Source organism: Thamnophis elegans, chromosome 16 (genome assembly GCF_009769535.1).
Source record: "Thamnophis elegans isolate rThaEle1 chromosome 16, rThaEle1.pri, whole genome shotgun sequence".
NCBI lineage: Eukaryota > Metazoa > Chordata > Lepidosauria > Squamata > Colubridae > Thamnophis > Thamnophis elegans.
This window is the reverse complement of record NC_045556.1, coordinates 1-101,068: the sequence shown is the minus strand read 5'-3', so window position 1 is coordinate 101,068 and position 101,068 is coordinate 1. Positions and strand designations below refer to the sequence as shown.

The 101,068-nt window shown below is 48.9% G+C and overlaps 4 protein-coding genes across 5 annotated transcripts; 2 read left to right on the top strand and 2 right to left on the bottom strand.

Moving 5' to 3' along the window:
* Positions 1 to 810: 810 nt before the first annotated feature.
* UNC13C (unc-13 homolog C) lies at positions 811 to 54,661 on the bottom strand. The gene is given in 34 exon segments (XM_032233690.1): positions 811 to 2,317; positions 2,395 to 2,554; positions 3,019 to 3,111; positions 5,223 to 5,370; positions 6,610 to 6,690; positions 7,086 to 7,142; positions 7,645 to 7,768; positions 8,262 to 8,408; positions 9,438 to 9,526; positions 11,929 to 12,006; positions 13,556 to 13,633; positions 14,800 to 14,943; positions 15,316 to 15,412; positions 16,027 to 16,153; positions 17,216 to 17,301; positions 17,700 to 17,833; positions 19,202 to 19,330; positions 19,558 to 19,647; positions 20,114 to 20,182; positions 22,035 to 22,185; positions 23,652 to 23,815; positions 24,354 to 24,469; positions 24,653 to 24,822; positions 31,924 to 31,949; positions 31,951 to 31,993; positions 31,995 to 32,077; positions 36,693 to 36,757; positions 36,760 to 36,906; positions 37,553 to 37,763; positions 38,525 to 38,604; positions 44,150 to 44,232; positions 45,911 to 45,975; positions 46,533 to 46,555; positions 51,753 to 54,661. Coding segments are annotated over 34 exon segments (6,555 nt in total). The 5' UTR covers positions 54,658 to 54,661; the 3' UTR covers positions 811 to 2,025.
* Positions 54,656 to 62,866, bottom strand: LOC116519255. The gene is made up of 3 exons (XM_032233087.1): positions 62,816 to 62,866; positions 57,887 to 58,482; positions 54,656 to 54,890 (listed from the first exon to the last, which is right to left on the bottom strand). The coding sequence occupies exons 1-3, from the start codon at positions 62,864 to 62,866 to the stop codon at positions 54,785 to 54,787; spliced, it is 753 nt and encodes a 250-aa protein (XP_032088978.1). The 3' UTR covers positions 54,656 to 54,784.
* A 453-nt stretch (positions 62,867 to 63,319) lies between these two features.
* On the top strand, positions 63,320 to 84,242 carry WDR72 (WD repeat domain 72). 2 transcript variants are annotated; one of them, XM_032233741.1, is made up of 20 exons: positions 63,320 to 64,843; positions 68,519 to 68,682; positions 68,941 to 69,047; positions 69,653 to 69,731; positions 70,698 to 70,872; positions 71,473 to 71,549; positions 72,413 to 72,532; positions 73,405 to 73,550; positions 73,816 to 73,912; positions 74,429 to 74,570; positions 74,920 to 75,144; positions 75,666 to 75,880; positions 76,066 to 76,261; positions 77,061 to 77,272; positions 78,751 to 79,565; positions 79,965 to 80,038; positions 80,940 to 81,022; positions 81,762 to 81,909; positions 83,627 to 83,716; positions 83,983 to 84,242. In XM_032233741.1, the coding sequence occupies exons 2-20, from the start codon at positions 68,530 to 68,532 to the stop codon at positions 84,036 to 84,038; spliced, it is 3,210 nt and encodes a 1,069-aa protein (XP_032089632.1). In that variant the 5' UTR covers positions 63,320 to 64,843; positions 68,519 to 68,529; the 3' UTR covers positions 84,039 to 84,242. The 2 variants fall into 2 exon arrangements, with proteins under 2 accessions (XP_032089632.1, XP_032089634.1); XM_032233743.1 differs by lacking the exon at positions 63,320 to 64,843 and adding an exon at positions 66,572 to 66,607.
* A 15,616-nt stretch (positions 84,243 to 99,858) lies between these two features.
* ONECUT1 (one cut homeobox 1) lies at positions 99,859 to 101,065 on the top strand (the record flags this gene model as incomplete). The annotated part of the gene is made up of 1 exon (XM_032232616.1): positions 99,859 to 101,065. A coding segment is annotated over exon 1 (873 nt), but the record flags the coding sequence as incomplete, so codon positions are not given.
* Positions 101,066 to 101,068: the final 3 nt, after the last annotated feature.

Sequence of the window (101,068 nt, the reverse complement as noted above, 5' to 3'; positions counted from 1 at the left end):
GAGGCCTTCTGAGCTGCTCCTCAACTCAGCCTAATGCAAAGCTGGGCAAAAGGATGCCAACGGGCCCATTTGGCTGCCCCATATTCCAAAGTGGAGCCCCCAGCTTCTGGAATGAGCCCCAGAGCTGCCTGCAAGGAACAGGTAGTAAGAGACCAGCAATAACTAGCGAATGCCAGCTCTCAATATTTCAGTGATCCATCGGTTTAATTGGCGTTTCCCACAGTAGTATTTATTGGTAGCGAAGCTGATTAAACCATGGCTACAGCCCTCCATTCCAGCCTGCTGGGTGGGGTAGGATGGAGGGTCAGAGCAAAAGGTTCAACAACTCAAGCGCCCCTCCCTTGGCTGACGCCCGGGTCTCTTTCCATCACATGTCTATAATCAGCCCCACAGACCCCAACCAGGAACATTCTCTGGAATACAAAATCTTTCCCAAAGAGAAATCCTTCCTCCTCCCCCCCACCCCCGTTGCTGCCTCTACCCTGGATCCCTGTGGGCTCACCCTCTTCCGTGGGCTTTTCTCTCTGCTTTCTAAAAGCCTGAGAAACCAACGGCCCAAAGGAATCCACCCGGGGGCCCTTGGAGCAGCTATGTGCAAGGAAAGGTTGGTCTCTCCACCAAGACCTGCTCCCATTTCCCCACCCTCAGCCTCCCCATTGAGCAAGGCTTGAGAGCTGTTCCTGCATGGAGCCTGTTGTGACTCCAGGGCCCTTCTGGCCTTGGGGAAGGAGAGAAGACCCAAAGCAGCTTCCCTTGGTCCCTTCAGAGCCTCCAGGGAGAAGCTGATGGGCCAATAAGGAACAAGGAGGAGCAGTTTCTTCTGCCTTTATTTTACAATTTCTCATGAAATATATTTACATCACATGGATGTTTGCCTCCATGCAGGACATAGGCATGTTGCATAAGTAGAAACCTTTATGAAAATAAAAACAAGAAAGCACTTAACTGAGATTTCAGCTAAGAATCTAAAACAAAATCTCTAACAGCCAAGAGTGAGAAATGTTAACAGCAAAATTGCTTCTTGATGGAAACAGTTCACCAGCAGGCTCCAGCTAATTAACCCTGTATATTCCAACACCATTTCATACAACACAACCCTAGGAAACTAGTACACCATTCTGAAGTTCATTCCCCGGGAATCTTCCTTGGACTACCAGTACCAGCATCCTTTTGAGGCACGTCCTCATTCCGGGGGTCCCACCCCAGATGCCCTACCCAGAGAACGGTCATGTCACTTGGGACCCATCTAGACCCAAAAAGCACTGAACGCAGGAACAGAATTACTCCTCAATAAAAGTAGGGAATTATCTTGGTAGCTTTGGAGAACAAACGTATCTCAAGATATTAAACATCGGTAATAAACGTAACCAGATGTCTTGAGAACTTGCTCTGCCAGCTCTTCCTCACAGTGATAAGTATGAAAGACTGGGAAAAAAAGGTCAGCATAAAACATTTCCACTTTTTAAAAGTTTGTATGCAAAAATTATTTCTTTAAATCAGCAACTATAAAATTACAAACACTTTCTTGAAGTAACTGCACCTGTAGATGGTAGAAAAAGGATTTCAAAATCAAGATTTAAGTGGACTTTGCATAAAATGGGAGGGAAATAAGGCCAAGTGTCCAAAGTGATGTGGAGAAATGGGTCTGCAGTATCATGAGGTTGCCATGGGCCGTAGGACGGTTAAACAGGAAGTGACCCCGAGGAAATGGCTGTCATGAGATAAAATCAGTGTATCTCAAAAGATGCCGTTCATAATTTTGCTCTTTGCTGCAGTTTTGGCACTTCATTGGAACAGTTCCATTTTTTCCTCAAGAATCTGAAGATGTAGAAAAGATTAACAGCTCTTGAACGTACCTTGCAAAGACAGTAATTTATGTTCTGGCAAACACAGAGAGTCAAACATTCCCACAGACTTGCACATACATGCATGAGTCAGACATCGAAAAGAGAGATTTGTCAAGGTTCTTGTTCTGCCTAAAGACAGGTTCCCGGGGCTGGAATTTTGCATTTCCTTCCCAGAATTTCAGGCTGTTTCTTCAGTGGACCGTCTTTCTAGCTTGAGACGGACAAACTCCTTGGCAACTTCATCGCTGGTCCTCTGAGAAAGGATCTGCAGGATCGTCAGCCCAGCCTCGTCCACAGAGATGCTTCTTAGCAGGGGGTGCCAGGCAGGGCTGCAGCCACCACCGCTCTCCAGGAGGCTCCGCAGCTGCACCACGGCCACCCCAATGAGCCGGTCTTCCCTCGCAAAGCAGTAATCCTTCACGGAGAGGTGCAGCTCGTAAGCGCTGGGCCGCTCTTCACTGCTCAGGAGACTGGGAAGGGGGGAGAAGGGGGTTCAGAAAGGGGACTCCCTGGCCCCTCAGCCACGCCGGCCGCAAAAGCCACTTACAACTGGAACGTCTCGTTGTACTTCGGGGACCAGGTGTTGCTCTTGCTTTTGGTGCCGTGCTTCCTCCGCTTGTTGCTCAGGCTGGGCCCCAGGATGCAGACCTCCACAAAGGGGCGGAAGGTGGCGCTGGTCTGCCAGACGAGCTCCTCGATGGCTACAACTGCACACAGCAATGGAGACCACAGGCAGACACGGCTCACCATGCAGCCGCCTTGCGGACCCGCTCGCTCAACCTCCCCGCCTCATCTTACTCCGTGCAGCGGCCCGGAAAGGAGGGGCGGAGAGGATGAGCTGCCAGAGATCGAAATGACGCTGGCCCTGAACTAATTGCATTATTCAAACAACATGGCTGGCCAAGCAGCCTGTCTTAAAAGACGCTGACCCTTCTGTGCGGGCAGCAAGTGACCACAATGAGCCACTCCTAAAGCAGCCATTCTAAAGGCTTCCCCAGCCACCGGCCCCTGGCTTGGAACGATCAGAGAACAAAACTGGGTTCCAACAAAGGAAGAAGGAGGCTCCTCCCTCCTTCCCCATCCCTCTCGAGACCTTCCCAGCTGCCTGGAGGAGCCTGCTTCTCCACAGAAGCGGGCTGGATTTGGGACAAGGAGGCATTGCCAACCATACCTCTGACAGTGACTTTATTCTCGCCAGTCGCAGGGTGCATCGTCAGATCCACCTGGAGATGAATCTTCCCCACCGTGTTGCCTGTCGTTTGACCTGCACCAGAAAGAAGACAGTGACCTGCAGACAGTGGCAGAAGCGTGGCTTAGGCTACAGCCGAATGTTGACATTATGGGAAATGGGGAAGAGCTCGGAGCGGAGGACAAATGCACTGGGCGGGTGGGAAGGCTTAGGAAGACACAAGTAACATGAAAAATGTTCTTCAGAGATATTCTTGTGTCCCTGCAGCAGGAAAGTGCCTGCAGATGGAAAATGCCTTCAGGTCAGGAGAAATGCAGCTTGGAAGCCAGATCCTAGGAGTCTCCCTAAGCAAGGATAGCAGCTGCCGTTTCCACCTATTTCCCTCCATGGCCGGGGGCCGAAGCAGCACTAGTCCACTCCCTGCAGCCACCGGGCTAAGCCCAGGGATGCTCTGCAGGAAGCCACACCAGGAGTTCAGGAAAGTAAAGCCGCCGAGTGAACAAGTGCTCTGGCTGCGAGAGGCCTGCGGTGAAGGCAACAGCTCAGCGTGTGGCTGAGCCCAGGCTGGCTCTTCCCAGCTTCATTGGGAAGGAGCCGGAGGGCTCCTTGCCGTAAGTATATTTAAAAACAAGGATGGTGAAATGGTCCCTACAGGATGGGGAAGAAAGAACTCAGTCCAGGGAGACTGGATTTTCAGGCCAGTCACCACAGAGACAAGAAGCTGGTGGGGTGATGCCCCAGGGAACGCCTGGGACAATACTTGGGAGTTTGCTTGGCTCAAGGCAGCCCCTCGCCCGCCTGCCAATTGAGAGGCCCAGCCCTTTGACAAAGATCATCCATCACTGTCCTGACAGGTTTAGTGAAAGCAGCCGTTCTCTCCCTGCCAGAGCAGGGCTCAGAATTGGATGGGAATCGCAGGGCAGGCCGGGGAAAGTGGCCCCTGGCAAAAGCGCCATCTTTCCTGTTCAAGATTGAGATGTAACTCACCCTCCAGGCTGCAGTGGCTGCACCCATTTCAGCAAGGCCGCCCGACTTCCCCAGCGCCGTTTCATAGCTGTGGAACTGTGGCGGCCCCACCAAAATGCCAGAGGGAGCTGGGCCGCAGAACTGAAGGTGCCTGTCCTTCGGGCAGCCTCCTCGTGCCTCCCTTCCCCAAGCCTACTTCAGAGGAAGAACTCCAGGGCCGGGGGGCTCTAGGGACCGCTCCGCTGCGGCTGAGGGAACTTTAGAGGTCCCATGGATACCTCCTAGCTCCACGGGGCAGCTCTTCCGCTGCCTGAGGGACCGGGGGGGGGGGGCTTTCCCATTAATCGGACACCACTGCAGCTTGGCAGGCGAGAGGTCGGAGCGTCTTAAAGGGGCAGATGCAACCTGGAGATCTTCTTCATTACAGGTAGTCCTTAACTTTCAACCATGCATTTAGTGACCATTCACACAATCGCACTGAAAAAAGTGACTTATGACTGGTTTTCACACTTACGACCGTTGCAGCATCCCCATGGTTACGTGATCAAAATCTGGGCGCTTGACAGCTGAGGAGGGGTACTTGTGACGGTGGACGCCCTGGAAGCCCCTTGTGACCTTCCCAACTGGCTTCCCACGAGCAAAGTCGGGGGGGGGGGAGCCAGAGCGTCATTTAACAACTGCATGGATTTGCTTAACAACTGTGGGACAGAGGTCATAAAATGGGGCACAACTCACTTAGCAACTGCTTGCTTAGCAACATAAATTTTGGGCACCATTGTGGTTGTAAGTGAAGGACCACCTATATCCTCCCTGACTTTATTTCTTGGCAGTAACCTTGGAGGACAAATGTTCCCGTAGCGCCTCTGGAGGGGGCTGGGTGGGGGGGGGGGCAGAGGGGTCCTGGGGAAACCAGGACCAACCGTGAGAGCTTTGCATCTAACCTACCAACATTGAAGCAATCTGAGGGGAAGCAATTTGGCCATAGAGCAACTGAAAGTTTTACCACGGCATCCCCGATCCCTCTGGCTGGGCTGGAAGGGGCAGATCAGATAAAGCCAAATCGCCCAAGGCTGAGTCTGCACCCAGCGCTAAGCAGGAAGAACCCAGGCGCTGCACAGCACCCCCCCGTGTATCCCCCATCCCCCCACCCCAGGCTCAAAGTCTTGGGCTGCCCGCCATGAAGCTCCAAGGAGGGTCTTGTGCAGTCACAGCACACTCACTTTGAGAAGCCTGGCTGTTGATGAATTTCTTGACCAGAGCGTCTGTGGTCTGTGTGTACAAATTCAGGGCATACTTGAGAGACTGCAAGTTTGGACTTTTCTCCAGGAAGCTCTTTTTGAGCCCGTTTCCTCCAGCATGGAAATATTGCTAAAAAGGGGCAAAGAGATTAGATTTCATCCGCCTGCTCTCGGGCCCTTCCGAGTGGAGGGGCTCAGGTGCCAGAGGAACAAGCCCTGGGCATAGGAAGCCAGTTTTCCTCCTAGGAAGTTATCCCCTTGACCATGAGTTAAGCCAAAAGGTTGCTATGGAAGGCGACAGGTGCCCTGGTAGGGGGCTGACATGCCGTGTCTGACTCAGCCAGCGGTTGTCTGGGGGAAACACCCCCCCCCCCCACAGATGCTCTGGCCAAACAGAGCTGAGAAAAAGATGGAAAACCCCATTTCTGTAGGAATCTATCTGAGGGAGGCTCAACTCTCCGTTAAAGCTCTCCTCCCTGTTTGTATAAAACAGCTGGCCGGGGAACGATGGTCCAGCCACAAGCAGTCCCTGGCTCCTTTGCCTTAAACGCCACTTCCTGCAATACCAGAGCTGGTTGGATTCAGCTTTTTGCTCCGCACAGTCGCCCCACTGCCATCTCCCCGCCTCCCTCCGCCCACCCACCCCCATCTGGGCCACGTGGCCTGTGAACCGGGCCCCTCTGTGCTTGACTGAGCTGAGTCAAAAAGCTTTCATGCAGACAAGAATGGTTATGCAAGCTGTAACCCTCTGGATTTTGCTGTCAGTTTGTTGTGGTTCTTTTCTGCTAAAGAAAAGAACCGGCACGGAATTTCCCCCCCACCCTCCTCCTGCTATTCCTACTACATCTTCCAACTCCTGTAGTCAATTTTATGTTTTTCCGCTTAATGAATTTCATAATGCAAAATGAAGAGTTAGAACAGCTTTTAAAGTCTTGGGGGAAAGTAGGTAACATAAAAGAGATTTTCCCACAACGAAGACCTCGTCTCTTTCCCCCGTCATCACAGGATGACAGAAAACAGCCCGTCAGGCGTCTCAGTTGTCCTGACCTTCTCGCCTCCAGACGGGGCTGATGTGTTTTTAAACTGACCAAGTTAGTTTAGTCTCCTCTTGCTACTAAAAGAGAAATCTAATTAATTGGTGGCATTTTTAAATGGCGAACTATTTTTGCCTTTCCAAATCTACGTCAACCCGTTTTCCAGGTCCAAGGGGACGAGAGCCTGCTGGGCTGGTGCTTGAGAGCATCAGGCTCAGGAGGTTGAAGGGGGCCGGGCAGATGGAGGGACAGGCTCACTTCTGCCCCCTCGCCACCCTCACTGCTCTCCTGCCCCTCGTCCCCAACCCACTGGGCACGCCCTCCTGCCCCTTTACCTTGATGGTGGCCAGAACCACTTCCATGATGGCACACTGCCTGAGGGTCAGGCTTTTCGCTTCTTCTCGGATGACGTGGTCCTGGAAAAAACAACAGCAATGGAGGTGAGACGCCTTCCTGCTGCACCGATCATGCCCCCCCACCTCCTATGCCTGCAGCAAGCCGCCTTCTTGCCATGGAAATATTCCAGCACGGTGGTCACTTCCCTCTTCCCTCATCAAAGGGGAGAACACCATTCTCCCGGCAGCGTCTAAGACGGAGGAAGAGAAGCTGCACCAGGGCCATCGGCCTCCAGGTTCAGGTGCGAGCTGTCTCTGAGCCACCGTTATTGGAGAACAGGGTCAAAGGAGGAGGCTCCTATTGTCTCCTGCTACATTTTGGGGCTCCCCGGGGCCTCTGGCCAGGCTGGCTCTCGCCCCTTTCTCAAAGGCGAGTGCAGGCGTCCCTGCCCCTCTCTTCCACCAGACCGGCTTACCTTCAGCTTCGACAGCTGGCTGAAATCTTTGGCTGCACTGAGGATCATTGGAGGGCCCTGAGGAGAAGCCAACGAGCGGAAGGTGAGGCACAATCCCCTCACCTCCAGGCGTGGGGCAGGGGAGGCCCAGAGAACACACTGGGCTCTGTGTTCAAGGGAAGGACGCCATGCACAAACACAAGGCCGCCCGCTGAGCACTCCAGGAGCGAACTGCCAGCCCATTCAGAGCGCCAAATGAAGAAGACTCTTGTTATTTTCTCGGCCCAGGTTCAGGTCCCTCTGACTGTTGCCTTGGTAGCAGTTCCCCCTCTGCATCCGATGGCCAAAAGGAGGGCATGGCCCCCCCCCGGGAGCCAGCTATGCACCCACTCCCGGCCCTCGTCTTTCAGGGCCAAAGAGGGCACCCACCGTCTCCTCTTGCAAAAGGGGCTTCCTCTTTGGAACATCGCCCGTCACGTGAGAGAAGGGCTGAATACCTGAGCACCTCCCTTCTCAGGGAGGGCAAGCCAAGGCTTTACAGCTGGTTGCAGGAGGAGCCGCCCGTGGCTCAGAGACTCACGGTTTGGTCTGCCAGGGGTGGGAGCACAATCTGCCTTTCTATTTTGCTCAGGACCAACTTCCAGAGCTCTTTCAAAAGCCGCTTCAGAACAGTCTTCTCACATATTTTTGCTGAGGTACTTAAGCTGCAAAGAAACAAACCATTTCTGCCTTGTGTCGTGATTTTGCCCATGTCAGCCAGGGGGATCTGCCAGCAGGGGAGCCCCAGATGCAGCGCACCAGATGAGGCAGAAAGCACGGGTGCCTCCCCAGCCCCCTCCCCAAGAACTCTGCCGGACAGAGACTCGAGCTCCAACCCTCCACCCCGGGAGGGAGGGGCCATTTCCCCCAGCAAGACAGCCTGGGTCTCCCTCTGCCCGGAGGAGCCTTGTCTTCCAAGGGAGCAGGAATGGCCAGTAGGAGCTGCCAGCCGAACCAAGCCAGAGGCCTGGGGAGAGGGAGGAGGGTGGGAGGAGCAGAAAGGCCTCATCCAGAAGGCTTGAGCATCCGAAGGGTGCTGGGCAGAGGCTCCTTGCATAGCATCAGTGCCCACCCTCCCCACCCCCCCCCCGGTTCTCCCCAGCTGTGGCACCATCTGCCAAACATGCCAGTTCCCTGGCACCCGCCTCCTGTGCTTACGTTTTGTCAAGGAAATCCATCAAGGGGCGCAGCACGACCTCCGCCTGCACGGCGCTGTTGCTGCCTGCTGCTCCTCCTCCGTCTCCTCTCATCTGATTTAACTCCAGGCTCATTTGGGTCACGCATTCCTCAATGAGAAGCTGGAAACTAGGAGAGGGGAGGGGGTCCAGGTAGCCCCTGCTGCTGCCCACCACCATCTCTGTCACGCTGGGGGCCCTTGTGCTGCTGCCCACCTCCCCCTCCCCAGCTCTGGATGCACCAAGTGATCCCATCAGGGGAGGGGGGGGGGAGGGGGGAGGGGGGGCGGGGAGGGGGGGAGCGAGGAAGCTGCCTTGGTCCAGGTTTCCTAGGGCCACTTGGATTGAAAGCCCTTTGCAAAACAGACACGCCTTCCTCCTCCTTTACCTCTGCTGCTGGTGCTGCTGCCGCCACCTCTAGGTCCCTGTTTCCCCCACCCCCCCCTTTTCTTCCCACGGATGCCAAAGGAAGAGCTGTGTACCTGGAGACCTATTATTATCTATGGAATATAGTAATAATCTGACTTTTAGGAAAATCCCTTACCAGGAAGGTTACTAAAACTGAAAACAGTGCCACATGAACTCGTAACAAAACCAGACCCACAGAATGCTAAAAGCTGCTGATAATTCATCTAAAATGTACACAGACTGAAGCTGACCGTACAGCCACAACCACATAGAAGCTAATTTCAACTCCAAGCTCCACCTGCCTCAGAGAAGCCCTTGGTCACAGCCACCTGCCCCCCCCCCCCCCGGAGGCCCACAAGCAGAGGAAGGGACACCACAAACCCCCGTCCTCCAACGGAGCCCCTCTGCTGCCCTTTCTCCTCTCTGCAGGTGTCTGGGTTAGAGTAGATTAACAGAGTTGGAAGGGACCTTGGAGATCCTCTAGTCCAACCCCCCTCACCCAAGCAGGAGAGCCTACACCATTTCTGACAGAGGGCCGTCCAGTCTCTTCTTGAAAGCCTCCAGGGATGAAGCTCCCACAGCAACTTCTGTTCCACGGGTTGATTGTTCTCACAGTCAGAAAAATTTCTCCTTATTTCCAGGTTGAATCTCTCCTTGAGTCACCTGGGCTGAAGGAGCAGGCGAGGCAGCAGGGGATCTACAGGAGGAGGAGGAGGAGGAGGGAGCCCCCTGGAGAGGAACCTGTCCTTACCTGGCGCTGTAAACCAGGCCGAGCTCATCTAGGACGCTGCTGAGCTTGGTCTGCAGCTCTTTCAGGGTCTCACTGGCCTCGGGGTCCAGCTGAAAAGAAGGCAGGGGCCAGATTAGCCGCTCCTCCCCCCCCCCCCTTGCCTCCATCCTCCGGCATCATCAGCAGGCAAAGAGATGGGGCCCCCATCCATTAGACGGCATTAATGGAAAACCAACGTGGAACCCTGCGCTTCTTGGGCTGAAAGGGAAATGTCCCGAGGCCTCTCCCCCTTTGGCCTTCAGTGGGGCCACTGGGGAGGTCAGCTCCGACCCCTCAGCTGAGTCAGGGCTCCCTCCCCCGAGGGCTCCGCAGAGCAGCCCACATCTCCCTACCCCACCCCACTCTTTGAAGCTGCTTGGATGATGAGAGGGAGTTTCCACGCTGTTTTGCATTAACGGTGGAGAGAAGCCAAGCGCCCGGCAATGGAAGGTGTGCAAGGAATTCTTGGAGGCCATGCCAGTTCTCCAGGAAGGGCTGCAGAGGCAGCCCAGGAAGGCTGCGACTGTGCCGGCTTTGTCCCCAACAGGGCTTGGCAGCACCTGGTGTGCCTCAGGCATGCCTGCTGCCACCTGCCTCCTGCCCATCTCCCAGGCACAAGGCACGCCACAGAGGCAGCACCTCTTGGCAAGCACAGAGAGCCCCCAGGAAGGGCAGGGGACACCATGCAACCCCCCCTGAAGCTGTCACCCAGGTTGTCGGGGGGGGGGTGTCGAGAGAGCGGCTCAGGGACCCCACCCTCTGCCTCACCAAATTCACTGATAAACAGCAGTTGGGGGGGGGGTGCCAACCGCTTCCTGAAGAGCTCCCAGTTTTGGCCTGGATGCTGGTGTTCCCCTTCAGGTGCGTCCCTGTTTGTGTGCCATGGGGCACTGGAGGACCCTGCCCAGAGCTTCCTGTGTAGGGCAGGAGGAACTGAATCCACCGTACTGGAAGGGGTGGAGGCCTTGTTTCAGCCCAGATGGGCAAACAGGTTCCTTGCAGCCCCGCTTAACTCTGAAACAGACGTGGCCCAGCCAGCGCTCAGGCTGCGGGAGAAGGGCTTCTTGGCTCAGGCTCTCCCAGGGAGCTCCTGCTGCTGCTGCTGAGGGCCCCTCCTTTGTCTCCTGAGCCCGAGGGGAGGGAGATGGGGGTGCTGCGTTCTGCAGTCCTTTAGGGAGGCTGGGGCAGATTGGGGAACTGGCCACCTCTCGCCTGGAGACAGTAGAGGGGAGAAGGCCAAGTGTAGTCCCCCTCCGGAAAATGCTGCAACCCACGCTGGAGGCCATGCCATGTGTGTCTGTGTGGAAGGGAGCACAAGGGAGCCTCTGCGTGTGGACATCTGCTGCCATTCCCCACACCCTTAATCTGCCCCGTCTGAAGGCGGCTCTGCCCTCCTGCCCGGTCACTTCCAGAAGTCCCTCAATTGGAGTCCGAGAGCTTTAGATTAACCTGCAGCTTCTAATCCTACTCATCCTCTGCACCCAGGTGCCCATTTTCTGCCTACGGAAAAATAGGTGCACAGACTGGAGAGCCAGGAGGATCTTTCAAATGACTGCACATCTCTGCAGGCGCCCCTTTCACACAGAGACCCACGGACCTCGCCCGTGCAACTCTTCTGCACCCCAAACAAGTGGCTGGAAACAGGACGCATGACAACATCACAAACCTCATAGGAAAAGTGTTTGCCTTCTTGCTTCTTCTCAAGGATGGCAAATTAAAGGCAGTAGACAAAGACAGGATGACACATTACAGACAAACATGGACACGCCCATCCCCCCCCCCCCGAGCTGTGACTGGCAGGGCTGGGTACAAATCCATGGCATGCAAGGTGCCCAGAGAAGGTTAACCCAGACAGGTGGGTGAACTTGCTTACTGGGCGGGTCTCCCTGGCTTGCCCCATGGCAGGGCACAGCAGAAGAAGAATTGGGGACTGGGGCGCAGCTCTGGGCTGGCATCACATCTTTCTCTCAGCTTTTGGCCAGGAAAGAGGAGCAGCCCTTTTGGCCCGGGGTGGCAGGGAACTCTCCTGGCATCATGGCAGTGGGAAGGGGGCTTCTAGATCTCTTCTTCTCCTCTGCAGTTGGAGGACTTGAAAAGGCAAAATGGTGCCATTTTCACTCCTCCAAATAGAAACACTGGCAATGAGGGGGCCCTCAAACTGCTTAGGCCCCCCCCCCGTGACAAAAAACCCACATCTGACATCTCCAGAAGAAACAAATGGGGAGGAGCTGCCTTCAGCCTCCTATTGTTGAGCCAAAATGAAATAAGGTGAGGGGCTTCAACACAGCCAAGGCGGGTTCTCTGCCCCACGGCCTGCAGGTATGGAGCCCGAGAAGACTTGGGGCCAGGCCTACTCAACATCTGTCAGCCACCCCCTCTCGATGGCCAGCGCTGCTGTGCCCCTTTCTCCCCTTAGTGGCCCGGTGCTGGGGAAGAGCTTAGTGTTCAGTTGAAGGTGGCGGACGGCACTCACCTCCTTCCCACCCATGGCTTCAAACATCTTCTCAAGCTGTACCCGCAGCTGCTGAATGTTGTTCATCAAGATGCAGGGCTGGAGACCACAAGGACGAAAGTTGTCTTAGCTGCTGGGAGAGAACTGACGGGCCAAAAGAGATCACAAGAAAGGAGCCAAATGGCTGGTTTGGGAGTCCTCAAAGACCACCTGGAGGTCTGTAAGCCACCCGGCCAAATGTGGTGCTGGAAAGAAGAGGTGCGTGTTGGCGGCAAAGAGCCGGCCTGTTCTTCGCACGTTATTCGGCCAAGTCTTTCTCAGAAGCAAAGGCCTCCCTCTCCCCTCCGAGGGATCAGCTCGGCTTCAGTGCCGTTCCTCTCTCCCTGGGAATCTCCACCACTGGGCACATCAATCTGGTCCTCTGCTTCCCTGCCACTGAGCCTGCCTCTTTGACTGTCAGCTAAGCAGAGCTTGGAATGCGTCATCATGGCTGTTTTCTATGCTGGACGGTAGGCATCCCAAAAGCTAGTTCCCCTTGTCCCTTCCTGCCAGGGATGGGACTGAAAAGCAGAAGGACCTCCAAAAGGAGATTCAAGAGGACAAACAGAGTGGAAGGTGACCAAAGGAATGTTCTCCATCCCCATGACAAAACCGGTGTTGCACCTGGGAAGAAGGGAGGTTCTCTACTTTTCTAGGGATTATTCTGCCAGTCATGGCAACCATGTTGATGCCTTCTGTCCATGGTAGGAGAACAACTTTGGGTACTGAAAAACAGCCCATCCGTTCTCTGGAGCCCCCCTAGTGCTGTGTGTGTCATGGAGTCCTCAGACTCAGAAGACTGATAGGGGAAATCATCTGGCTCCCCTGTGTCTGCTGATGTACCAAGTGAGAAATTTCTGTGCTGGGGAGGAAGTGAGAATGTGCAGATCTTGACCAAGTGCCCAGTCCTAAAATTAGGAGACTGCCGTGAAACATCAGGCCAAGACAATCCTTCCACTTTTTAGAAAGGAAGAGTCAGGAATCCAGGCTTCCTGAAACATGGCTGGAGGATGGGCCGTACCACTCAGTAATTCCTTGACTGACCTGTCAGTCTTAAGGAAATCCTGGGTTCTCGTGTCTCCTTCATATCAACCGGGCTTTGTTTTTCTGGCAACACCCCCCCCCCCCCCATCCTCCAATTGGCCTCAGGTTAATCTCAGTCGGCTTCTCCAAACTCAAATCGTTTCCTGCCGCTTTTGTATTTAGCATCACTTCTGTCTTCGTGAGGACTTTGTGGCAGGGACGTTGGTAGCGCTTCCACTAAGCTTTGGGAGGAGGTGTCTTCAACAGATTATTTTGGGGAGAAAGGATTGCCGTGTCCAGGAGTCGTGGACTCCACGACCATTGCTATGGCAAGGCTGGGTGTTGTGAAGGGCCCCTGGTGGCTCCCTTAGCCTGCAAAACTGCCTTTTGGGCTACTGATCAGTAAAAGAAGAGATCAAGGAAGCCATTTGCAGAGCACAAACCGATAGGATCACTACGCAACGAAGGAGAGCAGACAATTGTCCTCCACCCCATTCCCCATGGGCTCTTCAGCTCCCTATTGATCATACAATGGTTACAAAATACAGTATTAAATTTGAAAAAGTAGCAATCAAAGTTTGCTCACCACATTTTCCTTATCACAGTAAGAACTGAAATCCTTCGTTATAATTGCAGCATACTGAATAAGCACTTTGTGAATTATCTAGAACAAAAGAAACACGTTACTGTTGAACAGTGCTCCTATTCTAAAATATTACAGCATCTGGGCCACTCTTGGAGGGGGGAAAGCTGAGTCTTCGCCCTCAGAAGACCACCAAGACCTTTGCCTCCTTCCGAGGCAGATGCCTGTCACCTTGACCTCCTTAGAACGTCATGTATGCTAAAGACCAGTCTCTGGGAAACGATTTATAAAGAAGGCTCCAAGAAGATCCCCCAAAGTGTATCTCTTCTTCTGGGTGAAACTGATGAAGCTCAGGGAAGTCATTTACTAAAACTAAAGGTGCCCCTTCCTAGAGAGAGAGAGAGAAGGGAGTGCTTCGGTCCAATAAATGGAGACAGGCCTCTCCCGCGAGCTTCCTTGAAAAGTTGGCCTGGCACCTCTCGGGTCATCAGGTGAAGATGCTTCTGTTCATTTAGACCTTTTTCTAACGTCTCATCTTGACCCCTCCTGTTAAAATTCATACGTTTGCATTTGTTTTTTTTCTCCTGAGTGGTTACATTTTATGTTGATTTATCTTTTTTGTTACATGTAAACTCTCATTGCTTTTATTTCAATTGGTTCTCGTAAGCTGCCCAGACGAACCTGCTGTGGGGCAGGTGGCTTCAGAAGAGAGGAGACAGGAGGAACAGCACGGGGCCTAAGAAGAACTCTAAAATGCCTCCCAGAGGCCTCGCCTGAATTGGGCAGAGGAGTGGGGCGCAGAGTAGAAAAGTTGATTTCAGCAGGATTCTGGATCCCTGGCCCTGTTTGCTCTCATATCCTGGTTATCTTAGTTCTCTTCCAGTGGATGGAAACCACATTTAAAAGCCATGGCTTTCTATGCCTGGACGGATCCAGAGAAATTGCCCAGCTGCTGAATCTTAATGGGAGTTCTATCCAGCTGCTATCTCTGACTTCTTCTCTTGAAGTCCCCCAGCATTCTTTAGGTAACGATGGGTGAATTTCTAGACAGGTCACGGCTAGCTTAGACAATATTCTTTTTGCCTTGAGATTTATTTTGAGATGCCACAGAGCTAGAAGGAGGAAGCACCCTTGGATGGGACAAAAAAGGCTCAAGGCAGGACAGACATTTTATTCTGTTGTGACCGCCTCTCACCGGCAGTTCGGGCTCCACTATAAAGGCAACAATACAATACAAGAAGACCCACCTTGGCAAACTTTCTCATGAGATGAGAAAGTGCTGCAGGATTAGGACATTCCAGCTTCTTTATGATCTCAAAGCTCTGGTTGAGCTGTGTGAAGACATCTACCACAGAGCAAGAGAAGAGGGCGTGGTCTGATGTGGGCTGGAACTGCAAGGAGAAGGAGAAACAAGACATGCTGGGCAGAGGCCTGGCGGGAGGAGCTGCTGCTTCTCAAGGATGGGGCTGCGCTGTCGCTTCAGGATAGCAGCCCTGCAGGACTGGATCTGCGGAAAGGGGGCCTTGGAAAGCACCCCAAAGTCTTATCGCTTGGAGAGGCTGCAATGCGGTGACCACTCAAGGGACCTTCCTACTCAGAGACGTCGGCTGATACAACAGCAGCTCTCTTCCTTTTTGTGGGACCAGGCCCCGGTTCCTGATAGTTCTAGCTCCCCGCTCTCGTTTCACGGGAAAAGGGCTGGCGACACCCAGCAGGGATTAGGGCGGTGGGGGTTTTGGCCTTCACTTTTTGATGCTGCTCACCCCGTCTTTCTTGTCCCTTCCCAATGCGCCGTGGAGGAATTCCATGGAGACGTCCTCATTTTCGTCTAGCCACTGCATGACAAATGGCTCAAACCACCTAGGAGAGGACACACAGGTGTGGGCGGCTTTTCCAGGCAGTCTTTTGTCTTAAAACCAGATTCTGCTAAGTTCACATTAAGACAGAGGAGAATGGATTGTGCTGGTGTAAATGAGTGCATCCTCTTGCCCCTTTCCACCACGATGACACACAGATAAGAGGACTGTCTTTTGCAAATCAGGTTAGTTTAGCGGCTCTTTCACTTATTCTGTAAATGATAATTGCAAGAAGCTGCACCTGACGTTTTGGGGGGAAATGGTCTGAAAAAGGAAATGCCATGCAGAAGTGAAGGCCGGGAATCTGCCTCCTGCAATAATGAGAACTGGATCGATCACCTGGTCTGCTGTCCTTTTCCCTTGGAGAATCTCCCCCAACTACCTTCTCTTCAATGCAATGATGGAAAAATCTACCATGATTTCTCCATGGCGTCTTTGTGGGGAATGAGGGGTCAAGGAAAGGGGTTCTTTGAGTTCTAAATGCACACCAGTTTTAAGGGTTTCCAATTTCAAGGCCGAGCTGGAGAAAGATTGAAAGGAGTCTGCGTTCAACTTGGAAATGAAAGCTCGGTCCAGCCCTCCCATTCCCCATGCAACCCCCATCCCCACTACACTTACAGAGAGTATTCAGGCACCGTGTCTCTGAATGAGGGGAGCTCTTGCACGTATTCATTATAAAACCATTTCACTTTGAAGTGTAAATTCATATAGTCTGTGCTCTTGCATAACCTGTGCTTTTCATGTTCTGTAATGGACACAAAACAAAGATTTAATAAAGCTGCAGCTATAAGTAAGATTATGGTCTCCTGGCATACATGATTTATTTCCATAAAATAAATCATATTGGACTTTCACAACTGGCAGCTGCTTAATAGCCTGAGTAAGTGAACCACTGCCTGGGGCAAGCGAATGTTCACAGTATTCCTCTTCCCCAACTGGGTCCATAGGCTCACCAGGAGCTGCACTTGATGAGGGCAGAGAGCTGGCCAAGGATTCTCCATTTTGCTCTCAGAAGTGCTCAGTCCAACCACCTATTGAGTAGACTGGGACCAAGTTGCCCTTCATCTATCTCTGCTGTCCAAAGGTCTTGTCAAGTATCGCAAACAACTTGAATACAAATTCTATGTGGTTTTTGAAGCCCCAAGTTGAAGTCAACCTCTCTTCTCCTAAACAGATCTACTGCTAGCATGGAAGATATATTTCCTTTAGGTGGGCATTTTGCTTCATCGGAACCCTAATACTAACCACACTGTCTGGTTCCCTATCATCTCCTTCCACCTCCTGATACACCTATTGTTTTTGGAGGGGAAGCCAAGCATCTTCAAAGGCCAGTGGTGGGATTCAGCCAGCGTGCACCTATCCGGGAGAACCGGTTGTTAACTTCCTAAGCAGTTCGGAGAACCGGTTGTTAGAAGAAATCCCATTTTGTTTTTTTCCACTTTACAGGGCTAATCCTGTAAGGAAGGCAGGAAGGAACACATTCTGGTGTTGTTTCTAGCCGAATCTTTATTGCCTCTCCAGTTAATCCTTATTACATTGTCACAGCTAAGGCGAAGCGCCCATCGACGTGAGTGACGTTGAGTTGGCCACGGCCACACAGTCACATGACCACCAAACCCCCGCCTACCCAGTTGGCCATTAGGGCAGAGAACCGGTTGTTAAGTTATTTGGATCCCACCACTGTCAAAGGCTCTCTCCAGAAAGAGAAGAGGTTGGGGCCGAGTGGAACTGCCTCTCCTCCTGCACACCCCGCAACATACCTGCCCTGCAGTTGCAACCTGCTTGGCCACACCGCTGCTCCCCTTACCTTCCAGAGCAAACTTCATATCCTGTGCAAAGAGGACCCACATGACCTCCGCGCTGATTTTGCCCATGCTCAGCTCCTGAGGGAACCTGCAAGAAGCCAAGCGGGGCACAGTCAGCTCTTCCGGCAGCAGCAGAGCAACCCTTTCTGGCTCCTTGATCCTTCCCGGCTTGAAAATCTGAGCTCTGAAGTCGACCCGGGCAGAGAGGAGGAACCAGGGATGCTCTGCAGGGCTGCCACAGGAGGGCTGCCCAGAAAGTGGCTGCGAGGCTCCTCTGGAAGCCATGAAGGAGGGACCGCCCAAGAATAAAGAAGCAGGAAATGCTGCAATCCTCCCCTTGGGAGGGCTCAAGGGCAGGTATTCTGAAGGACCCCCAACGCACTGGAGCAGGTTGCAGAAAAGCCTTGGCTCACAACGTGAAGTCGGAGGAGATTGGAAGGGAGTTGAGGGATCTTAGCTCAAGAAGGTTGGCTTTTCTCGCCTTACTGGTTCAGGACAGGAGTGTAGGTGGCTCCGTCTTCATCAATGATGGTGACCATCAGGGTAATGAGCTGGGCCCAGAAATCCAAATTCTTAATCGTTGGACCCTGTTCCTCCCGAGGAGCATCTTGCTTCTTACCCTGTTGGCCAAAGTGAGAAAGCTGCTGCATCTGAGATTCTCCTTTCCAGCGCTTGGCAAAAGCCCTGCAGAAAACACTTTCCAGGATTGCTCTTCTTGGCGACTCCTCCTCCTCTTCCTCCCCCCCCCCCCACCTCTGGACGCCCCAAAAGAACATAAGCACTTTGTGTCTGCTCAGAAACTTCCTTTCTTGAGGCAGAGTTCTCACCTTAGGCGAGGAAGTCACCCAGCTTGCTTGTTACAGGGCTGTTCCTGGCTAGTTACGCACCATGTTGCCTCTTCACAATCACATCAATAGAATTTTCTCCAAGATGGTCTTTCCCCAACCTGATTCTCCAGGTCGTCTAATGGGGCCACCATCCACCCACTTCCCATGTGCCTTTCCCGGCATTTCTCAAGGGCTCCTTGGTGCTTCCTGAGCTGGGTGGGTTTCTTGCAGATGTTTCATGACCCTCACTATGAAACCTCATCAGCGCTGGAAGACTCTTGCTCTATACTGTCTTGGCTGTTAGTGTTGGTGGTTCTCTGGTTGGGCTGTTAACTTGATTGGGGTTTTGTTTACTTCTTGATTGCTGGTCTGAGGTTAATCTTGGTGTAAATCTATGCTCAGCTAGGTATTGAAAAGTTTGGGGTTTTTTGTTCATTTCTGGCTTTTGATCCTTTTGCACAATATTTATTGATTTATATTTCCAGAGCACCCGTCTCCCTCGCCTGTAGATTCTGTTTATGTCCATGTGTTTATTGATGGCGGATTTGTCAGAGCGACAGGCTGAGAGTTGCCAAACAAGCTAATGGTAAACAGTCCAACCAAAGAACCTTCAAACTCAATTTCATTGAGGGCGGCATCAGGGTTGTGTTTGACCTTGGGGGGGGGGGGCAAGGTGGGCGTGGCAAGGTGGTCAACATCAGTGTCGGGGGCGCTTGTGGTGGCCTGAGTGCTCTGCCAGCGGAAACGGGCTTCCGGGCTCCGTTTTCGGCTGCAACAGCCTCCTGCAATTCTCTGCCAGCGAAAATGGTGCTCGGGAGGGCCGCGAGCCATGCTCCCAAGCTCCGTTTTCCCTGGCAGAAGCACCGCAAGCCCGTCCTTTGCTGTTTCCAGGGGGGCCCTGCGGGCCACATCTAAGCATCCCATGGGCCGGATCCAGGCCTTGAGTTGGCACCCCTGACCAAGACCATTAGAGGTCAATAGACTAAGCAGGACCCTGGGAGGAACGCTGCCCCACTCTTTGGTCTTCTATTATGGGTAATTCAGTTGCCAATCTCCTGTTTTTCATGGCCTTTAAACCTGCTGTAAAGGCAGGACAGGACCAACCTCCCTCTAAGGGCACCTGAGGCCTCCTGAGCAGAAGGAGCCAGAAGAGGCACTCACCTGGTCCATTAACTGAGCATACAGGTCATGGCAGTTATCAAAAATATATCTGTAGGTGGAATCCAAGCAGGCCCGGACACAGTCTTTCACAACGGTGCTGGCTCGAGGGGGACTCGGCTGCTCTAGAACCTGGGCAGAGAGAGAGGCACAGAACTGGCTGACGGGTTTCTCCGCTGTTCGCAGCCATTTACAGTTTTGGCAACTTACCAAACATGGGAGGTCTCCAGCTGCAAGGAAATGGTTCCCTTCCCTTCCACTGGCTTTATTCAAAGTTTAACGCCAACATAAAAAAAAATCTGGAAATGTCCTGGATTTAGATTCTGAAATGTAAACATCTAGGAGGGAGCTGAACTTACTTTCAGGCGAAAAAATGCAATGCTTGTCAGGAGATCGACGGTTGATTTTAGGTCCTGAAGCCTCTCTGGACTGCTGGCAGGGAAATTGTCCTGTAGGTGAGTAGAGAACCGAGAAACATAAAAACTCTCTGTATGGCAGGCGGCCGGGGGGGGGGGGGTCCAGGCAGATGGACACTTTAGCCAGGGGGACAAGCCCACCGTGCCCATCAACAGTGGGATGGAAGAACTGCCCCAGGCTCTACCCACACTTCTTGATAAAAGCCCCAAATCACCTTCCTCCCCATAATCAACTGTCTGCTTTCTCCCTGAAGAGGGGAAAGAGCTAAGAGTTCAAGGCCTCTCGGGTGCCAGGCAGAATAACGGGGGCTTTACGGCAGCTGCAGAGGGGAAGACAGACTGCTGAGAGCCAGCGGGACTTGGCTCACCAGCTACTCCATCACGGGGCTGCCCTCTGCCTGAGTCGGGCCTGGCTGGTTCTCCAGAGAGTGGGGAGGGGCTGCAGCCGCCTCCTAGGCAGAAATACCTGCGTGCTTTGGAAGAAGGAAAACATACCTACCCTGTATTTAGAGAGATCAATCCTCAAGGAATTGTGCAACTGATCAAGGAGTTTGATGAACTTTTCTCTCTGCATGGTAAACACACGGAGCTGTCAGGACCAGCTGAGAAGAGGGCTACAGTGGTGGTCCACTGATTAAGAGCCCCCAGGAGGGCGTGCTCTGCCCTGCTATCCCCAGGAAGAGCCGGCCTGGAACACAACAGACGTGACCACCCACCCCAATTCCACTGTGCCATCTTCCTTGCTATGCCAGCCTCCTCTGCGGAAACTAGTCTGCTGGCTGTAGGTGGTTAAGGCAGTGGTTGGAGAAACAAAATCCTGAGCCAGTAGTCGAGGTCGGGAGCAGCAGGGGGCCTCTGGGAAAGCTCAGGCAGACGCCTCCTGTTTTCCCCACCCAATGGTCAGGCTGAAGGAAGGACTTCTTAAAATCGCAGCTGCCTTCAGGCTCTGGTGAAAAGGTGGTCCTTTAGAGGGCCTCTTCAGCCCTCCGCATGCCCCTGCCTGCCGCAATGCTAGAGAAGGCAAGCAGCCAAGAGAAGGCCTTCCCGACCGGGGCATCTTCCTCGGGGTTCAGCCTGGGCAGGCACAGAAGAAACTGCTCTCCTCTTTCATGCCCTCGAGGTCGCTTGCTCATTCTCAAGCAGCCGGTCCCCAAGTGGTCCAGGGGGATCAGCCGGAAAGGAAGCGAACTGCGCCGCCTCAAGCAATGAACGCAGCCTCTGGGAGGGCTGACATCTGGGGGCTGCCTGCCAGCTGTTTCTGAGACAAAGGGGGTTGGCCAACCTGCTGAACCACAAAGAAGGAAGAGCATTCCTTCCCTTCCAGAAGCTTCTGCATCAGCTACAGGAGTTCATTTCTGCCCTACTGAGGTTGTATTTTCACAGAGGTGCCATGACTTCATGATTTCTAGGAAGTCTCTGCTCTTACGCTAAAACTTTTTATTTAGCAAGAAATATAAATCTTAATAGTAAGATGTGAATCAAGCATCATCTGACTGGAAACATCTTTTTCGATTTGCATTGGTGAACCAATTTGATAATCAAACCAATTCAAGTGGGATAACACTAAAGCCATTTCTGTACATCTCCCAATAGATCCACCTGGTTAGATTTCAAGACACAAATCACTTTTGAATCAAATCTCTAAAATCAGTATTTGCAAACTCTTTATATCACGCATCTTACTCATTGCAGTGAGCTACGTGTTTTGGAACTGCATACATGTCCTCAGAGCGTGTGAGAATAGCCAATGTTTATTTCCCTGAGTTTAGGGCCATTGTGGCTTCTCCATGACCCAAAGCTGTTAACTAATTGCTTGTATTCTATTGATTGATAAAGTGATTGATCAATTGCAGGACCAGCAAGCATTCCCTCTTCCATCCCCCCACTCAACAACCACCCATCAGGTAGGCTGGTAGAAGGAGCAAGACCCTCTTTTTGCCCCATGAACAGATCCGGTGACTGCCGAGCTCCACAAGGCCCCACCTTTCCCTAAGCGTGTGTGTGTGTCTGTCTGTCTTTCTCACTCTACCTACCGTCCCTTGCTGGAAAGGCAGGTTTCTGCCACATTCAGCAGGGGCGAAAGAACAGAAAGTCCCCTGCAAAGAGAGAAATGTTTTCTAAAAGACGTAAACAACCCCAAAGGAAAAGGATTTCTCCTTCAGAGAGACAACGCATAAAACCATAGCTTCATCATTGCACTTCTACAAGGCCCTGGAAGGGGCATCCTTAAGACCAGGACAAACCCTTTCAGGAAACAGGAGTGAATCTTTTAGGGTTAACTGAATTGATCCTAGTAAAATGATGTATTTTCATGGATGAAAAGCGTATGACTGTTTTCTATGAGTTTTAGGGGGGAAAAGAAACTTTTCTGTATTCATAAACTGGAATACTGAGGAGCTGTAGAGGGAAATCACACTTACCCCAAAGTTAGTGGCAGCAAATCGATCAGAAGCAGAGACACTGGTGGTGGCTGTGGTGTGAGCATAAAAAGCATTGATGTTGGCTAGCAAAGTGCTCATAACAGCTGGAACGCCAGGGCACATGTACTTGGACGACAGGCAAGAGAAGTGCCTGAAAGACAAACCAAGGGTGGGGCTGCTATCCAGAGGTGCCATGTATCTCTTAGCAGCATGACCCAAGGGCTTAGGCACCCTGGGCCCGTGAAGCACACCTGTCTGTTGGAGCTGTCCAATATTGCTCCTACTCCGGCTCTTGAAAATGCTCCCCTGCAGGGCTTATTCTCTGAGTAGACCTGGGCAGAGGATGATGGCCTTTGAGCAGGCTGCCTGGGCCCCAGGTCTCAGCCCATATCCCCCCTCCCCCCAGGGCAGCAGGTCTACCCAAGGCTGCCTTTCAGTCACTGAGCACCCAAGAGAAACCCATTCACAACCACAGCAGGGGCCAGGATGTGTGTCTCTTTCTCATCTTGGGTCAGGCACCAGCATCCAAAGGCCTAACAAAGGCTCCCTTTGGGCAAGGTGGGTCTGCCTCCTGTGGGCAGCCAATGCCCTCGGTGGAAGCGCTGATTAGGAGGGGCTTGGCTGCAGTGTAGAAATTAAAATGGATTTAAAAACAAGAAAGCCTTTACAAAGAGCTTTCTCTTTCTCCAGCTAAAAAGGTGTCGTTCAGAAGCTCCAATACTGAAATAAAATAATTTGGTGTGTCGAAACCCATTTCTCAAAAGGGGGGCAGGGAAACTTTGCATTGCTGGTCTCCCTGAAATTCCAACCATGAGGGCTGTGTGTGGACATCATGAATTCCAACCTGCTGAGAACCATCAAGATGAAATAGAAACAGTTTCTATTTCATCTTCTTGAAGATGAGAACATGAACTGGAATTTCAATGCTGCCTTCTTCTTTGCTTCTAAATGGGAACAGCCACCCTTACTCTATAAACATGTAGAGAGCTCTGCAAATGAGCTGGATAGGTCTTGCTCAGGCTAGGGAAGATTGGCCAATGCCTAGGGAGGAGCAGGACATCTCCCCTGAACTGTACGAGACGTTTCATTAGGCTCGGAAGGGTTAGTAGATGCATGCTTTCCCCTCTGGACATCTCTCTGTCAATGTTCTCAGCACAAGCGTCTTCCTGATCTGTCCAGGTGGCAGCATTATGACCTTGCCCCCGTGAGCAGCTGACAAGGCCTGCCATAGCCTTGCAGACTCGATCAGTGAGACACAGCCTCCCCCACGGACACCTTCACACTTTGAATGCTGCCTTGGGCCCTAGCTTGGATAGCATTGTCCTCTGGACTGGGCCACTGGGGATCTGGGATCCTGAAGGGAGAATACCAAACAGTTTGGCCTAAAGGGAGCAGCTGGCGATCAGAGGAAAGAGAAATCTGCATTTCCACAACTACAGTGTCCCACGGTGACTGCGCAGGCTATGCGCTCTTCTGCCAGGGGTTTCCAAACCAAACCCCTGGTAGGAGGAGCCTAAGGCAGACTGAAATAGTCAGCTGCTCTCGCTAAAGAGAAGCCTTAGGAAAACCCTGGGGACAGTCCACTAAGCCATAGACTGAAGACAGGATGCTACTTGCGTCATTGCTTGGTAGATATTTTCGACTCCGTAGCGCATTGCAAATTCATCAACAATCTCTTGTGCAGCGTCATCAAAGTAGACCTTCCAGGCATCCTCTCCTTTGACAGCTGGGATCTGAACAGCCCCACCTGCTTTCACCTCAGTCAAGTAGTGGAAGAGGCTCTGAGAGAAACACATTTTCATTTCAATTTCTGGCTACTATCAGAGAAGATAGAATCATATTATGCTTAAGTTTTCATTCATCTCTTCTTTTGTGGTTGTGCTAGAAGTGTGATTGGCACCCTCAATCCTTATCCTGGGCACTTGGGGGAAAGCACTCCAGTTTCCAACCGTCCTTGAGGCTCCTGCACCACCATTCCAGACCAGGGGCAGCCAAGAATGGCTGCAGGATCCCCTCCTTTAACAGAGGAAGGGCTCCTCTCTTCTGCTTCTCCGGCGTTTGCTGGAGTGCTGTGTGGAGACGGGAGGGAAGTCTTTGGCCCCCTGGCTTTGCAGTGAGGCTCAGCCGTGCTACCCCGGCAGTTCTTCATACTCAGCTGGGGTGCTGCTTCCTCCCACCTACTCTATGACCCATAACCCCCAGAAGAGCAACCTGACTCATTTCCACCCACTTCTCAGACACAGGGAAACCCCAATGGCACCTGACTGCAAGGGCTCTCCATGGAGATGTGCTGAAGGGAAAGCCATTCCCACCACGTACCTCATGTAAGCAGGTGTACTGCATGTGATACGGTGCGACTTTCTCTTCTCCTTTGATTTCAACATTGAGTTTCAGCCGAATGGCCCCAGAAACCGCAGATTTATCAGTGCGCTTATCTAGCAAATAACAAGAAACGGGTCACGTTGGCTGTGGCAAAGGCCAGGAAGGGAAGAAAGACGAAGGGTGCCCTGAGGGTCGGGAAAGTCCGGTTCTCTAGGATCCCAGGAAAAATGCCTGCCCGAACGTTGTGGGTGCTGTGAGAAAAGGGCTGGATTCCTTTCAGGGACAGGACCACCTACCCAGGTTGTACCAGACGTCCATTTCCCCACTCAGAGTTCTCACATCGATGATAGTTTGTCCCAAAAAATCATCTGATTCTTTTTTGAAATGCTGCTTCACGCGTGACTTAATATCATCGTCTTCATCCCAAACTCTGACCTTTATTCGGTCTGTTGAATTGTGGCATTCGCTGCAAAGGAAAAGCAGGGAAAGCTCAGGGGCTGGCCCAGAAGCATCCCCTTCCCCTGCTCCCTAGGAGTCCGCACCCCACTTCTCTGCCTCTGTTACGGAGTCTCCACACACAGCCAGCACGACGGTAAACCCCGGCTGATGAAAACACCAAGCAGCCCCTGCGTTTCCAGACTCGGCTCCCTTTCTCCTGGGGCCAGGGAAGGCCCCGCGGGCTCTTGGCCAAGAGGTCACATCGCCCCAGGAAGGGCTTGGCCGGCAACTCATTGGGTCCAAGCTTTTGAGACAGTCAACTCATCTCACAAAATGGGGGGGGGGGTGTCAAATGCCCACCATGAGTGGGGTTGACAAGCAACTATTGTATTTGTAGGCTTCCTGAACACAGGGGGGGTTGGGGCACATGTGGCCAGAGAAAACTAGAGCCAGACCACCGGCTTTGGAAAGCCTACAACTGGAATCCTGAAGAGAGGCTGGGCTGGGCTGGGCTGACAGAAAGCAGCAAAACCTCCTCCTCCACCACCACCAGTCAGAAAGTTTCCTTGTATTTTCTGACACAGATCTGGAGCAATAAATCCAGACAAGCTAATTGGAGCAAAATGCAGTCTTTGGATTTAGCTCTTGATCTCTTAGGGGAAAGAATTTGCCTTTGCTTATTTGTGGAAAGTAATTTATGTCCTGTCTTACCAAAAACATGCAGAGAACAATCTAGGTCACTGCAAAAATAACTCCATTACTGTGGTTCTTTCCAACCAGTTATCATTAATTAGACCCCCGGTCTTCCAACAGCCACGTGTCTTCTTTAGCCCCAAGCATGGCTCTCAAGATGAGGAGGTGGAATTTGCAAGGCTTGGGAAGGAGAAGTGCAAGTAAGCAACACCCTCTCATACACCCCCACACCCGCAACGGGATCCCAGGGATCCTCTGCTGCCTGGACCCGCAAAAGTTCAAATGCTGGCCAGGAGATTAGCCTTGCGAAGTTCTGGGAGAATAAGAGTCCTTGTTGACAGACTGCTGTTGTGTCCCGGATTCCTTTGCCTCGGGGGCTCTCTATGCTGCCCCTCCCTCGTCCAAGGGCCAAGCTCCTAAATGGATTCATCCCTCAGAGGGCTGGTGCTGCTCCCTTCTCCCTCCCAGGATTAGCAGCGCTTTTGCACAATCAATTGTTCCTCCCAATTAATAATTGAAGAAGGAAAGACTGCATTTCTACCACGTTTGGCTGAATAATGTAATCTAGGGGGAGCTGCAGCCAAAGGGGGAGGAGCCTCTCCCTCTGCTAAGCACACCAGCCTTACGGCTTTCATTCAAGACTTGAACAGGAACCCAATTTATTTGCCAATTTTTGAGAAGGCAGTTGGGAGGGGGGGGGCTCAGCTCACTTTCTGAAAGAAGCAACCTCCTCATTTGAGACTCCCCCCCCCCAAGGCACCAAACAAAGAGCTGCTAAAATGAACCACCCCTCCTATTTTCTGCGAAGCCGTTTCCCACTTGTCTGGTGAGGTCCCTGCAATTCCAATGGACGCTTGGGATTCTCCAGCTTGCGGACTGGAACCATTAGGATCTTCTGCTCCTTCCTTGTTGTGAACAGAGGGGCTTATTCTGGCTCCCAACCATTCAAAGCCCAGGATGCGCCCATCGGCTCAGGTTCAGGCTCCGTTTGGAGACTCCACTGGAAGTGACTCCAGGTCTTTTTATGAAAAGGAGCATTTCCTTCCCTCCAGCCTTGAGTATTTCAACTTTTAAACCCTTTCACCTCCTTGCCTGAGCAACCTGTTCACAGAAGACCAGTTATGCCTTGTATTCCTGGCATTAAATTTCAACATACCACAAATTGGACTGAGCTGGATTTAATTTTGCTGCATGCAAAGGTGTGTTATCCTGAAATCTCAAGCTTCCCGTCCCTCTCCTTCTTCTTTAGCTCAACCTGCCCTGCATTTCCTCAAGACTTCCTCTGCCTCTCTTTCCTGCCCATCATCAGCTGCTCTGCCAGCCCTGGATTAAAAACAGATACGACCCTTCAGAAAGGAAGGGACACCGGTTAACAGGATATTTTACCAATTCATAGGGTATGGAAGTAACACCAGTTCACAGACCCTGCAGCTGTTGACATTTAGTGCTTTATGATTACGACTCTGCCTGCAGCCTCTTTCCTATCTCCCATCTATCACTAAGCCGATTATGACTGAGGTGAGCGGCGGTGCAGCGCAAGACAGCACGAAGGCACAGGGAAGCACTTGCAGGCCATGCTGGGCATAAATAGTTGCTATTCAATTGCACTAAGGCCTCCCTTTCGATTGAGGCTTGGGCCATCCCCACTTGCCCAGCCCGGCCAATGGAACTGGGTGCAGGGGCATGGAGCCTGTGGCTTTGAGGACGTCCTTCCCTCCTCAGGCCATGAGACCTGCAGTCCTTGGGACCGATTGCAGAGGAGCGCAGCAGGGCCAGCTGAGGCCTTTCAGATCCCTTGTAGCTGGCACTGCTCCGCTTCCTCACTGGATTCCAGGATTCCTTTAGGCTGCCCCATTTCTGCCATTGCCTTGTTCCTCTCCGTTTTTTTCCTTCCTTCCTACAAAAGGCTACCATGGAGATCCTGGACCACTGAAGGCTGCGCAGCATCTACCCAAAGAACCCCAGAAGGCTGTGAGACAACAGCAAAATGTTGCTGTGCAGGTTCTGCTGACAGAAAATGGTCACCAGAGATGAAAGCAAACGGCAGGCTGGCAGTGGACACCGTAGGCCTGGCAGAAGAGGTGAAGCCCACTGGCCTCGAGGCAGATGCTGCAGATGCTGCTCCCTGGAAGGAAGCTGTTGCTGCAATCCCTCAGTGCAGAACATGAGGACGGACGGACGGACACCCACACACACACACACACACACACACCAGGAGCCTCTTATTGGGAATTCTTGAAATGTCCTTTAAGAAAGCATGGGAAACAAAAGAGAGTCTGACCATCTTGCCAGTTTGGATGGTCCTATGCCGTGGGAATGGAGAATATTTCCTTTCCACTTCAATTCCACTCCCCCCCCCCCACTGGTTTATCTCTGGAGGCCCCTGTACCCAATATCATCTTTCCATTATAGTTGGAGGAAGTGAAGAAGTGAGTTCTGGAGGGCCATCAATTGTCCTCCAGCTACAGTGAGAAGAACTCCAAGCTGCCCACAGAGATCTTCCTCTTTCCTTTTCACTGAGAGACTGGACTCCCATCAACCCCATCATTTGCAAAGATGTGGACAACTCAGATTCCTTCCAAAAGATGCTTCCACTTAAATGTCACCTCCTTTAAGATGTTAGGGTCTCCAGAGCATCAACATCCAAGGCATCAACACTACATTGAAGTAGCAATTCCCAGGGTTTAAAAAGAGGTCCGCCCCACCATGAATGAAAAGGAGACCAATCAATAAATCGAGCACATCAAGGAGGGTTCTGATCCATTTTCTTTCCGGCTTTCCTTAGCTGGACGTGGAACAGAAAAGAATCAGTATCTTCACTAGGATGCTTCTCTTGCTGGCAACATTTGCCTTCTCCCCAACTGCATGAGCTGCCAGCCAATTGAACGTCTGCCGTGTGAAGTGAGAGCTTCAAACATAGGGCAGACGCTCGTCTGTGAGAGATGCTCTTCCGGCTCCCACACCGAGTTCAGGGTAAGCTGGGCTGCCTCTAAGATCCATCCCATCTCAAGGATTCCATGGGTTGCATATCCAAACACATATGCCATTAGATTAAAAAAAGGATGAAATCGGGATGAGGGACAGATCAAAGGTTAAAAAGCTGGATTGACAGAATATTTTTCTCAATACAATAGCCACATTTTCTTTCAAAGCAAACATGGGATTATTTGAAGGCCAAGCAGGATCAAACATACAATTTGCATAATGTAAAATAAATCCATACTTGTAATCAGAAAGCTGTAGATTCTAAATCCTTGGCCATTTGTTTTAATCTCTCATAGATCATAAAAACATTGAGAGATGTTACAGTTAAATGACATCACCATTCCAAATTTAAAGCCCACAATAGTAGCAGAAATAATTATTTTAGAACCAGAGTCTTTTCTCCCACAGCAATCAAAACTGGTAGAAGAGCCCCTGTCGTGTTTCAGCATGTCTCAAAAAGAATCCTTGCTGATTTACAGAGAATCTCGCTTTAAGCCCTGAAAGCTGAAACTATCAACTTTCCCTCGGTCAAGAGACTGTGCCCCGAGGAGCAAAAGTGCCTGCGGAGGATCCCGTTTCATCGTTGCTCTGCTCCCCTGCCAGCCTGGCAACAATCTTAGCCCAGGAGGGGAAGGAATCCCCGACCCACCATACTGTGGTGACAGAGCACAGTCTAAGCAACAGGTGGCATAAATCATCTCTCACAACTGCCAGGGCTCAGGCAAGCCATAAGCACACAACACTCTTCAGCTGGCAGCAGTCAGACAGTGAGGAGGGTTGGGGAGGAAGACAGCCAGTCCTGAGGCTGAGGAAAGGGCCTCTGGCGGCAGAGGGCAGAGAGGGAGAGGCAGCAAGGCAGAGGAACAGCTGGAGACTGTTTCCATGTGTGCGTGTGCACAGCTGCCAGAAGACAGAGCAACTAAGAAGGAGAGTCGACTTCACAGTAAAAGCATGCCTTAGAGGTGATTGTCCCCTCCCAGAGGACATGAAAGAGGGAGGAATGGGGAGGGGGCTTCCTTCTGTAAACATAGGCTCATTAGGGTCCGCGTCTGTGTCAAGAGAGAAAAGTTCTGTTTGTAAAACTATACAGTCTTTGTGCCAAGTTTTGTCTTGCCCTGCATTTGGAACTAGCTATTTGGCAGCTCGCCAAAGGAGATAAGGTTCATATTTGATGAACAACCTTCTGAAAGACTGTTTGATAAGCCTTGCTGACTGAATGAAAGGAATTCACAGTCATGTAAAAAAAGGGGCTTTTGCCAGGACCAAGGCTCTGCTTCTTGCTTGTTGAGGAAGTCTGGGTGAGAGAGAAGGAGGAGGAGTCAGTGGGCCGTTTTAGAAATCCTTCTCATCATCAGAAACAGTGGATGCCCAGGACAGCCACTGATGGAAGGCAAGCATCACGTGGGAGGAGGAACCAAGCTCTGGATGATGTGTGTACACAACATTGCTCAAAGCAGGTTCAGAGAGCTGGGATTTTCTTTCTTGAGCACCAGAGGACCCGTCTCTGTCAGGCAGGCAGGCAGGCAGGCAGGCAGGCAGGCAGGCAGGCAGGCAGGCAGGCAGGCAGGAAGGAAGGAAGGAAGGAAGGAAGGAAGGAAGGAAGGAAGACATTCCATCACTCTGGGTTTGTGCTGCAGGCAGATAGGAACACCCAGGACGGTCATTCGAGTGCAGCACTGATTCCTCTCTGGATTGTTCAGCAACGTTTCAGTGGGGAAACTATCCTGTCGCCCTGTCTCTGACTCCACAGTGAATAGGCCGAAGTTCTTCTACATTTCCTGAGGGACTATAACGAGGTTTCAAATTCCTTCCGCAGAAATCATCGCTTGTATATTTTATCATTAAAGAGCAACAATTTGATCAGGGAACTCTCAACATCTTCCACTCATCTCAGCATGATCTGATGGATGTTTATACGGAACAAGCCAAGTTTTCCAATATTCACTGGAGCTTATTCTCAATTAAATTCTCAAAGATGATCTCACCCTTCCATTATTCAACCGTGTAACTTCAGAACGAATGCCATGGCTTATTTGGCCCCTTTCCTTCCTTCCACGGCTGAGTCTGCCTTGCTCTCCAGCTAGGGAATCTGCATTCTGAACACCCCCTTTGTTCGCCTGCACCTCCACCCTCCATGCTCAAAGTTTTAGCTGAATTATTTGGCTGCTTTTAATCTTTGTTTATGAATGGGTGCATGTATGTTAATTAAATCCACCAAATGCTGTCACTTTGTTTTTAAAGGCTGAAAACATGCTGCTGCAGGGCTGGCATGGTGCACTGCCAATTTCTGCTGTAACACACACAGAAACAGATTTTTTTTCCAAAAAAAGAAACTGTTTATATGAAGTGGAGATGCAACATATGTTCCCTCAAAGCCTGGTTTCTCAACTTTCCTGTTCCCCCAATTTCATGATTTGTGTGTGTGGGGGGGGGGAGCTAAAAAAATTAGCTCAGAATGAATATATTGGTAGAAGGAGCAATTCATGGACTTCAAAAGCACAGACACTGTTTGTGTTATTTGAGATAATTAACAGTTATTTGTCTATTTTAGAGTGAAGAGCCAGTGGGGTGGAAACTGTTATTGGTGCCAGATGGAAGCTCAGGACAGCCACCCAGCCAGCCAAAATTCCACCAGCATCAGTAAAATACCACCGCCAGCTAAGACAGGGGCAGCAGTTTCAGGGGATCGTGCCCTTGCTGTGAAGGGCACCTGCAGTGGGGGGGGGGGGGGGGTCGTACTGGGTTATTGCTGATCTTGAGGCCACCTAGAACGACTGCAGGACAAAAAACCCCTCTGCTTCCTAAGGCTTGTCAGACCATGGAGAAATAAGGCTGCAGGGGGTCTTCTCTAGGAGCAGCAGGGGACACCCCACTATGCCCCCCCCTCTGGAACTGAAAGCAAGACGGCCCGCAGCTTCACAAAGCCTTTCTGCAGAAACCATCCATGGTCTATTCAGAGAGAGAGCAATCCAAGGTAAAGACTACACGCAACCACCCTGGATAACTATACTATTCTAGATTGCCCTTCTCCTTAAATTAAAACTAATATTGTAGAGATGCTCAGTGCTGGCAGAGGCTACTAATGTTGCAGTTGATGCTGTGGCTATAGGTATCACAATTGCATTGTATGTCTAATAAAGGAGAAAAAATAATCGGCATCAAATGAACTGTGTTTCTAGTCTATACCAAAAGATGACTATTCCTTGGCCAGAAAAAATGAAAAGATGGAAGAGCAGAAGAATCGACCTTCCCATCCTCCAAAATTGGAACATGCACAGCTCCTTGATTATGTCCATAATGCAAATGCACGGACTTTGAAGAATAAGAAACAATATTTTGGCTGTAACTCAGCTGAATGAGAAAGTCCGAGGCTTTTTCTACAGCCCAAGTGATAAATATGCAATTATGGTAGCAAAGAAGGTTGCAGAAACCCTTTAGTTTTAGTACTTACAAATAAAACTTTTCATCCCATGTTGGAATTCAAGTTCCCGAAGATAGTCCTTGTTCTCCTTTCGTTTTGCCAATTGCACAGTAACATATGGATCACTGGAGCCGGTTTTGTCCTTTGCTTGCAAGCCTTGGGCACAAAGCACTGTGAGAACAAGACAGAGAAATAGTTGGATCCAACGGGCACATCAGGATTGGCCCTAACCTACGATGCTCCCACATGCAGTGTTGGTCCCAAAGGTCCAAGACCTCCTGCCTGGTCAACATCCCTAGGGAACAGTTAGACAGAGACCATCCGAGGGAGTCCCTGGAGCAGCCGCCTGGTCAAAGAGACTAGCTGAAGGTCGGTGAGGGAAGGCAGAGGTCAAATCAAGAGAAGAGGTGAAGTACAGAGCTTAGTTTCGGCCCCAGGGCTACATGGTATTGGATCTGGGTACTTGAGAGACCGCCTGCTGCCAATTACCTCCCACAGACCCATTAGATCGCACAGGGTTGGCCTCCTCCGGGTTCTGTCTACCAGCCATGCCACTGGCTATTGTCCGGGGGAGGGCCTTCTCTGTGGCAGCTCCGGCCCTCTGGAACGAACTCCCCGCATGGATTCGGACCCTCACCTCTCTCCAGGGCTTCCGGAAAGCCGTCAAAAACCTGGCTTTGCCGGCAGGCCTGGGGTTATGAAGTTCCCTCCCCTCTTGACATGTATGGTTGTGCGACTGTTGCCTACTTTTATTATTTGTATTTTGTCTTTTATGTTCCCCCTTTTTTTCCCCTTTGAATTGTTCGCCGCCCTGAGTCCTCCCGGAGAAGGGCGGCATACAAATAATAAAAAACCAATTCCAATACCAATACCTCTCTCTCTCTCTCTCTCTCTCTCTCTGTCTCTCTCTTTCTCTCTTTCTCTCTCTCTCTGTCTCTCTCTGTCTGTCTGTCTCTCTCTGTCTCTCTCTGTCTGTCTCTCTCTGTCTGTCTGTCTGTCTGTCTCTCTCTCTCTGTCTCTCTCTGTCTCTCTCTGTCCTCTCTCTCTCTCTCTCTGTCTCTCTGTCTCTCTCTCTGTATCTCTCTCTGTCTCTCTCTGTCTGTCTGTCTCTCTCTCTCTGTCTCTCTCTGTCTGTCTCTCTCTGTCTGTCTGTCTGTCTGTCTGTCTCTCTCTCTCTCTCTCTCTCTCCCACCTAGAAGACAAACTGCACAGGCAGAAAGAGAGGCGGGGAGGGAGGAAGCCCCCATCCCCACCCCAAGGCACTGATAAGCCAGTTTGTTAAATCACTTGGTAGCTGCAGCAAAGGAGGAGGCTCTGAGTCCCATAAAATTTGAGAACTGCAGATTGCTTGGTCTCCTTCTTCCTCTTCCTTTTGGTGTCTTCTGAGCCCAAGTGGGGCAGACCTCCCGTCTTCTTACTGAAGGAAAGCAAGGAGATTCGATTGGGATCTCCACCAAGAGCTGGGAAGATCCGAACGGAGCCAGAGGAGACCAAAGGTTGGGTTCCCAAAACTGCTCTTTTGAACCTGGAGAGGCTTATTTATTGTGGTCTCAGGTCTAGATCTGCATCAGCTGGATTCTATGAGCACAGAAGACAGTTTGGCTTGGTTTTCTTTACCCCTGGTGGAAACTGGAACGATCTCCCCGTTGAGATCCGGACCCTCACCACCCTTTCAGCTTTCCGCAAAGCCACGAAGACCTGGTTGTTCCGGCAGGCCTGGGGCTGATGAATTTCCAGCCCCACTTGAATGTCGCGACTGTTGTGTATTTTAATTTGTTTGTTGTTTTAATTTGTTTGTTTTTATTTTCCGATTTGTATCCCCTTCCCCCCTTGGTTGTTAGCCGCCCTGAGTCCCTGGGGAATAGGGCGGCATACATATTAACTACAACTACAACTGCCCGTGCAAGAAGAAATATATCCTATATGCATCAAGCATGATAGAGATAAACGTGGGCCTGGCTATAAAAACAATTTAGAAAACTCAGAGAAGCAGATAAATTTTAGACTCAAAATGGACAATACAGCCTGAAACCAGCAAAGCAGATGCTGAAGTTGGGGAATCTCAGGTACAAGGAAAGGAATAGGTACCTCTCCACCCACCTCCCACCAGTCCTTCCAGCTGGGATGGATCATTACCAACAGAAAGCCTTCAGTTGGAAAACCCTCCTTTGCCCCTAAGGAAGGTGGGATAAGTAAAACCTACAGGATGTTCTATGCCCCTCCTATCCCAGTGAACCTTTCAAATATCGCACTCTCAGGAGGAAACGGCATCTTTTGCCCTGGAGCAAAGCACAAATTCCAGATCCCATTTCTCCAATTTACAAGCCCCACTGAAAACTCTCCCATTGCAGAGACCAGAATTTATGCTAGCTGGTGCTTATGCTTATGCTTCTATAAATATAAACACTTGTCAGCTGCTTCTTCCGTCATAATTCATAACAAAAACGCTCAGCCAGCAGCAAGCTGAGGCCACTGAAAGCCAGAGCTGCATCCCAGTCACACCTGTCTCTCTCCCTTCCTCTCAATGTCTAATATTAATGTTGCCCGTGTTATTTACGGCATCCAGACAGCTACAGGATAGCTGCATTTTGAGAGCTCCTGGTAGGGCAGTGAGCCGATTGGATGCCTGCTCGGAGAAGTGTTGGCTCACCATGTGTCCCATTGCCCCAAGCTCCACTTGGACCTGGAAGACCAGGATCGCTTTAAACTGTTGAACGAACAGCCCTCCTGGAGCAGGAAGGGAGCCCGGAGCACAGCAGCTGAAAGAGACTCCCCGGCCAAGGAGATGAGACCCGGCCGGGTAGGATTCTCGTTTTTCATTTTGCTAGCTGAAGGTCTGCTCTTGTCCGGGACAGAAAGTGCCGCTTCCTATCAAGATCATAGTTTCATCCAAGCATATGAGCGAAGGCCCTGCAGCCTAAACAGCCTGTGATGCAACGGCCTTGGCAGAGCGGGCACCAGGCGGCCAGATAAGAGGGAGCCCACAGCTGCACAAGGAGCCGAGCAAGAGGTTCCCAGGGGATTCTCTCTTATGTTCCCAGGCTGCAAAGGTGACGGCAAGAGAATGGCACTTTCGGACTTGCAAAAGTCTGTCAATGTAGCTTCACAACAAAGTAGAATTCACTTATCTGGCTGTGTTCCTGCCTGTCAGGCTGGGAGCCGACTTCTCTTTTCACGTTCTGTCCTTCTTACCAAGCCCTGGAGCTTGGCCGGAATAAGGGGCAGCTCAGCTCTAGGACTCATCTCCTCCCATGCCTACAAAATTCTTAAGCCCCCCCTCCCCCCCCCGGATGAAAGGCTCCATTAGCTGACTCTCTGCTTTGTGCAGAGCCCTTTTCCTCTGCTGGTGCTTTGGCGTCACTACTGAAAAGGTGTCTCTGGTTGGGCAGCCGTTGCTTTGGGCCTCTGAGATGGATCCCTCCCAATGCCAGGATTCCATGGACCCAAAGAATAGCAATAGCAATAGCAGTTAGACTTATATACCGTTTCATAGGGCTTTCAGCCCTCTCTAAGCGGTTTACAGAGTCAGCATATCACCCCCACAGTCTGGGTCTCATTTTCACCCACCTCGGAAGGATGGAAGGCTGAGTCAACCTTGAGCCGGTGAGATTAGAACCGCTGAACTGCAGATAACAGGTCAGCTGAAGTGGCCTGCAGTACTGCACCCTAACCACTGAGCCAAATCTTCCGTAAATTCAAGAAAGAGGCAGCTTTCCCTCCTCCCAGTTTGGGCTGTGAGACCCGCCTGGGCCTTGCCCGCTTCCTGCCAGATTCATCAATCCCACAAGCAAAATCCATTGGACTCTACGGCAGCCACTGCCTATATTGTCATGACTATAATAGAGCATGTCCACTTCCACAGCATTCTTTGTGTAAAGCTCCGGATACATTCCTGCTGCAGATTCTTATATGCTCATTAAGGACTGGATTGCATAGTTTCACAACTGAGCAACAAAACAGGTTTGCATAAATAAGTAAAAAAATCAACCAGCTATACTTTCTGCCAATGTGGTTATCCAGAATGATCATAAGCGTAAGGTTAATATGGTTTCTGCAGGAGAGACATATCCCTCATAACTTACATTCGGTTGCAGACAGTGGAGCATTTCTTCCCATAAAGTCAAAATTACATATAAAAAGATATTATGATGATAGGTGGAATATACAGGAATGCCATAATGAAAAGAGAAGATATTTGATTTAGCAACAACTTTTCCTGCCAGTGGTGGGTGATAAGCAAATTTGAATTATGGGATGTCGGAATCAGATACCGACAGCAAGGGGAGATTCAGCCAAAGCCCCTGGCGTATTTCCATTCTCCCCTGTGAGTCTGGTCTGCATAAGCAAATTTCTAAGCAGCCCATTGATTTATCTGATAGAAAGGTTGCTATTTCACCATGAATGCAGTACCCGTGAGCTGGAAAGGACCAAAGAGGACATCTGGCCCATCCCCTGGGCCAGGGGGGAAATCCATAACCTCTGCTCTGCCCATGGGGGGGGGACGGGACGAGGGTGCTTCCAGTCCAAGTAAGTCCCCTCCAGGGAAGGGACTATCCATCTGCCCTCGGCAGGCTGATCCACTACTCAACCCCACCAGAGGACTCTTCCTAGGCTCAGCCCGGACACAGAGAGAAGCTCAGCTGGAGCCAATTCAACCTCCTCCTGAATCCAGCAAAACAGCCTTTTCTCACAATGCAACACTCTTGCTTTCATTACAGGCCACAAGTTAGGTTGCTGGACAAAAAAGGACACAAAAAGAGACAAAAGCCAGGAAAACGTATCCACACCTGTGATGGTTATTTTGCTGACCACTTGGAGGTGCCATCCAGGGACCTCTGTCTGGCTGCCTTTGTGTGCTTTGAGATTCTTCCTTTGAAACCTGGAACACCTCCCGGATCAGGTGAAAGACCTCCGGCCTGTTTTTCTCCCGAATTGTCATCTGCTCCTTCATGGCTGTAATGATGCTCTGGGTCTTATCTTCAGCCCCGTGCTTTGAGCTCTTCTCTGCTGCCCCTGAGGGAATACCACCACCACCAACACCATCATCATCATATTACAAGCAATAATTCATTGATCCGGTCATTAGGAAGGGTTCCTGAAACCTCAGAAGCAGGTGGCCCATTCCCTCCTTGGATTGTAGCGGCCTGGTTCCTTGTTCACCAAATACAGCAAATATCCCCGTGAAATGCCGTTACTGCAGGCCAAGGAACCCCAACAAACACCCAAATGGAGAACTTTAAAGCCCCTCCTGTCTGGCTTGGCCACACGTGGGGCGGGGAGTACTGAGGCCTGACTTTACTCAGGGAGTCCATGACATCTACTGGGCTTTGACTTGATCTAACCAGATCCTGCAGGAAGCGATGGCCATAATCGGGGGGGGGGGGGAGAGGGACACAATTAAAGGTGGAGGGTGCCTGACCCACCAAACCACAAAGGAGGTGACCCCTTTGCTGACTCTCTTGGGCTAACCCAGCTGGTGGGTCAATTGTTTCGTGAACCAAACGATCAACAAAGTGAGTAAATCCTGGAGCTGGTAGAGGCAGCGGTGAAGGGCCAGCGGCCCCCACAGTTTCAGGTAACCCTAACAAAGGCTGCCTGTGGCCTCTTTTCCCACCCCAGAATGCCCACTAGAAAGAAAGAGGGCCCACCCAAGACTCACTCTGAAGGCAGTCGGCATTGAGGAGGTCTTGGCACTTCTCGTGGCATTTCACTCCACACTCACTGCATCTCATTCCCTGCCGGGCAATGCCCCAGAGCAGCCCTTCGCACTCGTAGCAGTAGGTGGGGGCTGTGGCTGTCCACACTTCGAAGTAGTGCGGGGTGGTCAAGGACATGGGGTAGATGAGCGCCGTCAGAGTCTTTGAAAACGTGCAGTTTCTGTTGGGAAGAACACAACCGTCATAGATGATGCAAGAGGGGAAGGATCGCCTCCCTCTCCGAAGGAAAAGGAGAGAAAACAGCCGTTCTCAATCGGTTGTTACTGATTTAATTAATTTTCCCTGCCTTGCCCTTCTTTTGCGTGTGACTTCAGCCAGCTGTACATACATGTAAATGAAACCCCCACCACACACCGTACACACACAATGTGTTGCAATCTTGTCTTCTTTATTGGCCAAGTATAATAGGACACACAAGGACTTTGTCCCCAGTGCATAAGCACACACTCTTATAGCAGAAAGGGGAATCTAGGACTCATTTCAGCCAAAAGTGGCTTCCACATTGCGGCAGGCAAGGAAGCAATAGCAATAGCAGTAGACTTATATACCGCTTCATAGGGCTTTCAGCCCTCTCTAAGCGGTTTACAGAGAGTCAGCATATTGCCCCCAACAATCTGGTCCTCATTTACCCACCTCGGAAGGATGGAAGGCTGAGTCCAACCCTGAGCCGGTGAGATTTGAACCGCTGACTGCTGATCTAGCAGTAAGCCTGCAGTGCTGCATTAACCACTGCGCCACCTTGGCTCTTAGCACAGCACAGCACTGGTGTTGGGTTGATTTTCTACCTGTCCTTCCTTTGTGGGGGGGGGGGGAGGTTCTTCAGTTCAAGGCCAGCTTCTTTTCACCCCTATACGGTAAGGCGGGTCTCCCACCCAAAGCCCAGCACTGGTGGAGGTCTCGGAAAGAGCTCCTTTCCTTGCTCTTACCATCTCATTATTCAGGGATGTCCGGACAAGTGGGGCCAGTGAGACCCCCGGCTTTCGGCAGCCAGTGTCTGTTAAGGCAAAAGACACAGGGAGTAAAAAGTGCAGGAAACAAGGAACAGCAGCCTAGAACAAAAGCAGGCGGCTGCTCTCAAAATCCTGTCCAAGTTTGTTATGGTCCCTGAGCCCTGGATCACATAGAAGGTCCCGGCAGGAACCCTGGGCAGAGTCCTCCTAAAGGCTGCCTCAACGCCCTCCTTGACCACCTCAAAATCCCAGGAGAAGTCTAAAAACTGTTAAAGCCAAGGGGAGTGGGAACCCTGTCGCTCCATGAACCCAGGCAGAAGCGGTTGTTTTAGCCACCTTGAGCCTGGCAGGTTCCACACCTAGATGCAATGCTTAGCCCAGGTGCAGCTAGCTATCAGAACCAAATGCCTCTCTGGCCTTTGCCTGGATGGCCTCTCCCTGGAGGACGGGTGCCCTGCTCAGCTGCTCCTCCCCTGAAGCAGCTTTTCAGCAACCAAGGTAATGGTTGGAAAGTACCAGAGAGACACTTCTAAACTTCCTGCCTCCATGAAACATAACCACTAACGCAGGAACAAAACTGCAAAGCAGCAGGAAACCCAGCCATTTTTGAGAACATTGACACTGAATCCTTAACGTTATTTTAGTACCTTTCACAGATACTAAGTCACTTCACATATTTATAAAATCTGTGATGTATAATTTGAATACTGGGCCTCCTAAGTATGATGAAACTCGAGTATGTTTAGTACAAAAGATTGAAAATATATTTATTTGGACACACAATAGATATAATATATTAAATCAATTTCATTTAAAATGTTCAGGTTTTATAACAAATAGATAACAAGCTGCTGCTGACAAAACGATCAGGTAGCATTTGTTTTACTTTTATTATTGACAGAAAGTTAATACCAAAAACAATAAACAGTCTGGAGTGGGTCTTTCCTCCACGCCATTAATTCAGATAGGATGGATTCCCAAAGGACACACTTTGGGAACCATGTGAGAGAGGGAAAGCAAAGACCTAGATGCCCTTGACTCTGTCTGACAGCCGCTCTCTTGGAGGCTGCCCCCAACGCCCATTTCTGTTTGACATCTTCAACAACAGCCATATTACCCATGACCTAACACAGGAGTGTTCACACCTCTCCTTTCAGATTGCAATGCAGGGCCAGACTATGAGAATAACCATCAATTTGATTGACGGCATTCAGGAATCTCAACACCCTGGAAGCTCTCTGTTGTAAAACAATTCCTTCTCAGTGGCCAAATGAATAGCAAGGTTCACCTCCCATCTCTTAAACCTGGGATGACCAGTCTCTGATTCTTCAGCATCAACCGCAGAAGACCAGTGACTCACTGTCAACCTGCCAGCTTTAATAAATTATTGTTGGGTTCTTAGCTGAGTTTTCTATCACACATGATTAACTCTACACATAATTATGAGGTGAAGTAAGAACAAATCACTGGCATGTCGTTATTTGATTTACTACATTATGTAGCAATCTGGTTAATAAATTAATCCCACAAGCTTTTCTTTACAAAGTCTTGGCAATTTAGCTGGTTTGTGGTGGCTAACATAATGAATTCCCCTTGCTAACGATTAATTATGAATATTTCTGTTTGCTTGTCACTTTCCATTTTTCAGCCAAGGACCAGAGCCAAGACGCGAACACAAAGGTGTGGAAAGGACTCCAAAACATGACTGAAAACTCCAACAGAGGCCAGGAGGGTTGGGTGATGTCTACATCAATGCACACTGGAAAGAAAATGAAGAAAAAAACTTTCCCCCAGGAGACACATGTGACTGGCAGGCAGCGCTGAAAACTCAGTGGGATAATGTCTGTGACTGGCACAGAGCACTGAAAGTCTCCGTTTGTTCAAAAGGAACAGCAGAAAAGCAGAGAGATTGCACCCCATGTAAAGAAATGTACATTTGCACAGAATTACAGAATTCAGTTGGGCAAGAATAAAAGGAGAAAAAAGTGACATTATCGAGGAGTTTATTGCTGATTCATCTGTACATCTTTTCTGCCTCAGAAAATCTGATCAGTTTTTCATTAGGGGTACTTCAAATTATCTTGGCATCTGCTGGGAATTTTATTCTACCGAGAGTCAAGGATCCAACAAATCCTTATCTTCTGTCACTGGCAACTTAATTTATCAGAAGATGTATCAATCTCTTAAGACTTAACTCATTACAACAGCTATGTTCGAGTCTCTGCAAAAACTCTGCAAAAAGCTATATATGTTTACATAGGATGCACCCCAACCTGATTACAAGCAGGCATATAAATTAAATAAATAAACTGTTTCCAAACCACCCATTTATGGGCTTGGATTATGAATTAAATAATCACCTCTCTGACGAGGGAAACGGTGGCGCCCACTCCTCCTCCTCCACCTTGAATATTGCACCAAGTTGACCCCCCTTTGCTGCTGCTATCTGGCCACTGCAAGGAGCTAACGGGAAAGTCGTGGGGCTTCGTGATTAATGGTCTGCCAAGGCTAGCGGTGAAGGAGAGCCCACTTTTGTCCAAGCAGAGACAAAGGCCTGAGGCTGCCACCCTGGCCCGTGGGGGGACTGAAATGCAAAGGCCATCCCCCAAAGACTTCCGAAGGGTGTCTCAGCACATCTCCCCTGCCTTTCTGCAAACGGCAGTGCCCAGGAGGATGGTAGAAGGTTGGCAGTCTGGGCCCAAGCAGGAGGGCTTCCTGCCCCAGGGAGCTACACAGGGCACCTCTGGGTCCTTCTGGCTGTAAGAGGCTGCGGAGGGGAGGAAAGGCAAGCTGGCCAGCAAGCACTGCCCACCCCAGCTGCCTCCAAGGCAACTCCGTTGCCTGCTCTGGCCTGGCCAGGTTTCACATCCTCCCCAAGTACCATTAGTGGGAAACCGGCAACTCGAGCTCTGGGTTTCTACAGAGTCTTCAGTCTCAGGGAAAGTCCAGAGTGGTATCAGCCAGTTCTGACAGGTTCTGGAGAACCGGTAGCTGAAATTTTGAGTCGTTCGGAGAACCGGCAAATAGGCTGGCCCCGCCCCCACTGCCTCCCCAACCTTCCCGCTGAGCTTCTTTTGTGGCCCTGAACAGGAGAAGGGAGCTGAAGGGCAGGTTAGTGGGGTTTCGGAGGGAATGAGGATTTTGCAGTATCCTTTCCCTGCCACGCGCACAAAATCATACCCCCAGAACCGGTAGTAAAAACATTTGAATCCCATCACTGGGAAAGTCAGCGGATCTTCCAAGAACGTCTTGCATAGGCACAAGTTGCTCAGAATTGAAAAGCCATTTATCGTTTACTTTACTAGGAATAATAAATATATTCTCCTCATAACACACCCATCCCCATCCGTCAGAAAACCTAACCATTAAAATGGTTCTCTATCATGGCAAGGAGTAAATATAGCAAGATGGCCCGGAAAACGGGGAAAGATGCCGTTGTCTCTAGCAGCAGTAACTTCATGGGAAGCTTGCTAATCTTAAGCAAAATGTTTGGAGTCCACCAGCAGCCCACTCTGCTGAGGGGAATTCTGTTGTCCCCCCCCTTGCAAAATTAAATTTTCCTAACCCTGTCTGCTGTCCCCCTTCCCCCCCCCCTCCATGTTTGGAAAACCTTGAAAGGATCAGGCGGAAAATCCCCTGCAATTTCTGGGGAAAACCAGTCCAATAAGCTCTTCAGTCGGTTCATCCAACATGACTCCAGCAAGCAAGGCTGATACCAGCAAGAAGTGCGTGTTTGTCAGTTGGGACTGGCTGTTTATTTTTTTGAAGTCCCGAGTCACAGGTCTTATTCTGTCACCCCGAGCATTAATCAGACCCCCCCACCCCTTTTAATAGCATCCACAGTCCTGTTGAGCAGCTCACCAGTCATTCCTTCAAGTGATCCTGCCCCTAAAAGAGATCCCCCCAGAGTCCCAGGGTCACTCTTGTGCCCGCCTTAGCTGCAGCTAACTCAGCCCTCCCTGGTCCAGCAGGCCAGGAGCTCCACGTGGACCCCTGCAAGGATGAAGGCTGATCTCTGAGATGCACCTGCAACCAGCCAGCTTCTGGGTGGGCCTAAGCTGTTTTTAGGGCTGAGACAAATCGTTTTTAAGGCAGATTTTAACATCTTAAACTCAATTTGGCCTCAAAGCATTATTGCGGAAAACGTCTAATTTACAACGAAGAACTGCTGTGGGATAGAACCTTCTGAGAAATGCCATGCAGGAATGCCTCAAGCAATAAAACCACTTACCATTGCCTGGAAAATCCAGCATTGATGAGAAAGAATTAGGAAAAGCATTAATAGTCAGATGTTGTAAGGACAATGACATGCAATGATTAATATTTCTACATCCATCAAGGCTGCAGAGATACCACTGCTAAACCCTGCCTTATTTTCACACCTTGGAAACATTCAAATGGGTAACTAAACTGATCCACAATGTATAAGAAATCTCTTAGATACCTCATATTTTTCCCTGTGAGCACTACTTAAATTCACTGAACATAATGTTTTAGGCTAAAATAGTCTCTAACGGAAAAAGATGGATAATATTTTTTTAAAAAAATTGGGAAATATTGATCAAGATGGTAAAATCCATTTTTTTCCAAACAAAATGAAATAAATCACAAGTAGGCCTTGACTGACATCCATTTTTTAAATGATAGACCAAAATTCACAATGACTCCACAAAAGTCTCTTACAAGTTACATTTGCACTTATGACTGTCACAAACTGTCGCAAACTGATTACAATTTGGATGCTTGAGTTTACGCTCAGTTAGCAGTAGCAATAGCAGTTAGACTTATATACCACTTCATAGGGCTTTCAGCCCTCTCTAAGCGGTTTACAGAGTCAGCATTTCGCCCCCAACAACAATCCGGGTTCTCATTTTACCCACCTCGGAAGGATGGAAGGCTGAGTCAACCCTGAGCCGGTGAGATTTGAACAGCCGAACTGCAGAACTGCAGTCAGCTGAAGTAGCCTGCAGTGCTGCATTTAACCACTGTGCCACCTCGGCTCTTGCCGCATTCTGCAGTCACATGATCACAATTTGCAATATTTTTGCCGCTTTCTGGCAAAAAAAACACCATTAGGGGAGCTGAATCTGCTTCATGAATGCAGCTTAATGACTACTGTATGAATGGTCATACAATCAGGTCCTTTCTTGTACTGACTTATGACCATAATGACTTATGACCCTACCCTAACCTACCCTAACCCATTCTCATCTCCATGTGCTCTTTAGTTAAGGGCTACCTGTACCTCTGCAGCCACCTGTCAGAACCAACCACAAAGCCCAGAGGCCTCTGCGGGCCTTTAACTAAACATGCAAGAATGACTAATTTCGTTCTCTAGGGATGCCTCACTTGTCATCTGCCAGTCCCGGCCTGGCTAGTATGGCAGCTCTGGCCACTGGCTCTTCCCAAGGAGTCGACGGGACAGAGCTGAGGCCGAGACTTGCTGGCCCTGCCGCTAGAAGCAGGCTCCCTCTTCCCAGAGCCCAGCTCCTCTCCCTGGTTGGTGAGCAGAGAACAGCCGCGCTTAGTGGTTGAAGCAGGCAGACTGGGCATTACACACAGCATGACTGCATTAGTGCTGACAGTAACTCACCACATCTCGGATGACAGGGAATGTGTTCTTCCGTCGCAGGTCTGGCATGCTATCGATCCCGTATAGAGCACTCCCAGGACTGAAAAGGTGAGAAAGTGGGGTGGATGCATGGAACATACCAAGACGGCGCATGGCTCATATGGGAGAAAACCACATCAGTGTTAAAAGTCATAAACTCCTACAGTCCCCTGAGACCTTTTGGGAAACCTTTTAAAAACCCCAGAACTTTGGGAATAAGAGTACCCTGGCCTTTTGAGCTCAAAAGGCCTACAGGGACAGTTCATACACTGCCATTGGTTTTATGCTTCTTCCAAAGTGGTTCTGCCATGAGCTATTCAGCCTCTTCCATAGTCATTTTCCCAGGAAAACTGTGGGGTGCTTTCTCTTGCACCCAATTAGAGGCTGAAGGAGATACATTGCTGTAGATTTGACATTGCTCTGCACAGTGTAATGAAAAATAATGATGATGATAAATAAATAAATAAATAAATAATTGTAAGATACATCAAGAAATTGCAACTTCCTGCAATAACACCAGCGGAACTGCAAAAAACTGCACTACTCGGAACATTGTACATCTTAAGAAGCTACTTGGTTGATACCTCGGACTCTGGCAGCAACTGTATCAATCATTAGCACCAGTCAATGGTATTTGCGGTGTGTTTTTGAATGTCCCGTTGACTGAGTTTCATACTTAATGAATTAAATAAATATAGTAGTAGCAGTAGTAGTAGCAGCAGCAGCAGCAGCAGTAGCAGTAGCAGTAGTAGTAGTAGTAGTAGCAGCAGCACTTAGAACAGCTTCCACCCTGCCACAATATCTGTAACACCATCAAACATCCAGGCTTGCCTATCCCTGGTAATCCTTGGTAAGGACTCACTAGGTAGACAAAAATGCCAAACCCAGTCTGAACATCTGGCTGGATGTGATGATTAATAATATTATCAACATCTGACTATCCCAAGTACTTGGGAAGGACTCGATAATGCCAAATCCCATATAAACAACCGGCTGATTTCGTGATGAGGAATAATAATAAAAACCTCTATAAACAGAAAAGAAATGACCGGCACACAGAGATCAGAGAGGAGTAACGAAATGACCAGACACACACACAAACACACACACACACACACACACACACACACACACACACACACACGGTCTGTGCATATCACAAAACTCTTCCAGAATGTCGGAAACAATGGAGGACCTCAAAGCTGATCAAGGCAGAATTCGACTGATTAGAAACCTAGTGGGCCATTCAGAGAACAGCCTGAATAGAAAGGGGAAAGTTTTGTTCAGCAGGACCAGCAGGCAACAGATCTCTTCTGGCACTTAAGTTGGAGATATCGTGGTAAAGAAAAACTGGAAATAGAGTCTAGTTAACTGGTGGCAACTCTGACAACATTCCAGGCAACTGACAGCATAGCTGGAGCAAGGAGATTCAGAGGAAGGCTCAGATCCCCAGCGGCTGCATGTAGGATAAACTTTTAGGGAGACAAAGTAGTCCTTGCAAAACAAGGCAATTCACTGGCTTTGCCTCCAGTCTGGGTTTGTCCTGAGCTTCCTCTCAAATGTCCTCACCTTTAACCAAGTCTCTCCTAAGTCACCTGAGCATCCTCTCTGCCACATCATTTCTCCTCCCGCCTTGTTGAGATGCACGTAGGCTGGAGCTGCTATTGGTGTTACCTCCAAAGAACATTAGCGTCTTCAAATGCAGGTTTTTTTCCAGACAGGGAGCTGCAGGTACTTACCCAGAAAAACCTTGGATGGCAAGTTTGGAAGCTTCCAAGGACCGTCCACTGACAGTAGGAGGAGCCTTGAAAGAAAAGAAGGGACAGCTCAGCCTCTGGGCAAGTGCTGGCAGGGAGCAAGCAGAGAGGGGCCATATACAGAACAACACCAAGGACGGAAACACAAATGCGAAGCAGGGCCAGCTCCACCACGCCAAAGCTAAGATCCGTCTTGTTTGAAAAGACAACAGAGGAACATTCAGCCTTGAGGAGGGAATCTGGCTTGTGCACCCCTCCCCTGCAGGCGGCTCCCCTTTAACCCTGGAGTACAAGCGGCAGTTGGTCAGTGGGTGCGCTGGTCCCAGGGTGCAAAACAGGAAACCTGGGTTTGGCAGAAGCAGATCCCTGAGCTGGCACAACTTATGAGTCAGAAAACCACCACAGTGAGGACTCGGTCTGCATGTCAATGGGAGGCATCTGGACACATCAACGGAGAAAGAGGAAGACAGAAGCATGGAAAGCTGGGGGGGGAGGGGGCATGCGCATCTCACAACTCAAATTAAAAGACCAAACAGGTCGACTGAGCCACAACCACACGCCCACAAAAGACAGCACCCTTTAAGGAAAGATGCAAATTTGGAACCTTTTCATCCACAGAACTGCTATCTGAAAAAGAATTGGGAAGAGGGGAATAAAAATTAGACACAAAGTCTCCAAGAAATGCGCATAGTGAATATTGCAATCCTACCTAGAGCCTGGCCAGGAGGCTCCTCATACGCAGATGCTAAACCAGGTTGGGACTTGCTTTCCCACTTCCTTCTGCCTGGTAGGGGAAGTTACAGCTGGCATCTGAAGAGCTAGCGTCTTAGACCTCTTTCTAAGGCATTCAACGGTGTTCAGAGAGTCAACCGAGAGCCACTTTGTAAGAGGGCACGGAGGGGAGGGTGGCCCTTTATTTCAAGCTGAAATAAAAAGAGTCCCTCTCCTGCCTCCCAGGCCAAGAAGGAATTACTGGAAGGGAAACATAAAATTAAAAAAAATGGTTGATCTCTGTAACTAGCAGTAAAAGCAGCAAGTCTTCGGCATGACTCTGCCTTGACATCATACAGTCTAAGAAGGACAGTAATTTAATACAGGAGCCTTTCTTTTCTTGTAAATCAGAAACAAGTATTGTGTCTTTTTCTTGGCCAGAAAAACAAATCTACTCAATTTTGATCGCTCAATTAAACAGAGGAAGGCAGAATGAAATGAGGCAGAACGTAATAATTTCCCCTGTGAACGCAGTGGATCCTTCAGCAAACGTCTTGTTATGAATGCTGCTGCATTGACCAAATCTTTGGCAGCCATAGGAATTAAAACCTCCTGTATCCAGACATCTAGGGAGCTATAAATTATTTTAACCAAGGGTGTATCCCAAAAAGGCACAGAGCACCAACCAGGAAGACTTTTGTGAGAAGAGCTAGTAGCTTGGAACTAGTGACAGGGCGAAGACGCCCCCCCCCCCGGGGGATGGTGCTGAAGTCAGCTGCTCTCTCCCCAGCGCGTTTGTCCTCGCCAGCCAGCTCTCCACATAGCCCTTGTCTTACACATTTGGGGCCAGGAAACATTTCCTGTCTACCTTGTAAATAAAGGACCTTCTTGGTCAGGAGACGCAGCAAGCACTGTGGTGGCCCAGAAGAGAGGTATTGAATCCCATCCAAACAATTCCTGTGACCTCAGGAAACCAAGGAAGGACCCAGTCACTGACTCTCTGGATTTGTCTGCCTGGACAGCTGTTGCCACAGCCCCAGGATGGTGGCACTAAATTATTCTAAAGTCATTAGTCCAATGCAGAGTTTGCCTGGAGGATATTATCTTACTAGCAGCAGGCAAAAGCATCTAATGTTCTGTGCCCAATTGAGAGGATTATGGCGCGTAGCAAATGAATAGCAATGGCCTGATCCAGAGAAGACCAAAGCAAAATCATAGCTGGTTGACAGAAGAGAAGAGAAATTGCAAGTAGTGGGTCACGTTGGGGGGCAGGAAAAGGAGCCTTGGCAGATTACATTGCACTGAGGCAAAGGGCTACAGGTTTCCACCATTTGCTCCCCCAAGACTGGGGATTTCCTGCCTCTGTCCTCTGTCAGGCTTGGTCCTGCTCTCAATCACAGCGGAAAGAAATAAGACAGGTAAGACGCTCCAGATCTTGAACTATGTGAAGTTTCATGCGAGGATGTAGAGTTGTAAACACTGAGGATTAGTCAGCACTATCTGTCACGGGGGGGGGGGGCCACACATTGTTGGGTCCTCATCTCAGTTTCTAGGCGCCCCATGAGGGACTATCCTTATTCTTCCTCCAGTGTTTCTTTGAGAAGAAAAGTCTTTGCTGACTTCTCCGCCACTGGCTCCCCAGAGCAAAAGCCACCTGCCAAGGAGACCCCTCTGCTGCCCATGGCAGAGATGGCCCAAACCCTTAGGAAGAGCCGCTGGGATAGAGATTGGAAATAGGCCATCAGAGAAAGCAACAAACCAAATAAATCCGGGGGGAGGGGGGGGCAGAAAACCCTTCACCATTCCAAACTCACTAGATTTTCTGTACTTTTTGCCTAAGAAGAACCAACTGTGGCCAGTGGAGGGGAGTTTTTAATGGCACGTAGGCGGATCCAGAGCCTCCTGCTTGCCTGTCAATTCTTCGTTGGACTCTCCCAGCTAAATGTTGCACTATATTATTCTATGAATTCGAACCATTTTTCGGTGGAACCATGCTCTATCTCACCCCGTTCCTTGATACAAGTAGGCCTAAGAATAAATAATAAGCACACACATACTATATTACTTTCATCCTTCCCCACTTTGCAAGTTTCTACCAATTGTGGTGTTTCAGTTCTTTGGCTCCTGGGCACAGGGCAGAACTCTCTGTATCTGCATAATGCTCTGGGTTTGCTAAGCCTCTAGACCTGTGACGGTGAACCTATGGCATGCATGCCAGAGGTGGCACGCAGAGCCCTCCCAGAGGGCACACGCACCATCGCCAGCTGCTCTTCTGGTTTCTGCCATATTGGTCTTTGCAGGCACCACAGCACCGGAAAATGGCCTGGAAATGGCCAAAAACACGGCAGTATTCCGGGCCATTTTCAGGCCATTTTCCAGTGCTCCAGTGCCCGTGAAGACCAGCTTGTGCCCACTGAGACCATTACAAAAACAGCCTGAAAGTGGCCCGAAAGACAGTAGGAATAGCAATAGCAATTAGACTTATATACCGCTTCATAGGGCTTTCAGCCGCTCTCTAAGCGGTTTACAGAGTCAGCATATATTGCCCCCACAGTCTGGGTCCTCATTTCACCCACCTCGGAAGGATGGAAGGCTGAGTCAACCTTGAGCCGGTGAGATTTGAACTGCCGAACTGCAGATAGCAGTCAGCTGAAGCGGCCTGCAGTGCTGCACCCTAACCAATAGTGTTCAATGGCACACTATTCCAGGTTTAGGATCTAGGCACGCAGTCTGACTCTGAACATGCACAAGTCCACGTCCTTTTCCTTGGAGGACTCTAAAAGTTCCACCCTGAAGGACGCACCCTACGATGCCCTTTTGCCCCTGAGCTCCCCATGGACTCGGAGGGATTATAGTCAGCCTCACCATCCAGGTAGGAGCCTAACCTTAACCCAGGTTACAATGGAGTCTCTTCCTGCTTTAGGTCACCCATATGAAACTTCTTCTGTACTGGAACTGGAACCAGTTTAGTCTACGGGGAAGATGCTGGCCTGGAGACCAGGAGAGGGTCCCGACTTAGCCATGAAAGCCGGCTGGGTGACTTTGGGAAAGTCCCTCTCTCTCTCAGCCCAACCCACCTCACAGGGTTGTTGTTGAAGGGAAAATAGAAGGAGCTCGCTGCCTTGAGTACTTATAAATAAATTAAAAGTCAGGATAAAAACCAAATTAATCAATCAACAAAAAAAAACCATGCTGCAGAACGCAGTCAGTTTCTAGAGGAAGCAGATGGGGCTAAACAGAGGAAATCCTACTAAACTGGAAGTCCCTGGAGGCGAGACGGGGAGGGGGCTGCTGCATTTATCTAAAAGCTTCAGACCCATCATGAAATGTGCTGGCCTAGAGCTTCCAGCCAGAAATCATGATTAGACATGGGAGTACTTTGCAGAAACACACGGGCCTGGGGAAGCTGCTTTTGGGGATGGGGTCTGAGCGCAGAGCTCTCCTTTTGTGAGGAGCTGGGACTGAGTAGGCAAACCCCTCCATAGCTCCAGGCTGGATGCAGCCAGCCCCACCCAGAACGCCCGGCTAGGGAGGCAGCCGTTCTCTTGCTCCGTCTTTCTTGAATTGTGTTATCAGCAAAGTTTTGCAAGGTCCAGAGAGGGAGGAAGCGCCACTACGCAGAGGCAGCATCTTTAAAGCCAGCAAAGAGTGTGTTTGGTGTGGGGGAAGCAGGGGATTGACTGGAGTGATACTTTATTGACATAGGCTAGACCGACAGACAGACTTCGAGAGCTGGGCTGTCCCTCCCAGTAAATTAATCTGAGCTGATTTCTCTGTTCCTGAAGCTTAATAGATGCTTTTGCTTCTGTAACTGTTTCTGCCTAGTTTCTGCAGGGTCATTTCCCTGGCCCTTTCCTGGCTGTTCAATTTACAGTGCAGTTATCAGCCGTGAATTCTCCAAATTAAAATTGTCAGAAAATAGGTCTTTGGATTCCTTGGATAATCTGCTCTCTGACGCCACAAGGAGGAATAGCTAACGTGGTGCTTCCTAACCAGCCAAATGGAGCACTTTGCACCCATGGTGCCCTTGATGGTTATCAATCCCTGGCTGCCCATACTTCGGACAAGGGTATCCGAAGCCCCCCACTCAGCTTACCTTTGGGCATCCACCCTTCACCCATCCTTCACACAGATTCAGCCAGAGAAACGGAGGTGGCTGTCTGTCACAGGAGCAAGGTGGGCTGATCCTGGCAATGGATAAACCTCCAATTGAAAGTGGCCTCTGTCTACTTGGCTCCCATTTCTGGAGGGGAGCAGATGAGCCCATGTAATTATTACAATGTCTACTACTCCTAATCTTAACAATGGTTTCTTCTCTAGTCCCTGCCCACAACCCTGGCTACCACTCCGGTCCAAAGCCCTGTAAACAGCAGCACCAGGCAAGCATCCCGTGGCCAATTGTACAGAACTGTTTTGAGACCATTAGGTAACCTTACCTAGCCCCCAACCATTAAAGAGTTTTTGGATGCGTCCCTATATTCACATTAAAGGTAGAGATCAGCATCAAAGCAGGGTTTGCAAAGCAAGAGGCCTCCCCCCAGATGCTCCAGATAATCAACTACTTCCCATAGAATTTTCCAGGTGGTCTCTCAGAGGTGGCACTGGAGGACTTAACAGAGATTTGCACCCATTAAATATAATTTGTAAAATAAGATACTAGCTGCATTGGTACATAATAATACACATCATCAAGATTTCTAATTCATGATTTATTGCCTGTCATATCAAACTAAGCCATAATAATCACCCTCAAAACAAAGAATATTCTCTGCAGCCGCAAGAAAGCGTGTGAATTTATCCCCCATCTTGGAGTTGGTCACAAACTAAGAGTTTGATCTGCACTACCCTTAAGCCATAATAATTGCATTGTATTTAAACTGATTCACTCTAATTAGTTCAGTGGGACAAAACACGTCAAATCTCTGACAGTAACTCAGATCATGAGGCTTGCAACAACGTTAGTCACGGATTCTACAGCAGAATTTCTGTTGGAGAGAAACAGTGGTTCTCTGCTGACACATTGAATTCCAACTGAAAAAAGGGGCTCCTATAATTGAAACATTTATTCTTTTAATTAATTGCTGTTTGTAAGCAAAATGACAATCCAGCCTACCTCCAGCCAGGATCTGTTCCTGCAGCTCACTCATCTGCTTCCTGTATGCCCTCAGGGCAGCCTCTTTAAAAGACGGGACACCCTTCTTTTTAAGGGGCGCTTTAGCAGGGACAACTGGAATATTCTTATTTTCGTCTTCACATACATCTAGTTCCTCTCCCACCACCGTGCCTTCCCCGGCACCTTCCCACGCATGCTGATCGGCCACCTGGTCCTCCAAACTGCCACCAGGAGAGGCTCCTCCTCGTGCAACAGCTGCCACCTCCACTTCCCCTTCCTGCAGATGTTTTTCCAACTCAGTTGCGCTTGTTCTGCTCTCCAGTTTAGCAAGGACTTGCTCCATGACTTCCACATAATCTGTTTCAAGCTCGCCTGTGGATTCGCTGGGATCTTCCCCATCTTCAGCTCGGTAATAGGATGCCTCTGTGTAAATGTCAGAATCCAAGGTGGTGCTTGACTCATTAGCAGTGGATTGAGACAGTGTCCGAAATCTCCCCATAAAGGACGACCCGCTGTCCTCACAGCCACTTAAACTCTGGGTGCTCTTATTCCATACCACTTCCAAAGCTGACCTTGCCCGTTGCAGGGTGTTTCCAAATTTGGGAAAGTGGAGGGTTTTGTCTGAAAGGTCGATGCTCAGCCGGCTGTGCCAAGACTTGGGAGGCCCTTCGTCAGCATCCGTGCTGGGCAATTCACTTTGGCTTCGATACATCACAGGCTTCCTGGTTTGGGTGGGAAAGAGGGCATTGGCTCTGGCCTCCTGCTGCTCAGAGAGCTGGTCGGACCACTGCATTTCAGCACTGGACCCTCCTCCGGAGAGGCAGCGGCTGTCTAGGGCATAATCGTAATCTTCTCTCTCATACCGGGCATCTGAGAACTGGCCAAGGTCTACCTGTTGGTGGGAAAAATCATTTAAGTTATAATCTAAATGTTTGTAGCTTGAGGCGTCTACTCCGTTGCCTCTGCTCTGGTCTAGCTGATTCCAGTCTTTCCACGGCGAAAGCGGGTCTTCTAAAGAAACCTGAGAGTTGCTGTAATGGCTCCGGTCGCCTGAGGCGCACGCAATCCCATTGCTGACCCCACTGTCGATGGTTTCTGTGTTCTCCATTTCACTCTCAAGTTTGCGAGGGAGGCCTTCTGGATTAAAACCCTGCTCCTGCAGGCCGCCACTCCACTCGGCGGCGGGGTCACCCTGTGTTCTCTGCCAGAGTTCCCGGTCAGAGAAAGATAAAAGCGAGCTCCCGTTTGTTCTGACGAAGGGTTGGTTCTCTGAGAAATCTTCAGAAAAAGATTGGCAGAGTTTAGAAAAATCAGACTCTGAACGACTGAGCTTTAGTGCCGCCAAGTCGTCCTGTGATGGCCACAGAGAGGTCGCGTTGGAAGAGCTGCTGGCTTTCATGTCCTTCGGTGGGCTGCCTTGACTCGGGAAAGCGTTGCCACCTGGAGCCCTTTTAAGGACATCGCCCTTGTGTTTTGCAGAACTTCTTTTCATTTGTGGTGCAGATTTGGATATTTTTGCATACCTGTCCCGACTGATATCAGATTCTAGTTCCTTGCCATGGTTATCAAGCAACTCCCAATCCTGCTCTCTGGCTCTGAGATCAGCCGCTAGGCACTTCAGATCCATGCTCTCGTACGTCTGAGACGAAGGGAGGCTCCTCTGCTTCCGCTCTCTTGGCTCTCGAGGCAGAATTTCAGCTGAAACCCCAATCCCAGTCCCTTTGAGCTTGTAAGACTTTTTCAGAACCAAGTCTCTGTGCTGGGATGTCTCAAAATAAACAAGGATGGCCCGTGGCTTGGCATTAGGACAGTCTCTCTGTTGTCCCAGTCGCTGGGCAATTTCTATTTTGACAGAATTTGGAGCCTCCGAGAATCCCATTTTCTCTATTAATATTCTGTGCACTACATGTTCAACATTCTCACCCTTCTCCTCTGGCACATTTAAAAACCTAAGACTGGTCTTGCTTCCCGCATGCCCGAGTTGCTTGATATAATCATATACATCACGAGTCTCCCTTCGTGATTGTACAAATCCAGTCCTCAACTGTTCAATTTCATTCTGCACGACTTCCACATTGCTGGAGATCTCATCAATGGACTCCCTGAGGGCGTTGACGTGGCCCCGCAATTCAGAGAGCTCCGTTTCTATTTGGCTGATCCCCTGAAGCTCTTTGAATATCATTTCCATCACATCGTGGGTCTGATTGATGCAACCAGTGGAGCTGAAGCTTGCTTCCAAGGTGCTGGACTTTGGTGGGCGAGCAGTTCTGTCCAAAGACTTGCTCCTCAGGCCCCAGGTTTTTTTCCACATGCTGAGCTCGGAGTCCGAGGAGACGTACTCCTGGCTCTTCTTCCATTTCCTCAACTTCCGTAAAGCACCAAGCTTGAGGCTGTGCAGGGTGCGGTCCCCTTCGGAACTGCCATCTGAAGGGGCAAGACTACTCACGCTCTTCCTGTTGCGTCTCATGGGCATTGTGTGCGATGAGTATTCTTTGCTCCTGTTTTGGTCTTTGGCTTCACTTAAAAATTCTGAGACTGAGCTCTCGTTAGAAGATACGTCTTGAAAAGGATCTTCATTCTTATTTAAGAAAACGGTCTGTTGCAATCCATTCGCAATAGCTGCCCGATAGCTGAAAGTTGGAGACAGAGAAAATTCTTGATTATTTCTCTCCTCTTTAGCTGACCAATTGCGAACAGAAGTGTGCTTAGCTATTTTTTTTACTGTGCTTTTTAAACTAATTGAGAATAGCTTTACTTGTCCAATTTGGGAAATATTTAGTTCCTTTTTGCTTTGACAGCCCTCTTGTTTGTTCTTTGTATTGTTTTCCAACTTCTTTGTAAACATTCCTTTGTAAATCCTGGGTATGTAAAAAAGGTTTAGGTTCTGGAGGAGAGCAGAAACCATGGAAGGCAAGCTCCCTTATCCTTCCCCACAAAGACAGCAGTTCCTCCTTGATTCAACCATTTGTGTGCTTCCAACCAACGTTAAGATGAGGCAGGGCTCTCTTAACAAGCCAGGACAATATACACTGTTATATGTTAACCATGGTTGGCAAGTCAAAAGGCAGGAAAAGTTTCAGGAAGGATCCCACAGGTCTGAAAAATCCTGGTTCTCTTTTCCGTTGCTCCCTGCAGCATCTAAAAAGCAAAGAACACTGTTACTATGACTTCCAAACTAAATTCATAATGTTATACACCTCAAAAAAATGGAAAACTTGCTCATCTGACATTTTGATACATAGAATTATTTAAAAAGTAATTTATGACATTTGGAGAAACTGCATTTCCTATCTACAGAAGAAAAACTGATCAAGAGAGAAAGTTAGGTAAATTGTTTTCATGCACAGTTCAACAATTTTTTGTGGGTTTTTTGTGAGTTTTGTGGTTAAAAAAATATTTTTTTAAATAAGCGATTTATCAAATTGGAGCGCCTCAACAGAACCTTTACAGAACCTCTTAAATAGGATTCATTGGTAAAAAGAAAGATTAAGGTCAGCGGGTCTCAAGTATGCGAAATGTTTTGTTCAAAGCTATTTGTGATGATCAGTCGAATGCTGAATGTAGACCATAGAGAGAGACCATAGAGAGAGACTGCTTGCTAGTAATCCTTTCGACCACACATAGGAAGATTTGCTCTTTACGCCTTTTTTTAATTGCATCACTAAGAAGTCAGGAGAACTTTGCATATATTCAGAAAGTACCCAGATCTGATGATACCTTCGTCTCTACATCTACCTATTCTGTCTTAGCATTGCTAAAACAAGTGCAACAGAAGAACATGTCCAATAGCAACCCCCTAAGTGGTACGATGCAAAAGACTGTTATGCAATATGTAATCACAGAGTTAATTTGAAAGAAAAGCTCTAGACATCAAGGAAAAAGGGAAAAAAATAAGGAAAGAGCAGAAGGAATTTGTTCTCCTCAACACCTCTTCTACCTAAGGAGGAAGAGGAGCAGGAAGGGAAAAGAGTAAAAAGAAAAAGACCCTGCATTATTATTATTTTTTGAAATAATGGTGAATATAAAACAATCAGGCAGGATACAAATAATTAAATGTTTTTACAGTATCAGAACACCACAATTTTCTCTGTACAGAGGATTACTATACAAAAGAATAGAAAGTGTGTCTTAATTCCATCAAGACTTTTCTTAGAATCAAAAATCTATCAAGGTATTAAAAATGAACTGCTATAACTCAGAGACCAAAATCCAACAAACATGGTTTGTTTTGTACAATTAGTATGCTTGTTTTCCATTCTATCTAAAAATGATTATAAGGAGGAGCATAACAGCACAATAAATTATTATTTTCTTACTATATCAATTACATCTAATTTCTATTTTATTTTTGCCAATATGGCAAATCAACTATATGAAGAGATGTTGATAGTTACATTTCCAAAATATTAAACTTAATTTAAATTAAGTTAGTTCAAAGTTAATTAAGTTCAATTCTCCCAGTGTATTCCATAGCCTGGAATTTTTCTCCCTCCTGCCAGAAAGAAGGCTCTCTGACAATGGGGGCTCAGAATTGCAGAACGCTATGTCCCTAGAGGCCATCTAGCCCAACCCGTGGCCAAGTGCAAGGCTGGGCTATTAAAGCCTCTTCAAAAGATCTTCTTCTGCAGATCTGCAGAGTAAACAGGGTGGTTCTTTCAGCGCAGCCATGGTGCAACCTTTGTACCCTGTGCTCCTTATCCATATTTTGGACAGGCTATGATTTTAAAGGGCTCGTAGCCCACAAAGCTTGTTGTGATAATCAAGGCAGGATGGCCCAGCACCAGCCAAGTTCACTTCAGTCCCTGCAAGGCACTTGCGAATTTGAAACAAGCTGCAATGCAAAATTTTAAAAAAAAAGAGGCAGCAGCAAACTGGGCTTTTGAGGTCAGCCAACACGTGAAGAGGCACTGGTGGGACTCGGCGGCCGAAAGACAGCGCGTGGTCACGTGTCCGTTTTGCTTAACGCCGCTCGGAAGCTAGAGCCTCCCAAGCCTCCCGCGGGAGACCCCAAGCCCAAGGCTCCGCCAGAGAGCGGCCAGGCATCCCGGAGCCTTCCCTGGTTTGAAGAAGGTTCGCGCCCGCCCGGCAGCCCAACGTGCCTTGCCTGCTGCTCTGCCAAGGAAGGAGGAAGAAGAGGGATTGGCCGGAGACCAGCAGCTGCATCACGGGAGTTGTTGTTCCACCTGCCTCCCTTTGCAGCATCTTGGCCTCAACCACATTTCCTAGGCTCAGCGCTGCGCTCCCCTGCCCGGCCTCGCGTCCTTCTCTGGGCGGCGCAGAAGGGCCCGGATGAGGGGAAAGACCTGGGGAGGGGGAAGGGGGGGACTCCCCCGAGGACCGCCGGGGAAAGGAGCCCAGGGGGGGACGCTTCACGCGGGGACGCCTTCCGAGGGCATTAATCCCGACTTGTTTTTGCGGGCTGGACACGAACACCCGAAAGGAGCAGAGCGAAATATTTCTTCCCTCTTCGCCGCCATCGGCCGCGCTTCGTTCCGGTCCTCCAATCGAATCTGAACCTGGGACCCCCAGGCCGCCCCAGCCCCGCCGCTCCGCCCATTTGGCGCCGCCGTCTGTTGCAGGGGAGACGGCCTCCGGGCAGAGCTTCGCGCTAGCGGAAAAGCGGCCCCGCCGACCACCCCGCTCGGCTTCCTTCCTGCGGCGGGGCCAGAGCCGCGGCTCGGCAAGCCCTGCCTCGGCCGCAAAGGGGCCGCGCCGTTCGGTCCGCCTCCTCCGGCCAGCAACCGGGACGGCCTGGGGGTGACCGTTCCCGCCGCCCTGGTCCCGCTCTCGGGGGTCCAGCGGGGCGGGGCGCCAGCGATGCCCCGAGGGAGGCGGGGAGCTCCGAAGGTGGAGCCAGCGCCTCAGCGGCGGTCGCTCGCTCGCCGCCCTCCCTCAGCCTCCCGGGATCCGCCGACAGACGCCGAGCGCGCCCCAACCTCCAGCACGGGGCGGGGTCGCTCGCACCGCGAGGCCTCCTTGCTCGGCCCGCAGCCACTGGCCTCCCGCCCTCAAAGAGGCTCCGCGCCTCGCCAGCTTCCCGGCCTCGCACCGGCAGGCAGCACCTGTACAGGCAGACCGGGCGCCGGGAAAGTGGACCTCGCCCGGCCTCTCGCGACGGCTCCGCGGGCACTTACCGGGGAAACTTGGGCGGCTTCGAGCCTGCAAACGAAGCGCCTCGGCCGGGCTGATACAAGCGGCTGGGCTCGGTTGCGGGCCAGAGGCGCGGCGAGGAGAGGCGCCGGCGATGCCGCCCGTGGGCCCGCCGAGCGAGCGAGCGAGCGAGCGAGCGCAGAGCCAAGTGCGGCGCCAAAGCTGCCTCCGCCGGCCGGCGGGCGGTTCCTCGGCGCGCGCTGAGAGCGGAGCCAGCTGACTCCCGACGCTGCTGGTGCTGGTGCTGAGGCTGCTCGGGAGGCAGAGCCCGGCGTGGGCGGAGCGCTTCTCTCCGGCACCGCCCCCGCTCCTCGGGGCCTCGTCTCCGCCCGCGCCAGGGGCAGCGCGCCCGCAGCTCCAGAGGAAAGCGCCTCTGCTCCAGCCGGTACGCGACGCTCTTCCTCCCGCGCTCGCGGAAAGGCTCGGCTGAGGCCCGCTGCTTCGCTGCGATCGAGCCTCCGGCGCCAAGGGCGCTGCACCTCTGCAAAGCGCGGGACACGGCCAGAGCGGCGGCGCCCGGGACGAGGCTTGCTGAAGAAAAGCCCACGTGGCCTCCCGGCGGCTCGGAAGGCGGCAGAGGCTAACCCCCCCCCTCCCTTCCCGCCAGCTTTGCCGCATGTGCAGTGGAGCCCCTACGGCTCTTCCGAGGTGTTGCAGTTAGATGGCGGGGAGGGGGACAACCGCTTCTTGCCCCCCTTAAATTACTGCAGGGGCTGCGCGGTGCGGAAATCGCCCCCCGGCGAAGCCTGACAGAGTTGGCGCTGCGGTCCGCCGCAAAGGAACCTTGGACGCGTCTGCCGGGCTGGGCGCCTTCGAAAGGAGTCGGCGCTTGGCTGAGAGGCTTTCGGCTGGACTCCGGGGAAGCGCCGGATCTGGAGGGCCATCTGTTGCTGGGCTCCCTTTGGGTGCCAAGGCTCGCTCTGCCCGGAGCCAGTTTTGATTGACAGCGAAACCTTCCCAAGTCCTCCCCCTCTCAAGGAAAGTGGTGTTTCTGCCAACGGGTGGCGTGTGGGTGGAAGCCAATGCCAGGTCAGTCCACCCATTAATGACAGCCCTCAGCACATCCTGCAGACATCCCCCTCTTCCTCCAGCCCCGCAAGGCTTCACTCTGAGACGAAGGCCGCCCCTACCTGGCTGCAGAGCTCGCTGGGCTCCCAAAGCCACGGCCTCCCTGGCTGGACGGTCACCAGCCTCCCTGCCTCGGTTTCCCTCCCCTTTGAGGGGAGTCCCCAAGTCCACTGCAGGCAATGGGACCTCCTGAGGCTTCTGTGGGGAGAGAGAGGGTCCCGTGAAGGGGTTGCCTAACACTTCGTGTCAAAAGTGTAAACACCAAGAGAGCCGTTTACTAACCTACATTTTTGAAGAAGGTCACCAATAGGGGAAAGAACTGTGCAGGTCCATTCAAGCAGGATTCGCACTCGGTCTTCCCCCAAGGGCGCCTTTTGAGGAGAAACTCCGCCAGTCGGCTTAGGGCTCACTCACCCTGTTGACTTGGGGATTCCTTTGGCTTCGTTGGCTGAAGGACCTGCAGAGGAGGGCCTGCCCCGGGGACCCCTTCCGCTGTCGCTTGCTGATGGCATTGCAGCAGCTGGCACGTTAGAAGGCGGCTCCAGAGAGCATCTATTAAAGTCAATTACAAGATTATCGATCTACTACGGTGGAATTAAAAGACCATTGAGGTCTAGTCCTGCCAATAAACTGTCTGGGGATTTTTATGGATTAGCATGTAATAAAATAAGGCACACTTTGTCTGCTTTCTAACAACGTGAGTGGGGAAGATGAATAGTTTGTGCCAGCAGTTGACAAGTGCAGAGGACCAAGTGGTTCATCAAGCTCTAGAAATCTTCTCCCCACTCCCAGGTCACATCTTCTGTCCTGCGCGGGAACTTTGCTTTCCTACACTGATGCCATCCCTCTCCCCACCAGGCATCTCCAAAGAGCTGCTAGGCACATGTCTTTCGGGATCAAAATGCACCTGACCTGGATGACCGTGCACGTCTGCACCAGCTGTTCACTTGCAAGGGCTTTGGAGAGAAAACAAGGGCTTTGAAGCAGAGCAAAACAGAGCTTCCTTCGCTACTAGCGAGGGGTGCAGTGGTTTTGCATTTGAAAAGAGGCCATGGATGCTGGTGCTGGGGACGATGGGTGTCCTGATGATGGGGTAAAGCAGAGTTAGAGTTTTGTCCTGATCTGGGACCAGAGCAGTCACAGCTCAGCGTCTTGAGGAGCTTGCGAATGCCACTTGAGCACCTTTCTGCAATCTTTGCAACATCTTCATGGAGCACTGGAGTTGTATCAGTGGACTGGAAAAGGGGAAATCCTCCCCCTCTGCACAAAAAGCGGGAAAATAATAGAAGTATGGGCTCCTCAGCCTGAGACTGAACCTCACAAAATTCTGGAACAAATGATTAAGCAGTTGTCTGTTAGCATTTAGAAAATAATATACTGCTTGTCAGGAGCCAGCATAAATTTATCAAGAATAAATTGTGGCCAAACAACCTGATCTTCTTTTTTTGACAGGGACCAATTTGGTTGTCAGTGGGAATGTGATGGATATCGTGACTTCAGCAAAGCAGTCAACAAGACCTCCCACAGTATATGACAAAGTGGGGCTTGAATTCTGGACATGGATGGTGGAAGCCAGCCAGAGCCTGTCTCGGCTAGAGGGGAACGTTAAGCAGCAGACTGCAGGACTTTGCTCTAGGCCCCGCACTGTTCAATATATTTGCAGATTACTTGGATGGGGATTAGGAAATACAATTATAAAATTTGCAAGCAATACAAAGGTGGGCCAATAGAAAATAGCTTAAAGGATAATATCAAGATTCAAGAGGATCTTGGGAAACAGGAATTTTGGGCAAAATTTAGCTAGACAAATTTCAAAAGAAACATGCAAATTTCTGAGTAAGGAAAAATGCCATGAATATGGGATGGAGAAGAGTCATAGATCAACTTTTCCTTGATCTTTCAGTAGCCATTAGTCATCACAGCCTTTGGGGCCGCTTAAAGAAGTAGGGATGTACTTTTGTTATCCATTTTCCTTTGGTTCTAGTCAGTGTTGGTAGAGAGAGGTCTGGCCCCAAACCTCTGCTTTCCAGGATCTGGAGGATTCAACTCTTTCCCTGGTCCTATTTAATTTCTATATGAAGCCACCGGGCAAGGGGATTTGTTATTTATTTATTATTATTTATTATCAAAATTTATATGCCGCCCAATCCCGAAGGACTCCGGGCGGCTTACAAAGTACAAGACTAAAAAGATAAAAAGTTAAAAAATAGGGAAAGAGAAAACAGATTTAAAAAGCAACACACCATACACTCAATCTAAGTGGGGCTGGACCTCGTTCATGAGGTCAACAGTCCCAGGCCTGCCGGAATAGCCCGGTTTTAGTGGCTTTTCGGAAGGCCGAGAGAGTGTAACGTGGGTGTACCTCGGTGCACCCAATATCGCTCGCGCGGCTGCATTCTGGACTAACTGCAGTCTCCGAACGCTTTTCAAGGGTAGCCCCATGTAGAGCACGTTGCAATAATCCAGCCTTGAGGTGACTAGGGCGTGAGTGACCGTTTGGAGTGCCTCCCGATCCAAATAGGGCCGCAATTGGTGCACCAGGCGAACCTGGGCAAAGCTCCCCCTGGTCACAGCCGACAGATGATGTTCCAGTGTCAGCTGCGAATCCAGAAGGACCCCCAAATTGCGGGCCCTCTCTGAGGGGTGTAAATTTTCACCCCCCAGGGGTGGTACAAAGTTCGTTGCCATACCCTGCTGATGATACTCAGCTGTGCGTATCTGTCAGGCTCTTCAAGGTTATTTCCCAGTACCAATAAAGAGAACATGTGGCTCAATGTTGAACCATGGAGTACTTGGTGCTCTCTGAGCTTGGCTGTTTGCTTGCAGATGTTTCATTACTCAACATCATCTCAGTGCTAGTGAGTTTGTGGTTTGCTCTCTGTTTATATACAGCGGTGTTGGAGCAACGTGGCTTTCTCCTTGATTAGGATATCTTTTGCTGCTTAATGTTTGTCGGTTATTAACCCATGCTTATCTGACTGTTAGCAGCTGGAGAGGATGTCTTCTGGTGTTTTTGTTCTCTTCTTATTGTCTGTTTTGAATGATGTGGAAAAGGTGATTTATTTCTATGTGCATGTTGATGGTTGATTTGTCTGAATGCCAAGCTTCTAGGAATCCCTGAGCATTTTGGTAATTTAGCTGGGTCTAATCTTAGGCGTAGGATACTCACACTTTCCCAGTCGAAGCTATGGTTGAGTCTGTCTATGTGTTCTGAAATTAAGGAGCTTTTGTCCTGTCTTCTGGGTGTTGGTGGGCACCCTCTGCTTTTCTTCCGATTTGTCCCTAAGAGTGGCTATTACAGGCTTTACTGCTAGCAGAGGCAGAAGGAATGAGTCGAAACCAGCAGCTACAAATGACATTTCATTCCCCACTATTTGAAGCCCAATTGTAAGGTCAGCCTCACTTGTGGAGAAGGGGAAAGGGAAATCCTCTTGACAGTGGAGGTGGGAGGGACTACATGTCTGCAGTTCCCAGAAAGGACAGGGATCAAACGTCTCTTCAAAAAGCTAATGTCTGAGCGCCCTCTTGTGGATTCGTGGAGAATTGTGATTTCAGCAGGTTACCTTGAGAAATCAGGCTAAATCTGGAAAACCTCCCCTCCCCTCCCCACCTTGAGCTCCCCCTGGAAGGAAGTTAATGATTGAATATGCAATGTGAGTGTTTTAATTAAAATTGAAGAAATTTTCAATTTATGAATAATTTTGGGTGTATTGTTATTATTCATAATGCAAATTATTCCCGCAAGATGCTTCTGCATCAGATTCTAAAAAGTAGTTTAATGAACGAATGAAGGCCAATGTAGGTGTCCCAGAATAATGTTGCAGGATCTCATCTGAGTCGGTTACCAGGACCAGAGGTTTGGTCTTCCGGGCTTTCGCATTCGTGCTGGAGCCCATCCTGAGGGAGCTTCTCTCTCTCATCAAACATACACACACTCTTCTAGAGAGAGAAGTTCCCCTGAGGATGGGCTCCAGCAGGAGTCCGAAATCCCCGGTGACCGATCCAGGTTGGATCTTGGTTTAATTATATTTGCCAATTCTCAGTCTTTGAAGTGCCTTTGTATTAGACAAAATTGGACAATATGATTCTATATGATCAAGATTCAATTCATTTAAAAATTGAATGGCAATATAAAATTAGCAGCCTGACAATGTAAATATTGAAATTTGAATAATTCAAATGTTCTTTTTTTTCCCAATTTTCATGTTTGGTTTTTTTCCTCTCTCTTCTTTCAAATTGGTTTCTCTTGGTTATTTTTAATATATTTTTCTTTTCTAAAAATGAGTTCTTTTAGATTTTTCTTTTTACATATATTGTTATTTTATATCAGTTTTATAGTTTACCTTTATATTTACTATCATAAATATATTTAAGAAAATGTAATTGAATTTTCAGTTGAAGAAACTGAAATAAATTTTAATTGTTTTAAGAAACATTTTGAGACAGCGTAACTGAAAGTTTGTAAAATTCAATAACATTCAAGACCAAGCCCGCTAACCCACCCACTCCCAAATAACTGAGCATCGCAAAGGTTGCAGGATTGGCAGATTTCAAACCCCAAGGGAACTCTAAATACTTAGTCAATTTTTGTTCTGCACCAGATCAAACCCTCTATTTTGTATTTCCATTCACTTTTTATGTACACGGTAGTGTACACAAATGTTGACCCAAAAATCTAAGAACTATTGGCTGGTATACAAAACTGGCCAGTTGGGAAAAGGGCCACTGGGGTTCCCAGTCTTGGCTCAGGCGGAGGCCCCAGAGGGAGTCCCAATGGCTGGAAGGTGGTGGCTTGAGAAATATTTAGTTCTCAAACATTTTGGTCCCTCGACCCCTTTACCTTATACTCTTAAAATGACCGAGGACCCCAAAGAGATTTGCTTTATGTGGGTTATATTATATAGCTATTGATATTTGCTGTGTTAGAAATTAAAATTAAGAAATGTTAAGATGTTTAGTTATTTAACACACACAGACCCCCACACACACCCCGGAAGATCCAAGGAGGACTCGGTGGTTGTCTGGCTCCTTCGGGGAACCGCATTTGATGGCCTGCAGCATAAGAACAGCCCAATATGCTGGCTGGCCCCACGCAGTTGGCTACTGAACCCACTGAAGGCACGTGGCTGGGAAGGCGCTACTTGTGTTTTGTCTGAATAGGTGGTCAGCTTACAAACCAACTTTCTTTTGAGAGGTTACTCTTTCAGCACCAATGTGAGGCTTCTGGCAGGGAATGATACAATATTCTCTGTATATTTCCAAAACAGGAAAACATTCATATGAAATGGACATTTTTATCAGCTTTACATCACTTCGATGGCAGGATGTAGCCCTTGTTAATGCTAAAGTCAGCCAAACACGTTTTTAGGAAATTTGACCTTTCTCTTATGGAAAAGTATAACATCCCTGGATCCTCTTCAATTGACTGAAAATCTTCCCTGCTAAACAAGCAAAATAACTGCTAAAGATAATTGTTTTAAAACACTTTAAGACGACGCTGAGGCAATGTAGAAGAAATTGACCCGCAGTTTACGATTTAAAAGGAAAAGGAATAGAATGACCGGAGCCTCCATTCCGCCAGGCCTCCTGAGTGCCTGTCAGCCAGCACTCGGGACTTCCCTTCCCAGGGCTGGGCCTCAGAGGGAGAGAAACAGAAGCCAGCAGAGGCGAGTTTTTACCTGCTGAGCCAGGTCCAGTTCTAACCTTTGCAGCTCCCAGCCCACCTCGGAAACGTGACTGGGGGCGGAGGAGGAAGGAGCAGCCGCAGTGGGTCCTTCCCAAGGACACCGGCTGAGTACAAGAGAGCTCAGCTTAAGGAAGCCCCTGGACTGGACTGGAAGAGCCTCACTTGCAGGGGGAAAAACTTCATGCTGGTGAGTAAGAGGGAAAAGGAAAGTGGACGATCTCTCCTTCCTCATCTAGTCCCACATAACCTCCTGAATCCAGACTTCCCATTACCCAGAAAGTCACTGGTTGTCCCTGAGCACAGCCGCAGATTAGGACAGGTTAAAAGGAGGACAGGGGCCGCTGGGTGGGGACTCTGGGGAGGGGTGTGTGTGTGAGTGAGTGAGTGAGTGAGAGAGAGAGAGAGGGAGGGAGGGCAGGAGGGAGGGAACCTACATGCCGATCTGAGTACAGTCCCCAGTCCCTGGACTTGCCTAGGTTGTTCTGGGAGGGCAACATGGGTTTCCTCAGCTTGTGTACAAAAATATCAAAAAGGTGGAAGTGCGAAGTGTCAGGAGCAGAGCAATAAACGGTGGTGTCCCCCTCCCCTCCAGACCAAAGGAACACCTTGGAAGAAGGATGGTTTTGTTTTCCCATCCTGGTGACCAACACTCTTGTGTCCCCTTGCAACAGGGGTAGGTGCTTCTGTGTGGCAGGAACAAAACAGGCTCTGCAATACCAAGAGAGCGGGCGAAGCACAAAGTGAGCCCAAGGTCAGAGTCCCATTAATCTCCTTCCAGCCTTGGCTTGATCTCAGAGCATTTCACCCCCGATGACCTTGCTGACTTTTACTCCGCTGTATGGCTTCTTCCCTCCTTTCTTTTTCAGAGCTTCCAGATCATGCTTTAGCTCCTGTCATTCGAGCAGACACGGGCCTTCCTCTTCAGGCAAGCTTTGGGAGACGCCCCAGTGGGCTACTCTTCCAGGGCCTGGACTGGACTGGATTAATACAGGTGGCTCTTTTACACCTTTGAGGCTGCGGCAGCCTAGCCCAAATCTTTGGGTGGGCTGGTACAAAAATGCAATGAACAAACATGTTGCCACTTCCTTCCTGAGTAGAGGGCAAGTAATTGGCACACCTTCTTCCAAGTCAGAGTCGGCCATCAGTTTCACATACTTTCAAAATATCCGAGTAGAATTATAAAAAAAAGTGTGAGTATTAAACCTATTTTTTCAACCACTTGCTCTTTTTAAATGGTTTAAAACAAATTGCTTCAGGATAGCAATACAATAATACAATACAATAGCAGAGTCGGAAGGGACCTTGGAGGTCTTGTAGTCCAACCCCCTGCCTAGGCAGGAACCTCATACCGTTTCAGACAGATGGCTATCCAACATCTTCTTAAAGACTTCCAGTGTTGGGGCATTCACAACTTCTGGAGGCAACTTCTGTTCCACTGATTAATTGTTCTAACTGTCAGAAAATCCCTCCTTAGTTCTAAGTTGCTTCTCTCCTTGATTAGTTTCCACCCATTGCTTCTTGTTCTACCCTCAGGTGCCTTGGAGAATAGCTTGACTCCCTCTTCTTTGTGGCAACCCCTGAGATATTGGAAGACTGCTATCATGTCTCCCCTAGTTCTTCTATTAAACTAGACGTACCCAGTTCCTGCAACCATCCTTCATATGTTTTAGTCTCCAGACCCCTAATCATCTTTGTTGCTCTTCTCTGCACTCTTTTTAGAGTCTCCACGTCTTTTCTACATTGTAGCTGAATGCAGCATTCCAAGTGTGGCCTTACCAAGGCATTATAAAGTGGTATTAACACTTCACATGGTCTTGATTCTATCCCTCTGTTTATGTAGCCTAGAACTGCATTGGCTTTTTTGGCGGCTGCTCCACACTGCTGGCTCATATTTAAATGGTTGTCCACTAGGACTCCAAGATCCCTCTCACAGTTACTACTATTGAGCAAGGTACCACCTATACTGTACATACCAATAACCTGAGAATTAAACTAAAAAAAGGAGAGGATGTTTAACAATAGTTGGCGAAAGCCTCCCATGCTTGACTTTTCAGCAAAGTGCTTTGTGTGCAAAGGCCTTGTGTCAGTTCTGTGGGACCGCACTGCACCGAGACTGAGGAAGGCCTGTGGAAACCTCTGGCAACTGGGTGGGCATGTACTCCTTCATGATCGAAGGTGCTCCATTTCCACGCCTCCCCCCAGGTGCAACATAAACTGTTTTAATTAATGAGTGGCCACTAAAAGACATGACCAATTCACCAACATAGGGCATTTCAATTGAACCATTGCCCTGCTGACTAATGAAGAAAATAATTCTTGCAAATGATCCCAGAGAAAAACCATTTCCCACTGAGAAAGATTCTGAGCAATCAGTTAAGAGTGGCAGCACAGAGTTGTATTTGTGATCAACAGCTGGAGAGCCTCTCCAGCTGTGTCCGTACAATGGTGCAGAGTGAAATTAGTCTTTCTTTTTTTAAACAAAAGTTGTAGCAGACTCTAGCTCTCTGCCTGGCCTGGTCTCCTAATCAGAGCAGGTATATGAGTGAGGGGCAAAACAGGGCACGCAAACTCAGTCCCAGCTGCTCACCCTGGGGGGGATCCCTCCCATTTCTCCCCCCCCTACACCTCCCCTAATTGGTTTCACTCCAGTTGGTTATCACTGACCCATCATTTGTTTTCTGGTATGTATGTATGTATGTATGTATGTATGTATGTATGTATATATGATGTATGTATGTATGTATGTATATATGTGTGTATGTATGTATGTGTGTGTGTGTGTGTGTGTGTATATATATATATATATATATATATATATATATATATATATATATATATATATATGTATCTGTATCTGTATGTATATGTATATGTATATATATTTCTGTCAAATACATTTTCATAGTGTCCAGTATATTTGTCGAGTTCTAAAATCTTTTATGAGTGGCCCTTCACTTAGAAAGGGTATTCCAAAGAAATTTATTGAATTGAAAGCTTTATTTATTTATTCATCCATTAATCACATTTATCTAGACTGATTAAATAGACGGATGGTCACAGCTCTCTAGGCAGTTCACACAATGCAGGTAAAGTACAGTACAGATATGGCGTAGAAGAAGGTGGCGTTCAACGGGCATTTGGTTAAAACCAGCCTCGGCTGGAAAGAGAGAAGGAAGTGAGAAAGAAATTTAGCATTGTCCTACCTTGATTCTCTTGCATAGTTGGGCGGGGGGGGGGGGGGAGAGAAGCTCTGCCAGGCTTCCAAGAGTATGTTAATTATAGTTGCAACAATAAAGTCAGTTCCGGGAGTTATATGGTTATCATTCACCAACAACCTTATAGCCTGGTTTGAACTAATTAAAGTTTTTAGACTTTTCCCAGAGGGAATCTCGGATATAGCAGATTCCACTGACCATCTAGAAAGTTAAGAGAGTGTGGATGACTACAATTGCAAATGGGCGGATAAGTGACAATCTCCATTTCACTGAAGCCCAATTAAAAATAGCTGCAACTGTCTGACTCTGTTGAATGCCAGAAGATCCAAAGCTACCCACTTCAAGCAAAATGAAAAAGATTGCAGACTTGGCCTCTCTCTCTAACATCCAGGCAAGGAAGACCTGTGGAGCAGAAGAGGCCAACTCCCTCTCAATTGTCTGATTCCTTTGTCAATTTTTAGTCAAGGGAGGAAAATTAGCTTGCTTGGAACACTGACATTATGCTTGGTTTATTGATAGTTGCCTAAGCTATGCAAAAAGTCCAGGTAAGGAAAATCACAAATGAAGGATTGAAAAGCTTTAACACAATCCAAAGGAAAACAACTCCTCTCAACCTGCTTTTTAAAAAGTTGTCCCTGTTTTTTCAGACAAAGCCACTATGAGGGATTCTGTTCAGATGGTGACCCTGTGGGGCAAAGAAGCCCCTCCCCACAGCATCACAGCTATCCTCATCACCGATGACCAGAGAACCATCGTCACCGGGAGTCACGAAGGCCAAGTCTGTCTTTGGGACCTGTTGCCAGACCTCCAGGTGTGAAACCTTTTCCTGTCTCCTTCCAGGGCTGCTCCCAGCACCCCTCCGGTCAGAGGGAAAGCTCCTCAACAAGGACCGCCTCTCCCCGGGCAGAATTGCCCATTCCTTTTGGGAGACCCTAACCCTTTCACAGGCCAGGGAGGAGCGGTTTCATTCTTCTCAGTAGAATGCTGTTTTCCATCTCTGCTCTGTAATCAAGAACATATAATCCGTGATTGAAGATCTTGTTATACAATTAACCTTTTGCCCTTGCAGATGTCATCAAGGCAGATGCTTTTGGGGCACACAGCATCAGTGACGTGTTTGGCAAAGGCAAGAGATTTTGAGAAGCAATCGTACGTGGTCAGTGCTACTGAGAACGGGTCAGTCACTCGGCATTTCCCATGACACCTCATCTGTGGAAAGTTCTGAGTTGCAGGAAATGAGACATGCTGTTTTGGAACAGTAGAGGTGCCTTGTGGCTTTTCTTAAGAGTAATTCTTACTATGGTAGGTCAGGACTGGGATGAGTATCTCTGAGATTTCAGGTGAAAAGGGGACCTAGCTGTAGAAGAGCCCCAGAAGGTGTTTTAATAAAAGAGGGAGGCCCAAGAAGAAAGGGAAGATTGGTCTTCTGAAATACAGAGAAGAGACAGGGGCCTTGAGCCATTCTCCAGCAACACGAGAAACTTTGTGTAACCTGCCCCTGATGCTGGCTGCTAATAGAAGCAAGGTAGCTTGTTCTGAGACAAAAGTCATTTTCTATGCTTTCTTTAAGACAGCTCACAGAACAGAACTGTTCCACTATAGGTGAGGAAGTTTAAGCCTTAACCATTTTAAAAAGCAGATTTAATCATATTTCAATAAAAACTGGTTTCGGTGTAACTTACACCTTATCCACTTCCATCTGTCCTTAAATTTCAAAGTAAATCCCATTTGTGTGTGTGTGTGTGTGTGTGATAGCTCATCATCAATTGTTGTTTTGGCAGAGAGATGAGCATTTGGGACATCACCAGTGGACGGTGTGTAGAGAATACAAGGCTTCCATTTCGGCACACAGCCATCTGCGTAAGTAGAATGCATCCTTACCTGTGTTCTCTTTCCTAGCAGCTTCTTCTTACATAGGTTTTGTTGGTGTCTCCAGTAGTTTGATGAAAAAATGTTCCAGAGGTGAGAAAGGACTAAAGTGAATACATCCTACATCTTTTTTTAAAAATTGAGTAAAGATGCAACTAAATGAAGATTTCACCAAATGCTTAGAAGTCCCAAACTTCTGGTAAGCACTAGGGATTCAGGAATGCTTAGACTGAATCTGGCATGCTGTTTCTTTGAAGGAAGGAACCAACTGGATAAGATCAGGCCACCAACAAAGTACGTAGCTCCTGCTGCCACGGAAATGCAGCTGCGCACATCTTCAATCCCTGCTGTGGTCTCTCTAGCAGTGGGGCCATGAGCCTACTGGCAAAGTGGCTTCAGGCTTGGAACTGGTAGAGAAGTCACTGGTTTCAGACAGAATCTGCAGATAGCTCCAAACAAAATGCAATGGCTTTGTTTTATTGCACTAACCTACTTCTGTACTGCAGTGTCTCTTTAAGTGCATGAAATTTAGAATTAGAATTAGTAGGTTCAGGAAACATTTATAAATGGAACCCAGTCATGTGATTTGCTTGCATGGTAGGTGAGGCCGAGAGGCGTCTCTCTTCCACTTGTGCATGAGATCTCTCTGTTCTGTGAAGAAGTATCTGCTTCGTGCATCTTTGGAACAGCACCCATAAGAGATTGAAGTGGGAATGGAAAAGGGTCCACAGGGCTCCCTTTATAAGTCTAGGATGCTACTGTGAGCTGTCCAGATGCAGTATTTTGGTGGGCCACGAGAGGGCAGAATGCACTTGGCCTGATCCATGCATCTCTGGGGTTGGCGTGCTGTTTGGTAAAGGATGTTCCCAACTAATGTCTAGCAGGGATAACTGGTGTGCTTCTCAGTGGACTCGGGTCCTGCCAGCTAACCTCTCTTGCCTTTCCTCCTTTGTACAGTATTACCACAGCTCATTTCGCATGGCAGGAGACGGCTGGCTGGTCTGTTGTGGGCAATATAACGACATCCTCATTATTGATGCGATAACCCTAGTTGTACTTCACACATTAACCTCTTCTTCCACTTCAGACTGGATCAGCTGCATGTGTTTGGTGCATTCTCTGAGGATTCAAGGTATATTTGCTGTCAAAAATATGCAAGTTGGATGCTTCTATGGGAAGTTATCATCCATGCTTCTCCATAGACACTGTGATATATAGGAGGATTGATGTAAAATTATACAAAGAAATGACCTAAAATTTCTTTGGTGAGTGGGTGGGCACATGCCTGTTTGGAAATTACAGGAATTGGTCAGAGCTGCAGAATACAGTACTGTACATCATTGTCAGGAAGGCTGGTGGTTTCCTCCCAGAAGAGCCTTCCACCTGCTGGGGAGGAAGGCTGGATTCTCTGGGCCTCCTTTTCTTCTGGCCACACTTCTTAAGCCCTGGTGCAAGGACAGTTCTGCCTACTCTCCGAACCCTGGGATAGTGAATGAGGGCAGAGCAAGCCTACTTAAACAGGAGCTGCAAGGACCCCAAATGGGTGCACCCACCCACAGACACAAAGTGGGGCACCATGAGACGCCCCCTGGAGGCTGGGTTTAGGTGCATTGGCAGGGTCTTGACCCTTCCATCTCGGGCAGGCAAGAGCAGCAGCACCGTTTTCTTGCCCGCCACTCCTGGTGCCCCCTGCTTGTGACTCTCCCACAGCCATCCTGTTTCGCTTTTCCAGAGGATTCTTTACTAGCCGTATCTGCAGCAGGGGACCTTAAAGCCTGGGATTTGTCATCTTCGATCAGCAGGATACAGGTGAGAAGCAGCAAAGGGCCGTATCCTGGGCCAGGTGTCTCTTTCTCTTCAGTCCGACAGTGTCGATGCAGGGGGGAGGATTAGCAACATCCCTGTGAGTGGACACAGAGGGGCCCCCAGAGGGTGTTGAAACTTCTGGAAAGTTCTGCATCCAGGCCCCAAGCTGAATGCAAAGCAAGTTGTTACCTAGAAAGGAGTGATCGTATTTGATGTTAAACATGATGAGAAATTAATTTCCTGGACCTGACATGGATTTTACAGGGAGAAAAAAACAAGTCAGGCTTTTTTAAAAGGGTCCAATTCGAATCTCAGACAGATCAGAATAACTAGAAAATAATTTATCTTACAAAGAATTCCTAAGATTTGGTTGCAATTATATTTCTAGCATAAATTTCCTAAGAGAATCCAAATCTTAAAACATGTATATTTCCAAACTAGAAAATATGGGCAACTTTCTAACTGTCCTAAATCAGATATTGTATGGCTTTTGGCATAAGAACTCACAGCTAGTATATTCTGAAGGAGTACAAAGGGGCATAGGGGGTATTCTAGGAATCTAGGAAACGTCATGATGCACAAATACTCTCTTTTCTCAGGGAAAAAAGAGGGAATTTAAGGGAAATATCAGTTAAAGTAGATTCTGTGCTCCGTAGATACGCCAGTATAAAATCTGCCATCAGTCTGGGGAAAAGTCAGTGCAGTCTCCCTCCAGCTTTTGCTGTTTGTTTCGTGTTCTCGGTCTTGGGTTTTATTTCGCCTAACCTGTGACAGGGTAGAGAATGTCCTGGAGGTCTCCTAAAATCCCAAATGTCTTCTTTCCATTCCTCCCCCCAATGACCTTTCCTTTTTCTTTCAATGTGCAGGAGAAGCAAAAGATTTTTGAAAGAGAATGCCAGCCTCTGGGCTGCACACCCTGCATGGCAATCCGATTCTGCACTTATACGGAGCGGCTGCTCTTAGTTGTATTCTCCACCTGCTGGAAGGTATTAGTTAAGCAATGCATGCAATATTAGGCCTTTCTTCACAAATAACTTTAAGAGCTTATCAAAATGCAGAAACTGAATGAAAACCAAAAAATAATCATATACAAATTGTAATAGAGAATTAAGTCATACAAAATGATCATGAATAGACTAGTGTTTCATAAACCATATCAGACTAAACTAGTTACTGATTTTAACACACATCCATTTTCCCCAATTTGAGAAACTAAATTAAAGCTATACCAGAATGTGAACATTCATGTTTCATTTCTTTACAGTAATGAATCCAAAGAATGTTCTTGCCTTTGCAAAAGGCATTTTGTTATTCTAGGTCAGAGATCTTCAAACTTGGCAACTTTAAGACTTGTGGACTTCAACTCCCAGAATTCTCCAGCCAGCAGAGCAATTCCCAGAGAATTCTGGGAGTTGAAGTCCACAAGTCTTAAAGTTGCCAAGTTTGGGGACCCCCGTTCTAGGGGTTTCCTTCCATGTTTCTGATAACTTTAGTGATTGAATGAGTTTAATAAATGAACTGTTATGCCCTGAGCTGATGAACTGTCTGGCCACGGTGTTCCTGGTTGTGCCAATGCTTTTCTCCACTGCACTTGCTGGACAAAAAGAGCCCCCCCCCCCCCCCCCGGCCCTCTCAGAAATCTTCCACAAGGCCTTCATCACACCCAGATTTTCCACTGTTCCAAGATTCCTCACGCGTGTATTCACATTGCTCCCATGATCTGTAACTGCTTCCTCTGATGAGAGGGAAGTAGAGGATGGGACAGGGCTCTGGCTAGAAGGGACAGATACGTATCTTTAATTCCCCTCTTTATAGCAACAGGGGGGGTCACCTTCCTCCTCTTTGTCTCTGGCTTCAGGTGTACGATTACTGTGACTTTTGCTTGCTGTGGACTGAGTTTAGCCCAAGCAGCCAGGCCTTGGCAGGAGGGGAAATCCTGGCTGCCCACCGGTTGATCATTTGGACAGAAGATGGGCATGGCTACATCTATCAACTGGTGAACAGGTGAGTCACACCAAGTGCAAGGGAGTTGGCGGAAGCACCACCTGGAGCCTGTGAAGCCTTTTTATGGCAAAACCCTCCACATTTCTAGGATCCCGACTGGGGGACCCTCCCTTTGGCCCAAGGAGCTCTTGGCCAGGCATCCGCATGGCCTTGTTGGCCGAGAGGGCATGCTCTTTGGAGCAATTCCCAGAAGGAAGGCTACCAGAGTGGCTTTCCTTCCCATGCACGGCCAGAGGACTGATCCTTCCTCTTCCCATGTCTTTAGTGGGCTTTCACGGAGCATCCAGCCATCCAAAGGAAGGGTGCTGAAAGAAACCGTTCATCCCGTTCTACTTTCTTCTACTGAGGTGCAAGGCAACAAAGTGAGTTGGCTGGGTTTCTAGAGACTTCACTGGGTTTCCATAAATGCAAGCACCATTACCAACCAAAACCCATAAAGCTAGGAAATGAGGGCATTTTCTCCAAGGATTTTCAGTTTGCCATTCGGATCTCCATGGATTCCATTGTAGGAAGTTAAAGGATTCAAAAATGGCTCCTTGCTTTCTTTCATGCTTCTTGCATCTCTAAATTTGTGTGCTCTAAGCTGAAAATGAATTTATGAGTGAGTGGAAGCCACTCTCAGCCTCAGGCTGTTCAAACTGCTAGAGGAACACAGGTGGAGGTGAAGCATCATTATCATAAATGAGTGCGTTTCTCAGACCGCTGTACTAATATGCAAGAAAACACACAGAAAACTGTGTGAAGAGGGAACAAGCAGAAACAGAAGTGGTCTGCAAACTGTGAATTGGGACTTGTTGGTGCTCCTCAAAGATGCTGAAGAAGTTGATCATTTGCCAGCTAACACAGCTCCTTCTCTTTGGGGATTTTATTTTCAATAGAGTTTTTCTTACGTCATGGGCTTCATGAACGAAAGGAAGGAACCCTTTTATAAGATTCTTTATTCTGGACAAGCTTCTGGGAGGATTACTTTATGGCACGTTCCGGACGTCCCTGTTTCAACTCTAGATGGCTCTCCAAAAGGTTAAAATATTTTTTATTTTAGAGGTTGCAAAAGATGAAAATGGGATCTCCTAACATAAACTCCAAGACTTGCTATTTTGCTTATCTTCTCTATTGTATTCAGAGGGTGGAATGGGTTTGGCTATATATATATCACTGCTAAATAATATAGGCATTGGGAAGGGAGACAGTAGGTAGTACCAATGGCTAGAGGAGGCCATTAGGAGGGGTGCTTGCACTCATGTTCTGCTTATTCTCCATCCAAAGGCTTTGCCAGGCCCTGAACACTAAACTAGCGGGACCCAACTCTCCTCAAGGACAGGAACAGGAAGGTGCCACCGCTGGCATCTCAGGGTTTTTTTCTCCGCAGTGATCCCAGTAGCAGCCTCCAGGACTCTGCAGGATAACTTCAACTTCTACCATCCGGTAGCTGAAGGTACCCCTGATCGCCCCTGGGGAGCTCCCATCACGGTTTCTACATACATCCCCAGCCTCCAGAAGTTGGTCTGTGGATATAAAGACGGCAGAATTATCACAGTACCAGCTTTGCATGCGGCGAAGGCCAGACTGCTGGGAGAGGCTTCCGTGCAGAAAGGTGAGCAGCTTTGCAGCTTTACAATAAGGGGGGGGGGACGCATTAAGGTTCCCCCCTCATCTGAACAAAACCTCCCTCAACTTCCGAGTGCTTCAGGGACACGGCACTGACTTTTCTTGGCCAGGAGCTCTTTCTCCTGGGCCTCTTCGACTCCTCGCCCCTCGCCCTCCATGCCTGCAACTGAGCTTGGCCTCTTGGCCCTCAAGCCCAGAACAAGTGCTCGTCCATCGCCATAGGGCAGCCATTTTATGAACATGGCCTCCCCCTCTACCTCCGCCGGGGTCTAGAAAGGCCGGCTCCGGTTCCGGCTGCCCGGGGGTCGATCTGGAAGACCTGCTGCTGGATTCCCCCTCGGGGAGCATTCTGTGCCGCCCACCCCTCTCCCGCCTGCGCCCAGGGGCCAGCGGGAGCCCCGCGCAACGCCCGCCTCAGCCGGGGCTCCTGGGCTGCAGAAACACGGGGCGGGGAGGGGGGGTGATCCTGGCGGTACTGGCCGCTGCCCGCCCAACTCTTTCTTGCAGACGCCGCGGCGGCACGCGTGCTGAGCGGCGCCAGCGGCAGCGGCGTGACGGCCCTGCTGGTGCTGCCCGGCCGGCAGACGCCTTGCTGGCTGCTCTCCGGGAGCCGGGACTCCTGCGTCGTCTGGTGGGACCTCTTCACCGGGGAAGCGCTGCACCGCTTCGCGCTGGACGCGGGGCCCGTCGCTCGCCTGGCCCTCTTGCCGGACAGTTGCAGGGTGAGTCGCGGCGCCCGAGGTGGCTCCCTGGGAACTCAACCAGGCGGGCCGGCTTCTGTTTCGCTCCAGGAGTTTCGGGGCGGGCTAGAGGGGGCTCCTGCCCGAGCGCAAGCGCCCCCGAGGCCGCCCGCCACATGTAGCCCTTAGGCCCGACCGAATAAGTCTTCCTTGCTTTGTCTTTGTAGCGGAAAGGTCACCGCCTCGTATGCTGCGTGTGTAGCGACCACTCCGTCGTACTTTTGCACGTGCAGGAGCGCGCCTGCCTTCTGCGTGCCAGGAAACACCTTTTCCCCGTGACGGCGTTACGGTGGCAGCCCGTGGAGAATCTGCTGGTCGTGGGGTGTGAAAATGATTCGATTTACGTTTGGGACATTGAAACAGGTGACGGAAGCGAGCCTGCCCCGATTCGCCCCTTCTCAGCCCCTGGGCGTCCTTTGGAGCTACTTTTAGTGATCAGCAGGAGGGAACAAGCGGACTCTCGTGTGCCCCTTATTCTTCCTCCTCCAAGTCCTATTTGTGATTATTACAGGAAGCAAAATTGGGCCCGAATAGATCTGCTTTTTGTCTCTCACCCAAAACCTAGACCTGTTATAAATAGACTGCAGAAATGGGGGTGACAATTAGATAGCAGGGATCTATGCCATCATCAAGTGGCCATCTCAGTTATCAGCTCGGTTAATTGTAAGTTTATGGACAAATAGCCATGGACCCTGAATCCTTATCTCTGCTTGTCCGAAGAGAACCCCGATTTCGATTGCAATAATTGGGGCGGCCACTAGAGGGCAGCGTTTCTTAGCCTTAGAGCAATGGGTCTCAACCTTCCTAATACCGCGACCCTTTAATACAGTTCCTCATGTTGTGGTGACCCCCCCCCCAACCATAAAATTATTTTATGTTTTCCGTATTTTTTCGAAAATATGTGTTTTCCAGTGGTCTTAGGCGACCCCTGTGAAAGGGTCGTTCAACCCCCAAAGGGGTCCCGACCCTCAGGTTGAGAACCACTGCCTTAGAGGAACTGTACCTGTCCAGGTTTGAACTATCAGAGGATCATCGCGGTCTATACTGGCTTCTTTTTAATAATGAGCTTTGAAAAATTGTGGCCTGTTCCTGGAGAATGCAGGGAAGGTGAAGTGGAGACTTGCTGCTGTGAACATCCACCTTCCTTCCCCCCTTTGCCTAGGAAGTCTAGAGCGCCATGAAAGCGGGGAGACGGCCAAAGCGATCCTCGTTTCCTGTGAAGATTCTGGTCTTATGGGCGACCCTCTTTATGCAGCCTGGGAAGAAGATGGCCAGGGAGAGAAAGGTCTGGGAGGCTCATTGTCCAGCTCCTCGGCCTTTGGCAGTTTTTCCTGCAACAGGCTCGCTCATCAAAGAAGGTCTTTTTGTCATCAGGTGAATACACAGAAGGGAGCAGTTGCTGGGTGTGTGAATAAAAGCCTGGCTCTTTTGCGCTCCCTTTAGAAACCTGCCTCCATTTCCTCCCCATCCTCTCTGATGGCTCCTCCTGCCCCCGCCTCTTTGGAATGCCCCTTCCAAGGACCGAGAGCTCCCATTGATAGCTTTTAGCCAGGTGTGGTGTTCGTTCTACATCACCATATTTGGTGGCTTCATCCATTCAACCTTGAGAAAAAGGCATCTTTTTAATTGCCCAAGTGTTGAAAAATGGGCATACAGTATACTTATTAGCCCCCTCATCCATACAAACTTTTACAGCTTCTCTATCTGCCTGTGCAAGGTCTGGGCATTTTCAGATGTCAAGTGTGCATTCTGCAATTAGTCATACCCTTTTTTTTTTGTTCTATTAGCCATCCATAAGTTTAGAGGAATGTTTTCAAATGAAAATGAAGTACTCGCCAAGAAAAAGCAGCAGCAGCTCTTAGTAAGAAAAATGTGTTTAGCAAACAAGAAGATGGCCTTGAAAAGGCTCCCTGGCTATTGCTGCTGCACATATGTGTTATGTTTCAAGGGGTCTCTCCTCTTCCCTTCCCCTTCTTTGTGATACAGGGAGAAATGTGGGAGGAGAGGGCTTTTTCAGGAAAACACGCAAGTCAGCAGCATCTGCAGGCTTGAGGAAAAGAGCACAGGAGACCTTCAGGTTTTCCAGTTGTTTGTTCTGGTGCCTGCCTACCTGCTTTTAGAATGGCTGGGAGCCTGCAGATTAAAATTTGCCTTGGAAACAAGCTTGTCCTTTCTCTTTGTCTGTTTACAGGTTAAGGATGGCCAGCTTTGGAATGCTGATTTCTGCCTCATGGAGGCTGACCCCACACATTGCAGAATTGCTAGAGTCCAAAGTGGAAAATAGGGCTCTTATTAGAGGGGGCTGCTAGGGGAGAAAAGGGGTCAAGGGAGGGCTCTTCATTTCAGAAGAGGAAGCTTCAGCATACCTGCTGCCAAGTGGGATGGACCTGCTGGGGGGAGAGAGCCAGGTCCCCGGGGAGAGAGAGGGGAGATCCCTGGACAGACTGTATTTGTGGCCAATGACTCACAGCCACTTGGCTGTGGATGAACTGAGCCTAGAAATCCCTCTGACCAGTTAAAACTCCCCAAGCTTTTCCTTTATGGCTGTTTCACTACACATTGGAAACATGTCTGTGTCATTTGGTTGTTGCTTTCCCACATTTCTTTACTTACTGAAACGTCATTTTTTCCTCCTGCCTTTCTGTTTGGTGTTTTGCTACAGTATTTTCAATAATGGCTTGTTTTATACTTCTTTTCAAAAGTGAAACATTTGCATACTTATTGATTACATTCATTGTTGTGTGGCATCCACCTGAATTGAATATAAGTTATATTAAGTTATACTACTTAATTATAGTTATTGCACTGACTATGGTAACGTCAACTAAATTATTAAAACATTTACCTTTCAGTTAACTGCTCTCTGCTGGGCTCAGGGGCCTTTTGCTGTTTGGCCATTGAGGGCAACATGGGAGACCATGAGTGTCAACATGCTCCTTTTTGATTTGGAGAAGCTGGTGGAATTGCTCTGCTCCTCTCAGGCCAATGGACTGAAGTCCTCCAATTCCTTCAGCACCATTGACACTTTAAAGAGAGCCAGAAGCGCAACAGAGAAAAGGACATTAATGTTAAAGAGAAACAGAACTTCCGGCTCCCTCTCTCCGCTGGATGGGCAGGGCAGAGTGGCCAGTGAAGAACAAGGCTCTGGGGAGGTGCATACAGGTGGAACCCAGGTGGAACCAAGTGATGGTATCAAAAGACGCAAGAAAGCCAAGAGTTCCAAGAAGACGAAAAGGCAGACCTCTAGAAAAACCAGCCCAACTGTTGCCACAGAGGCAGCCAAACTCCTTTTGTCCTGTTTCTTCCCCTGGGGTGTGAACAGAGAGTTGGACGGTCTTTGTGTTCAGTATTTAGGTATCTTGAGACTTTTCTCTCCTGTCTCCTTTGGACTGCTTTCAAAAAACAATTATCTTACTTTGATGTTACCAGGATGGAACAGTGCTAACCCTGAGAGGATGGAAAAGCAGCAGGAGGTAGTCAATCTGTTTTCTAGCAAAGTGCTGCATTTACACAGTAAATACTATAGTGCAACCCAAGAGCAAGCAGGCAAGAAGAATGGATGGAGAAATACTGTTACTTCTACAGAGCAAAGGCTGGTTTTGGCGTATTTGTTGAGCAGGATGTCTTTAGTTCAAAGGATAATTAACAGGCCTTCTGAAAAGACCAGGTAAGACTGAATCTAGCTTTTTCTGAAATAAAAATTGATTGCTGTACAATAGTTAGAAGAAATGGGCAGATGACCAGTTCTTACCTACCCCATGTCATTCGCATATAATCTAAAATGATGCATTTGGGGTTCCCCTCTCCCCAGTCAGCTTCTGGTCACCAGCCTATTCCTTTGAAAGTCCTGAGCTTGCCTGGTTCCTGGGAGAAGGTGGCCTCTGAGGCTGCCTTGCATTGTGTGTCCCACTCTCCTCTTTCACAAAGGAAGATCTCTCTCTGTATATATTAGATATAGATGTAGACAGACAGATAAGAGAGACTGACTGTTGGCCCTTTGCTGTCTGTGTCGGGGGGGGGGGGGGAACGGCGTTCCCTGAGATACAAACGATCTCTTTGCTTTCAGCCTCATGAAGCGCAACAAATGGAGACCCGCAGCCTCTGTGGTCTTGGACGATCTTAACCGGGAGTCTTCTCCAGGTGAGCCCTGGTGACACAATCCATGCTGTTTCTTAGGGGTACGTTGTGAGGAGAGGAAACCTTCTTTCCCAAGGGAAGATTCAGTTGTGAAGAGAAGCCATAGGCTGCCTCAACCCTTCCAGGCCCTAAAAGCTTCAGAGGCACCAGGCCGCCCAGAGGACCTGAGCAGGACCGAGATCTCTCCCTCTCTCCTTCATTTAATAATTTCAGCACGTGGTACAATAGAACTGAACATTATTAAATAAAATATAAATTCCCCAATATCGTTCACAATAAAGATAAGAAATGACCACAAATATAGGCAGGTAGAAAAAAACCAAGAGAAATAGAAGTCTTAGTGCTGAAAAAATTGTAAAAGAACACTTTAAAATCTTTTGGTGAGATTAATTAGATGTTTAATTTTTACAGGCTTTTGCCTCAGAGCAAAATTAAACTTCCCGTACTGCAATTGCTTACAAAATTGTTTTTAAAATTTACCAAGATTTCATTTAAAGTAAACAATTTACTTTATTTGCCCATAGGCCAAAAATAGTAAAAGAAACACCTAGCATAGATTGACTAAATGAAAGAAGCTATAAGAGAAAGTAGCAGGGGAAAAGGCACCTGTGCCCCTGTGGGTGGGGGAGGGTTGGGATGAGGGAGACCCAGACTCTGGTTCTGCTTTGGAGTGATTTTGAGCCAGTCCCCAGTCCTCAGCCCTCAGCTGAGAAATGGACAAGCAGCTACCTGCCACTCGCACTGGGCCAACCTGGTAGCTTATGGTTAACATTCTTGTGAAAGGCCCTTCCGTTTTCATTTCACATGTCACTCTTGAGCAACTGTCAAGGAAATGGATCCTTTCTAGAGAAAATTATATTCTGTAGGAACAAAATCCTAGCTGACAATGTTTCCTCTGCTTTAGGCATGTTCAGGTTTCCTGTTTGTGAGGCAGATAATCGTTCATTTGTCAAGTTAATTTCTTGCTGGAGAGACCAATCTGTAGAGGTAAGAAATGGACACCATTCCAAGGACTTAAAATCCTCCCAGGGTTCAGCTGGGGGAACAGTCTTGCAGAGACCGTGGGTCAACAAAGTGGAAGTTGATCCTGAATGGGGAGCATTTCTTTCCCTAGCTCTGGGCCATTTCCTTTGGCACAATCTACAGAATTTTGTATGAAAGTGGCAACTTGGCACTCGGCTAAATTGCTTGATGCTTAATCAAGGAGTCCCTGGTCATGCCTCCATGTGTAGAGTGCCCAGGGGACTGCTCTGGCTGAGCCTTCAGCCTTCCAAAGGGAGGGCAGCAGTTAGAAGGGGAGCTGAACAGAAGAGACCACAGCCTGCTGGTCTCTTCATCTGTAGAAGTACCATGTGGCTGACTCCCATCTCTGAGCGGGAGGCCTTGGTGGCTGCCATAGGTATCAAGACTGTTTCGTTGTACACGTCAAAGCTATTTGTTGTAGGAAAAACTTTTGAACAATTCAGGATAAACATTCCCTGCATATAGAAGAAAATATGTGCCCAGCCCCTTTCCCTGATATGCATGGGATATTTTGGAATATTTCTCCTCCAGCACTTTCCTTCCACTCAGCCTGCAACTGTTGCTAGGAGACCCCAATTCAGCTCTCTTTGCTCCTTCCCTGAATTGCCCAAGTATACTTGTCCCTTCTGGGGAAGGAGTGGGGCCAAGAGGCCTGCAGAATCTAGTCAACAGAAATTTAATTCCCCCGCTCTGTCTCTGGCAGGTGATGGAAGCCACTCAGGCAACATTGCTGGCCGAAGTGGAACAGAGCATGCAGCAGAAGGCCTTGGCTGGAGGTTGTGGGCAGACAAATTCTACCAGATGGGGGTCAGAGCGGGCCAAGAACCCCCCTTCGCTGGATGCAGCTTTCGGTAAGTTCACAACAGTCATTTCGGGAGGAGGTGCAGAGTAGCCTGAGGCCTCTTAGTAGGCCTATCCCTATTAGTTATGGAGGCAGGAAAGTGGTGAAAGCCACTTTTACGACCCCTGCATTTACCTGTCTCCTGCATTAGTTGAATGGTGCCACCCCCTCCCCCCGCACCGAGTTATGCCAGGGACTGCTGCCAGTTGTAGATTTGGGTCTCATCTTCCAGCAGTGGTGCTTGAAGAAAGAGACCTGTTGACGGCTCTGGCTGTGTCTTTGTAGAGTCCCGATAGAATCCGGCTCCCTCATGCAAGGGAGTGAAAGGACTCCACCAGAGTGACTAGACTTGACCAGAGTTTTGTCCTTGGTTCTTCTTAGACAGCTGTGACCAAGACCTTTAGCCAGAGGGCTGTTCTCATGACCATGGGCTGCACTTCAGCTGGTGTCCATTAGAGCCATGCTTCAGGTTACAGCTCTTTCCTGTGAAGATATACCACTCAGTTTAATGTTCTCTCATCTGACACCCACCCGTGGTTGCAGTTGATTCCTCTCACTTTGTCAATGCTCATTTACAAGTGTAGCTCTAACATTAGTGGTCAAGTATTGAAGGAAACGCATTGGAAGAGCCTGTAGAATTGCAGCTTATTTCACTCCTTGCTTCATGTTGTTTAGCAGAGAACTCCTTAATGCAACAGAAATCAGATTTGCCAGGCATTTTACACAAAATCCAATTGTCCAGGCGCCATACCAGGTTTGTCCCAAACCTTAGGAGGATAGATTCCAATAGGTCAAGCCTCATATGGAAGCATATATTTGGGATGCCCATGCATGGAATCCTTTAAAAATGGAAGAGATGGTTAAGCATCCACGTAAGCACAGCAGCAGTGCTGGCAAGTTAGTAATAACAGGCCATTCCTGCCGAAATTTGTGTGAGCATCCCTCATAAACCCCCCCCCCCCAAAATCTCTGTAATGGATTGCACTACGGTATGTGCATAGTTAAGGGAGTGACCTCTGCGAGCCTGCCTCTTTTCTTCCCTGCTCCCCTGGCATGGGGAGTCCAAGAACTGGGGGCTGGAAAGGACCACAAGGATCATCTAGTCCAATGGTGGGTTCTGGATCTCGTCACAACCGGTATGCTGTGGAGGGGCCAGACATCCACCTCGGGCATGCACACTGTGTGCGCACACCACCACTCTGCAATGGCCCAGCTGCTCGGTGAGGTCGCACAGGCGCCATACACGGTGCGCGTGTGTGCAATTGGCCTGTTTCCCTCAAAAAGAGGTAAGGAACGCGGGTGGGCGGGCCCACCAAAACACTGTTTTGGTACAGTAGCCACTGCTCCCAGCTGCCACCGGTACGCCCGTACTGGGCCATACCGCCCGGAACCCACCACTGATCTAGTCCAGCTGTAACCTTATAGGACCCAGCCATGTGCAGCTACCCCAATGTGAGCTGTTTTCACAGCCACTCTTCCAAATCCTGCTGGAAAACACCAATTTTATGGTAGTAGGGAAGAAGAATTCCACTCACTTTAGAAGTGCTGCTGCATTTGCTACTCGATTGTAGGCAAAAAATTGGGGAACTAAGCTCCACTGAGTGGAAGCAACACATGGAAGGGCATTTCTCTTTTAAGCTTGACTTTGGTTGAATTCGTTTTAATCTCAAGATTTGGAAGGGTGGGCTTGCGATTGAAAGGTTATAATATCTTGCTATTCTTCCCAGGCACCATAGGCATGATCAAGTGTGAGAACTGCATAACCACACCAAATGTCGAAGATGGGGAAGGTTCTGCAGAGGAACTGGGGATTCCAGGTGAGTTTCTTCTGATCAGTGGAGCCATCATGCCAGCAGGTACCTACAGCTGGTTTCAGCAGCTTTTGTGTCAGATTTTGGTTGGACATGGGGGGGGGGGAAATCTATGATTGTAACAATGATTCAAGCATGGAGCTGATTTCCTTAGAAAATGGTAAACACTCATGGCTGGAAGTGGCCATGGGTCAGAAAATTCTCACAGAGCAGGTTTGTATCTTTCAAATTGGAATATCAAAAACATAATTCATATCATTATTACTCAACAGGTGTAAGCAACCCACTTCCTTGGGTATCCAAATTGTGTTCCTGTAAGGTGTGTTAGAAGAGTGGTTGAATTTTCCCATGAGAAGAATTGTTGCAGACATAGAAGTGTCTCCATTATTCTTGGCTGATGCTGGCTTGGGAATATCTTATTAATAACTGCGTAAGGTTAAATTTTTAATTTGTAGTAGTTTATCATTTGATGGTCTTTAAAACATTGCAAGTGATTAAAAGCAGTGTAAAAAATAAACATAGTCAACAAAGGGCCTCATGCATTCTTAGTGGTCACTGCTTAATCCAAGGTCTAAGAGGTAGTGGACATGAATGGGCCCTTAAACACCTCCTTGGCAAGGAAAGGCAACTTCCCCTTAGGGTAAATTGTAATTCATTATTCTGCAATTAAATTAGACATCTGTGACTAACAGTATCCCGATTTGTCTGCAGGGCATTAGAGCTCCATGGCCCTTTTTGTCTTCTGTAAGTAAGGCAGGCATTGATGGTGAAACTGGCGTAAAGCAAAATATTCCCTCTTTCTATTTCTGGCCTGTCAGGAGAGGAGAAAATAAAGAAATAATAGATTCATGGAGATTTAACACATTTTATCTTCTTCTGATTGCGTGTCTGTTCATTTATACAATGTAGACCTCCCATCTTACCTCAAGGTAACTCTACTTACAATCATAAATCATGTTCCCAAAGGATATGAGAGAAGGACCGGGAGACAGGAGCCTGCTTGTTAAGGGAAGGAAGTACCAGGGCTGATATATTGCAAGAGAGATTTGACAACATCCCTCTAGAACTCTGTTCAGTGGCTTTCATCAGGATGATATTGCCAGTGAAGGAATGGGGAGAACCAAGGTCAAGTTATCCTTTCTGGAGAGCCAGATGGCTTCACTCCCGTGAGTGAATACATGGATGCCCCCTTGGCAACCTCAGGGAGGAATAAGCAAAGCAACCTACTCGCTTAGCTGCCTCTCAGTTCAGACTTTGGATGTTTCCAAAAGTGTACCAATTTGGCTTCCTGTGTTTTTTATTTCATTTTCAGTTGTTCCTGGCAGCTTTGCAGCACTCTGGCGGGATCTGACTGTACTTAGCACACTGATGCAAACAATCATCCCACCTGCTCCAGTCAGAAGGTCCCAGCCACAAATGTCTTTCCATCCGAAGTTCTTGTGGAAGCCAACATGCCTGTCCTCAGAAGGAAGGCTGTGTTGCCTGGCTAGAGGAGCCCCCTCCCACGTCCCGGTGGTGGTGGTGGTGGTGGTGGTAGTGGTGGTGGCAGCAGGCAGGCAGGCAGAAGAGGAGGTAGGCATTTAGATGAAATGGATCACAGCTCTGTCCTATGAGGGGACTTTCTCTGGCATTAGAGGTTGTTTAGAGCTGGCAGTGAATTGATAGGATGACTGTCACAACAAACCATTATTGACGTATGTTCAGGTAAATATAAAAGATCACCTATAATAGAAAAAATGAGTTTTTTGGGGGATGAAAGAAAATATCAGGAAAGGTTATGTGGATCGACAATCTCTCTGATGACTTTAGCTCTGTGAAACTGACTAGTATCCATCTTGGTCATCAAATCTACCCTACATGGGTAGAAAATGATATGAAAAGTGAGAGCAGGCAAGTAGGAACCAGAGGTCATAGGGATTATGGCCAGTTGCTTCCTGGGATTGAACCCAGCAGAGGATAATTTCCTGATTATAACTGAAGACTTGTATTGCCAAGTTAGCCCTTCAAACCTCTGCACTTCTCAAATGTCGATGGTTTGAATGTAGCGGCCCTGATGGTTTCCTGTATATTCACTATTAGAAAGATATTCATGTTTCTAAAGAGTCCCCGTGGAAATGGTTTCAGGTGGGCCATTATCTTGATAGTTCATAATTGGCCTTAATAAGCTGCTAGTTTGGCTGACTCAGGTCAGGCCTCTATGTTGGCTGGTTCGTGTTCAGTGACCCTGTTCCAAAAGTACATTGTTAGAAAGCCCATTATGAACACTGCACACACTCGGGAGAAGTGGCAGTTTTGCAGATTGATGGTGCGATGTTGCCACTTTAGAGAAAAGGATCCATGAATTATTGACATAATGAGTTAATGTTGCTTGATTCTCCAATGAGGCTGGTGCTATTTAATGGCATTTTCAAGGTCCTTCTGAGGGAAAGAGAAAACAATAAGAGTCTTACTTCACCTTGGGCAGATGCAAGTTTTCAAATGTTTGATAAGCAAGAAATGTATTTGTTTTTACTAAATGTATTTCTAATGGAATGTAGCAGGGGAGGAGCTTGTAAAAATGTAGTATAAACACAAAAGTTGTTTATTTTTTTCAAAAAGCCTAACTACTAACTGCTGCCAGAGGCAAAGCCCTTGGCGGGTTTAAATCAACTCTGCAGGCCAGTTTACTCTGTAGAATGTGCCTAAGGAGGAAACTTCATCTCCACTGAGTAGTTTGCACCCGATGATCTGCAGGTCTCCTGCAGGGTATGGAAGGTGGTGGCTATTCATGGCCTTGTAATCTCCTGGATTACTGAAATTCACTTTATACAGGGGTGAAGGGGTACCCTTGAGGGGCACCCTTGAAGACTATGCAGCCAACTATGCAGACTATGAAACTTAAAACAGTTGCAATATATAGTAACTCTTGTGTTTGCAGTATACTTTCAATGCTATAACACCACGATGGCAAACCTATGACATGCGTGCCACAGGTGGCACACAGAGCCATATTTGCTGGTACGCCAATTGTCGGCTCCAGCGCACATGTGCACACTGGCTGATTTTCAGCCTTCTGGAGGGCCGGGGGGGGGGGGGAGACTGTTTTCACCCTCCCCAGGCTTCAGAAAAGCCTTCAGAGGCTGGGGAGGATGAAAAACAGCCCCAATGAGCCAACCAGAAGTTCATTCCCAAACTTACATCAAGAATCCTATAAGTTTCAAAAAGGCAGGCAGCTCCTTCGGGGACTATGCAAAGAGAAATCTGGGCAGCTTCTTGGAACTGTCTGAACTCAGAAAGTTAACCTAAGTGTCTTGAGCTGAGCTTTTCAGGCAGCTATTTTTCTTTTTGAGAACTGTCTTGAGTGGAACCCCTCATTGCTGCTTTAGTTCCCCCCCCCCTTTCATCCACACTCCCGCAGGGGAAACAACAAGTGTCTGGGGGATGCCCTCCCCTGTGATCTCAGCCTTCCAGGGCTGAATTCCTATAGATCTGTCTTTTGGCTCATGCTAGTGCCACTTAGCAGACTTGCAATGACAGTTGTTAAAATGAATTCAAATGAATTAATAATGGTTACCTAATTATTCACGAGTTTCATCGCACTTTAGAAGCCATTTCACAGTGTTGCTGAGGGATAATGACCTCACTTATTTCCTATTGTAAATCAGTCGAGGGGGAGAGGGGAAGAGGGGAAGGAAAAGCCAGCCTGAAAAGTGGGCTTTATACCCTAATTAGCAAATCACACCAAATGGTGATTATAACGGATCTTCAGTTCTGAACTTCTTGCATGCTAAAAAGTCTTCTCCACAGCATCCTCTTTGTGTTTTGTCAACCAAGCTGAGATGATCTCTTCAGTGAGAAGACAAGACAGCCTGTTTTTCCACATATCATCCTAAACATTAGCAGAATTAGCAGAAATGACATAAACTTAGACTGCAAGCAGGGCAAATAAAAAAAAAACTTGAGCAATAATTCATCAAGGAGTGTCTTTTCAGCAGGTTGACGTGACCCTTTGACACCTCCAAAGAGGGCAGGTGGGAGGCCTGTAGTACCCCCGTCCTCACTGAACCCTGCAGAGTACCAAGAGACGGGAGTCCTCCAGGCAGCAGTGCCTCTTCTGGGTAGCAATAGAAGCCAGAGGGTTCATGCTTGGCGGTGCTTGGTGACCATGCAGTGACAGTCTGCCATGGACTCTGGGGAGGATGGAGGGGAGGGGGGATGCATGTGGGAATTTTGCTTGAACCTGATTGATATGGAGGGGTCAGCAATGGGAAGCAGTTAAGGAAAGGAAAAGTTAAACTTAAGGATTTTGGCATGCAATATTCAGTTCTGGCTATGCAGTACTGCAATGCACTTGACTTCTTATAAAACTATACATTTCTCAACGAATAGAGACAAGGATCATTTCTATTTAGAAGTTTTAATTTGTGGCAGGTCTGACACAGATTGCTACCATCGTTAAAATTATTCCACTCCACAAAGGACCCTACTTATACCAGATTGAAACATTTTTTACAGTGGGAAAATGGGGAAAATGATTTATTTTACATAGAAAAGCAGAGGCCAAAAGATCTCAAGATTAAAAGCAATCAAAACCTCTTTAAATATTTTTCTTTTTCCATTTGCAGGCATCAGAAGTTTATGATGTGCACACCAAATAAACCTCTTCCCCCATAAGTGATATTATTTGGTTCAAGGAAACCACTCTATGAAAGTGGCCTTTGACTTGACAAGAAATTTCTTAATTCCATCGACCTGCCATCATATCTTGCGGCCTTCTGCCATAAAGAGCTTGCTGCCCATCTTGCTGTCAAAGGTTATCGGGCTGATGCATGTCTGCTCCACAGGGATGTGGCTCTGGTGACCTTTGGGTTTGGAGATAGCCACTCAGGGTGACAACATGAGAGTGTGAGGGTTAAGCAGTTCTCATCCAATTGAGGCAAGGGAAGGTTGTGAGCTTTACAGACAACAGTATGACCTTCTAGGAAACGCCATCTGACCCTATCAGCAAGACATTGAAGAGAATATCTTATTTCAACTTATACCATCTTTTATTTAAACCTTAGCTGGGTGTTTCCCAGCATTCATTGAGGCCTAGTGAAATCTGCAGTGAAAAATATCTAAGGTATGTAGTTTCCTATAGTCAGACAGTATCTTCCTATTGAAGATAAAAATAGCATGGGTTATTTACCATTTTGAGAACTGAAAATAGATGATCTTATACTTATTCACTTTTCCCCAACAATATGGGCTAGTCGCTGTTCAACCGTACACCCTAGCGGTGCAAGTTCCCACAACTGAGGTGAGAGGTGGAAGCTATGTGGGGCAATAGAGATGGGGAGGGCCAGGAGTTGGGAGGTTGGCGATCAGGAGAGACTCTGACCTGGACGACAAAGTGTTTTGCTGAGGGGCTGAGACCGGCGGCCTCTGAAAGGTTGAGCAAGGAGAGGCCTCTCCCTTCCCCCCTGAGCCAGTCCGGAGTCTCGTCGTGAAAGAAGCGGCCGCTGCTCCCCCCTAAAGGAAGGCCCGCTCGGCTGAACTAAAGGACGGACCTGCCTCGCTCACACCCGGCCCGGCCAGCCCCTCCTGCGGACTGCACCCGAGACTCGAAAGAAGGGGCGACAGCCCCGCGGCCTCTGCTCGGGTTAATAGCCGCTCGGCTGCACTTCCAGCCGAAGGGGGGGGGGGCGCTGGCAATAGGCCTCGTCAGGCGGGAGTTTCGTGGCGGGCAGCGTGGCCGAGCGGTACTTTTCCTCGAGAGGCCTGGACAGCGCTCGGGCTGGGCGACTGGAGCGCCTGCGGGAGACCTCCGGGCGGAAACCGCTCCTTCCTCCCGTTTGTCGGACTGGGCTGAGAGGCGGCCGAGGCTTCCGCCTTTCCCGCCCCCACTGGCGGAGTCGGCCTCCCTCCCTCTGAATTCCAGAGGAGAACAAGCAGTGAATCGCGCACAGTGGGCCCGCTTTTGCCCGGAGGAGAGCGACTCGGCGTTCGCTCTTCGGGAGTCACCCCGAGGCCAGCAGCAGCAACAGGCAGGACGCGCCGCGCGGTTCCCGGTTGGTCAGCCGTTTTCTCCTGAATGCTCCTGGTAGCTCGGGGGGGAGGGGAATGTCCGCTTGCGGCCTCTGCCCTTGGCCTTCTTTTGGCTCTCTCTCCCTGATCAGCCCCGGCTCTTTCCCCTCTGGGGGCGGCAGAAGTCCCGCGGCTGAACGCTGCCGGGCAGTTTTGCTTTTTAAAATGTTTTCTACAGCAGGGCTTAAATTCAATACATTTTATTAAGATGATGGAAGTGTAACTTCTTGGTGGCAATAACTAATTCGGCAGATTACATTCAGATCGGACGGCACTCTAGATACTAATGGATGTAGGCCTCGTACGGGGGACCGGCTAGCGCTAGGCCACCACTTGCCTTCCTCGGTGCGGTTGGATCGTCTCAACTCCTTAAATCTGCAGTCCGTTGTCGTCCCCGTATTTCAATGCTGCCCCGCGGGGCCCCGCAATTTCCTCCGGCTAAATAAGGGAAAAAAACCCAGTGCCGAATCCTTCGCAGAAGAAAAGGAGGCGGCTCGGCGGGGACGATAAATCTGCTTCTTTGCTAACCAGTGGCGCGGCGATGTGGCTTCGCTTTGCAGAGCCTGGTTTGACTCCCTCGGTGGTGCGTTTGTGTTTTTTTTTTAAGAGAAGGAAAGAAGCGCGGGATTGTTTTTCTTACACATGAATATACAGGTGAAACTCGAAAAATTAGAATATCGTGCAAAAGTCCATTTATTTCAGTAATGCAACTTAAAAGGTGAAACTAATACATGAGATAGACTCGTTACATGCAAAGCAAGGTAGTTCAAGCCGTGATGTGTCATAATTGTGATGATTATGGCTTACAGCTCATGAAAACCCCAAATCCACAATCTCAGAAAATTAGAATATTACATGCAATCACTAAAACAAGGATTGTACGTAGAACAATATCGGACCTCTGAAAAGTATAAGCATGCACTCAGTACTTGGTTTGGGCCCCCGTGGCACTGCTGAAGTGTTATGGAAGACTAGGATGCTTCAATAGCGGCCTTCAGCTCTTCTGCATTGTTCGGTCCAATGTCTCTCATCTTTCTCTTGGCAATGCCCCATAGATTCTCTATGGGGTTCAGGTCAGGTGAGTTTGCTAGCCAATCAAGCACAGTAATCCCACTGTCATTGAACCAGGTTTTGGTGCTTTTGGCAGTGTGGGCAGGTGCCAAGTCCTGCTGGAAAATAAAGTCAGCATCCCCATAAAGCTCCTTTGCGGAAGGAAGCATGAAGTGCTCCAAAATCTCTTGGTAGACGGCTGCTGCGTTGACCCTGGACAATGAAGCACAGTGGACCAACACCAGCAGATGACATGGCTCCTCAAATCTACAGACTGTGGAAACTTCACACTGGACTTCAAGCGTTTTGCAGTGTGTGCCTCTCCATTCTTCCTCCATACTCTGGGTCCTTGGTTTCCAAATGAGAGGCAAAAGTTGCTCTCTTCAGAAAAGAGGACTTTGGACCACTGAACAACAGACCAGGTCTGCTTTTCTTTAGCCCAGGTAAGACGCTTCTGATGTTGTTTGTTGTTCAGGAGCGACTTGACAATTTATTTATTTTATTTATTTTATTTAAATTTATAGGCCGCCCTTTTCCCTGAGGGGACTCAGGGCGGCTTACAATTAATGGGAAGGGAGTGTAGGACAAAACACAAGAAAGAAAAAAATGTGAATAATAAAAAAAGGAAAAGGACAAGAGGAATACGACATTTGAAGCCCATGTCCAGGATCTGTTGTGTGTGGTGGCTCTTGACGCACTGACTCCAGCCTCAGTCCACTCCTTGTGACAACACTTTGGAATGGCCTTTTCCTGACAATCCTCTCCAGGCAGCCGTAATCCCTGCTGCTTGTGCACCTTTTTCTTCCACACTTTTCCCTTCCACATAACTTTCTATTAATGTGCTTCGATGCAGCACTTTGGGAACATCCAACTTCTTTTCCAATCACCTTTGGAGGCTTTCCCTCCTTATGGTGGGTGACTCTGATGGTATCTGCACAACTGTCAGGTCAGCAGTCTTTCCCATGGTTGTGATTCCTACTAAACCAGACTGAGAGACCATTTACAGGCTCAGGAACCCTTTGCAGGTGCTACGGCTTAATTAGCTGATTAGAGCGGGGCACTTTGAGCCCAGAATATTGCACCTTTTCACAATATTCTAATTTTCTGAGATTGTGGATTTGGGGTTTTCATGAGCTGTAAGCCATAATCATCACAATTATGACACATCACGGCTTGAACTACCTTGCTTTGCATGTAACGAGTCTATCTCATATATTAGTTTCAACTTTTAAGTTGCATTACTGACATAAATGGACTTTTGCACGATATTCTAATTTTTCGAGTTTCATCTGCTTCACATGGTCTATTTGTGTTTGATTGCTTATTCTATTGATAATAGCACCCCTTTCATCATGTCCGATTGCCGGCGATTCTATGCACCTGCTCCTTCCACATTTCCTGACCTCGTGTGCTTCTTTCAGTTGTTTTATGTTCTGACTGGTGTTGGCTTCCATGGAGTCGGGGCATCCTGCGGGCAACATAGATTATTTTAATAGTACAATATTATATACACACGCAGTCCTCAAAATGGACATTCACTTCCTGACAGAGGAGAGAAAACGAAAGAGTGGATGGAGAAAAACGTTTTCTGGATTTCCCTGTGTACTTGGTTCCAGGGAACCGTATAAAATCTCTGACAGATCGGCGTTCCCCAAAGTCAAGCTAGGGTTAGGGTGAAACGGCATTTAACGAAGTGGAGGACAGCGAACATTTTCTGTAGTTTATCAAGTATATTTTTTCTTTGTAAGAAATAAGCCATCTAGAGTTGCCTGGAGTCAAGCAGCTTGTAAGTTTAATAAAGTAAAATGTTACAAGTTCCAGAAACTTTTCATAAAATAGCCTAGCAATCTGGTGAACACAGGATCCCTTTTAATGCAGATTAATCTTTCTCTCCTGGCTTTTAGTATTCCTGTTTCTTTAATAATCCGCTGTTTTTCCTTCTATTTGACTCTTCTTGTGCCGTTTCCTCTCCCACCCCTCTCGTCAGTTAATTAGCAGCAGGACGTGAGGTCACAACGACAGCTCTTGAGCCAAGCTCTGTGGGGATCAAGTGACTGAAATCCACCTACTTTTGACGCTTCTGGTTTTGGCGACGGGAGTCCAGCTATTTTCGCCCGTCCTGTAGATATTCTCGACCTTCATTTAGGGATATGAGGACCCAGATTGATGTTGGGGCAAGAGGCTGACTCTGTAACCCGCTTAGAGAAAGCTGCAAAGCACTGTGAAGCGGTATATAAGTCTAAGTGCTATTGCTATTTAGAAACAAACACCTCCCCAGTCGGGCGATTAAATACAGTCACGCATAAGGATGGAAATTGTCCCGGTCGGGTCGCCCTCCCGCCCATCCTTTTCTTACCACCACCACCACCCCCGCCTCCAAGTCTTTGCGATGGAGAGGGCAGCATTTCAGACTGCGGAAAAATTCAGGCAGCCAGCCACCTTGCCCACCGCTTCTTCCTGCGTAGATGGGCAGGGGCTCTTTTAGCTGCTCCACGGCTGTCCTGCCCTGCCCCGCCACCCTTCCTTCCCCTCTCCCCACTTCTCTGGTCTCAGTCAGGACTCCCTAGGTCTCTGCTTCTCATTGTGATCATCTGGCTTGCCCAGAACCCCATTAGTCTGCGTCTGTGCACTGAAATGTTCGAACCCTGAGAGAGGATAAAAGAACCCTCAGGATGCATAAATTATCCTCCGTGGCCTCCGTAATTCATGGCTGGCGCTACAGCAGATAAAAAGTTTATAAACTGGTTGGTTCTTTGTTTCCCCTTTGCTATCATCCAGGTCATTAATACCCGCTATCAATAACCCCTGTCCTTCGGAGCCAAGTGCCGGAAGATCGATCTGCGGCTTCTTGATCTCCGCCTTGGAAGACACGGAATAATTTTCGCATTACAGTCACTTGAAATTGCTTTTAATTCATATTTAAAGCTGCAACGGACTCTGCGGAGCTTTCTGCAAAAAGACTAGAGGCGCCTAATTAATAATAAGTTAGAAACGAAGGAAGGCACCAGCCGATTAATATTTAATATCGGCCTCTCAGTCTCTTTGAATATGGCTACTTTCGAGCTTGGACCGCCCGGCCCCTACCGTAAGGCTGCAATTTATAGCGCTCGCTGAAGTGATTTAAGATCCTGATTTCCCCCGAAATCTAATGCTAAATTAGTTAGCGTTTTGCGACTTTTCGTAAGTTTCTTTCTGACTGAACACAGCGCATTCAGGGGTAGAATCAGAGCCTCAAACCCTTTTCGAAAAGATTGCGGGCGGGGGCTGGGTTAGCGGATCCCGCGTGGGCATCTGGCCGCTGGATCCGCTTGTGAGATTTCTCTCCCGCACAGAGGTGCCCGGTCGCTCTATTTGCATATGATTTGCAGTCCTTGGGGTAGGGATGGCCGGACATGCGTGACTAGTTAGCCTCCTGCTTCCTGCTGGCCCTGCTTTTGTGGACTTCGGTTGGGACACCACATCTCTGGAGCGCGACGATCCCTTGTCTATTTCTGCACCGTGTCTGGGGCGCCGCCGGGGGCAGGCCGTTCGTGGGGATTTCGCTTATGAGACCCAAATCCTGGCTCCCTGGACCCATACAACGAAGGATTTGGGGATCCCTCAAGTCTTAGCCAAGGGCGTCTCGGGTGAGACTTCTTTCCAGATCAACCCTGACTTGGCCCCTCTTGAAGGGCGACCCTTCAAGGGGAAGGTTCCTTCCGGCAGTTGGCCGTTCTCGCGTTTCTGCTGGCTCTGGCCAAATGTTTTTCGCTTGGCGGATCTTCATGAGTGAGTGAAAGCGCCGCCATTCCGATAGTATTCCGAAAGAATCCTATCCAGTCTGGAGCGCAAGGCTATCGAACTGGGAAATCCGCATGGAGCCAAATTCCGGGGCTTTGGGCCGTTACCCCAGCGAGTCAAAGGGCGCAAGAGATGCTGAGTGCGCCAGAAGCGTAAGGCGGGCTTTGTCCGAAGAGGCAGAATCGCAGAAGAGGCGGTCGAGAAGGAGCGCTCCCTGGGAGGCAGGCGCGGGTTTGGGCGTTGGGTATTGATAACCGATATTTCTACGCTGCCTGCCGGCTTCCAAAGAAAGGCCCTGGCGGATTTGTTCTCTTTCGATTACATTTATAATTCAAACATTAAATCCAAATAATACAAGTGAATAGCTTTTCAATATTCACCAGGTTACAATATTCTAAAATCGAAGTTTCAGTCAAAGTTCTAATTTATGTAGTCGCTTATATATATTCCCTCGTGTACATTACTAAAAAAGATTCCGAATAGAGGATCTGTTTCATTTTTAAAAAGAAACGAAACAACAATCTATAATTAATTAAACCCCATTACAATTTTTAAAACTGTCTTTTAAAATTGTTTTCAATACATACTATATCTAAAATCATAACATCACCCAAGCTCTGAGACTCATGATAATTTCCAGGTGAAACTGAAGGTTTTGGCATAACCAAATGCCTGATTAAAGCTTGCAGTCTGGAGCTTCTCCTACCAAACGCCTTCTTTGGCAGAAATGAAATGAAATTCAATGGTATTGTTACGCACTACAGCCCTCATTAAAATGTAAAATTTTACTATTCTTTCTGGATCCCCACTGATTTATCCTTTCCTTCCAAATTCACAAATAGATGTGCGCCAGCCATTCATCAAGGTGAAGTTGAAATTTGCCCGATCTTTCCTGAGAATTCAGGGCCAGAATGAATAATGCGGTCAATTCAAGTCTAAAATTTATTCGTTGTATTGGTTGAAAATTGTGGCTTTCCCTTACTAGTATCGAAAGCCTGGGAGTAACTATTCTTGAGAGCTCCATAAATGTGGTGGTGGGATTGAAGGATTTTGGAAGTGAGGGTAAACTGATAAAGAATGCTTCAGTCTACAAAGTCACCCAATTCTGCCTAAAAGAACACCCTAAATTTTAATCAGCACTTTTAATTGGCTGTGAACCCAAGATAGATGATAGAGCTGTTTTGACAAGAGGTAATTGCCACAGGCAGCCGATATTTGGTTATGACATTTCTCGGTGAAAAACAAATCAGATAAAGTAATGTGAGGTTCTGATGTAAATTAGTCACAGCTGTGTCACACTGAGGATCCTACAGACATTCTTGATGACAGCCCTAAACATGGAGAAATAAGTGCAGGTTTAAACCTTCTATGGTTCATGTTTTGAATAAAAGCTCCACCCATTCATCTACCACCCTCAAAATTAATCTAAATAGAGTTTCAGAAGAATTTCGATTGGGCTCTGTCCATTGGGCACAGTATAATATGCTCCAAAGAAGTTCAGTCCCAACTCAGCTTTACATCTTCCAGAAAAATGTCTCCAATACATCAAAAATGGGCACTTTGTCTCTCTTCTCCCAGTTCTTGCCATCAGAATGCTATTGCCTCATTCATCCCACATCCATCTGTAGGAACTATGTCGTCTCTATATCTACAAGACTCTGTTCTATTACCATACTGTGGCATTGGCACTAGAGTCACTGGCATTTCTTCTCACCGATTAATGTTTAAATATTCTGTTTTGACAACCCAAGTTCTTCTCTGTCACCCATCACAGGAAAACTTTCCTTCTAAAGTACAGGATACAAAAATTCATACCCCCTTCCAGTCCTATCCTTAAAAAAAATTCACTAATCTCTAGAGCTTGGCTTAGTGCAGGTGGTGATCTCTTTCTGATGTTCTGATTGCTCCCCCTCTCAGACATCTGATAGCTTATTTTATAATATTTTATTGCTGCATTTTGTGCAGCAATAGCTACTCAGTTACCCAGAGCTGTAATTGATTGGGTGTGGGTAGGGATTATACTTTTAATATATTTCTCGTTGGCTGAAATTGTTCTTTTTTTGAGATAAGGGGTCTACATTTTGCCTGTCATTTCTTGAGTGGTATGCTATACTAATTTCACATTGTTTTTAATAAGCATTATCATTTATTCACTAAAAACTATAGACCATTTACTCTAAAGCACTACCAGATGTATAAATTAAAGCCACCGTACAATATAGAATAATGTAAGATGCATTTAAAATCATAAAACAGTAACAATAATATCTCCATATTTGGCGTGGATTTTTCTTCAAAGGCCTTCTGGAAAAGCCAGAAGTCAATTCTCTGGAAGGCTGTTGAGAGGCCTTTGGCAGGCTGTTCCATAGGAGGGGAGCAGCCATTAAGAACTTCCATGCCTCCTCCCGTCTTGCTTCCTTCCCCAAAGGAGTGGTCCTTCAGTATATGCTTCCATTTACCTGGTCAGTTGACATAATTTATTTGGCACAGGTGGTCTCTAAGGTACCCAGGTCCTGATCCATAAAGGTAATATCCAGTATCTTGAATTGTATTCAGAAGCCAACTGGTAGTCAGTGCAGCTCTTGTAGCAACAGAATTATTGGACAGAACACTGTCCTTCAAACTCCCATTCCCAGGTAGACCATGTTGCTGTAACTGAATCCTGAGGTGGAAACAGTGAGAGACTATTTTCACCATGTCCTGCTGTAGGCCACACTGAAATACCAGGTGAAGCTGGTACCACAGCCTTCATCATGTCTTCCAGCAGGAGCTGCGAGACTAAGAGGATTCCAAATTTGAGGTTACTCTTTCATGGAGAAACACAACCCCATCAAAAGCCAAAGTTGATGCCACCCCAGAATCAATTGGCTTTTAAGCCAACACCTTGCTTGGGCTGAATCTGGTTCTTGTTAAGTTCCAAGCACTGGATCAGAACTTCCAACATACCTCTTTAGCCTGGGGTGAAGATGTTCAACTAGATGACATTGACATCAGCATGTTTATGAGAACTTGGTCCATACCAACAGATGACCTTTCCCAGTGTTTCCTTTCCTGGATATCCATCTCCATATTCATCATGAAATACTTCTGGACTCACTCAATTGTGTTAATGTCCCGTATATAGTGCAGATTCCAGAAAGAAGAGCTGTATTTGAGAATTGGTCTAGCAAAGATTTTGAACACCCTAGTTTGCAGTGCAATATTACTGGAGGAGAAGCTTCACAATATTATTTTAACAATTCCTAATGCCTTTTTGGCAATGCTGTTACAGGGAGCTCTGGCACTTTGTTCATTTGATATGAATACTCCAAGGTCCTTGACTGAGGGGGGGTCATCTATGAGGTCGTATCCACCTAACTTGTATTTGGTGTTCTGATTCCCCCCCCCCAATGTGTAAGACAGAGCATCTGTTGGTTGAGATTTGGAGTTGCCAGTTATTTGACCATTCAGATACATAATCAAGGTTGTGGGGTTTTTTTTAAAAAAAGTTTTTTTTAAAAAATTCTTACTCTTACATCAGTAATCTTACAGCGTGTCATATGGGTTAACAGTTACATCATTTTAAATCTATTTTTTATCTTCCATTTACCTTTAGATTTACATTTCAGTTGCCTTTTAATTCGACTCCTCCCCTATAATTCTGCGTTCTTTTTCAAATTATTCAATTTTCTGTTTCTTTTTGTCTATATATATTTTCTGTCCAGTGATAAAAACATCCCCATATCTTATCACATACAACTGCAGACAAGTGATAGATTCATGGCCTTTTTTGCTCCTTTTTAAAATGATTACTTCTCAGTCTTGTTGAGCATGATTGGCAACCAATGGCCATCTGATACTTGGCGTTGCTTTCATTGAATTTCAAGTCACTAAACACCTTAACTCTCATTTTTCAGGCTGTCATTAGAACTCATGAAATGCAACCAAACCAAGAAACCTCTGCAAAGTAAATTGTTCCAACAGTGAATTCATGTAAGCTACTGAAGACTTGGGTGACTGGATGTGGGAAGCTGAGAACAGGGACATGGTTGTGGCTTAGAAGAGAAGGTTTAACTTAGGCTTGGCCTCAGGTTGCCAAATGCTTTGGGCTGGTCCTGATCCTCATGTTCCCAGAGTTTGAGAAGTTAATGGAGGAGCTCAGGCTCAGTCACTCCTGGAACAGGAATGCCATTTGCATAACATTGAGCAAAATGTAAGCTACGTAAATTGCATAAATAGAATGCTTTGCAGGGAGGGGAATTATACTTCTGCGTAGCTCTCTGTCTGTCTCTAGGCAATTTCCTGGCCTTCATTTCCAAGGTGTATGTTCATGTCTGTGATTTATTTACACTGTTATTGTCAGTAGATAATCACTGCAGGGCAGCACCGCTGAGTGGTTCCTATTCTTCCGGGGAAGAATTATCTTACTAAAGTTCCATATTTCTGAAATTTCTCTAAATTCAATTTATTTGAATTTTCAAGAGAAAATCTTTTCCAACAGGCTCAGTATGAGGAACTGAGCGGAGCTCCCCTTTTCCTTGCTAGGGAGCCTGAACTGGTTGTTTAATATGGGGGCGGGGGAGGAAGGGGAGACAAAGGCTGGAAATCTGCGAGGAGCGGATGTGCCCGAGAAGGAATTGAAGGGGACGGCGAGCAACTGGGTTGGGAGGTCGCTGCCAGATATGACTCCAGCAGGGGCGCAATAAAACTGTAAGAAATAAATGCATATACACTATATTTCCAAAAGTATTCGCTCACCCATCCACATAATCAGAAGCAGTTGAGAGCGAATACTTTTGGCAATATAGTGCATAATAAAATAAGGATTTATTTGTGAAACCTATTACGCTTTCGATGACCTGGGATGCGTCTTGGCCATCACACAACCTGCCCTGACCGCAGTGTTGTTGGCCGGACCGAACAGGAGCGAAGAAATGCCAGGCGGAAAAATGCCATCCCGAGCGAAGGGCTGTTCTGCGAGGATCGTCCCGGCCCCGCCGACCTCCTGCACTCCGCCAAGCCGGAAGTGAAGCGGACAAGGCTCCCAAGGCGAGCTCGCAGTTCCCGGGGAGGGGGGGGGGCTGCTGGCTGGCTGGGTAGCGCCCGCGCCAACCCCCGAAAACCGTCCCGTCCTTTAGAAGGGAGATGCCGGCCGAGCTCCGTTCCCGCCGGGCTCTTCCCGGTAGAGGCGGCGGGCCGGGCGCCCGCTCATCCCCAAGCCTGGAAAGCTCCGGCGGTGGAGAGCGGGAGGGGGGGGGGCTGTCGAGGGAGGCTGAAAGGGAGGCGGGGTCGAGGGAGCCTCAGCGCGCATGCCCGCCAGCCCCGGCTGCGCTCCGCGCCCGAAGCCTCCGCAGAAAGAGCGCGGCGCCTGAGGCGAGGAGGGCCGGGCAGGCGTCGGGCCCCCGCCGGGGGACCATTCTAGGGCGGCCGCGGGCCTTCCGGCGGAGGGCCAGGCCGTCCACGTGGGCTGCGCCGCGCCTCTTCCGAAGACAGAGCTGCCGGGTTTGCGCCTCGCCAAGTCTCGGCTCCAGCTTTGCTTCGGACGGCGGCAGAGTGCGCGTCCTCGGCCCCGATGCGTGGGCGGCCCCCGCGACTGCCCGCCCGGCCCGCCCGAAGGTGTCCTTGGCGATGGCGCATCTCTGCAAGCTCCCGGGACTCAGCCGTGAGGCGGGGGCGCGCGCGACCGAACCCCGGAGCACCGGGCCTCCGGACTGCGCGTCGGGCGTGCAAGCGGGCGGCGGGCATCCCTTCGCTCCCCCCGCAGGCGCCATGGCCCTGGCCTCCCTCCTGGTTGCCGGCGGCAGCGAGGAATACCGCTCCCGTGCACATCCCCGGAGCTCCGCGGCACCCCCGCTGGCCGGGCCGCTGCACCCCGCGCTAAATGGGAGCTGCCAGAGTCCCGCCGGGCTGAGCGGGAGCAGCAGCTACACGACGCTGACGCCTCTGCAGCCGCCCCTGCCGCCCATCGCCACCGTCTCGGCCAAGTTTCCCCACCATCCCCAGTCACAGCCGCAGGCGCAGGACCGGCTGGCGGGCAACTTTCCTCTCTTCTCCGACAATCTCTACCCCTCGCCGTACCCCAAAGAAGCGGCCGGCCTGGGGCAGAGCCTTTCCCCGCTGGGCGGACTCCACACCACCCAGCAGGGGCCGCCGCATTATGCCCACGCCGGAGTCGCCACGCCGGCCGAGAAAATGCTCACCCCCAGCGGCTTCGAAGCCCAGCACCCGCCCCTCTTAGCCCGGCCGGGCGACCAGCATCTCACCCAGACTGCGGCCGGCCTAGTTCCGCTTGGCGGGGTCCATCACCGACCTCACAGCCACCTGAACGCCCGTGGGCACGGGCAGATCCAAGCCCCCTCCGGGGAACCCAAACCCGCCGCCGCCGCCTCGCGAGGAAGCGCCGGGAGCCACTCGGGGCAGCCGGAAGAGATCAACACCAAGGACGTGGCCGAGCGGATCACCACCGAGTTGAAGCGCTACAGCATCCCGCAGGCCATCTTCGCC

What these genes read in the sequence shown, in the direction of transcription:
- LOC116519255 (XM_032233087.1), bottom strand. Translation starts at nt 62,866, where the DNA reads ATGGGCTCCAGCACGAATGCGAAAGCCCGGAAGACCAAACCTCTGGTC. An exon ending in AGACCAAACCTCTGGTCCTG is followed by an intron (nt 58,483 to 62,815) that starts GTAACCGACTCA and finishes GGGGGGGGTTAG; the next exon opens with CCTCTGCCGCCTTCCGAGCC. An exon ending in AAGCCGCCCAAGTTTCCCCG is followed by an intron (nt 54,891 to 57,886) that starts GTAAGTGCCCGC and finishes TTTGCTTTTTAG; the next exon opens with ATGCTGCAGGGAGCAACGGA.
- WDR72 (XM_032233741.1), top strand. Translation starts at nt 68,530, where the DNA reads ATGAGGGATTCTGTTCAGATGGTGACCCTGTGGGGCAAAGAAGCCCCT. An exon ending in CTTCGATCAGCAGGATACAG is followed by an intron (nt 71,550 to 72,412) that starts GTGAGAAGCAGC and finishes TTCAATGTGCAG; the next exon opens with GAGAAGCAAAAGATTTTTGA. An exon ending in CGTTTGGGACATTGAAACAG is followed by an intron (nt 76,262 to 77,060) that starts GTGACGGAAGCG and finishes CCCTTTGCCTAG; the next exon opens with GAAGTCTAGAGCGCCATGAA.